Source organism: Pinus tabuliformis, chromosome 1_2 (genome assembly GCF_031772625.1).
Source record: "Pinus tabuliformis cultivar Carrire ecotype Pingquan chromosome 1_2, CPIR1, whole genome shotgun sequence".
Lineage (NCBI taxonomy): Eukaryota > Viridiplantae > Streptophyta > Pinopsida > Pinales > Pinaceae > Pinus > Pinus tabuliformis.
The window spans coordinates 1,338,372,233-1,338,516,411 of NC_142298.1; the positions used below are offsets into that span (position 1 = coordinate 1,338,372,233).

The following is a 144,179-nucleotide window of genomic DNA, read 5'->3' on the forward strand; positions in this document are numbered from 1 at the left end:
AATCTTTGAGTAGCTACGGAATTGCTGAACAGCTGCGGAATGGCTGAACAGCTGCGGAATTGCTGTATATGTTCCAAAATTCTAATCAAACAGTCACACATTAGCATAGTTAACAAACCATGATAAAAAGACATGTAATGCAATAATTTGAACAAGTTAATGGAGGAAAAGATGGAAAAAGGAAGAAGTGAATGGAAAAAGGCTGTTGGGAAGGTGGCTAAGTAAGTGCAAGGTTGAGGCTCAACATACCCCCACTCTGAGGGTGTTGCATGTCCTCATGCAACCAAAACTTTGCATAATCCTTTAATTCATATGTTCGGATGCCTCTGCCAAGACATCCAACCTTCTTCTCTTCCTCTTTGTTGCCAAACTTGTTCTTGGTTTCTTTACCAAGCACCTGAATTTTAAGTTGATCAATGCCCGGCTCAACTTCTTGCATTTTCTCTTTAACTTTCTGTTCTTTCTTTGCCAAAGGCCCAAATGGAGCATGGTGTTGTCGTGGATCATCTTGTCCAAGTTACCTTTCTCTTTCAATTTTTCATTTTCATTTTTGATGTGGCGATTTAGAACTTCTAGTTCAAATATTTCTTGCTTCAGAGATTGAACCTGCTGTTCAAGGGGCAAAACTGTGCTAGGACCAGCAACAGATTGCTCTAATGTTTCTAAATAGTCATATGCTTCTTGCTGAATAGGGTCAATATCTGGAGTTTGCCTTGGTCTGAATTCAAATCCTTGAAAACTGCTCTCTCTTTCTTGTTGAAAAGGGCTTTCCTCTCTAGGAGGACTTGAGTCAATGTCTAGCTGAATTTGCCTCTTCTCAGGTGTGCTCAAGTCAACAAAATGGGACTGTTTTCCTTTTATTACACTTTTCCTTTCTATGAGCCTTCTACTTCTTCTTACCTGTATGCTAGTGCTTTTCTTCTTGGAGATGGCAGTTTCCTGAAGCTGAGCAAGCCTATGAGCCAATGTTTGGGTATCTTCTTCGATTGAAGGCTCAGGTGAAGGGGATGGTGTTTGCAAAATAGCTTTTCCCTTGTCCCTTTTCTGTCTTTTTGTTTTGCTACCCTTTTCCCTCTCTTTTTGACCAGTTTCCAAGACGGTTTCTTGGGCAATTTCTTGAAGAGTTTCTGCAATGATTTCTTGGACAGTTTCTTCTACATCAATATCTTGGGCAACAGTTTCTTCTACATCAGTATCTTGGGCAGCAGTTTCTTTTTCTTTTCTTCTACTTCTCCGGGGCACTTTAGGAGAGCTAATAGAGGCTGGTACTTTAGGAGAGCTAATGGAGGCTTCAGCCACCTCCTGAAAATGGTTCCTAATAAGGAATTTCTCCCATGTGTCCTTTCTGATTTTTAACTGCTCTTCAATTAGTATTTTGATGAGGCCATGGTGGTATAGGTGTGGCTCAATGTTACCCACATGTTTTTGCACAGTAGCACTCATTTTCTTTAAACTAGACAACAAGAAATAAGGGAGATTGATGGTATGTTCACCCATAAAATGCATCATTATCTTTGTGTGATAAACATACATTGTGCCAAATCTGCCTTCACATGTCAAAAATTTTTGCACTAGCAAAAGTAAGGCAGTCCATTCCTTTTTAATGTTACTTACAGGTATTCCTTTGGTGAAGATAGTAGTATCCATACCTGGATTTTTCAATATGTTCTTCCACTCTTGGCTTTCAACAGTTCGATTCTTGAACCATCGTTCTCCAGTACGAGGCAAAGCAGTTGCTTCAGCCAAGCTGCTTTCTGTGACAGTGAATTGCAAGTCCCCAATCTCCACAGCGTTTGTTTTCCCATCAAACGACCGAGCAAAGGCCTTGGTAACCTCTTTGTGGTATCCTTTAAATTTCTGAATAAATTTTAACCACTTGGCCTTCTGCAGGGCATTCCTCGTTTGTGGGTAACCGGCTAGAAATTTAGAACCTTCCGGCTCTGCTCTTAATAGCTTGCCCATTTCGGTTACCAACTTCTCTTGCTGCTCTGACAATACTGTTTGGATGCTAAAGGAAAGAGACTTCACGGGAAAACAGTGCTCCTCAGCGTAAATTACGGCTGGAACAGAGAACTACACGGCTACAGAAGAATGGCCGTAATGGAATTAGGAAAACAGTGTTCAGTAGTGGGTGTTACGGCTACAGTAGAATGGCCGTGATGCAATTGCGAGCCTGTTGGTCAGGGTTTTTAAGCGGAGAGATGAGGAGAATGGAGCAGCGTAGGTTTACGGTGAGACAGAGTGGTGAATGAACTGAGAGTGAAATCGGTGAAATCAAGGGAGTGAACAGCGATAGGAATGAAGTTATGCATGCGTAGAAAGGTATTAAAGGGTAGAACGGCCGAATCCCATCGACGTCAGGTAACGGTATACACCTGGCTGCGGAATGATCAGTTGAAGAGCCGTGGTGTAACAGGACACGTCATTCTGGTACGGAGAATTAATGCAAGGGAGCAGGCCGTATCAAATTTGAATCACAGTGATTATGGAACCGTTAAAACGGAGCTGAGGTGGACTACGCAGCATAATGGACAGGGAGTGAGCGGAGATCTTGTTCAATCATTACACTAGGTGCCTAATACCATAATCCGCAAACCATACGTAATGATATAACTGTGAGTTAGAGGTTTAGAACATACCTTTGTGTATTTTGATTCCTTTGCTAATCATGATGCCAACCTTTGATTTATTGTTGCCTTTGTATATGCTGTGTGTCTTCACCCTTCAATGATGCTGGTACTTCTGACTGCAGATTTTTTCTTTTTGAAACAGAGTTTATTTTTGTTGCAGGGACAGAGTGTATTAGCTGCGGAATTCGGATATCAGCTGCGGAATTGGCTCCTAGCTGTAGAATTTGCAGCAACAATTTTTTCTTCCTGCACCAAGAGAATAAAAACAACTTGACTACATGAAATAGTCCTGATAGGGACTTTATTGATGAGAATGAGATGGAGTGAATGGACTGAAAAAAATGGAATGGAATTAAGATGATGAGATGGATGAAATGAATGAGATGGATGAGATGAATGAGATGGATGAGATGGAAGAAGAGGGATTTTTTTTTTTTTTTGGAAAATATAAGGTGTCAGGTGACCCTGATTTTCACCTTACATTTTCTGCATAAGACTGCCAATCCAAGATTGGTTTTCAGGCTTATACGAGAGATTTTTTTTTTTCTTCTTTTTTTTTTCTTTTTTTTTCTTTTTTTTTTTTAACTGAAAGAAACAGAGATTAGGCTGATGGAGGAGAAGAATTCTTCTCCACCAGCCTCATTGCAGAATCTTCTTTGAACAACTTGACAAATTCCTCTTTTGAGAGTGGCTTCTGGTAGATTTTCAAGCGATGGCCATTCACAATAAGAGGAGTATGAAATTCATCAATAGTTTTCACTCGAACTGCTCCATTACTAAAGACTTCATCAACCTCATATGGCCCAAGCCAATGAGTTTGAAATTTTCCTTTGAAGTCTTTAAACTTTGAATCAAACAATAGAGCCCAATCTCCTTTCTGAAACTTTCTTTCTTTGATATGACGATCATGCCATTTAGATCTTTGGTGCTGAACTAGATCGGTCCTTAGAATTGCATCTTGTCTTATTTCATCTAGCTCATTTAGCTGATCCATTCTGTGTTTTTGGGCTTCTGAGAGGCTCATTCCCAATTGGACTGCCATCTTGAAGGTCTTGATTTGGAACTCAATGGGGAGCAGGACTTTCTTCCCATAAACAAGTTCATAGGGAGAATGTCCTGTTGTGTTCCTCCATGTAGTTCTATAGGCCCATAAGGCTTCAGGAAGCCTTTCCGCCCAATCTCTTCTATGAAGATGAACAGTCTTGGTGATAATGCATTCAAGAACTTTATTGGTAGATTCCACTTGGCCATTTGATTGCGGATGGTATGGAGTAGATGTTCTGTGCTTGATCTTATATTCCTCCATCAGCTTCTCCATCAATTTAGATGTAAATTGGCTGCCCTGATCTGTCACAATTTCCCTTGGGACACCAAAACGAGTGAAAATATCCTCAAAAAGAAATTGAACAACTGAATTTTCAGTGGCTGAAGGCAATGCCTTGGCTTCTACCCATTTAGTAACATAATCAGTACAAACCAGTATAGACTTCTCTTGCTTTGATGGAGGATTAATTGGTCCAACGAAATCTAGAGCCCATTTCTCAAAGGGTTCGATGCATACCTAAGGTTGTAGTGGCATTTCATTTGAAGGAGTTGGTCTCCCAACTCTTTGGCAGCTGTCACACCTTCTAACATACTGCTTTGCATCTTTAAAGAGAGAAGGCCAATAATATCCTAGAGAAAGGATTTTATAGGCTGTCCTCTTGTCAGCAAAGTGTCCACCGCATGGTTCATCATGACATGCCTTAAGGATGTCAGGCATTTCATCTTCCCGAACGCACCTTCTGATTATACAATCTGGCCCTGTTTTGAACAATTCATTAGAAATCCAAGAATAATGTGAACTCTCCTGAATAATTTTCCTTTTCTCATTAGGAAATAAGTGTAGAGGTAGCTTCCCTGTAACTAGATAATTAGCCATATCTGCATACCAAGGAGTCTTGGTAGTTACTGCAAACAAGTATTCATCTGGAAACTTATCTTCTACTGGAGAATCTTCATTAGTGTTTTGGATTCTAGACAAGAAATCAGCTACTGTGTTTTGTTTTCCAGGTCTATCTAACACAGTAATGTTGAATTCTTGTAAAAGTAAAAGCCATCTTGTAACTCTACCATTAGTAACAGGTTTGTTCATTAAATATCTTATGGCAGAGTGATCAGTATGGACAAAGGTTTCATAGCCGATTATGTAGTGTCTAAACTTATTGATCGCATGTACCACAGCTAAGAACTCTTTTTCTGTAACAGTATAATTTAACTCAGTGGGAGTCAAATTTTTACTGGTGTAATAAATGGCATAAGGGATCAAATCCTTTTGTCCCAAAACAGCTCCTAGAGCTGTATCTGAAGCATCAGTAGAAATGTGGAAAGGGAGTTTCCAATTTGGCCCCCTTAAAATGGGTGCTTCAGATATTCTAGTCTTTAAAGCTTCAAAGGCAGATTGACACTCAGGATCCCACTTGAACTCACAGTCTTTGGTAAGCAATTTGAAAAGAGGAGATGCTATCTTAGTGAAGTTTTCAATAAATCTTCTGTAATATCCGGTAAACCCAAGAAAACTTCTAACATCTTTCTGGCAATTTGGAACAGGTAACTTAGAGATGACTTCAACTTTGGATCTATCAACCTTAATCCCATCTCCTGAAATATGATGTCCTAAAACAATCCCTTCAGTAAACATCATAAAACACTTTTCATGACTTAAAGAAAGATTTGTTTCCTTACATCTTATCAGTACTTTTTCCAAATTTTCCAAAGCTTCTTCAAATGTATTACCATAAACTGTGAAATCGTCCATGTATACCTCTACACAATCATGAATCAGATCTGAAAAGATTCCTAGTACAACCCTTTGAAATGCAGCGGGTGCATTGCACAATCCAAAAGGGAGTACTCGGTAGGCAAAAGTTCCCCAAGGACAAGTAAATGTGGTTTTGTCTTGATCTTCAGGTGCTACCTGAATTTGATTTTACCCACTAAAACCATCCAGGAATGAGAAATACTTTTTACCTGCTAAAGTATCTAGTACCTGATCAATAAAAGGTAGAGGGAAATGATCCTTTAAGGTTGCCTTGTTCAATTCTCGATAATCAATGCAAACTCTCCATTTACCATTCTTTTTGGGCACTATAACCAAGGGAGAAACCCATTGGCTATCTGAAATGGGGTAAATGAAGTTTACCTTGAGCAATTTTTGGAGTTCTTCTTTCACGATTTCCCTAAGGTTTGGATTCATCCTTCTTTGTGGTTGCCTAATAGGTCTGTTGTTTTCTTCAATATAGATGTGATGAATACAAGTCTTAGGATCGATTCCTTTCATGTCAGTGTATTCCCATGCAAATGCAGTGGAATGTTTTTGCAAAAGTTTAGTTAATTCTTCTTGTTGTGGTCTTTCCAAGTTTTTGTTGATGTTCAATGTTTTTCCTGGAAGGATTTCAACTGTAGAACTACCAAACTCTTCCATTGAGAAGAGAGACATCTGTCTAGAGGAGAGATATTCAATGTCCGCATTTAACTGAAACTGTGTAGAGTCATATTCTAAAGGTATTTCAAAATTTTCTAATGTATTTAGAATTTGACTATCTTCACTGATCTCAGAGATGGTTAGAACAGGTTGAATAGTATCCTCATCATCAACCCACTCATCTTCTCCTATTTCTGTTATTGCCTTTGCTGGAGGATACAAGTTGAATTTCTTGGTGGAATTACCATCTGATATATACATGTCCCCAGACCTACAACTGATAAAAGCATCAGCTGTTGCTAGCCAAGGTCTTCCTAAGATAAGAGGATGTCCTCCTAGATTGTTCTTGGGAGTTAGAATCATAAAATCAACTGGATATTCCCAAGAGTCTAGGGAGACTGGAATGTCTTCCAATACACCATCAGGTTTAATGATTGATCTATCTGCAAGTTGCAGTAAAGTAGGTGTAAAGAGAAGGTTAGGAAGCTTTAACTGATCCATGGTCTGTCTACTCATGATGTTGATAGCGGCTCCTAAGTCAATCAAAGTATTTGGGATTTCAACCCCATTAATATGAGTCTTGACAATAGGGCTACCGGGATCCACATATTTTTGCATGGTAATCTTACCCATCATAATGTCTGCAATTTTTCCAACTAGATGTATCCTTTTGGTATCTTTGGTTCTCTTTCCTGTTTTCTTCAAACTCAACTCCTTTATTGTCTTTGCTAGAATGGGAATTTCCTTAATGGCTTGTAACAAGGGGATCTTGATATAGACATTCTTCAATTCATCTAGAAAACTATAGTCAGGCAACCAAATTTGCTTTTCCACTCCTTTGTCAATTTGTAATCTTTCAGGAAAAGGAGGTGTAGCTAAAGGTGTAGGTTACTCAACTATGGGAGTTGTAGAGGTTGATTCTTTTTCTTTTTCTTTTTGGATATTTTGGTTTTGAAGCGATACTTCAGAACCCTTATTGACTTTGAGAGATTCTTCCTCAGAAATGCTTGGTTGTTGAACACTTGTAGAAGGTTGATCTAAAATTCTACCTGATCTGAGTTGTACTTCATTGAGAGGAACAACCATATAGGTAGGGAATGGTTGACCTTCCATCATGTAAGCATTTTGAGGGTTCCTATTATTTGGATTTGGTAATGGCTGAGAGGGAAGTTGATTTGACTTCTGCTGGGATTGAAGCGAGAGTTGAGAATTTTGATTTTGTGGAGGAGGTTGTTGTTGTTGAGGGTATGGCAATGATAGTTGTTGACCTTGATTTGGAAGTTGTGGAGCTTGCTGATTTTGAAATGATGGAGGATATTGATAGAATTGAGCAAATCTCCCATAAGGATTTTGCATGCTTTGCATCCATGCTTGAAAAGCATTTTGAGGTTGAGGCCAAGGTTGTTGCCAAGGATTCCAATTTGGTTGGGATTGAGAATTCATAGAGTTGTTAAACCCTTGATTCTGTTGCCCTTGCCAAGGTCTCCTTGCAATAAAACAGAGAGATTCAAGTGTATTTGGATCCTCTTGAAAGACTGCTTTGAGGCCAGGTATTGAAGGACAATCCTTAGTCTCATGAGTTTCTGAGCAAATTACACATGTTTCTACAACGTGTGCATCCAAGGGACATTCCCTTAAAGCATGTTTCTTTCTACATTTTGGGCAAAAAATGGCCAAAGCCTCAGCTTCTGCTTTTTGTTTATTGTGAATCCTAAGGGTATCTAGTTGTTCACTAAGACTCCCTAAGATGTCAGTTTTGAATTCATCAAGCATATTGCCGATTTCAGCCCTACTTACTGATCCTGTTGCAGATTTATTTGCTCTAAGGAGAGAAGGATCTCTAGGCGCTTTTTGAGTTTTTGATTTGCCCCTTGAGAGATGGATACAGAGTTCTGCTATATCATTGAGTGAAAGTTGAGAAATATCCCCTTTCCCCATCATGTTTAAGATATCTATCCATTCATCCCTAATGGCTTTTAATAAGAGGGCTTTTAAGGTCTCTTCATCCAAGCTACTCATTTTTGCTCTTTTCAAGTTATATTGAAATCTTTCAAGTAAATCTTCTAAGCTCTCATCTTCTCTTTGTATCATTTTAAATACCTCGTCCTTGTGATTAGTAGGCATACAATAGTCCAAATACCTATCCAAAAATGTCTGTTTCATTTCATCCCAAGTCCTAATGGATTGAGTAAGTAACCCCATGAACCATTTCAAGGCTTGATCTTTCAGTGTTGAAGGGAACAATTTGAGTTTCTGAGAATCATCCAGATAGTCATAAGTTCGACACACAACTTCAAACTCAAATAAAAATGTTTCAGGGTCCTCAGTTCTTAACCCATGGAAATTTGGGAGGACAGATGGCGATATGTTTTTCATAGTGGCTCGGGAATCCTCATTAACAATGGGAAACCCAAATGAATTATCCCCATCGCTATTTCCTCCTCCAAGGGGACCTCTACCTCCTCCATTATTGTTGTTGTTTCCTCCTCCTCCTCTACCTCTACCTCTACCACCTCCTTCTTCCTCTGTCATGATGATTCTCCTAGGGATTTCAAAATCTTATGGTTCCTCTACAAAAGGTGAATGAGAAGAGATTTCTCCTTCTTCTTCAGATGACTCTACTTCCTCAATTACAATTGGTCTTTCTGTAGGAGAAAGAGAAGAGTCTCTTCCTGGTTTAAATTCAACAGAAGGTGTGGGAGAGTCAACTCTTGGCTCTTGAATTCCAGGAATTCTAGGACTAGGAGTGTCGGTTGGAGATAAGGGAGGTGTCTCTTGTCTATCCCTTGAAGCAGATGGACTTGTAAAAATTGAACTTCGAGCTCTAGCTAAAAACCTTCCCCTAGAATCTCTAGCTCTATGCATGTCATTTTTTTTATTTTTCTTCAAGTCAAGTTAATAGTTCTTTTTCTGATCTTCCAGGTCACTCTAGGTGCAAGAAGAGAGCATACTCAAGATACTACTAAATCAATAACTTTCTCTTTTCTGATCCTCCAGATCACTTTGAAGTGCAAGAGGAGAGCATACTTTGATAGGTTATCAACTTCTTTCCTTGAAATTTTATGTTTTTTTTTTTCTCTAAGAATATGGCTACTTAATTTCACTTCCCCGGCAACGGCGCCAAAATGTTTAGTCAATTTAGTATCATCTAAATTGCTATCATAAATTGTCAACCAGGAGCTCGTAAGCTGATGAAGTGAAGGTGTACTATATGTACTTAAGCAACCTCTTAGATCTTTTTGTCGTTTGGGGGTGTTGTTTGTGGTCAATTTAACTTCCTAAGATGGAGTGATGATTTTATAAACAGATGAGTGATAGTGTGTGTAAGGTGATTTCTAAATGAGTGAGTGTGTGTTGCTGGTGGTTTCTAACTACCTTCTAAACTTTGCAAAGAAAGAGCTTGAAATAAATAACTTGAAATGAACTGAAAGCAAAGAACCACTTTCTAATGGCACTAGACACTATTCATGCTGCTGCAAATAAAAAGGTAAGAAAACCACTTTAAAAACCAATGATAATGTTCATCTCTTCCTAACTCTCTGCTTCCAACATATAGTACTATGTAAAACACGATTAGGAAGTAGTTAGAGATAAGTTTAAAAAGTGATAAAGCTCTAAATGACAAATTATAACACCACTGTGCCTTTCTCCAGCATTCTGCTTCCAACATACATTGTTATGTGTAACAAGTGAAGAAAGAGTTAGTGATATAAGCCAAAAGCTACTCAAAGCAAGCTGTAATTTATTAGTAATCTGATCTCTTAAAGATGAACAATTTATGATAAGGAGACCATCAATGTGTTAGCGTACAGCTTGAGGAACTAAGCTAGAAGTAAGCTAGAAAATCAAAGTAAAGGCAGCAACTATGAACATGTCAACTGAAAATACCATCAGATATAAAGCAAATACACAAAACACACAATCCCGGGCTAAAAACCTGCAAAAAAGCAATACTGATCAGTTTAAAATAAAAGCTGGAAATGAAATGACATGAAATCAAATGGTAAACTATTATACATGATGAAAGAAATAAAAATTGCTGAAGGCAGGAAAATGAAATCAAACACTATGTACACGGGCTGTCATAGATGGGGGCCCTCCATCCACGCAACCAGCTAAAAGATCAGCTACGAAAAGGTGAACATAAACAGTCTTCTTTTATAAAACCAACATGTCAAAATACAGTTAAAAAGTGTTGTAGAAACAGCCTTCTAAAACATAGTTTTGATAACAAAATCAGCGCAGCAATTACAATATTCAAAAAGCTAATCTACAAGCGTTGGCACACGCTTATTTATAAGCACAGAGATAAACTACCCTCTGCGTGAACTAAGCAACTACAGCCTAACTTATTAACTACGCAGCAACACGCAGTCTTAACTAATTCACTTATGCAGCAACACGCAGGCAACTCCGTGCACTTTTGAGGGAAACGGTCATCATGGGAGATAAATCTATGTTTGGATCCTGTCTTTAGCTGTCTTCGTGGCGTGGAGGAGGTGCCAGCTATAGTTCCGTGTCCCAGCTGCTCACGGCTCCCGTGCCACTGTTTAGAACTTGACCGTTTGACCAAGGGAACACCTGTGTTGACCAAGGGCATACGTGACTGGTTTGGCTCAACCAATAGCATACGATCCATGTGTACATTCATTCCAACATGCCCATGTGGACCGTTCCTTGAGAAGACACGTGGAGTATATCAAACAACAAAAAGGCTGCGGAATCTCTGAGTAGCTGCGGAATTGCTGAACAGCTGCGGAATTGATGTATATGTTCCAAAATTCTAATCAAACAGTCACACATTAGCATAGTTAACAAACCATGATAAAAAGACATGTAATGCAATAATTTGAACAAGTTAATGGAGGAAAAGATGGAAAAAGGAAGAAGTGAATGGAAAAAGGTTGTTGGGAAGGTGGCTAAGTAAGTGCAAGGTTGAGGCTCAACAAACACCCACTTGGAGCACTTACATTCACATAAGAGGACCTAGTTTTCTATTTGCACCATTTATTGAAGAAACATGCCATTTGACAGCTTTTTGAAGGTCAGTTATTGCTCCTTGAAGCCCATGGGGTATGCATATTTTTGTTTGGAAGGACCAATAGAGGATTGATTAGAGAAGCATACATTGTAGAAGGGCATTTGGGGGCTAGATCGTATGCAATGAAAGTAGTTATTCCCCTCGTTCATATGAATGGTTCATTTTTAGGGTTTGTGCCCTCTAATTTTGTACATGTGGCATTAATCACCCTTACTTTATGCAATTTAGATTAGTTAATCGCTAAAGACGAGACTTTTTCCCCTTCATAGGCTATATTGGGGGCTTTTAGCCCATAAAATTAATATTTGTTTCTAAAGAAAGTTGAGCATCTCCTTTATAAATAGAGATGCACTTCCTCTCATTTTCTCATGGATGGATTGGGAGAGAAATCACCTACCAAGTCTATTTTTTTTTAAATTTCTCTTATTTCTTAATTTTTCCCATAAACAGATAAGTTGACAGACCTCTTAAGGAGTTTTCATTGATGTGAATGATTCTCTCTTCTCGAAAGATATTGGTAGAACTTGAATGGATGCATGCTGATTTGATTAAGTGGTCTTTCTTCATCTTGGTTACATTCATTGATAATGGTTATTGAATATTCACCAAAGTGTTGTGGATATTTTTATCTCATTGTCCCTCTTGGACAAACCCTCCATTGAGCTCTTTTGATATGAATAAAGTGGAGATCATTCCCTTATCCTATCCTCGAAGATTGATGATTCCTAGGTCAAATTTCTAGGGTACATTGGTGGGTTTTCTCTAGCCTTTGAACCTAAATCTACTCTATTCTCTTAAAGTGTATTGTCCATTGACCTTGGATGCCCCAAAAATATATTGGCAAGCTAAGACATTGATCTTCTATCCTCCATTGCCTATTTTCTTTTTCTCTTAAAATCCTTTAAATTGTTTTGTGGGGGTTTCCTCTTTGAAATCACCTCGTAGTTTTTTATTTTTATTTTCTGTGTTAGGAGACCTTTCTTGACCCTTCGCCTCAAACCTTAAAATTACCTTTAAAGCCCTAAAAAACCTAACAAATCCATCTTAAGAAGAACCCTCCTTGAGTTGGAGGACAACTGGCTATAAGTGAGAAGAGGGTTGGTGAAGTGATATTGACCCCCTTTTAATTACACGGGGCCTTGCACTTAAGCTATAGTACTTTATCTCAAGAAGCATGAGATTTTGATGCAACAAGTTGCTTTAGCTAATGCTTGGACAACTCTAAACAATATACACCCTACAATAAAACCTTGAACACTATATATTTGTTGGAATATATACCACCCGATCCAAAGCATCTACACTTTAGTTAATGCTCAAACAACATTAATTTTCTATTTGATGTAAATATAATATTTAATATTGTGTACATGGGAATATATATGATCCGAATTGGATCCTTAACCACTCTTAAAGTTCCTTGAACTCTGTAAAACTCATACCGAAGTTTCAAAGTATTATGGATGTTGAAGCTTATCAGATATTACCTCTGAACAATGGCAATTTGTGGCTAGCACGGAACAACGAGGACCCTCTGTTGAAGCGCGCAAACCGTTGGCCCATGGTTACTGCACACTGGCACAAATTGACGAACGGGAGGTCAAATCCAAAAACAGAGGCAGTTTCTGATACGCGATTAGCGCTAAAGCGTTAATCGCGTATTGCAGGGTGTCCCCCTCAATGAAGGAAAGCCCCCAAGCGCTCGGTCACAAGGAAAAGCATAAAAATGTACGGGAATCGTTGATTCTGTCAAAAGGTGGGTCTCGTGCTAAAACTGGCAGGATAACGGAAGGGCTTCAAGCGGTAAGCGGGTTCGACCGAGTCCCGCCTGATGCCATACACTGGGTGACACACGTCTAGTGGATGAGAGAGAAAACTGCTCACATCGTGCGGGGAAAGGTCATGCTACTTAATCGCATGATATGGACAGAGACTGTAGGATCTAGAGGCTTCAGATCAACGGCAGAGAAATGATTCGATGGATGACTGGATTCGATGGGGAAATAGGCTGAGTCATATGAGATTTGAGGTCCGGCATGACCGATGAGTTGGCAGAGGAATTAGTTTCGCGAGCAATCTTGGAGAAACAGAAATAATGACCGTTCAAAGAGAGCTGACACTCAATTCGTGAGGAAACAAGTGGCCACCTCTCTGTGAAGCGTTACACAGTGATGATGATGCAGAGCAGGGGAATTCCAGTGGGTCGGGATGCGGAAACAAACAATCAGGGAGCAAATTGGCTTTAAGCCACGGACAACCAAAGAGTAAAGGAAGCAAAGAAAGAGAAGCAGAAAGCCGAAAGGCAAGAAAGAAGTGAATTGCAGCGAACAGAGAAGCCGAGTTGACCTGCAGAGCAAAGGAAACATCGAGCAGACAGAGACAAAGAGAGTCCGAGAGTCTGTGAACTCCAGAGAAGGCTTGAGAGGTTCAAACAACTCTTCTGTGTATACCTGTCAGGTATTGAGTACCAAATTGGACTCATACCATTGAGACCAGTTGAGGTCGAGATTCAGTAAGGGGAGTCTGTGTACTCTAGAGACTTGGAGAATCCAAGTACAATCCTACTGATCATCATCTGTTATAGTGAGACTCAAATTGAGCTCCTTATTGTAAAAACTCAACTTTAAGACACAATAGAAAGGCCACCACTGAAGGTTGGACCAAGAGACGTAGCCCAGGAGGATTGGGTGAACTCCTTATTAAGCTTGTTATGTTTTATGTGTTTGCCTACTGTGTTTCTCTTATTATTTCAAGTGTCTGTGTATTTCGCAATCTTATTGATCCGTTGCATAACATAACATAGGCAAACCCCAACACATGAGTCTGCAATACCTTCATTAATTCACTGAGGTCATTTATGGGTGATTTCAGATCAAGTGGTATCAGAGCTCATGGTTGTTAAGGTTAGACAAGCTTGTGCTGGATTTTTGTTGTTGAATGCTAACTAGATCAAAGCTTAAATTAGGAGAAGGAGAGTTAATCGAAACTAACCCGGAAATTGGAAGAGCCTATCCTCAGAAGAAAATGTCAGAAGAAAGCCCCTTGGGACCAGACCCCCAATTTATAGATAGTTTCCTGGCCATGAGGTCCATGGTAGAGGAAATGTATAGGGACTTTAGGAAACATAAAGATGAAGATTCATCAGGCTCCAAACAAGATAAAGGAGAAGAAGAGTCTCTCCTCCATGAACACTCAAAAGGCAAAGGGAAAGAAGAAAACTTTCTCACACCTCCTAATAGCCCTGAACATAAAAAGAAGACATCTTTAATTAAATTAGATGTTAAATTTGATTTACCAATATATGATGGAGAGTTGAATGCAGAGACACTGGATAATTAGATCAGAAAAATTGATGTTTATTGCAGAGTGCAGAGTATCGACTCAAACAAGAGTAAGATTCAGCTAGCCAACCTACACCTCGGAGGCACTGCCTTGGTATGGTGGGAAGGTAGGACACAAGCTGACACGAAGAAACATGGTAAGAGTCTTTTTGTCTAGAGTGAATTCGTTTCTGCAATCAAAAAGCAGTTCTATCCACTAGCTTACATGCAGCAAGCCATGATGAGTTGGCAAACTCTTCGCCAATTGAGAGGGCAAAGTGTACAAGGTTACACCCAAGAATTTAGGAAAAGAGCTTTGATTCTGGGAATTTCATCAGATTCACCTGAGACTCTGTTGAAGTACATAGGTGGTCTACACAGCTACATGAGGCACACTGTCCTCATGTTTAATCCCACTAGTATAGATGAGGTATCTGTTCAAGCTACGCATCTAGAAGCTAGAGGAAAGAATGGGAACCTAGAATTTGGGGGATCATCCAAGCCCATTGCAAGCAAGAATAAGGAGAAAAGAAAACAGAAATGGAAAGAGAGGAAGGCCAACACTGCACAGAAAAGCAAGTCTTCATGCACTCACTATAAGAAGGATGGGCATGATGATGAGAATTGTTGGATTCTTCATCCGGAGCTGAGACCTAAGAAGTTCAAGGGTAAGAAGAAGAAGACCGCTGCAGCTATTCAGAGAGATTTGGGGTCGGACTCAGGAGAAGAAACAACCATTGCAGCCACAGGTATAAAAGGTAAAAATTATGAAGCATCTACTAGTAATTATGCACAATCTACTAATAATGAAGAAAATGAGAGAAAAGACATGAGCTTTTCCATATTCGAGTTATTTCCAAGCATTGAAAGATTAATAGTTTGTTTGATAGTGGCTCACAAGTAAATTTAATTTCTGAAGCAACTGTAAAGAAGTTGGGATTACTGACTACACCTCAAAAGAAACCATAGCCATTAGGTTGGTTAAGTGATAAAGCACAACTACAAGTGACTAGACAATGTAAACTTAAGTTTTCTTTTGGGTCAGCATTTGTAGATGAGGTTGAGTTAGATATAGTTCCTTTGGATATATGTGGAATTGTTTTGGGAAGTCCCTACTTGTATGATAGAAAAGTTATTTTCTATAGAGCTGAGAACAAGTATCTCCTCGTTAAAGATGGAATCAAATATATTGTAAGAGCTCATAAGCTCAAGAATAATTATACTCTCATAAACTCAGGGCAGATGAAACGAATTGTAAATTCATGCAAACAATTTTCACTGATGGTTGTAAAGGAAAAGAAACTTGATAAAACCAATGTATTTGAGGGCTGTGATGCTAAACAACAAGCTGATTTAGAAAAAGTTGTTTCAGAATATGATATCTTGTTTCAAGAACCTAAAGGTCTGCCACCCAAAAAGGAAATAGTGCATGATATTAATTTGCAGCAAGATGATCCATTGCCTAACATCGGAATGTACAGGTTGTCCGCTTTAAAGAATGCAAAAATCAAGAAGCAGGTGCAGGAGTTGCTCAAGAAGGGGTTCATCAAACCTAGCACATCACCGTGTGGGTCTCTAATCGTTTTGGTGAAAAAGAAAGATGGCTCATAGAGAATGTGCATTGATTACCAAGCACTGAATAATATAACAATCAAAAATCATTATCCCCTTCCTCGCATAGATGATCTATTAGATCAGTTAAAGGAAGCTATTTATTTTTCCAAGTTAGACTTGCATAGTGGATATCATCAGGTCAGAGTTGCAGAACAAGATGCATGGAAGACTGCTTTCAAAACAAAGCAGGGATTGTATGAGTGGCTGGTTATGCCTTTTGGCTTAACTAATGCTCCTGCTACTTTCATGAGAATAATGAATGATGTACTCAGACCTTTTCTTGATGATTTTGTTATTGTATATCTGGATGACATTCTTATATTCAGCAAAACGTGGGAAGAACATTTAAAGCATGTTAAGCAGACACTAGATGTTTTGAAAAAAGAAAAACTTTATGTTAAACTCTCAAAATGTGAATTTGGCAAAACATCTTTGAATTATTTGGGACATATAGTAGGGGGTGGTGAATTGAAGATAGATCCCTCTAAGGTGACAGTCATTGTAAACTGGCCTAAACCAAAATTTGCTACAGAAGTTATAAGCTTCTTAGGAGTAGCACAATATTGGAGAAAGTTCATTTCTAACTTTTCCTTAATTGCAGCTCCCTTACATGCTTTAACATGATTGAACAAGGTGTTTCAGTGGGGAGGCAAGCAGCAAAAAGCCTTCGACACCTTGAAAGAAAAGATTAGTACAACACCAGTACTAGCACTGCCCAATCTTCAAAGACCATTTGAGATCCAAACGGATGCCAGTGACTATGCCATGGGAGCAGTGTTGATACAGCACGGTAAACCCATATGTTATCATTCTGAGACATTTAATTCTGCAGTAGTTAACTATCCCACATATGATAAAGAATTGTATGCATTAGTACAGAGTGTGAAAAAGTGGAAACATTACTTAATGGGCAAAGAGACAGTTATACGTACTGATCATCAACCCCTTTAATATCTACACTCCCAAACTAAGTTGCAGCAATCAAGACACTATAGATGGATGGGTTTTCTACAACAGTTTCATTTAGTCATTAGATATAAAAAGGGCATACACAATAAAGTTGCAGATATGTTATCTAGACCAATTATAAACGCATCTACTATACTTAAGCATAACTCAATATTGCATGAGAGCTACATTGAACAATATGCTCAAGATATAGATTTTAAAGATGTATATGCAACTTTAAGTCAAGGCAAACGAGTAGAAGAATTGGATTATCACATTAAGGACCAACTCTTGTATCATTGTGGGAAGCTATGCATTCCACAAACTGAAAGAGTAAACATAACTCGAGAAGCACACACTCCTCTAATATCAGGTCACTTTGGGGTAAGTAAAACGGTTGCACAGCTGCAAAGATTTTGTTATTGGCCAAAAATGAATGAGACGGTTTCTAGATATGTAAGAGGGTGTACCATGTGTGCTAAAAGCAAGCCCAACAATAGAAAACTAGGCTTGTACACTCCACTACCAATGCCTTCTCATCTTTGGGAAAGTATTTCCATGGACTTTGTTGGAGGATTGCCTAAATCTAGGAAAGGTCATGACTATTTATATGTTGTTGTGGATAGGTTCAACAAAATGTGTATTTTGATACCTTGTAACAAACAGATTACAGCTAAACAAACTGCAAAGTTGTTCTTTCAACATGTATGGGTTCATTTTGGATTACCCACTTCCATTGTGTCCGATTGAGATTCCCGATTTGTTGGGAAGTTTTGGTCGAGTCTGTGGGAACTGATGGACACCAAATTGAAGAAAAGCACAACCTTTCATCCACAAACAGATGGCCAGATAGAAGTGGTCAACAGGACAGTGATCCAGTTGCTCAGAGGCTATTGTAGCAAGCATCCCAAACTTTGGGATGAACATTTTTGTTATGTGCAACATGCTTACAACCGAGCAAAACATTCTTCTACACAGAGATCTCCTTTTGAGACTTGTTTTGGTTTCACACCAAGGTCTCCCTTGGATTTTGCCTTTGGTAAAGACATAGCAGTTGATGGACACCGTGATGTGGACAAGGCAACCAAGTTCATTGAACAAATCCAAGAAATTCACCAGGCAGTATAGGAACAGCTGGAAAAGAGCCAAGCCAAATACAAGGCAAGGCATGACAAGCATCGGATGGAGCATAGTTTCCAAGTTGGTGATCAAGTTTGGTTGTATATCAGCAAAGACAAAATGCAAGGTGAAGGTAAAAAGCTAAATCCAATAAGGTATGGACCTTTCAAGATACTTGAGAAAATTGGTGAGAATGCTTTTCACCTTGATTTACCAGCTTACATGCACATCTACTCAGTCGTTAATGCAGACAGCTTGAGACTATTTGAACCTTCATTAATTGAAGATCCCGAAGAGCAGAGTCAATTGCCTTCTATTGATGATCTGTTACCTGAATATCTCAATGAATTGCAGGAAGACACAGTTCTGGACAGGAAGGTGAGGACGACGCGCAAGGGAGATGTTGAGTACCTCAAGATTGGACTCAAGGGTTCAAAGCCAAGCAGTGCAAAATGGATAGAGATTGGATAAGTGAGATAGCTATACCCTCACTTAGTCGATGCTTGAAAACCAACTTTTGGTGGTCCAAAAGCTTTTTCAATGGAAAGGCCGTCATTCGAATTAGATCCTTAAACACTCTTAAAGTTCCTTGAACTCTGTAAAACTCATACCAAAGTTTCAAAGTATTATGGATGTCGAAGCTTATCAGAAATTACCTCTAAACAATGGCAATTTGTGGCCAGCACGGAACAACGAGGACCCTCAGTCGAAGCGCGCAGACCGTTGGCCCATGGTGACCGCGCACTGGCACAAATTGACAAACGGGAGGTCAAATCCAAAAACAGGGGCAGTTTCTGATACACTAAAGCGCTAATCATGTATTGCAGGGCATCCCCCTCAGTGAAGGAAAGCCTCCAGGCGCTCGGTCATAAGGAAAAGCATAAAACCGTACGGGAATCGCTGATTCTGTCAGAAGGCGGGTTCCACGCTAAAACCGATAGGATATCGGAAGGGCTCCAAGCGGTAAGCGAGTTCGACCGAGTCCCACTCGATGCCATACACTGGGTGACATGCGTCCAGTGGATGAGAGAGAAAACCGCTCACATTGCGCGGGTAAAGGTCATGCTACTTAACCACGCGATATGGATGGAGACCGTAGGATGTGGAGGCTCCAGATAAACGACGGAGGAATGATCCGATGGATGACCGGATTCGATGGGGAAATAGGCTGAGTCATATGAGATTTGAGGTTCGGCATGACCGATGAGTTGGCAGAGGAATCAGTTTCGCGGGCAATCTTGGAGCAACGGAAATAACGACCGTTCAAAGAGAATTGACACTCAGTTCATGAAGAAACAAGTGGCCATCTCTCTCTGAAGCGTTACACAATGATGATGACGCAGAGCAGGGGAATTCCAGTGGGCAGAGGCAGGAGATCCAGAGAGCCGGGAAGCGGAAACAAACAGTCAGGGAGCATATTGGCTTTAAGCCACAGACAAACAAAGAGTAAAGGAAGTAGAGAAAGAGAAGCAGAAAGCCGAAAGGCAAGAAAGAAGTGAATTGCAGAGAACAGAGAAGCCGAGATGACTTGCAGAGCAAAGGCAGCATTGAGCAGACAGAGACAGAGAGAGTCCGAGAGTCTGTGAACTCCAGAAAAGGCTTGAGAGGTTTAAGCAACTCTTCTGTGTATACCTGTCAGGTATTAAGTACCAAATTGAACTCATACCACTGAGACCAGTTGAGGTCGAGATTCAGTAAGGGGAGTCTGTGTACTCTAGAGACTTGGGGAATCCAAATACAATCCTACTGATCATCATCTTTTAAAGTGAGACTCAAATTGAGCTGCTTATTGTAAGAACTCTGCTTTAAGACACTATAGAAAGGCCTCCACTGAAGGCTGGACTAGGAGACAAAGCCCAAGAGGATTGGGTGAACTCCTTATTAAGCTTGTTGTGTTTTATGTGTTTGCTTACTGTGTTTCTCTTACTATTTCAAGTGTCTGTGTATTTCACAATCTTATTGATCCATTGCATAAAATAACATAGGCACACCCCAACACATGAGTCTGTAATACCTTCATTAATTCACTGAGGTCATTTACGGGTGATTTCAGATCAATATACCATTCAATTTAAAGATGCTTTTAAATTGTATGATATGTGGTTTAGTTTATAAATGACATTTAATATTATTATATATGATGAGATATATGCCCTCAATGCTTTAGATTGAGAAGTGTATATCCACACACACACACATAAGCATATATCTACTAAGTGGTCGAATATCACAATTCATATGTATAACCTCTCCATATAAATCGCAGTAAGGGAGTCGCTTCTACTTTCTTGTTGTCATTGAAAGGGTTGTGGGCGACCACCAAATGTATTTTTGTGTGTTTTTTGCATAACTCATCCTTTGGTCCCTCTTTTCAGTGGGTGGTCGTGCTCTTGTTGACTGATTTACAATCCCATGAACCATCCAGGTTATCCTTTAATTGTCTAGTCTTGTTTGCCAACATTTGATACATTGGTTATTTTTCAATTTGGTTTTAACATTGCAAAGACACGAATTGAGCAATGGATAACTAAGCTGACTCAGGAGGTGAATTTGTATGTGGATCTTAGTCATACTAGGTTTCCAGTCCAGTTTGATTGGCATGCTTATGGGTGTAGGTATGTCAATGATGTTTACACAATTCCTTTCTCCTTGTTAGTTGTGTCTAGTATTCGGGGCATCAAGATATTTTTGTCTACGTCTGTCCCTGCTGTCTTAAGTCAATTCCCTTGTCGGTTGTCTCGAGTCTCGTTGGTCCAAATTTGCCGCAAGTCCTTTTGTTCGATGGCGCTACGACAACAACTCATTAGTAGAAGATGAGGCTCATCTGCAACGTCCTCCTCTAGGCAGTGTCGCCTCTTCGGTTGGGAGCCCTTGGCAAAATTTTGTGATGCTATTCCCTTGGAAGTTCGACAAGAAATTCGATCCCTGAAGGCAAGAGAATCCGGTGTGAATGAGAATATCATTCAGATGTTGAGGTGTGTGAATGAAAAACAGAGTGGGTGCCAGACCCAGGTAAATGGAGAAAGCGCCGCCTATACTTCTTGCATTCAATCTTCACTCATAGACAAACAACATCTCTGCTTCATATGGTGTTGCAAGACAAATAGGTTGACAATTACAAGTTGTTTGTGGGTTAGGAGGACCTCAAGCGTGTGCTGCGAGATACTAGATATGATATGGATGACATCGTGGTTTGGTTGAACAAAATTGAGTGCTACATCAACTCAGCTTCAGACACTTACTCCTCAACACCTCAAAATGGAGAAGCAATCATTGACACCACCCTAGTAAACATGGCTAGTGGCAATACCCGTCCAGATCATCCAGTGATCATCTTTGATGAATTATTTCCTTGTGTCTTTTCCATTATCAGTTTCTTTCCACTATTTGGTATCTGTATTGATTTCTTATGTGTTCGGTTTCTGTCTTATTATGTCTACCATATCATTTCAATGATATGCCTATTATATATTGATTTCTTATGTGTTCTATTTCTGTCTTGTTATGTCTACCATATCATTTCAGTAACATGTCACTGGTCAACTTAGTATAGTCGTAATATATACTAGCCTGTACTCATAGCTTTTGCTTAAAGACGGGACAACGGTTACTTTTGGTTATATGTAGACATGAACTTTTTGGCTCCACAGTGAACAAAATACTACACTAAATATCAATTATAAATTTTGTTTTTTAGATATTAATAATAATTAAAATCGGATATTAGAAAAAAATAAATAAGAGAGTCGCTTTGGTTTTCCTTCCTGCTGTTTTAGCGAACGTCAAACTCGATTTAGTTTTGCGTTTAAATCGATACCCAGGTCGGTTGATTTTTCGGCGAGACATTTTCAAGACGATTTTCGTGAATTCAGAGCCGATATTTGATTAAGCACAGAGGTTAATGGCAGGCCGAAGGTTAGAATCCTCAGAATAATACATTTCAAAGGAATTTGGGTTTTGTAGGAAGTAGGGTTTCTGTTTATTCAATAGCGTCGCGATGGCAGGCAGGGAGGTCCGGGAATATACAAATCTCAGCGACCCGAAAGGTATGTAAACACCTCTCTTTTGTATGGAACAATTTGTGTTACGGGTCTATGAACTGTTTGTTAGTTAAACTATTAAATACAAGACTTTCATAGGTTTTTATGATGAAAATTTGCAGAGAAATGCACTACAAATTTGAAGGAAACATATCTTGTTTGAAGATATAAATATATGTCTTTGATCCAAATTATGACATTTCCGATGTATTTATGCTGAAATATTATTTTTGCAGATAAGAAATGGGGTAAAGGAAAAGATAAAATCGATGACGAAGATATCGCGTTCCAGAGAATGGTGGCAAAGGTTAGTGAACCGGCCCTGCTGTATGAACCGTATTTGGTTGCCTCTTCATTTCGTTCATGGGCTTTTAGTATACGAACTGGTTGATTTTTTTAATGAGAATATTTGGGCGATAACTCTTCCGACCAGAGACTCTATGCAGTTATTTCGCTGCATTGGCGGGCCGTCTAGTTGCCCTGATTTTTACCAGGTTTCAGATGCGGATATTCTAGTCGGACCTGTTGCAGGGTTTGAACCCGGGTCATCGTATAGGCGTGAACTTGCTGCTAGACCACAACCCAATAATTAACCTTTTGACTTATTAATTGCAAAAAGAGAAATGTCGTGGCCAGATATCAAGAAAAAGGTGGGATATGTTGTTTCTCCTGGCTCTTTAGGAACCATGCCAAGGCATCTACAAACGTAGATTTAGTCTCAAGCTGGCCCTTGAGCCAGACGGGGTAATAACCCTCAGGCCCCATGGACAAATAGAAGCTGACTGCCAACTGCTGCTAAGCATCAGTTTACAACATTGAGCTTAGAATGTCAGATTTGAAATAGTGAAAGGACATGATAAAAGGGTTGGAGGTGAGATTGCAGCAGACTGGGATAAAAAAAAACTGCAATTCTCTCATATTGGAGGCCTAACCATTGGGCATGTAGTCTTAAGGAAAAGAGCATAAAGCTTGATGATGGAAGATTGAAGAAAATGAGAAAACATAAATCTCAAGCACTAACAAACCAGTAAGGAATCCTGTGCTGGCCTGTGATGAAGAGAATTGGTGAATTACCAGGCATAACAAATGAATCCACCAATAAACAAATGCAGGAGTTGAGCACAATATGTGAATTTAGCTAACAAACACTTCTTCAATGATTTTAATGATCAACTATATATATATATATATATGAAACACAGAATGCCTTTGTAAATTCTTGAATCTATAAGGACCCTGGCCTGAAAGTTGCATTAATTGCATTCATATGTAGAAGAAAAGAGATGGAAATTTAAAGAAGCTTAAAACAGTAAAAGAGCAAAGAAAAAGGCTCTATTTCGAATGAGAAATGAATATAATGGATCCCTCTGACTCAGAATTTTTTTACAATAAAAAATGGCCAATCAGGTCTACAATTAAAGAACTTAGTCTTCTGCCAAAAGTTCCTCTGTCCCTGAAGTCTTCAGCTGTTGTCTATATGCTCTGTGAATGGTAAAGTCCTCCCTGGAATTTTGAAGCTGAATACAAAAATAGTATGAAGATCAGATGAGCCCTCGACATCTTAATGTATTAGCTGTACGCTTCTCATTAAAAATAGAATTCTGTTGTAATGTATTAAATCCTTTGTAAGCTTTCATTGACACGTGCTTTGACATCTATCTTAGTTTATCCACTAGCTCATGTTGTAGTAATTTACCATCAATTTTCAAAATAAAAAATATAATACTACTGTTCCATGTAACAAGTGAACACGAGGATGCACACATGAAATTTGAAATGGATCCAATGTGTCCCACAGACTATAATCACATAAGTTTAGACTTGAAGCAATTTTTCCTTCTTTCTGAATGGTAGGATACATTGCTCATGCTGTGTGAAGGAAAAACTTATCTTCGCCAAGCCTTCACTCTACTCCATTCAAAACCTAGGAAGGGACTTGGCTTATAATGGCTCAACCACAACACTCTTGACTTATGCCAAATATTGCTACAAGAGATATGCTTTGCATTGGATTCCCATGAAATGACAACACGCCATCATTAGAAGGGTACTCATATTAACCAAACTTCCGCCATCATTAGAAGGGTACTCATATTAACCAAACTTCCGAGTATGATATGCCTTCTCCATTATGGCAGCCAGAAATAAATGCAAACAATTGTTCATCCCATATAATCTATATGCCTGGGGTCTAATCCAACTTCTATTGATTTCTTTTCATGGTGTAAACATGGAAGAGAATGCCATAGGATGTGCAAGATGGATGAAAATATCTTCCATGCATTGCACCATTTCTTCCATGCATACCTTGTTGCTGCATTTTAGTTCTTTAAAAAAATGGTTTACATTATTCATTGAGCTTTTTATTGTGGCTGCAAGGGGGGGGATTTGAGGCCATCGATCCTTGGGATAGCTTCAACTCATTTTACTTGAGATTTGTATCCAGAGGAAGTAGCATCTTCAGAAGAGTACGCTGTCCTTGATGGTTTTGTTTTGAGCTTTTTGAGTACTCCCTCTTCCTTTTGATAGATCCAACATGGATATAATGTTTGGAAAGCAATGCTAGAGTCTCATTGTCCAAATTTATGTCTTTAGATTTCATGTTCCTAGCAATCTACTCCATTTCACTAATGTCACTAGCGAGATCGAAGAGGTAAAACCCATGATGAAGCTTTGGACGTGCTCGTGGTTCTATTGACTTTCTCCATGTAACCATGTCATATCCACTCCTTTTAAGTGGGAGATTTAATTGGACAAAGCTTCTATCATTATATAAAGACGAGAATTCTTAGAAAATCGGAAAGGCAAAAAGATTTTCTTTTGTTGATAATTACTTGTGATATTATTATGTTCTTATTAACTTCTTTACGTTCTTCCTTTATCTTCTCATCAAGCAATTATCAAAGCAAAAACATGAAGATCATGGACACCAGGTGTAGGCACTTAGCCAGGGCTAAAACCCTTATATAGGGGAAGACCTAGACAAAAGCTCTTCCTTAAATAGATTCAAAATGAGATAGACCAAGACCTTAGACCAACAAACCTTCCTGCTCCACCAAGTCAACCTTCCAAGATGATTTAGCAATTTCTTGTAGTCTCTTCTTGTCTAGCAGCTTCAGCCCAACAACAACCCAGAAATTTCGGCTCCAACTTCAGAATTTCGATCCCAGATTTAGAATTTCCGTATCCTCAGCTACTGCAGAATTTTGGCTCCTTGCAATACTTCAAAACTTCGTACGCGTGGGATAAGAGAGACAAAAAATTGACTTTTCATGCTTGGGAGAGACCTCCTTCTTCTTCGCTAGCCCTTGCCTCTTCCTTCCTTGAAATTCACACGTTTTCTGGCCCGAGAAGTTCCATATAGAACTTGATGAATGAGTGTGACAAATGAAGTAGAGTTGCTATCTTTATATAGGTGTTTTTGCCCCTCAGTTTACGCCAACTTGTCCAGTTTGAGGCCGACTTGGTGGAGGATGCCTAATTGGCCTATTTTACAATAAAATATTTTTTTTCTTTGACAAATTGAGACCAAGAAGGGTCTTTTACAATACGACATGGACAAGGACACTTGACATAAACCCTAAAAGCTCCTTCAATGCAGGGTTCAACCTAAAAAACAATTGACCCAAGCATGAAACCCATGCTTTAATAAGTCAATTTCTTAAATAATAATTTTCTTTCTTTTTTTCTTTTGACAAATATATTTTATTATGACTCAAATACAAGTATGAAGATCGATGCTTAAACATTTTTCGGAACTCCCTCTTAACTAGGGAGGTATTTATAATTACATATATATAGAGGGACATGGAAGATCTCAAAATGAACTACGAAGAGTTTTAGCACACTCAGTGTTTGCGGACTAGATACTTGACCAGGGTATTCAATCTGGGAGGGACTAAGATGGACTCAAGCTTTTAGCCACTCTAGGTACCATCAGGCTTACTAGCTATCCATCAACCCAAGGATCTCGGTGCGTATCCAAGGTCAGAGCTTCATGACCAATGTCACCCTCCCTCTTTGAGATCTGGACATCAACACATAGGTCAACCATATGTCCTCCCAAGTATCCACCATTAGTTGCTTCAACTCTCCCTATCAAACTAGATATATTTATTTGTCCAAGCATGCTTCCAGAATTTTCAACCTTTTTATGGAGAGATTTACCTGTAGAAACACAAACCCTAATCGATAATGAACTTTCAAATATGCATACAAGTAAATACAAACATTTGGGGTCCTCAATCGTTCTGACGCTACTTTCATCATCAAGTTATATACAATTTGTCAGAAGCTTTCATCTTCTTTCATTTCTTCAACAACACCAAATACATCTTTAGATCTTTCTTAAGTCTTAGTTCATTGTCATAATATGCTCTCCCTATTAACTGGGGAGATATACCCTTTCTTCTATCCAAGCCCCCTCTTAACTTAGGGAGATCAACCACTTCCTTCTGTTATAGCATCGGAGAACCTTTCATGGCTTCTATTCCTTCTTATGGTATCAAGGTTATCTTGATCATCATCATTCACGTAACTTCCTTCATCATGCTTATCAATATTATCAAGTCATCTTTACTTACGAACAAGTACCTGCAAAACTTTTAATAACAAGTATGAACATACAAAAGAATGAAGTTAACTATATCAGAATCATATAAAAGCATTTTGACTTTCGACATTAAACACCTAAACCTAGTTAGGTTCATAATCAACAAAAGTTACATTTCTTTACATACTAGACTTCAACTTCTTGCCAGGGTTTTGTCACAAATCCTAGACTTTATCTTCGAGACACAAACCCTTAGATATCAAATAACAATCCAATCATAGTGCTTTACATCAACAATATGCTTTTACATGTCAGACTTCTACTAGGGGTAGATGCAAACCCTAGAAAAACTAAATCATATCAAAATTAAAAACAACATCATCATCTCCTAGAATATTAATTTCTACTAGGGCTTTGCTACATACCCTAGAATTCATAAACTAAATGATCTGATATTCACCCTATGAGTGACATCAGTTAAAGATTTATTAAACTAAGGTATTACAGACTCATGTGCTGGTGTGTGGTCTATGTTATTGAAACAACGGATCGATCGGATTGCTAATACACAGACAATAAAATGGAAAGACAGCAGAGAAATACAGTAAGCAAACAGAAAGACACAAACAATTTTAATAAGGAGTTCACCTTATCCTCCAGGGCTACGTCTTTGGTCTAGCTTTTAGTGGTGGCTTTGTTTTATTGTGTCTTCAAGTAGAGAAATTACAATACAGGGACTCAATATGAGTTCTCCTGAAGCAGATTACGCTTGGCAGGGTGGTTCTTGGATTCCCCAAGCCACTTGGAGTACACAGACTCTTCTTCCTACCAGCTCTGTGACCTTTTGGTCTACAGTGGAAAGAGCCGAATGTGATGCTCAATCCGGATGGATTCCTCTATGGGAAGGCTTGAATCTTCAAGCTCTCTGGTGCTCGACGCTGCCTCTGGTTAGCTCGACCCTCTGTCTCTTCTGCTTAGCTTTACTGTTCTCTGTGTTCAGTCCTCCTCTTTGGGTTCATTGTTCATTGTCTCTCTTGGTCGCTTGGACTCTTCTCAACTCTAAAACTTATTCAACTGTCTCCGTTCATGGCTTTCAGCCATTCGATCCCTATGCCTGTTCGGTTCCTCTTCCATCTGTCGACTCACCTTCTGCAGCTGCGCTTGGAGTTCCCTGTGTTGGGCGTCATCATGAATGCTCAGGGAGTGGCCACTCGTCCTCCTCTAAATGGCTCCAGCATGCTTCGTCGGTTTGTTTCTTCAGTTATGCCATGGATGCGTTCTTCCTCCACCGTGGCGGTCAAACGGATTCCAAATCTTTTTAGAACGCGGCTTAATTGCATGTCGATTTTGCTTCTTTCCATCAGGCGCAATCTCAGCCGTCCGATCTAGGCCCTCCAGATCCGACGCCATACACACGTTTCGTGCGGTTGACTTGCTCGACTGATAGCGCGCGATCAACGACGGTTTTCTCTCACCTCCACCTGCCACGTGTCGATCGGTGTATGGAATCTCTTCGCTCCTATCCAAAACCTTTATCGTTCAAGGGCGCCTCGATCAATACCGCCGGTTTTCCAGTGCACGGGTCCTGCCTTTGTACGTTAACGATTTTTCGCTTTTTTCCTACTCGCGGTTTCCTGGCTCCCGATGTGATTCTCGGGCTTCCCCTTCAGGGCTCTGTTCGCTCATCAAAAACCTCTTCCTTTTCCCATTCCGAGGCTCCGAGGGGCTACTTTGGCCTCATGCGCGGTCTCCATGGGCCTCGGTCAGCGCACTTTGACCGAGGTCCTCGTCGTTCCACGTCGGCTGCCAGTGTCACTGGTTCAGGGTGTTTTTGATGCTATTTTGGACTTCTTTAGAGATTTGTTCGACCTGATTCAGTCATGGTTCTTTGACAGTCTTTTATGGATCTAATTCAGATCATGGCCTCCCTACTGAAAAAGCTTTTGGACCACTAAAAGTTGGTTTTCAAGCATCGACTAAGTGAGGATACTATTTCTTCATTTGTCCAATCTCAATCCACTTCGTGTTGCTCAGCTTTGAACCTTTGAGCCCAATCCTGAGGTACTCAACATCTCCCCTGTGCGTTTCCTCACCTTCCTGTCCAGCACTGTGTTTTCCTGCAACTCATTGAGGTATTCAGGTAGCAGGTCATCAATAGAAGGCAACTGACTTTGCTCTTTAGGGTCCTCAATCATTGAAGGTTCAAACAATCTCAAGCGGTCTGCATTTACGACTGAGTAAATGTGCATGTAAGCTGGTAGATCAAGGCGAAAAGCATTTTCACCAATTTTCTCAAGTATCCTAAAAGGTCCATACTTGATAGGCTTTAGCTCTTTACCTTCACCTTGCATCCGGTCTTTGTTGATATACAACCAGACTTGGTTTCCAACTTGAAAACTATGCTCCATCCGATGCTTATCATGCCTAGCCTTGTACCTGGCCTGGCTCTTTTCCAGCTGTTCCGATACTGCCTGGTGGATCTCTTGGATCTGTTCAATGACCCTAGTTGCCTTGTCCACATCACTGTGTCCATCAACCATGGTATCTTTACCAAAGACAAAATCCAAAGGAGACCTTGGTGTGAAACCAAAGCAGGTCTCAAAAGGAGATCTCTGTGTAGAAGAGTGTTTGGCTCTGTTGTAAGCATGCTGCACATAACACAAATGTTCATCCCAAAGCTTAGGATGTTTACTGCAATATCCTCTTAGTAACTGGATCACTGTCCTGTTTACTACTTCTGTCTGGCCATCTGTTTGTGGATGAAAAGCTGTGCTTTTCTTCAGCTTGGTGTCCATCAGTTCCCACAGACTAGACCAAAACTTCCCCACAAATCGGGTGTCTCGATCAGATACAATGGAAGTGGGTAATCCAAAATGAACCCATACATGTTCAAAGAATAATTTTGCAGTTTGTTCAGCTGTGATCTGTTTACTACAAGGTATCAAAATACACATTTTGCTGAACCTATCCACAACAACATATAGATAATCATGACCTTTCCTAGATTTAGGTAGTCCTCCAACAAAATCCATGGAAACACTTTCCCAAGGGTGAGAAGGAACTGGCAATGGAGTGTACAAGCCTAGTTTTCTATTGCTGGGCTTGCTTTTAGCACACATGGCACACCCTCTTACATATCTAGAAACTGTCTCATTCATTTTCGGCGAATAGCAGATTCTTTGCAGCTGTGCAACTGTTTTACTTACCCCAAAGTGACTTGATATCAGAGAAGTATGTGCTTCCCTAATTATCTTTATCCTCTCAGTTTGTGGAATGCAGAGTTTCCCACAATGATATAAGAGTCGGTCCTTTATATGATAGTCCAATTCTTCTACTCTTTTGCCTTGACTCAAAGTTGCATATACATCTTTAAAATCCATATCCTGAGCATATTGTTCTATGTAGCTTTCATGTAGCACAAAATTATGCTCAAGTATGGTAGATGCATTTATAATGGGTCTAGATAACATGTTTGCAACCTTGTTATGTATGCCCTTTTTATATCTGATGATTAAGTGAAACTGTTTTAGAAAACCTATCCATCTGTAATGTCTTGATTGTTGCAACTTAGTTTGGGAGTGTAGATATTGAAGTGGCTGATGATCAGTATGTATTACTGTCTTTTTGCCCATTAAGTAATGTTTCCACTTTTTCACACTCTGAACTAATGCATACAGTTCTTTATCATATGTAGGATAGTTAACTACTGCAGGATTAAAAGTCTCAGAATGATAACATATGGGTTTGCCGTGCTGGGTCAACACTGCTTCGATGGCTTAGTCACTGGCATCAGTTTGGATCTCAAATGGTCTTTGTAAGTCTGGCAGTACTAGTATAGGTGCTATATTTATTTTCTCTTTCAAGGTGTCGAAGGCTTTCTGATGTTTGCCTCCCCACTGAAACACCTTATTCAATCCTGTTAAAGCATGTAAGGGAGCTGCAATCGAGGAGAAGTTAGAGATGAACTTCCTCCAATATTGTGCTGCTCCTAAGAAGCTTCTCACTTTTGTAGCAGACCTGGGTTTAGGCCAGTTCACAATGATTGCCACTTTAGAGGGATCTATTCTCAATTCACCTCCCCCTACTATATGACCCAAGTAGTTTAGAGATTTTTTGCCAAATTCACATTTTGAGAGTTTAACATAAAGTTTTTCTCTTTTCAAAACATCTAATGTCTGCTTAACATGCTTTAAATGTTCTTCCCATGTTTTACTAAAAATCAGAATGTCATCCAGATACACAATAATAAAATCATCAAGAAAAGGTCTGAGTACATCATTCATTAATCTCATGAAAGTAGCAGGAGCATTAGTTAAGCCAAAAGGCATAACCAGCCATTCATACAATCCCTGCTTTGTTTTGAAAGCAGTCTTCCATGCATCTTGCTCTGCAACTCTGACCTGATGGTATCCACTGTGCAAATCCAGCTTGGTGAAATAAACAACTTCTTTTAATTGATCTAGAAGATCATCTATGCGAGGAAGGGGATAACGATTTTTGATTGTTATCTTATTCGGTGCTCGGTAGTCTATGCACATTCTCCACAAGCCATCTTTCTTTCTCACCAAAACGATTGGTGACCCACATGGCAATGTGCTAGGCCTGATGAAGCCCTTCTCGATTTCATCATTCTCTAAAGCAGACAACCTGTACATCCCAATGTTAGGCAATGGAACATCTTGTTGCAAAATAATATCATGTACTATTCCCTTTTTGGGTGGCAGACCTTTAGGTTCTTGAAACAAGACATCATACTCTGAAACAACCTTTTCTATATCAGCTTGCTGTTCAACATTTCAGCGCTCAAATACATTGGTTTTATCAGGTTTCCTTTCCCTTACAACCATCAGTAAGAATTGTTTGCATGAATTAATCATTCTTTTCATCTGTCCTTAGTTTATGAGAGTATAATTATTCTTGAGCTTATGAGCTCTTACAAAGTATTCGATTCCATCTTTAACTAGTAGATACTTGTTCTTAGCTCTATAGAAAATAGCCTTTCTATCATGCAAGTAGGGACTTCCTAAAACAATTCTACGTATATCCAAAGGAATTATGTCTAACTCAACCTCATCTACAAATGCTGACCCAAAAGAAAACTTGAGTTTGCACTATCTAGTCACTCGTAGTTGTGCTTTATCATTCAACCATCCTAATGGTTATGGTTTCTTATGAGGTGTAGTTGCTAATCCCAATTTCTTTATAATTGCTTCAGAAATCAAATTTACTTGTGAGCCACTATCAAATAAAGTATCAATCTTTTGATTTTCGGAAATAACTTGAATATGGAAAAGCTCATGCCTTTTTCTCTCATTTTCTTCATCAATAACAGATTGAGTAGAATTACTAGTAGATGGTTCAAAATTCTTACCTTTTATACCCGTGGCTGCTTTAGTTGTTTCATCTCCCGAGTCTGACCCTAAATCACTTTGAATAGCTGCATCTGTCTTCTTCTTCTTGCCCTCGGACTTCTGGATGCAGAATCCAACAATGCTCATCATCATGCCCCTCCTTTTTACAGTGAGTGCATGAAGCTTTGGCTTTCTGTGCAGTGTTAGCCTTCCTTGCCTTCCATTTCTGTTTTCTTTTCTCCTTGCTCTCGCTTACAGTGGTTGGGATGGTCCCCCAACTTCTGGATTGCCATTCTTTCCTCTAGCCTCTAGATGAGTAGCTTGTACAGATACCTCATCTATACTAGTGAGATTAAACATGAGGATGGTATGTCTCATGTAGCTGTGTAGACCACCAATGTACTTCAAAAGAGTCTCTGGTGAGTCTAATGAGATGCCCAACATCAATGCTCTCTTTCTGAACTCTTGAGTATACTCTTGCACACTTTGCCCTTTCAACTGTCGGAGAGTTTGCCAACTCATCATGGCTTGTTGCATGTAGGCCAATGGATAGAACTACTTTTTGATTGCAGCAACAAATTCACTCCAGACAGAGATGGTCTTGCCATGTCTTTTCATATCGAGCTTGTGTTCTACCTTCCCACCAAACCAAGGCGGTGCCTCCTAGGCGTAGGCTTGCCAGCTGAATCTTACTCTTGTCTGAGTTTATGTTTTGTACCCTGCAATACACATCAATTTGTCTAATCCAATTGTCCAATTTTTCAGCATTTAGCTCTCCATCATATATAGGCAAATCAAATTTAACATCTAACTTAATCAAAGATGCTTTCTTATTATAAATAGGGCTATTAGGAGGTGTGAGAAAGTGTTCCTCTTTCCCCTTTCCTTTTTGGAGTTGTCATGGAAGTGAGACTCATCTTCTTCTTTTTCTTGCTTAGAGCCTGATGCATCTTCCACCTTTTGCTTTGTAAAGTCTCTGTACATTTCTTCAACCATAGAATTTATAGCTAGGAAACTCTCTATGAATTGAGGGTCCGGCCCTATAGAACTTTCCGCTGACATGGTCTTTCGAGGATAGACTCTCCCAATTTCAGGATTAGTTTCCACCAACTCTCCTTCTCCTAATTTGAGCTTTGATCTTGTGAGCATTCACAGCTAAACCAACACAAGCTTGTCTAACCTTACAACCTTGAGCTCTGATACCACTTGATCTGATATTCACCCTATGAGTGACATCAGTTAAAGATTTATTAAACTAAGGTATTACAGACTCATGTGCTAGTGTGTGGTCTGTGTTATTGAAACAACAGATCGATCAGATTGCTAATACACAGACAATAAAATGGAAAGACAATAGAGAAATACAGTAAGCAAACACAAAGACACAAACAATTTTAATAAGGAGTTCATCCTATCCTCCAGGGCTACGTCTCCGATCCAACTTTCAGTGGTGGCCTTGTTTTATTGTGTCTTCAAGCAGAGAAATTACAATACAGGGACTCAATATGAGTTCTCATGAAGTAGATTACGCTTGGCAGGGTGGTTCTTGGATTCCCCAAGCCACTTGGAGTACACAGACTCTTCTACCAGCGCTGTGACCTTTTGGTCTACTGTGGAAAGAGCTGAATGTGATGCTCAGTCCGGACAGATTCCTCTATGGGAAGGCTTGAATCTTCAAGCTCTCTGGTGCTCGATGCTGCCTCTGGTCAGCTCGGCCCTCTGTCTCTTCTGCTTAGCTTTACTGTTCTCTGTGTTCAGTCCTCCTCTCTAGGTTCACTGTTCACTATCTCTCTTGGTCGCTTGGACTCTTCTCAACTCTAAAACTGATTCGACTCAACTCTAAAACTGATTCGACTGTCTCCATTCATGGCTTTAGCCATCCGATCCCTATGCCTGTTCGGTTCCTCTTCCGCTTGTCGACTCGCCTTCTGCAGCTGCGCTTGGAGTTCCCTGTGTTCGGTGTCATCATGAACGCTCAGGGAGTGGCCACTCATCCTCCTCTAAATGGCGCCAGCATGCTTCGTCGGTTCGTTTCTTCAGTTACGTCGTGGATGCGTTCTTCCTCCACCATGGTGGTCAAATGGATTCCAAATCTCTTTAGAACGCGGCTTAATTCCTTGTCGATTCCGCTTCTTTCCATCGGGCGCAATCTCAGTCGTTCGATCTGGGCCCTCCAGATCCGACGCCATACGCACATTTCGCGTGGTTGACTTGCTCGACTGATAGCGCGATCAATGGTGGTTTTCTCTCACCTTCACCTGCCACGTGTCGATCGGTGTATGGAATCGCTCCGCTCCTGTCCAAAACCTCTTACCGTTCAAGGGCGCCCTGATCAATACCGCCGGTTTTCCAATGCGCGGGTCCTGCCTTCGTACGTTAGCGTTTTTCGCCTTTTTTCCCGCCCGCGGTTTCCTGGCTCCCGATGTGACCGAGTGCTTGGGCTTCCCTTTAGGGCCCTGTTCGCCTAGCGATGCGCGATTAGCGTTAATCGCACATCAAAAACCTCTTCCTTTTCCCATTCCGAGGCTCCTAAGGGCTACTTTGGCCTCCTGCGCGGTCTCCATGGGCCTCGATTAGCGCGCTTTGACCGAAGTCCTCGTCGTTCCACGTCGGTTGTCAGTGCCACTAGTTCAGGGTGTTTTTGATGCTGTTTTGGACTTCATTAGAGATTTGTTCGACCTGATTCAGTCATGGTTCTTTGATAGTCTTTTATGGATCCAATTCGAATCACTAGAACATGAGCATCAATGCATATACATATCTAGAATCACATTATCATGTATTAGCATCTCATATCAATATCCATATCTACTAGGTAAACCTACTAACCTAGGACACAAACATCGATACATCAACAATTTTCTCCGGGCTAGGGTTTCGATCAAACGTACGAACATACACCTAGGGCTCCATTCCTAGGATCTTATTATAGCCATTATAGGGGTTTTTACCAAACCCTAATGTTATAGTGTTTCAATACATAATTTAGACATTAATAGCAAACCCTAAAGGGCTAGAGTTTCTATAATATCAAAACACTAACCATCAAAAGAATAGGAATTCTAGATTTCATCAACAACCCTATGTATACTAGGTTTTCATACTCAATATTGACATATTGTTAATTTTAGAGCAATTTTACTTCAATTTTCTTTATTAGCCCAATATCATATCCAGTATAGCAATCACATCAACATGATAGTAAAATGCAGATAGAACATAAACAATAACAATAGAAGACAAGTCAACACAAGAGGACACAAGATATGGCACCAGCGAGGGACAACCCCAATGTGGGGAAACCCTTGATCAATTCTTCTTAATTCTTCAAAAGTTCAATGCTGGTCAACAGGGCTGAAATTGACCTCCAAAACACCTCGGTCAACCTTGGTCAACTCGGCCTCCAACAACAAGATAACGCAGCACAAAACTATCCGAAAATAACCAATCACACCTGGTCAACAAAAGTCAATGCAACAACTTGAATTAGGGCAGCCAACGTTGGTCAACGCGAGGGTCAAACTGCCTCGACTTTTGTGCCAGAACAACAACCTACCCTAACAGAAGTCTCCCTCACAAAACTGAAGTCAAATAGGGTCAACGCTGGTCAAAGTCAGCCTCCTGAAATTTCGACCTCTTGAAATTTTGGTCTCTTGAAATTTTGGCCTCCTGAAATTTCAGTCAAATCTAGTCAATGCAGCAACTAGAAAACGCAATCTTCCTTTTGCACGTGTGGAGAGAGAGAGGCTCAAAAATCCGTACCCAATCAAGATGAGAGAGAGAAAGATGAATGAGATGAGATGCCAAAATGAGGAGGCACTTTGTATTTATATGCAACGTTGAAGGTTGGAGGAGGCTAATTTGGTGGTTGGCCGACCTTGACAATTTGTCCATAATCAAAATAAATTCATAACTTCATTTGTACATGTCAGAATGGGATGATCTTTAGATCAATCCTACATCTCTCGGAAAGAGGAATCTAAGAAAAATATCCGCTGCCTCATAAGAGTTGTCCAAAGTGATGTTTGGCCCTAGTTTCCAAATTTAACACTCCCTCTCAACCAGGGAGAACATCACCTGCCAAATTGTCTGACAATCTGTACCATCCCTATCACTGCACTGCTTTGCTGAACCATGAAGAAAGAAGAAATTGTCGAGAATGTATCATACCATTCTCCACTGACCCGAAGTCAGTCTCTAATAGCAGAGAGTGTGTCATACCACTCTTAACTGACTCGTAATCAGTTTCCATTGATCCGGGATCAATATCAACATCCTAGCATAAGGAGTATAGTAGTACACGATGCGTCCATCAATAGTACTATAGTCCCTATCATCATTTCCATACTCATTGGTCAGATGAGAGGTACTTCCCATGAGTCTTGGACTACATGGGTAGGATGTGCCGGCAGGAGAAGGTGAACCATTCATCCTGCTCATATGCCATAGGGGAGGGTGAACCACTCAGCCTATGCATATGCCACCATGGGGTATCACAGGGGAAGGTGAACCATTCACCCTATACACAACGCACCACTAGGGGAGGGTGAGTCACCCTATGGTTGCTCATCGCTCCAAGAAGTACCCCAAGCCCCCCGGAGCTCCCAAAGCTCACTATCCATCTCATACAGGACCCTCATAAGAGGGTCTCTCCACGACTCCAAGTTGTTCATGGAAGGTTAAGAATTTGACCTTCCCGAGGGGCTTCGTAAGAATATCAACGACCTGCTCATCGGTCCCAATATGATGGAGCCTTATTGTTCCCTGCTGTACTATATCTCGGTAAAGTGGTACTTGATATCAATATGCTTGGAGCGATCATGAAACACGGGATTCTCAGAAAGACGAATCCCACTTTGGTTGTCACAGAAGATCACGGTGGTATCCAACACATGTCCAAACAACTCACTAAAGAGCTTCCTCAACCAGACAGCTTCACAGGAGGCCAAACTAACAGCAATGTACTTAACCTCAATGGTGCTTAAAGCAACTGACTTCTGCTTCTTGCTCATCCATGATATTGAAGCAGAATCTAGAGAGTAGTAACATCTTGATGTGCTTTTGCGATCCACGACATTGCCAACCCAATTTGCATTAGAGTAACCATGGAGCCTCACATTCTCGGAAGCATATCTCAGTCCATAAGTGATTGTGCCTCGAAGATATCTCAAGAGATTCTTGGCAACAATCCAAGGTATATGATGAGGCTCGACGATAAACTGACTCAATGTGTTCACTGTAAAACATGTCCGGACGGGAGTTCACAAAGAACATAAGTGTCCCTATGAGTTGACGATACTAAGAAGGATTTCCCAAATCGGGCCTGGCAACACTTTTGCATAACTTCTTGAAGTTAAGTTCCGTTGGAGTAGTCACGGAGTTGCAATCCACCATCCCAAATATTTCAAGTAGCTTCACAATATATTTTCCTTGAGAAAGGAAAATCTCCCTTGGCTTTTGCCAGACCTCCAACCCTAGGAAGTAATGCATCAGTCCTAGGTCCTTCATATCAAATTCAGAAGCCAACTCCCTCTTACATTGATGAATAAGAGGGTCTGCACCTGTCAGAAAGAGATCGTCCACATAGAGTACCAAGATGAGAGGTCTATCATTCTCAACCTTAAAGTAAAGGTTTAGATCAACTTCACTTCTTGTAAATCCCAACTTCATCAGATAGCTATCGATCCTCTCATACCAAGCCCGGGGTGCTTGCTTCAACCCATAGAGGGATTTCTTCAACCTGCATACATGTGTCTGACGATCTTGAACTTCAAACCCCTCAGGTTGTTCCACATAGACTTCCTCCTTAAGTGAACCATGCAAGAAGGCAGTCTTGACATCCATTTGGTGTAGATTCCATCCTTGCGAGGCAACAAGGGGTATAATCAAACGGATGGTGGTGTAGCGAGCAATGGGTGCAAATATCTCATCATAATCTACACCTTCCTTTTGAGAGAAGCCTCGAGCAACAAATCTGGCCTTGAACTTCTCAACACTTCCATCAACACCATGCTTGATCTTGTAGAGCCATTTAGAGGTGACAACAGATTTGTCCTGGGGTCTAGGGACCACATCCCAGACATCATTCTTCATAATTGACTCGTACTCTTCGTTCATAGCATCCTTCCATACTTGTTGCTTCACAACTTCTTCGAATGAGCAAGGTTCAGACTGAATAATGGTGCTCATAGCAGTTAAGTACCCTTGGTACCTATTAGGCTTCTTGCTTTCATGAAATGTCCCCCTCGGTGCAACATGTCTCTCGGCATCTTTGAGAGTTTCCCTCAACCATGAGGGTCTCCTTTTGGAAGAGGAGGGCTCATGAGGAGGAGGATCAATGGGATCCATCGGTTCTTCAACATCGGGCATCAACTCATCCTGTGAATCTCCTTGATTTCTTGCATCTGCTTCTTTGTCCTTCCTTTGAAGAGGAAGGTTGCTAATCTTCCCAAGGGTAACATCCTCATCGAAGGTGACATCATGACTTATCTTCACTTCTCTTTGACCAGGTACATAGATTCTATATGCCTTAGAAGTTTCACTGTAGCCCACAAATGTTCCTTTCTTCCCAGAAGCATCCAATTTGCTTCTCTTTTCTTTCGGCACATGAAAATATACGGTACTACCAAAAGTTCTAAAGTGAGAAAAATCAGGTTTCTTACCGGTAAAAACTTCTTCGGGAGTTTTGGAGTCCAACGCTTGATGAGGGCATCTATTTTGAACATACTTGGTGGTGTTTGCAGCTTTGGCCCATAAGAACTTCGGAAGGCCTTGATCATGAAGCATGGCAGGAGTGGCTTCTATAATGGAACGATTCTTCTTTTCAGCAACACCATTTTGCTCAGGAGTATATGCAGTAGTAGTCTCCCTCTTAATGCCAGCTTCCCTGCAATAGTCATTGAATTCATTTGACTCATACTCTATTTCGTTGTCGGTCCTCAATGTCTTGATCTTCTTCCCTGTTTGATTTTCCACCAAGGCTTTGAAGGTACAAAACCATGAGAATATTTCGTCCTTCTTCTTTAAGAAATATATCCAAGTTTTGCGAGAGAAGTCATCCACAAAAACAACATAATATAAATATCCTCCTAATGATGTCACAGACAACATACTAGACAGATCAGAATGAACCAATTGCAAAATGTCAGTGGTCTTGCTATCACTTGAGTGGAATGGTCCCCTTGTATGTTTTCCCTCGGCACATCCTTTACGTACACCCTCATGCTCTATTTTGAATTCGGGCATGGCTATAACCATCTTCCTTGCATTGGGTAGAGCCTTATAGTGAGGATGAGCAAACCTACGGTGCCATAGTTCGGATTGAAGACGTGTCCGAAGACATAGCTCCCAGTGGACTTCCTCCAACTTGATATAAACTATCAACCTTGAATCCAAGAGTAAATGCTTATTTGAAATTTCTTTCCCATACACGTACCTTTCCATCGATGAATGCCACCTTGAATCCTTTGTCTTCCATTGTCGAGATAGACACTAGATTCTTCTTTAGATCAGGTACATATAGTACTTCTTGAAGATGAACAATGTTACCATGATTCAATTGAAGGGTAACATTCCCAATTCCCTTCAGAGGATAGGTGGCATTGTCTCGAAGGATAATTTCCAAATTTGTATCCTTCTCTATTAGATTTGAAAGAGCTTCCTTGTACCCGGTGAAGTGCCTTGAGGCACCACTATTAATCAACCAATTTCCGAAAGTATCCGGAGGAGAGGCAGTAGAGAGGGCAGATATAAGATAAAATTCCTTTTGCTTAGAATTTACAACATTAGACTCATCATACTTGGAGTTTCTTGTTCTTTTAGAAGTTCGATCATTTCCAAGTTGAGTAGCGGAAGCATTTTCTTTTCCTTTGTTGTTGAACCTGCCATTCCTTTGATTGCTGTTGTTGCCCTTGGAATGATTGTGATCATCATCATGAGATGTGCCCCTTCTATTTGGACACTCCCTGGCATAGTGACCAAACTTGTTGCAAATGAAGCATCTTCCCTTCCTTCCATTTTTGAATCCCGATCTTCCTTGACTTTGCTTCTTTGAATCTGCATTGTTCTTCCTCTTTGCATGAGTGGAGAATGCGGTACGACTATTCCTATTCGAAGGCATCTCCAATTCCATCATCCTTGTTTCTTCTTGAGAACATCTAGTCAACAATTCTTCAAAACTTGGAATTCTGTCGTTATTGAGAATAGTAGTGTTGAACACATGCCATTTGGGAGGAAGACCTCTAAGGGCAATGAGAGTGAGCTCCTTGTCAGTGATAGCTTCACCAATCGAAAGAAGATCATTTTTGATCTCGATAATCCTCATGAAGTAGGATTTTATATCCTCACCTTTTCCCTTCTTTATATCCTTCAACTTGTTCTTGAGGAAAATAATTTGATTTGCATTGCTAGGTTTGAACATGCTAACCAACTTGTCATATATCTCCTTTGATGTATTCAAATCGGAGATGAAGCAACCAAGTGCTTATGAATAGAATCGCTGATGATCTTCTTGGCTTTGACTTCACCCTTCTTGTACTTTGACTTAGCAACAACTAGTGCATTTAAAGGAGATTCTGAAATCTTTCCTTGCACATAATCCATAACATCGTGCTCTTCTAAAGTTAAATAAAGAGACATCTTCCATGCATGATAATCAGACTTATCATGAAGCTTATCATTAGACTTGAAGTAGGATGTGGAGGCCATTGAGACTAATTCTTTGATCAATGATTGCTCCTCTTAGTGATTGCTCTTCATTCTTGCTTGGGCTTTGTTTTCACCTCAACGTCGATACCATGCTAATTTTAGGATAACAATGGTATGCAATATGCTTGAGCAATTTTACTTTAATTTTCTTTATTAGCCCAATATCATATCCAGTATAGCAATCACATCAACATGATAGTAAAATGCAGATAGAACATAAACAATAACAATAGAAGACAAGGCAACACAAGAGGACACAAGATATGGCACCAGCCAGGGACAAACCCCAATGTGGGGAAACTCTTGATCAATTCTTCCTATAATTCTTCAAAAGTTCAGCAAAGAGAGAGAGAGTACAATACAATTTACAATATTCACTTGCCCAAAATGATAAGTCAAAACAACAGAAATAGAAAGCCCTAACCATAAAGTTAATGTTGGTCAACAGGGCTGAAATTGACTTCCAAAACAACTCGGTCAACCTTGGTCAACTCGGCCTCCAACAACAAGATAATGCAGCCCAAAACTGTCTGAAAATAGCCAGTCAAACTTGGTCAACAAAAGTCAACGCAAGGGTCAAACCACCTCGGTTTTTGTGCCCAAAATAGCGACATGCCCAAATAGAATTCTCCCTCACAAAACCGAAGTCAAACAGGGTCAGCGCTGGTCAAAGTCAGCGTCCTGGAATTTTGGTCTCCTGAAATTTCGACCTCCTAAAATTTTGGTCAAATCTAGTCAATGCAGCAACTAGAAAAGACAGTGTTCCTTTCGCATGTGTGGAGAGAGAGAGGCCCAAAAATCCGTACCCAATCAATATGAGAGAGAGAAAGATGAATGAGACGAGATGCCAAAATGAGGAGGCATATGCAACGTTGAAGGCTGGAGGAGGCTAATTTGATGGCTGGTGGACCTTGACAATTTGTCCATAATCAAAATAAATTCATAACTTCATTTGTACATGTCAAAATGGGATGATCTTTATATTAATTCCACACCTCTCAAAAAGAGGAATCCAAGAAAAATATCAGCTGCCTCATAAGAGTTGTCTAAAGTGATGTTTGGCCCTAGTTGCCAAATTTAACACATACCCTTAGCAACAAGAGGCTAGGGTTTTGTAGTGAACCCTAACAAGAATCTTTGCAATTCAAAACCCTATATATAACGATGTTAGTAATGTAAAGCAATTTTCAAAAGAAGAATTATCGTGCCTTTTATATGAAGAGAACTTTATAACAAAGCTTATAGTCTAAGGCATACCTTTGAGTTGTTCCTTAACAAACCTTGAAGGCATCAATTCTTGAAGAGCTTTTCTGTGAAACAAAAGCTTCAAATTTATCCTTTGAAATCTCCTCCATAACCTTTGTGTATTCTGTAGCCTTTCCTAACCAAGGAAAATATAAAGAAAAAGGTTATTAGCCTACAATATAAACAAATCTTGATGGGAGGAGGAAACTAAACATGAAAAGATGAAACAAAGAACAAAATACTTATCTTTTTGGTGAAATGGTGGAGGCTCCCTCTTAACCCAATCCTTTTGAGGGATACCTACAACCTATCAAAATAATTCAAAAATGTTCTAACAAGACATGTTAGACCTACAAACTGTAGAAATAAAAACATAAAGGAAAACAATACAAGACTAAGAAGGATATGTAGGATAGGACTTAGTAGTATAAGTCCTTGACTTCTGATTCTTCGATCTTGTTCTTCTTAGGTGGAGTTTCATCGGTAACATTTGCTTGATCCCTATCTCTCTTCTTATTCCTTGGATTCTCCGGACATTGATTTTTGTAGTGACCCATCTTGTGACAATTATAACATTCAATCTTGGATAGGTCAACCTTCTTCTTTGGTCCTTTGAACTTCTTAAAGGTTCCCTTCTTCTTGTGATGAGCAAAATAGGCATTAGAGATGTTTTCTTCTTCATCCTCCTTCTTGTTGTTTACTAATGATACTCGAGCTTCTTCTTGAATGCATGCAATCCACATTTGCTCAAATGTTGGGGTATCCTTACAACTGTTAAGCCCTGATGCAAAGGCACTCCAAGATTTTGGTAGTCCTAGAAGAGTAGTAATTACGAGCTACTTTTCTGTGACAACTTCATCTATTGCTTGGAGTTCATCTTTGATTCTAGATATCCTTATAAAGTAGGATGATACAATATCGTCTTTTGTCATCTTAATATTCCTTAATTCATTCTTGAGACTTGCAATTTGAGCAATGTTGTTGATTGTGAATAATTTGGAAAGAGCCTCATACATCTCTTGAGCGAAATCTATGTTGGATATGTATGGGTTGAGGTTGCTCTTTACTCCATCCACTATTAGGGTCATAGCCAAGATTATTGTTTCTCTGAACTTTGCTTTCTCCGCTTCATCTGTAGGCTTCTTGATTTTTCCTTGAACAAGATCTAAAACTTTGTTCTTTTCGAGGATGAGATCTATCCTCTTTTTCCAAGCCCTGTAGTTGGAGGCTCCTTTTAGTTTGTTTTCTCCCTTCATTGAGTTTGACATAGTTCTTGTAGATAGTAGACTTATCTCCTTATATGATCCTTTTTCCTTAATGAACTTTCTTTGATCTCCTTTTCCTCAATAGATCTTCAACCTTCCTTTTTCCTTCTTCTTCACCTTAGCTTTGATACCATGTTAGAAAATCGAAAAGGCAAAAATATTTTCTTATGTTGATAATTGCTTCTGATATTATTATGTTCTTACTTTATGTTCTTCCTTTATCTTCTTCTCATCAAGAATTTATCAAAGCAAGAACATGAAGATCATGGACACTAGATGTAGGCACTCAACCATGGTTAAAATCCCTATTAGGGGAAAACCCAATCAGAAACTCTTCCTTCAGTAGATTCAAAATAAGATAGATCAAGACCCTAGACCAATAGACCTTCCTCCTCCACCAAGTCAGCCTTCCAAGATGATTTAGCAATTTCCAGTAGTCTCTTCTTGTCCAACAACTTCAGCCTAATAACAACTTAGAAATTTCCTCAGCTACTGCAGAATTTCGGCTTCCTCAGCTATTGAAGAATTTCAGCCCCCTACATTAATCCAGAACTTCGCATGTGTGGGATAAGAGAGAGAAAAACTCGACTTTTCATGCTTGAGAGAGACCTCCTCCTTATTCGCTAGCCCTTTCCTCTTCTTTCCTTGAAATTCGCACCTTTTCTGGCCGCAAAAGTTGCAGATCGAACTTGATGAATGAGTGTGACAAATGAGGTTGAGTTGCTGCCTTTATATAGGTGTTTTTGCCCCTCAGTTTAGGCCAACTTGTCTAGTTTGAAGCCGACTTGGTGGAGGAGGACTAATTGACCTATTTTACAATAAAATAAATTTTTTCTTTGACAAATAGAGACCAAGAAGGGTCTTTTACAATATGACATGGACAAGGACAATTGATATAAACCCTAGAAGCCTTCAATGGAGGCTTTGACCTAAAAACAATTGACCCAAGCATGAAACCCATGCTTTAATCAGTCAATTTCTTAAATAATAAAATTTCTTTTTCTTTCTTTTGACAAATATATTTCATTATGACTCAAATACAATTATGAAGACCGACACTAGTTACATTTTTCAACAGGAATGCCATCGATAAAAAGACAAGACTCGCACTTGGATCTAATAGAAACTTATTAGGCACATATTTGATGTTGGCTTCTGCAATAGCTCCAAAGTCAATGATCTTGAAAAGCACAAGACCTTGACAAAATATAATATTTTGGGGCTTAATGCCCCTGTGAACAGTTTCTGTAGAATGCAGTTCATTGAGGGTAATTAGAATTTGTCACATGATAGTTTGAACATTGAATTATTCTATTTTCTCTTTCTATTCCTTTGGCAACTTTTCAACTTTTCCAAGAATATGAAATCTATTCCGGAATAACAAGTCCTTGTGAATGTATACTTCATCCTTGTGAATTCTTGATTGATAAATTGCCTTATTGACTAATTAATTAGAGCCCCACAACTTCAAAAACAGTTTCAAACTATTCATAGGGAATTATGTTGCAATTTGAATAAGCTTTAGCAATGATAGCCTCTTTACATTATCCATATCACATGAGGAAATATAAAACATTGCAGAGTAGCTTTAGTAGCATTGTCAGGTAACTAGGAAAAGGGTTTAAGAGAAGACCTAGGGACAATGTCTTTGGATCCTTGCCAAATGCCAAACCAAGATATTATCAAATGTAAGGCTGAGCAAAAGATTTTGCAAATCAACAACTCTTAGTAGTTCTTTGGCCTATGCCAAGATAAGCTATAATCAATCCTTGATGGACTAGGTTTCCTGTCGAGCCATGGCATTTCTTAGAGTCCTTGTGGGTAACTCCAACAATGTAATATTCCTTTGAACCAACCATGTTTCACCATCACTGTTGAAGATACCATTCTCTAACAGGTCATGAAATGTTGCAAACCACAATGACACCTTGGGATAATTGTCAAAATTTGTGCAAATAGTATGCTCCCTAGAAGTCTTCAACAATAACAAATATTATGCTCTCAATTTTATGTTGCCATTACATGCCCTTGTTTTCTTGCGAGGAAGGGGACAACATAGATATATGTTTTAGAGTCAGGGCTTGATAGTTTTGCTTGACTTGACACTTAGTGTAGCACTAGTTGTAGATTCAATACATGGATTTGACTTGTTTTGTAGAAGACTTTCCTTGTGGTCTCATGTAAGAAGTCTCTTGACATTTGGATGAGTGCTTGGCACTTGGCTTGGCCGCATGGTGTGTGGGATCAATCTAGGTAGGCATTGGATGATGGTTGATTTGGAATCCCTACTTAGAGATTGGGCTCAAACTAAGACAATGACTTTGCCTTTTTAGATTTTAATAGTTTTCATTATTCAAACTAAACAAAAGATTAAATAATTGAAAAACGATAATAAAATGTATTTTATAAATAAAATTTCCCTTTTTGGGACTTCAACCAAGTATCTTGATAATTTCTAAACCACAAAGCTGTTCTTTGATAATATTTGGTTTAAAGAGCAACACTAATTTTCTTTTTTATTTGGGAGAATTTTGAAAAGGTAAGACTCATGGACACAGTTAATGGGGAAGGTGTTATTGGAATGAAAGTGACTTTGAAACATTGGGGAATGAGCCATTTTTTGTGGAAGACTCTAAAATTTTTGGCAAGGTCATCTTAGTCTACAATAGGATAAAACACAATTCTAACTCTATGATCATTTGGATTTAATAGGTCTTGGTTCTATAGTAAAGAAGGGGTTTTTCATACCCTGCTAAGGTTCAAATACCTTGCAAACATGTTTTGTTTTGTTGCCCCTTATTCAGTATCTTGCTTGTTCAAGTGGTTGTCTTGGGGCTAGATGTAAGTCTTGCACAACTTTGGTGGAATTTATACCTTCACCTGTAGCTTTTACACCTGATTGCAATACTCTCACAATGGAAAGGGAAAAATTATTGTAGTGATAATTGAAAGCATCTTGCCAAAAAAGAATTCTTGGTCATTTGATATTGTGAAAAATAAAAATTAAACTGAGAGGGTCATTAGGTTAGCAAAACAATAAATTAAATCAAATGATAATACTATAAAATAAAAAGTGACGTTTAAGTTAGCTTAATATCTTAAATAACAAACATGTATATAATTAAACCAACCTAGATCTATATTAACTTTGTATCTACCAAGCGTCGAGAGGGGTCAAATCTCTTTTCATTCACTCTAAAAGAGGTTTGCACCTCAAGAGATTTGATCCCTCTCGGCGCTTTGTAGACGGATCTAGGCTGACTTAATTATTAATTATAAAAATTATAAATATTATTATTATTATTATTATTATTATTATTCTAATGTTAATTTTTTTAATGTAATTTGACCTAAGTCAAAATGTTTAACATGACAAGACAAGACATTCAACATCTCTTCCATACTTTGGAGAGCGCCTCTTGGTGCAATGAGAAGAAAAATAAAATAATATCATTTAAGTTTGACTTACAGACAGGAAAGGATCACCTTCCCCCTCATTTAAGTACTCTTTGGATGCCCCTCACCATCTCTTGCATAACAAGTAGGATTTGCATGGGATTATTTGGAAGATATTTGTAGATAGTATATTTAGTCACTGGGGTTGACCCCCTGGGGTTTGAGCTTGGAGCTTAGAGACAAACCTCATAACGTAGCTTTGTTATGAGCTTTGGCATTGTATGCATGTGTTGGGGAGATCCCCATAGGTTAGTTAAGAGTGGACTTACATTAGCTTTGGGTTGAACCCAAGCACTATGATCCATGGGAGGATAAATTGTGTTGAATCTATCATAGGTAGGAGATAGAGACAAAGGAGCACTGTATATTTAGTTTCCATCACTATTGTGAGATATGTGGGAAACTCCATTGCCTGTCTAGACAGTCTTGAAACTCTCCCCTCTCCACCTTTCCACCTATTTTTGATATCGAGATTAGTGGTGCTTAGCATTGTATCTAGGAGAGGCACTTAGTACTTACATCTTAGACTTGATCTTTTCTTGTAATACAAGTATAGGGCATATTCTTGTAATGGTTGCACACAAAAATATGGAGCTTATATAATTGTCAAATAATCTCTAAAATGCAAGTTGTAGTAGGTCAAGGAGGTTGCATTACTTGTTTTTTTTCTATGTAAGTTTACTCTATTAATATCATACAAAAAAAGAAGTTACAGTGAGGCCCGGCCTCAGAAGTTCTGAGCCTCAGTCATCACACAGTAAGACTGTCTAGCGTTGACTGCCCCAACAGAGGGGAAACCAGTCCAGGTTGCATTACTTGTTGACTTTTATTTGATATTTCATTTCCTTGTAAATGAATTCTCAGCAAAGGTTGCTTGTGTATAACCTTTCAACATTTCAACATCATTAAAGGAGGTGTAGGCATTGTGAAGCTTTGAAGTTGGATAGTTTTATTCCTTTTTTTTTGTTCCCACAAGCATTTAATGTAGAAGGGTTGAGATTGTGTATTTACTGAATACAATAAGGTTTTAAAGGTTAATTCCTTTTGCATTTTCCTCCCCATAGGGATGAAATGTTGTAGTAACTTTGATGTTTTATAGCTAAGCAAATCATTTGACCTTTTTTCCTCTCTTTTGTAAATAACCTTAATTTGTTTAAAGAAGGACAAATACATGATTTTTTCTTTCTTTTTTAAATTTAATTTTAAACTTTTTTGAACATTTTTTGTAATCACTTCTAATAACATGTCTAAATATGTGAAATATCCCTTACAAGGGTTGTTGAAGAAGTCCAATACAACAAGAAATTCTCTTGAAAGCCAATTGAGACAAAGTAGAGGAAGATTATTGGGAGGCATATCAACTCGACCTTTTGCTGCAACTTCTAAAATTGCCTTGCCAAACACTTTTGTTTTTTAGTTTCTTACATAAATGGCCTTGCTGTGGACAATGCCAATTGTGTTTTTTACTTGCCTCATTAGATAAATATAGATGCCAAGGGACCAAAGATGTAAAGGGCGCAAGGATGTAGAGGGTGCAAAGGTTGGCTAACATAAACGCTAAAGGTGAGAGGAGGAAGCAATAAGCCTAGAATAATTTTAATTAAATAAAAGCATGATATTAATAATATTATGTAGTATGTACCATATCTCATCGAAAGATAAGATAGTATTATATATTTTAATATTTCCATATATATAAAATATTATGTAGAACTAAATTTGTTATTATTTAATTGATATATAATTCTATATATCATCATATCTATCATATAACATTTAATTTATATATGTTAATATCATTATAGCCATATATCGTTAATTGTATATGTATATCCTTAATTGTGTAAACATAATTTTAATATCATTAAAAGTATATAATAATACAAAATATATTAACATCATTAATACTTAATGATATTTTAATACATAATATTATTTATATCATTAAATATATAGAAATATTAAAATATATAATACCATCTTCTCTTTCAGTGAGGTATAGTACATATTACATAATATTATTAATATCATGCTTTTATTAAATTAAAATTATTCTAGGTTTATTGCTTCCTCCTTTTGCCGTTAGGGTTTTTGTTAGCTGACCATTGCACCCTCTACAACCTTTTGCCCTCTACATCTTTGGTCCCTGTGCATTTATATTTATTAATGATCTTTACTTATCTCTCAACTTAGTGGTCTTGATGATGAATACTGGTTGTGATTTGAAACATTGACTTAAAAACAATGAGCACTGTGGATCGTCTTTTGACTTTACATTCTTCAAACTCTAACCACAGAAATCTGCAAACATATAGCATATTCTTTGTTATTATAAACCAACTTCCCTTTGAAGGGGAATGCTTGGAAGAGGTGAAGATTTAGAGAGCACGACAAGAATGTTAAATTAATGGAATTTTCAAATTTTTGTACATTCTTTTTAATTTGCTTGGTTTTCACGAAGCTTGTTATCAATGTATGCCCTAACAATCATGCTTGGCATTATTTTGCTTATTTCAAGATGTTAGATTTCTCTCTTGTTAAAGCTGCTATACTATTAATCATCATGGTTGATATTGTTCTTATTCAATTATGACAAACCTGTGAACTCTACGCTTGACTCTTGCAAGTTTTTCTTGGCTAAATCTAGGATTGTGCAGGTTTTGTGTAGGCACGGTGTCATCACACTATCCCCTTGATCCACACATTTGATTCCAATGATATCCTAAACAATTATTGGACGATCATGGTAAGCCACACATTCTGTAAATCTATGTTATCTTCCTTGATCTTCAACATTGATAGGAACTTGAGAGGATACACCTTAGGGCTAGAGGACAAGCGAGTTTCAGACCATGGTATAATTTCCTCACCCTTCGTGATATCATTGAGAAGTTGAGACATTGCTCCTTGAAGGGCTTTTGTTGCTTTCTATATGTTTGGAAGGTGTTTGATGTAGTCTCAGGCAAGGCCCTATTCCAAAGACTTAGAGATATTGGCATCTCATAGATCCTCATCACTATTATCATGCGTCTCTGAGTTTGTTATGGGTTGCATTTGCACAACACCCAAGAAGTGAGGTTTATGAGTTTGTTATGGGTTGCCTTTGCACAACACCCAAAAAGTGAGATTTTGTTTGAAGTATCAGTTGGTATGAAGCAGGGTTGCTCTCTTTCTCCAACTTTATCTGCATGAGCATATCTAGTGCAAGGATGTTCATCTTCCCCACCACGTCTTGGTCTTCATTCTCCTAATTTTTGACAATGTAGCCTTCTTGGCAACCACCCTTGAGGGTTTTATAGAGACAACTTGATGCTTTACCTAGTTTTTGTGATCTTTGACAGTTGATGGTCAACTCAGATAAAAGGAAGGTCATGATCTTCAATCAGTTGAAAAATGTTCTGAATTCTCACAGACCACCACCTTTTCTTCAAGGAGGCTGGAGATCAAAATCACCACCTTTTACACCTCTTACACCTATTTGGGGGCTTTGTGTTTTTGATCTAGATCTGGTTTGAGGAAGGCTCTCCAACTCGAGATTGACAAGGTCTATGTCTCCCTCTCTCTCCTCAAGCAACAATGTTTCTAGAACTACTTCTAGGACATATTGTCCAAGTTGGAACCGATGGATAATATTATTGGACCTAGAGTTCTCTATGGCTTGGAGGTTTGGGGACCTAGTTATTGGAGTTGGATTGGGCCATGACACAGAGTTCATGTCTTTATGCTTTGACAGAGAGTTTACGTCTTTATGTCTTTATGAGTGGGCTTTGACTCTCGAGGCTCAACATTGTTAAGGTCAAAACAATCTTTGTATTGGTATCACTTTTGTACCAGGTCTGGATATTTGCTGGCTTCACTATTTGGTAGAGATTGTTACCCCTATATTCTCAACTTCTGCATGGAGGCCATTGCTAGTCCTCTGAGCTATGTTCATTGTTGGTTGCGAAAATTGTATGTTTACTATTCAATCTGCATATCAACCTAGTTTGTATGAAGCACCGAAATGATTTGGAGTTTCCGAAACGGGTTCGTTTAGAAATGTCACCTCCCAAAAATGGAAACGCCGGCCGAAACGTCGTCCAAAACGTCATATATATATATATATATATAAAGAAATTTATAAATAAGTGAATAACACATTATCTTGCAAGAGAAAAGGGAATAAGACCCATATATGACAATTTAGAAGGAAAACCAAGTCTATATTAACTCTGATAGTTGATTACATGATGGTAGAGTTTCGATTGAGTTTCGGGTACGGGTATGTCCTGAAACGCCGGGTTCCTAGAAGTTTTGTGCAACATAGATATCAACAGACTGCCTCTCTGCCTTAGATACTCTTTAGATGTTATTGGCCACCACCTATCGACCAAGCCAGAGCTTAATAGGATTACTAGAGACTCAGAGAGGACATCTAGAGGCAGTACATTCAGGTGACATGGGTCACCCCTTCAGGTGGTTTGACACTTAAGATGGTTCTGTATAGAACACATTATGGAGCTGAAGGAGGGCACTAATGTCAATCCTGCTTACACTTTGTTATTGGATGTATGCTCTTATGATCCTTCTGATCAGATCTTACTGGTGGACAGGATTTAATTTTGTCATCTTCAAGAGACTGAGATGGAGGAGCATTTCATCTGAGGTGCCTCGTATGAAATCATGGGGTGCCTTTACTACTACCTTTTTTAGGGAGTCCTGTAACTCAGATTCCTAGACCAATAGTGTCTAGCATTGTTTGTGAGGGGAGCCTTCAAACTTCTCTCTATTTCTCTGGTCACTTTCCCCAGATTGGACACATCTAGAACAAGTAAGTCTTTATTCCTTGTTCTTCCAGCAGACACACATCTAGAACAAGTAAGTCTTTATTCCTTGTTCTTCCAGCAGACAAGGGCACAAGGATAGGCAGACAACACCACCATTCTTGCCACTAAATCCATGAGATATATGTGATTTCTCGGGTGATCAGTAGTGACCACTCAATGAGATCCATATGGAGATATTGTTTTGGATATAGAGATAGCTCTCACAACACCAACAGATAGACAGACTCCTCTTGATCTTGATGGTAGTTTCATCTTCTAGACAACAGGGCATGTCATAGACCAGCTCTTCCAATTTTTGCAGGTCCTCTGGTCAGTCACATAGCAGTAGTTTCTTCTCTATGATCTTGGATGTTAGGGGAGTCACTGAGGTCTCTAGCTGAGAGGTTAGGAGTGACTCGGTCAGTCCCTCCTCATCCTCAGGTGGCAGTCTCACTTCCTAGTCCTTGGTTGTGAAGCTTGAGAGGCATCCTTGGGTTCTCAGCGGTCCTCTCACTTCATCCTGCTTATGCAACAAAGCCTTGTACTCTGTCCTTGGCTGTTTGATTTGTATATCTTTGATGATGTAGAGTTGAGTAGTTCTGTTGTTATCTTGCTTTTCTAGGAATGACTTGTTCTCTCCCACTTTGTATGGACATGAATGTACTTAATAGCAGTCCCATTGACCTTTTCATAGTCATTCATTGGACATCAATAAAATTATCTCATCCTATCTTGCATTTTGTCAATTTAAATAATAGAATCCAAGAAGCCATAATAAGGCCCATAATCTGCACACTTTGTAGAATCTAAATTGCAAAAATAAATCTTTAATGTCATTGCTTTTACGTTCATTTGAATTTTTGTACTATTTTCTTTCATCGGTCTCTTTCTGTTATTGTTCTCCCCACAATTAATATTCCAATCACGCTGTAAATTCTATTGTGTGGAGATGTGTGAATTTAAGCAGGTGTGTCTTTCTATTTGACCCCATCTGTCTTGCAAATTATTTTATGAATAGATAGTCCTGAAGCTAGGAATAGTTTTATGTTGACCCCCCACCATTATGAAATCTAGAGGGTGACCTTCCATGTTCATAGGCTACAGGTAGTTGATGTCATATTTGTTATCTAGAGAGTATATGTTTCTGATAACTTGCCCTGACAGGGTTCTTGGCACCTCATTTGGGACATTTTGAAAAGCGCAGATGCAAGAGGTTGCAGGAGAACGTGGAGGTTATTTACATGGGAGAGGGGGTATTTGCTTATTCTTATAGCTCAAGTTTCCATTTATGTAGTCAACTTATATTTTAAAAGAAGCTGTCTTTGTTGTTTCTCATTTAATTTTTCTATGGATGTATTTGTTTGGGTAATAAGAACAGCAAGATGCCAAAGTGTCATTATGAATTTAGTTGTGGATATTTGAGATTGCTTGACAAAGGCATCATTTGTTGAGGAAAATGCAGCATTAGACAGTGATGATCTGCTTTATCTGAAAGAACAAATGGAAGCTGAGGAAGATGCTGAACGACTTCGGCAGAGGACAGAGAAACGTGCTTTTGCAGCCTTTAAGATATCCTTTGTTTATGCATTTTCTTGTGTTGGTGAAAAACATGAATTTTATAGTATATTCTATTTTCAGCAAATCATTTCCTTTATCAAATTCATTATACAAATTAATATGGCTTCTTGGATAATTTCCTGGCATTGTATTACCTACCTAAATCTTTATCAAATTCATTATACAAATTAATATGGCTTCTTGGATAATTTCCTGGCATTGTATTACCTACCTAAATCTTTAGTTATGCTTATCTTGAGCTGTAGATTCTTGACTTTGTTTGCACAGAGCAGCAAGCTTGGCTGATTCTTCTCCTCCAATACCTCTTCCACTTCGAGTTGAACCAAAGCCTAAGAGTGGTATCAGGTATGCTGTATCTCTTATAAGTTTCATTTATGCTTGAAGTAGTTAGATCCTAGGTTATACTGGCAAGGGTTTCAACTACTTTTTGGGTTAAGAAAGTCTAGAACAATTAAACAATTACAAAGTTGACACTCCAAAGATGAGACACCGAGATTCAAAAGACAGTAATTCAGATTTTCAAGAGTCCACCCTTTGCTATTATCAACATGAGCTTGACTCTTAAGTGTAACCAATATCTTAATTTATTGCATTTGGATGAATCCATAATCATAAGAGGAACTGTAAATATAGTTCAATTGCATGGAAATGCCATCATGTGCTGTTTTAATTGATTTGTTCAATTTTTATCGTAACATCCAAATTTGAAGAATATACTACAGGTTACTATTTCTTACTACTTATATTAATGATGCATACAACTTAGATCTCCTAGCTCACTTCTTACCTGGCGTTACTCTCTTTGCTTGTATCAAACTCTATGTTGTCCACCAATGCATCTATTGGTGTGGCCTAAACGTAGTTGTGCGTCCTTTGGTGAGTGCGGACTGCGGAGTATTCATCTGTGTCATGGATATCTTGATCCATAGCTCCAGATCAATTTGGTCAAAGACTCAGGAAGCAAAAATAGAAAAAATATATAATCATTTATGTTCAGAGACTAGATGATTAAAAGAGATCAATAGGATTTGAAAAGTACATAATATGAAAATACACTGTAGGGAGTGTGCAGTGCAATTTGGAGACCAGATAATAATAACTAAAGCAAAACATAAAATAGGGCACCTCCAGATTAGATAACAATGAACGAGATCAATCATAAAAGGAGGCATCTACAAATGAAAGGGGTATTGTTGTCACTCTATTGGTGAGAATGCTTGCAATTAAATAGACAGTAAAAGACAAGACCGATAAGAAAAGGTTCTGACTGTCCACCGCAATTTCTTGTTTCCTTTAAAAATGTGTGTAATGTTGAGAAGTTTCATGTGCTTATATCCTCTGCTAGCCAAAAGCTGCCAATGGCACTGTGAAAGTACATCGTTGCACTCCATCCTTGCAGGCACACAGGCCAGGATCTTGTCCCTGACCAAAAAATTAAACTAAGCTAATTAAAGTAAAAATAAAAATATTTAGCATACATCAAGTAACATAGAAGAGGAATCAATTTTGAGAATTTCTTTGTCTGTCTTTTTCTGGCTCCACATAATTCCTTGATACGAGATTGATACTGCTGCCATGGTGGATACATGATACCCTCTGAGATCAGAGTACTTGTGGGTGTTGTCATTTCCTTTTGGTCATCAGAGTGATATTGGATGTTGAGAGGTGTGGGATCAATGAGGAAGGTTCCCGTGCTTCAAAAGCTCATATATTCTATAGTTTTGTCCAAAAATACCATATATCATATATGGTTTCACACAACTTTATATGGTATTCTAAGGTCATGTGGTATGTTGCACTTGTGTCAAGTAGCCATGTATCTCTTCAGGAAGTAAATGAAGATAGTGCAATGTGCAACCTTTTGGCAAGTCTGATGTTTTACTTTTGTCTTCTTTTTGATCTTGCTTGTCTTTTATCTTCTCCCAAGCGATTTTTCATGTCTTTGCCTCATGTTCATTCTTGCCAGATCAGACACATTGAAGCTCAGATCTCTCATGGGGATTATTCGTACCCTGTTGCTCATAAATTCCTTTGCATCTTGGTGAGCACAATGGAGGAAATCTATTTTGCAAACTACTTCATATCACCCTTGTAAATTAATCTCAATCATAGGCTCATCACTAGGTGGAGTCCTAGTCAGCACAAAGTTTCTTGATATGCCTCTCCATCACCCTTTCCAAGTTTTTGAAGACCAGTAAGAAACATTTACTGTTCCTCTTCAATCCATGGTGCTTCCTCTCTCGAGAATATTTACTAACAAGACCCTTGGATACATAACCATTTGCAGAAGTAGTAGCATTAGTAACTGATTTTCAAGGCTCCATAGCTGAAGTTGAGCTCAAGATGTTACTAGGGGTGTTGTTGGAATAATGCAACAAACTTCCCATACACTCTTGTGTATTTGACCATTAGTTAGTTGAACTCCAAACAATTTCACGTCATGATTGGGGAATGTTTTGTAATTATGACAATTGTGCACACAGTTCAAACATTTTCTTGTCATGTTATATGCATCAAAATTAATGTCATTTCCCAAATCAAAACCCCATAGAGACAAAAAACAAATAAAGCCTAATTTGTAGCAAATGACAAAGATGCTATGAATGAGAGAATCCAAAATTGAAGGCAGATCCAAATAGGAGATTGAGGATACCTAGAATGCCAATGGTCCAACAATATCATGTAAGGAGAGAGATAACCAGAGCCAGTGGTCACGTCGAGGAATAAGTCCACACTTGGTTGATTATTTCATTAATGTGAGCCATATATTAATAGAAAGAGAATGACCTTTGGTTTCATCTTCCAAGGTTTGAATGACTCTTCATATCAACCTATGACTCTTAGTATTCCTTTACATTTATATACAAGGATATTTATGATTTTACCTCAATCACAAAGGATTGGGTATTTAACATTTTCCTCCTTAATCCAAAAAAATGTTTGAGTCTAAGCATCTTTCCAAACTTTTCTCTTCCAAGTGATTTGGTGAAAATGTCTGCAATTTGCTCACTTGTGGAGTAATGTCTCAAATGAATAGTCTTGGCTTCTACATGATATTGAATCAGTTGGTACTTTGTGTTCATGTGCTTGGTTTGATAGAATCTGGTATTCTTGGCCAATTTGATTGTAGAAGTATTGTCAACCAAAATAGTAGAATTCACTTGTTTCTCCTACAACTTTTCAAGTATTTTCCTGAGACACACAATCTCCTTTGTTGCTTTTGCAATTGCCACATAGTCTTTATTGTGGAATTTGTTGGAATTGACTGTTTGTGTGATCTGTAGGAGACAAGTGTTGATGCAAGACTCATGAGATTGTCAGAAGTTGATAGTCCATTATCTTTATCCCCATCAAATTCTGAAGTAGAATATCCAATAATGTTGAAGTTAGCTGCCTTAGAATACTTGAGTCCAAAATCACGAGTCCCCTTCAGGTATTTTAAAACTCTTTTTGTAGCATATCAATGCCCTTCACTAGGTTTTGGCATAAACTTGGAAAGAATCCTGACAATGAATGAAATATCTAGTGTAGTGGTGGTAAGGTAGATAAGACTTCCCACAAGTTGTTTGTGTTGGTTGCATCCTCAAAAGTCATTATCTTCTTTTGTTCCATTAGAGTAGAGAGAGGGTTACACTGAGCCATGCCAAACTTGTTCAACAATTCTCCAATTTACCTATGTCAGAAAACAAATAGGTACTTTGGATTTGGAGTCTCTTCAATGCCGAAATAGTACTGAAGACATCTCAAATCTGTCATCTCAAAGCCTTTCTTCAATTTTTTCTTTATGGATGAAATATAGCTTTCATTCTCAATTATCAATAGATCATCTACATGCACTACAAAATATACAACAATTTTCCCAACTTTTTTGTCAAACAGAGTTGCAACATCAAGATTAAAGTGTTTGAAATTGAATTTCAGAAGATGCTTAGTTAGCTTTTCATACTAGACTCACGGTGCTTGTTTCAGGCCATATAAGGATTTTATGAGTTTACATACTTTTTGTTCTTGTACCTTGACAGCAAAACCTCTTGGCTGAGGCATGAAGACATTCTCGTTCAAATCTCCATTCAATAAGTAGTTTTCACATCATTTTGATGAACTTTCCATCCATTTTGTGCTGCCAAGGCAAACAGGGTATGAATGGTGGCCCATTTAGTTGTGGGGACAAATTTTTTCTCTTGATCAGTGCCTTCTTTAATTGTAAATCCTTTTTCCATGAGCCTTGCTTTGTGTTTGTCAAGTGAGCCATCTGATTGTACATATACTTCGAGATCCACTTGTAGCAAATTGGTTTGGTTTTGAATGGAGTGGCCATCAAATTCCATGTTTTATCCTTGATGAGAGTATCATACTCTTTCTACATGGCTTCTCGCTCACCTTGAGAAGCAATGTCTCTAAAGGAAGTTGGTTCAAAGATAGTAGATAAATTCAATTCCCAATCATATGAAACATCCATATCATCTACGTCATCTAAATTTATATTATCCACATCACCTCCGTCTTGTCTGGTGGAATCTTTGGTTCCTATCTTTCTGACTTCATTAGGATGAACACTTTGTTTGGTAGAATCTTTGGTTCTTGTCTTTCGGACCTTATTAGGATGAACACTTTGTCTGGCGGAATCTTTGGTTCCTGTCTTGATGAGCCACTTAGGTGGATTTTTCTAGGATGGTCTAGGTTTCCCCATTGATTGAGATGGTGTTGCATTTCTACAAGGTTCAACCTTTCAATCCTCTTAATCACATCATCCAATTGAACATTCTGATTTGATGAAGTGGCCAAAACTTCATGAGGGGGAGAGGGTGCTTCAAAAGGAGATTCTAGAGAGTGATCCAAGATAGGAATCCGCCATTCAAGAAGCAGAATCTCATCATCAAATTCATGATATATCTTTACATGGGTAAATCTATCTAGACGATCAACTTGCTGCTCAACGGATTTGTCCTTCTTGGAAGGTTCAAGAAAAAATACATCTTTGGAAATAATGATATTTTTGTTTACCTCATTGTAAAGATGATATGCCTTGGTGGTATTTGACTACCCCAAGAAGATGCACTTTGGACTCCTTGTTTCAAGCTAGTTTCTTTTCTGCTCATGATTCAAGGCACAGCAAGTGGAACCACATTTCATAAGGACTCTTATTTCCAAGAGCATGAGATGGACACCTATTTTTCACATACACTACGAATAGAATTGCATCAACCCAAAACATCAACTTCACATTTTTGAGAAACGTCACGGAACAAACTATATTTAAGAATCTTGTTATTCTTTTAGCTACAGCATTCTGTTGAGGATTGTATGGAATTGTGGTTTGATGTTGAATCCCATGTTGCCAAAGAGTTTTAAAATTCATTAGATGCATACTCTCCTCCATTATCAATATGAAGAGAGCCAATATTGGATGGCGCTTCATTTTGGATCCATACATGAAACTTTTTAGAAGTTTCAAAAGCTTGTGATTTATCTTTCAACTAATATAGTTGACACATCAATGAAACTCATGATATGATAAAACAAGGATGGGGTGACGTATGTTACACTGTATCAATCCAAGTTTTCTACACGCTTTGAAAAGGTTGTTTGCTATGTGTTCCAAACAAACAAGTATCACATTGCTTCATTTTCCTAGGAGTAGTAGGCAAACCAAAAACACTATTTTTTTTTCAATACACGAAGATTGTCATGATTAATGTGTCCAAATATAGCTTGCCACAATATACTAGAAAGTAATGTACCTTCATCATGGTGAGATAGGTATGCAAAATTTTGTGTGAGCAGATGTTCCTTTCAACTTCAACAATATTTCATCCTCCATTCCTATTATAATGACCATGTTGTTTGAAGTCTTCCTTATTTAAACTTTACCATTGAAGATATGAATGGAGTAGCGTTGCTCTTCAATGTGCATAAGAGACAAGTTGCTTCATACATTCGGAAGATGGAGCACACCATGCAAAAGGAAATTGGGGAATTTGGGGAATTAGACTAGAGGGTGCTAATTCTCGAAGGTTTGAGGCTTGATTTATCTACATAATGAAAAACATTATCTACACTGTATTGAAATCTTCAAAGAAATCTCTCTAGAGGTTCATGTGGCATGTTGCACTTGTGTTTAGTAGACAGGGGTCTCTCCAAGAAGCGAAGGAGATGTGAAATAAATCTTCATTTACTCTAATATTGCAATGCAAAACAATGTAATGGATAGATTTAGGTGCTTTACCTTGCTCTAAGTCTAATGTTTTACCTTTGTTTTCTTTTTGACCTCGCTTTTCTTTGATCTTCTCCCAAGGGATTTTGTATGTCTTCATTTCATGTCCATTCTTGCCACATTAAACACATTGATGCTCAGATCTCTCATGGGGATAATGCTTACACCTTGCCTTTGAAATTCTTTTGCATTTTGGTGAGCAACATGAAGAAATCTTCTTGAACACAAATTGCTTCGTCTTGCCCATGAAATGAATCTTTATCACTAGGTGTAGGAGTCTTCGTTGGCACAAGGTTTCTTGATATGCCTCTCCAATCACCCTTTTCAATATTTTGAAGACCAATGAGGAATATGCGGTGTTCCTTTTCAGTCCATGGAACCCATTTCTTATACCCTCCTCGAGAATAATTATGAATAAGGCCATTGGATACATAACCATCTACAAAAGTAGTAACATTAACAACTAATTCGCAAGGTTCCATAGTCGAAGCTAAGCTTGAGCTGTTATTAAAGGGGGCGATGTTAGAATTGTTGAAATATGTAAACTTGTTCGGTCTTCATTATGGCATATGTAATCGTGATTTTATGTATTTAATGAAAAGAGAAATAAATTTATTATTTGTATTCTTGAGGCATGGGTTTCATGCTCAAGGGAAATTTATTTTTAGGTCAAGCACCCATTGAGTGTTTCTAGGTTTGTCATAAAGTCAATTGAGTCATTGTCATGTATTGAAGACCCATTTGGGCATGTTACATATTGTAAAGAAAAATTTATTGAGTCAAAATAGAGTCAAAGGACTCCAAGACCTCGTCATGCCACAAAGAACAAGTTGGCCTACATGAAGGGACAAGTCGGCCTCAAGATAGCAATTCGTTGCCCTCACAAGCCTATAAATAAGAAGGAATTGACCTCATTTGCACACTCACTCACTCAAGTTCAATCTCCTCAAGATAGAAGCTAGAAAAGGATGAAGAAGAAGAAGATCAAGATCGAAGTTTTTAGGCCTCTCTCTCTCTCTCTCTTTCGTTAGGGTTTCTACAGTTTCTGGGCTAAACGAAATTCTAAAGCTATATCGAAGCTGTGAAGTTGTAAGGTCAAAACTGTGAAGCTGCAAGGTCGAAGCTGACTCCATATTGAAGCTGTGAAGTTGTTTGGTCGAAGCTGTTGAAATTGCATCAAGGTCAAAGCTATGAAGCTGCTAGGTCGAAGTTACTGAAGCTTCTAGGTCGAAGTTGCAAAAATTATTGCTGCAGTCGAAATTGCTGGAGAAGTTTTTGGAAGGTCGAAGTTTGTTGCTCGAAGCTGTGTAAGGAAAACTCATCAAGAAGGAAGGATGGCTTGGTCTTGGAGGGTCTTGGTCAAGGGTCATAGGTCTTGGAATTCGTCAATTGAAGTTTTATAAGAAGAGAAGGATTTTGGTGGGTTTTCCTCTCATTTGGAGAGGTTTTGGCCCTGGCTGATCTTCTATATCTTGTGCCCTATTGTCTCATTGTTCTTTATGATTTGGTAGCTGTTTGATGATAAAGATCAATTAATAGTAATAAGAAAAGAAGTTAATCAAGTAAAGTAAAATTAAAACTACAACACATGCAGTTATCAAAGTAAGAGAAATCACCTACACTTGTTGCCCCCTAGATTTTTGAACATGGTATCAAAGCTAGTGTGACTACATTAAGGAAGGGCAACACGAAGGATACTCTAGGGCCGAAGTATAAAGAGATCATCTTGGAAACATCAAGAACATCAATCATCAAGAAGGACTAACCCTCTCATCATATTGAAAGTGAATAATTAAGAGCATCAAAGAAGACCTCAAAACCCTAGCTCATCTAAGGAAGGGTTCCTCACTTGAAGCGTGCTTGGGAATCTCACACATTCAACAATCATTATCACAAGGAAGGAGGAGCGAAGCACTTTTGGGTATGTTTTTATAGGGTCTCCACACGTGCAATGTATTAAGACATCCTTCTGCAACAAGTAGTATTGAATTTCAACCACCATCAAGGATCAAGTTTTGTGCTAAGAAAGGTCTCCTTTACAAACCAAAATAGCAAGAAAAAGAAGTCAAGTCAAGCGAAGTAGAAAAGAGGCAAATTTGTCCATCCTCTAGCCACACGTGTTGTTGACACCTAATCACTGGGATTGGGTGAATATGTATAAAATAATGTAAATAGAAAATAAGGAGAGTTGGAATATGAAGAGACACTGGGAGATGAAGCCAAGAGTCTCTCCCTCCATGTATATATCTATGAACAACCTTAATGTAAAAACACAATTCGTTTTGAGGAGTTACCTCTCGGCCTGACATGGTATCAGAGCTCAGGTCTCAGCCATTATTTTTGTCTCCCTTCCTGCCCTTGTAATTCCCTTCTGCCCGTGTTCTAGGCAGTGCAACAACCAATAATTCTTGCTCCCAAAACAACGAAGACGATCCTAGAAAATCCAATGAGGAGGCAGCAAACACAAATAATGGCAGCTCAGGTCTCAGCCATTATTTTTGTCTCCCTTCCTGCCCTTGTAATTCCCTTCTGCCCGTGTTCTGCATATTACTGTCACCTTTGTCCTGCAATTTAATTTTTTTTTGTGTTTGCTGCCTCCTCATTGGATTTTCTAGGATCGTCTTCGTTGTTTTGGGAGCAAGAATTATTGGTTGCTGCACTGCCTAGAAGTACTGTGTTGTAATGGGTTTATACATAACCTCCGTGACTGTTGTGCAGCAGAAGAGTGGTAAGCTTGGCATGGTTTATACATAACCTCCGTGAATTTTGTTTTGTTAAAAGGCGTAGGTGACTGTGTATTATCTCCATGTTACTATGTGGCATTACTGTGTGGTGATTTGATGGCCTGACTTGTGTGTAGACTGTGTTAATTTTTTTGTTACTGTGCAACTGTGTATTGCACCGCTCTCGCCACCGGTTGCCAGAGCATCGTGGCATCAAACACTGTGGTATTTACGCACACAGTCAGAGTGTTGTCGCCAAAGTATACCACCATTCCTCCCGCATACCACCGGTTTTTCCTGCTATGTTGAATACTGTGTATCATGCTCCAATCTCATATTGGCTCTATTTGCACTTGTAATGGAAAAAAATATACTTCAAATGAATTTGAAAACGATATTTGCCAGCATGGGATCAAACATCAAACAACCGTGCCTTATAATCCCCAACAATAGAGTAGTTGGAAGAATGAACAGGACAATCTTAAATATGGTACGTTCCATGATGTTTTCAAGAATGTTAAACTGATATTTTGGGCTGATGCAGTTCTATGTGCTATGTATATAAAGAATATGTGTACATCTAATGCTATTAGAAATAGGACTCCTTATGAAATGTGGTATGGCCACATTCCTTCAGTAAAGCATCTCAGGGTTTTTGGTTCCACTTGTTATGCCTTGATACCTAAGGAACAAAGAAACAAACTTGGTGCAAGGAGTCATAAGTGTATCTTCATGGGGTATTCAAATACCTCCAAAGCACACTGTCTCCATGATGAAGTTAATAAGAAGTTTGTAGTGTCTACAGATGTGATCTTTCTTGAATCTTCCAAGGCTGACAATGTTGTTGATTGGTGGCTTGATCGCTTGGATAGATTCGGACATGCAAAGTCTTTTCAGAATTTGATAATGAGATTCCACATCTTGAAGAGGGGATTCCTATACTGGATCAATTTGTGGAATCTTCTTTTGAAGCACTCTCGTCCCCACATGAAGCTCCAACCACTGATGACACTTTTAGTGATTTGATTGACAGAATTGGGAGACTCAATCTTGATTCAGCCCCAATTGAGTAGCCTGGGCCATCTCAGAAAGGTCCTTCAAAATGGTTGACAAAGACACTTGAAAGTGTTCATCCTAATGAGGTTGGAAAGACAGGAACAAGAAATTCAACTAGGCAAAATGGAGGTGATGTAGACGATTCCAATTCACCTGTTGATATGGATGTTTCTTACAATTGTGGATTGATTTTGTCTTTAGATTCTGAACCAACTTCCTTCAAAGAAGTCGCTTCTCATGATGAATGGAAAGAAGCGATGCAAAAAGAGTATGATGCCTTGATAAAGATTGACACTTGGAAGCTGGTTGATCCTTCATTGGGAACCAAACCAATAGGCTGCAAGTGGGTCTATAAGAACAAAGTATAAAGTTGATATGAAAGAGAATGTTTTTATGTCCTAGCTAGAAGGATTTGTTGTGAAGGGTCAGGGACATAAAATATGCAAACTTGTAAAATCCTTGTATGGCCTCAAGCAAGCATCACGAGCTTGGTACGAGAAGTTAAATGAGCATCATCTGAAACTCAACTTCAAACATTATGATCTTGATGATGCAACTTTGTTTGTTAAGAAAGTTGGCAAAACAATTGTATATCTTGTGGTGTATGTGGATGCTCTTTTAATGACATGGAATAATGAGAGCTATATTGCATCCATAAAGAAGGAATTGAGGAAAGGTTTCGCAATGATAAACTTGGGGTATGTTCACTACTATCTTGGTATTGAAGTAACTCAACCTCTGAAGTTTATATTCTTCTCTCAGAAGAAGTACATTGGAGATTTGTTGAAAAAGTTTGGCATGGCTGAGTGCAATCCTTTGTCTTCTCCAATGGAACAGAACCTAAAGCTCACATCCACTGAAGGAAAAGAATTTGAGGATGCAACAAAGTATAGACAGTTCGTAGGAAGTCTCAACTACTTGACTACAAGAACATTGGGAACCAAACCAATAGGCTGCAAGTGAGTCTACAAGAACAAGTATAAATTTGATCTTAAAGAGAATGTTTTTATGTCCCTAGCCAGAAGGATTTGTTGTGAAGGGTTAAAAACATAAAATATGCAAGCTTGTAAAATCCTTGTATGGCCTCAAGCAAGCACTGCGAGCTTGGTATGAGAAGTTAACTGAGCATCTTCTGAAACTCAACTTCAAACATTATGATCTTGACGATGCAACTTTGTTTGTCAAGAAGGTTGGCAAAACAATTGTATATCTTGTGGTGTATGTAGATGATCTTTTGATGACAGGGAACAATGAGAGCTATTGCATCCATAAAGAAGGAATTGAGGAAAGATTTTGAAATGATAGACTCGGGGTATGTTCATTACTATCTTGGTATTGAAGTAACTCAACATCCGAAGTTTTTATTCTTCTCTTAGAAGAAGTACATTGGAGAACGGTTGAACAAGTTTGGCATGGTTGAATGCAATCCTTTGTCTACTCCAACGGAACAAAACTTAAAGCTCACATCCACTGAAGGAAAAGAATTTGAGGATGTAACAAAGTATAGACAGCTTGTAGGAAGTCTCAACTACCTGACTACTACCAGACCAAACATTTCATTTAGTGTTGGAACCCTCTCCAGGTTTATGCAAAAGCCTTGTGAGGGGCATTAGTCTGCTGCGAAAAGAGTTCTAAAGTACTTGAAGGGAACTCAAGACTTTGGGCTCAAGTATACACAGATGGGCGACTTCAACTCGATTGGATACTCTGATTCAGACTTTGATGGAGATAAAGAAACTGGGGTATCTGCTTCAGGTTATGCTATGAGTCTTGGATTAGGAGCTGTCTCTTGGAGGTTACGCAAACAATCTGTTCTAGCAGATTGCACAACAGAGGTAGAATATGTGGCAATAGCTGAAGCAACAAAGGAAATTGTTTGGCTCAGGAAAATTCTAGAATACTTGCAGGTGAAACAGGTGCGAAAAGAGTTCTAAAGTACTTGAAGGGAACTCAAGACTTTGGGCTCAAGTATACACAGATGGGCGACTTCAACTTCATTGGATACTCTGATTCAGACTTTGATGGAGATAAAGGAACTGGGGTATCTACTTCAGGTTATGCTATGAGTCTTGGATCAGGAGCTGTCTCTTGGAGGTTACGCAAACAATCTGTTCTAGCAGATTCCACAACAGAGGCAGAATATGTGGCAACAGCTGAAGCAACAAAGGAAATTGTTTGGCTCAGGAAAATTCTAGAATATTTGCAGGTGAAACAAGTGCATTCAACTCCACTCATGATTGACAACACTTCTGCAATAAAGTTGGCCAAGAACCCAAAGTTCCATGATCGAACGAAGCCCATCAATACAAAATACCATCTGGTTCGACATCATGTAGAGGCTAAGACAATCCATCTACGCCATTGTTCCCCAATTGATTGCAGACATCTTCACCAAAGCACTTGGAAAAGAAAGTTTGAAAGATTCAGAACGTTGCTTGGACTCACCAACACCCCTTCAGATTAAGGGGGGGAACGTTGACACCTAATCATTGGGATTGGGTGAATATGTGTAAAATAATGTAAATAGAAAATAAGGAGAGTTGGAATATGAAGGGACACTGGGAGATGAAGCCCAAGAGTCTCTCCCTCCATGAATATATCTATGATCAACCTTAATGCAAGAACACAATTCATTTTGAGGAGTTACCTCCTGGTCAGACACGTGTGAACTAGGGTTATTGCAGAAAAGGTCGAAATTGCAGAACTGCTACATCAAGCTGAAATCTGAGGAAGGGTCGGAATTTCAGGTTGTGAAACAAGTTTAACTAGTGTTGTCTTGAAGGAAGAAAAGCAGGAAAAAGCGTTGTCATCACCATCAAGGAATCAATGTGATCTCCTTTTGAGCCAAGGATCTCTTTTGAAGAAATACATCTACATCATCATCAAAATCAAGGATGCATCAAGTTGAAGATTTCATCATCTAGGAGTATCTTCATTTGACAAGTATCTTTATATCTATATTTCAATATGTCAAAATGACTTCATATTGCAAGGAGAGCAACAAATTGGTTGGGTTGTCAAACTTTCTTGCATGGAAGAAGAGGATAGATTTGATCCTCATAGAAAATGAAGTCATTGGTCATGATTGTCAAACCGCCGAAAGAAGAAGCTCAAGCTCTACAAGATGAAGATATCAAAAGAAGAAGGAATAACCTCATACTTTATGAGGGTGTCAGAAATAAGAGACCAACTCCAAGAGTTGGGAGAAATAATTTTTGACAAGGAAGTGACTACCATAGTGCTCAATGCACTACCAAAGGAATGGGGCAACTTCACATCAAGCATCTATGTGAAGAAGGAAGCTACTTCATTCAATGAACTATGGTCATTGTGCAAAATTGAAGAAACTAGGTTAAAGGGAAAAATCGATGTAGGATCAAAGCGAGCAAGCTCAAGCATTTGTTGCCATGGCTAGAAGAAAAGGGAAGTTTGGGAAGCTTGTTCCTCAGAAAAAGAAGAAGAACATGTTGAAGGTTCAATGCTATGGCTATCATGATATGGGCACTACAAGAAAGATTGTCCAAAGCTCAAGAAGGACAACAACAAAAGAGGAATGTAAGAAGCCCATATCACTGAAGAAGTGGAAGAAGCTAAAAAGAAAAAATCCAAGGAGGAGGAAGTAAAAGATCTCTACTATGATTGAGATAATAGTTCTTTTCAATTTTTTGTTTGAGGTTTTTTGTTGTAAAGTATAACTATCATGGTAGGAATCATTAGAAGCATGATAGGATGCATAATGTTAGGAGATGGCATCATAGAAGCATACGATTGAAATCAAGAGCTCGTGACATCATCATAAAGAAGTATGAAAGATAGAGAAGTCTATGGCTGTAATCTATAGAAGGATGTAGTTGTTGGTAACCTCATTAGAAGCATAAGTAGTACTTATGAGCAAAAAAAAGTCATTTAGTATAGAGCTCATCATACATCATTCAAAAGGAGCATTTTCAGGATGAGGATGATCAAGATCCGTTGTTGGGATCTTCATTGGAAGGTTCATCTACTGGAAGAAGCAAGTGTCTCATCGAGAATTCCAACTTGTATGGGATTCATGGGATGATGTCAAAAGAAGTGAAGCAGGTCAAGGGATTGAAGTTCTTTCTATCAAGGAAGTTGCCAAAGGAAGTCTAGATGACCAAAAGAAAGAGTTGAGGTATGTATGCTTGTACTTGATAAAATAAAGTCTTATGGTTGCAAATATCATGGATGAGTGTTCTACCTCAAGAGCATGATCAAAAGAAGGGATCTCCTCCTGTGAAAGGATGCATGAAGGCATGGTTCACACATTGACTAGATGAAATTGACATAATATGTCCTCATACGAAATATGAGGTGGTTGACAAAGTTGAGGAATATGATTGGAAGTTTCTGGGAGGAAATGTGTGAATAAAGAAAGGAAGAGATCATGAAAAATGCAACTAAGGAGAAGACAATCAACATCCAAGGACTAGAATATTTGACTATGATATCTCCATGGGAAAGATATGAAGATCTTGATAAAGTCTGAATAAAAAGAGAGACCCTTGACGTGTCAATATATATGCAGGACGCTGATAGATGTCATGATGAAAGACCATCACAAAGGTATTTTTGATTTATTGTTCATTTTCTATTTTTGAACAATATCTGGATGTGCTAATGCAGGGCTACCAAAGGAAGAGTGGTAGAAGTCATCTACAATTGACACTCATGTGGTAGGATGAAATATCCTGAAGGAAACATGATGCGAAGAAGGTAGCAAGCTATGAAGGAAATGCCAAATATGGACTAATAGATCACTTTCCAATGAAAGAAAGGATGACATGATTGACATGATTCATGAATGAAAGTGATGGATGGTCGATGCCCTACGGAGAAGTCTCAAAAAGATGAAGACTCATGAAAAAAGAAAAAGAAGTTCATGACATTGAAAGGAGCTCTTCAATCAATTGGTTGTCCCATGATCTCCACCTAAAGAGCTGCTAGAAGCAAGTCCCTCATTAAGTGGGAGCTTGGGTACATTCCTTTTATAGGAATGGGTACATTCCTTTTATAGGAATGGGTACATTCCTTCATTGGAATGGGCATATCCTCCCTAATTGGGAGGGAGAGATAGACACATCATTCTTGTCTCCACCTAGGAAGATAGAATGGAGGATTGGGTAAGCATCTAGTATTCGATATTCTTTGAGGATGTGGCAGGGCATCCAAAATAAGAGTAGTCGTAGAGGACCGGTATTCTTTGAGGACTAAGAATTCGAGATAAGAATAGTCCTGATGGAACATATTCTGAGAGAACCCGAGTGGGGCATATTCCTAGAGAGACAATGCTGGATGATATGATGCTATACAGATGGGTTACCAATCTGACTCTTATGAGAATTCTTCAGATTGAGAATGTCCAAGTATCGTGTATTGATTGTAAATACCTCCCTAGTTAAGAGGGAGTGTTGAAATATGTAACTAGGTTCGGTTTTCATAATGGCATATATAATCTTGATTTTATGTATTTAATGAAAAGAGAAAAATAAATTTATTATTTGTATTCTTGAGGCATGGGTTTCATGATCTAGGGAAATTTATTTTTAGGTCAAGCACCCATTGAGTGCTTCTAGGTTTGTCATAAAGTCAATTAAGTCATTGTCATGTATTGAAGACCCGTTTGGGCATGTTACATATTGTAAAGAAAAATTTATTGTTTCAAGATAGAGTCAAAAGACCCTCCAAGACCTTGTCATGGAACAAAGATCAAGTTGGCCTACATGAAGGGACAAGTTGTCCTCAAGATAGCAATTTGTGCCCCTCACAAGCCTATAAATAAGAAGGAATTCAACCTCATTTGCACGCTCACTCACTCAAGTTCGATCTCATCAAGATAGAAGTTGGGGAAGGATGATGAAGAAGAAGAAGATCAAGATTGAAGTTTTTGGGCGTCTCTCTAGCTCTATCTCTCTTTCATTAGGGTTTCTATAGTTTTTGGACTAGACGAAATTCTGAAGCTATGTCAAGGCTGTGAAGTTGTAAGGTCAAAGCTGTGAAGCTATTAGGTCGAAGTTGCTAGGTCAAAGTTGCAGAAATTATTGTTGGGGTCGAAGTGTCTAGAAGGTCGAAGTTTGTTGCTGGAAGCTGTGTAAGGAAAACTCACCAAGAAGGAAGGATGGCTTGGTCTTGGAGGGTCCTGGTCAAGGGTCATATGTCTTGGAATTTGTCAATTGAAGTCCTATAAGAAGAGAAGGATTCTGGTGGGTTTTCCTCATTTGGAGAGGTTTTGGCCCTGATTGATCGCCTATATCTTGTGCACTATTGTCTCATTGTTCTTTATGATTTGGTAGCTGTTTGATGATAGAGAACACTAGTAATAGTAAGAAAAGAAGTAATTAATCAAGTAAAAATACATCACAAGCAGTTATTAAAGTAAGATAAATGACCTACACTTGTTGCCCCTAGATTTCTCAATAGGAATAATGCACCAAATTTTCCATTCTCAAACTATTGTGTATTGGCCCATCAATTTGTGGAATTCCAAACAATTTCACGACATGTTTGGTGCATGTTCTAGAATTATGGCCATTGTGCCCACAATGTGAACACTTGCCAATCACATTACATGCTTCCCTAATTGAAAAACCTTGATACAAACAAAAAAACAGAAGTAGCTCAATTTGTAAAAATTACAGATGTGCTAGGAATGCGATAATTCAAGGCTGAAGGCAGATCCTAATAGGAGGATACATGGAATGAAAATGGTCAAGCAATAGTAAGTTTTAAAAACCGGCTGGCTTGAACTAGAAACCGGTCAAATTGGTCGGTTCATTGGGCGACCGGGTCAAACCGAACAAAAAGCTCGGTTTATGGGCCTATTTCGCTAAAAACCACAAGAACCGGCCCAAACTGGCCGGTTATGAAGGAACCGATCGATTTTCCCATAAACCGACCGATTCCTCCATAAACCAGTCGGTTAATTGCCAGTCTAGATACAGACCCCACAAAATGCAATTTTCTGAGTTTTGATGTTGTTTTGAGGGAAATTTGGAGTTGTTTCCCTCCAAAAACAAAACGTCTAAGAAAATCATGCCTCTCATCGCATTTGCCTCACACATATCAACCCTAGCAACTCTAGAAATCAATGCCGAATGGTAATGTTAAATTCTTAAAGTAAAAGTGACATTTTTTCATCCTTTTACTTAAATTTTTAACATTACCATGAAATGACTCAGGATGTTTGAGAGTGGTTTCGACCTCATTGGATTTCATATGGAAAAACTAGAATTTTAGAGTTCACTCTAAATTCAGTAGACTTAATGGTTTTCAGGATTTCATGGTTTGGGGGTTTGCAATGTTTCTGTTTAATTCTATCATGCATGAGGGTATGCATTTGTCGTTTGATCAAGAGCATGAAGCCCTTTAAGGACCTTGATGTTGGTGGCATTGATTTTTGAACTTTGTTGATGTTGGTGGTATTGATTGTTGAACTCATTTACCATGGCCTTAAGAATAATGTACCCTTCACTCGAAGGAAAATAATTGGTTAGGGATGCTAAGCTTTTTTTACCACATTATAAGGCTGAGGAGATGAACCCTTCATTCAAACCAAAATCACTAGTTAGGCATGTTAAATTTCAGTTTCTATCATATTATAAGGTTGTGCAATCCAAGTCTGAAGACTTTGAGTGAGATGATGTTTATGTATCTCTTGCCGATGATCCCATTTTTAGTAGCGCTGAATCAATGATGAGTTTCATGAGTGATCATGTTGATCAGTGATTTGTAGTTTTGATGTCTATTTTTGTAGCTACTACTACCAAAACTACTAAGGTTGTAGAGGAGTTTTAGGAGTCCTCAAACACTCAATCAGATTATTTATGTAGCTCATGTTGATGATCCCTTGTCTAGTAGTAGTGATGAGTTTGATCATGATGAGGAGTGATCATGCTGATCACTGATATGTAGACTTGTAGTAGGCTAGTGACCCCATAGCTTATAACATTGTTTTTGGACTCTAGAGGCCATTTAGAGCCTCATTGATTATGTATTATGTTGTTGATATGTATTGCACTTGGTGCCAATTTGATATATTCACCTTTACCTGGTATATAGATGAACAAACTTTGCATATTTGATCTCTATTGGTTTGAAATCATGGTTTTAAATCTTAAAAATAGTTTTTTTCATTAAAAAATAAGTATTTCATGTATTTTTTTAAAGACCGGTTCGTTGAGATCTGATCAGTCCTTGTTTGATGTGTTCCGGTTTTTAAAACCACACGAGGAGAGAGATAACCATTGCAAATGGTCGTGAGAGAGCCGTGATGTTTTAGCAAACACTCTTGGACAAGTTATGGAGAAAACACGCTTAGAGAGATGGTATGCAAAGCCATGAAGAGAGTGTGTAACTATCATGTGAGAGATAACATGTAGATAGGCCACCTCACAACTTGTGAAGCCCTCACTGTAATGTCCGCAAATTTTGGATTACCTTGTGAGGTGGTGAGGAGGGATTTCCAGAGCTTGTGTCAGCCCTGTCATAGGAGCGGGATTACTCCATTTGTGGGTTTGGAGGGTTTTAGAGGAGTTTGATGGGTCTAATTGGGATCGCTTACCATATTTCATCATTGGAATCAATTCCACACAATTCACTCTTGGTTTTGTTGCATTTTGACGATTTCATCATCAGAATCAATTCCACATAGTTCACTCTTGGTTCCGTTGCATCTTGATGATGTTGAAATTTCTAAGTCTAACCCATTAGAAATTCTTCCTGCACTACCTAGTTTATTTCACCTACTTGTTTAATTTATTGACAAGTTATTTAACCATATAAACACTGAAAATAAACACAAATGCAGTCTCAACCATCTACAGATCATCAACTGAAAGAAATAGACAAACACATAAAGGACACCGTTATTTTTGGACAATCGTCCTCGGAAAAACCCAACTTGGGAAAACCGGTGCAACAGTTCTGAGGGTTTTATTGTTAAGCAACTTTTCTTGAGTACAACTTGGTGCCAAACTGGCTCACTCGACAAAGAAATCAATTTGGTAGTGATACCTATCTTCCGAAGCAGATATTCGACAAGTTTGCTCCACGAAAATCTCTCCAGCGCCTCTCTGAGGCTTTGCGTCAACCTAGAACCCTCTGCGTCAGCCTTCTGATGCTCTGTGCTAGCTCTCTGGTCTTCTGTGTCACCCATGCAGACCCTCTGGCCGTCTGCACAGTCACTCTAGCCCTCTGCGTGGCTCCTGCTGGCTCTGTGTAGCCTTCTCTGCCTCTACACTAGTCCTTTGGCACTATCTCTGCCTCTCTGCTATGCACTCACTGCCTCTCACTGCAACTCTGATCACTGGTTCGATTTCTTTTAGCAAACCTTGCTCCAGAAAAATCGAACTGAATGATCAACTTGGTGTATCTCCCACTAACCCTCAAGCCTCCTCTTATACTTTTTTGGTTGAGTCTTCAACGTCCGAGATTAAATCTCTAATCAACAACTAAGATTAGATTTGGCTTGATCCATGTCATTTAAAACCTTCTAACCCAGTTTTATATTAATACCCATTAATATTTTAATTTTCCTAAGTCTAGACTTAGGAATTCCATTAAAAATATTAATTATTTTAATATCTCTCTAACAGGGTGGAATTTCTCCAAACCATTTCTGGGTCTTGGAGATCTCATGTGCTTTAGCGTCTCCACCAATTTTCATGGCTAGAGCACATCCGATGCTACCCCAAATCAACATTCCCTCTTAGCGAGGAATGTGCTCTAGTAATGCTCCACCACTGAACATCACTTTGATCATCCGGCATTGATACTTGTGCTGATGCTTGGCCTGCTGCCCAACATCCTCTGCATTGTTGCCTCCTGTATTGCTGCCCATGGCTTTGCCACTGCCACTGCTACATCTGTACTGCAACTCCCTCTACATCTGTGTTGCTGCTGGTCCTTTCTCCCAACATTGCATCTGCACTGTAGCCCTCTCTCATCATGTTGCATCGTGCTGCCCATAGCACTACCATTGCTACTGCTGCACTACAACTCAGTTACTGAGACGTTGGTAATTGATCCACGCAACCACTGGAATCCTTGTCATGCTAGAAACCCTCATGATGCTGAAGCTCCCTTTGCTGCTATCCTGTGCTCCCTCTGCTGTCTCTGCGTTGCTGCAACAACTTTGTGCCTCTCGCACTGCTGCAAACACCTCTGTGCCTTCCTGCACTACTGCAACCCTCTCTGCGCTGCTATTGATCCCTATACTCTAGCACTGTTCTGCCGCTCCTCGCATCTTGCCTCTACCGACATCTGCCATCCTGCTACTGCACTCTGGGCTCTTGTAGCCGGATATGATCCAAGAGACTGGGTACCTGAAGGATCTTGGCCCCCATCTTCTGTAGTCCTCTTGACTACAACTCGATGTCACCCCACCTCTTCTCTAGAGGTGAGTGAGCACTCATGGCACAGTCGTGATCAGTCTCCACTTCTTTCTCCGCCTTAGTTGGCGCTGCCTTGGAGTCAGAAGCCTCTCCATTATTCTTCTTCCTAGGACACTGGGTTGCATAATGGCCCAACTCCGCACAATGGAAGCACTTTATCTTGGAGATGTCCTTCTTCTTCCTCTTCCTTTACTGTCCCGCAGATGCCAGAGCCGCATCCTCTTCCTCCTCTTTCTTGATTCGACCTCCTTTGCTGCTACTTCCTGCCTTGGTCAGCCGTCTGATCTCTTCTTGGCGAAGAGCTGCCCACAATTCTTCCCATTTTGGAAGATTTGCTCTGCCCAAAATGCTTTGGACGAATGTCTCCCACTCCTCGCAGACTGCATTCAGAGCGGTCCTCACCATTAACCCTTGATCCGGCGTGGCCCCAATGGAAGTAAGTTGGTCCCGAATTTGTTGCAACCTGCTGAGGAATAGATCTATCTGCGCCCCCTTCTGCATCTGATATGACCGTAGCTATTTCTCTAGGAGCATATTCCTCTGCACGGAAGTGCCTTGATACAATGTCGTCAAGGTATCCCACATCTCCTTGGCCGTATTCTTCTGGGCAATATGATGAACTACATGATCCTTGACCCCCTCAAGGATTATGCACTTTGCCTTGGCCATTGCATCCTCATACCTTTCGTTATTAGCTGGGTTGACTGGGATAGCCACGGTTCTCAAGGCGAAGGCCTTGATGCGATGTCTATTCAGAATAGACTGGATCTTGGCCTTCCAGATGACAAAGTTGGATGCTCTGTCCAACCTATCCCGATCCCTCAATCCGTTAATTGTCATCTTTGCTCTTCTCTTCGACTCCCTATGAGTATCTACTTCCTTCTTGGAAGTTCTCTTCTAGACTCCCTCTGAGTCTCGATTTCCCTCTTGGAAATCCTTCTTCCAATAGTGGAATCGCTCCTCTCCGATCCTTTTCGCTCTTGCAACATTGATCTGGATTTCTTGGCTAGAAATCCGCTTAGGTAGCGACTCCCTCTACCTTGGTTTTGTCTCGTTAGGTACTGTTCTGCTTTGACAACAACAACACCCCACCAGCTTCACAATCCACAATCTGCCCACAACTCCCTAGGCCTCAACAGCTGAAGAAACTGACCCTTTTAGCTCTGCGCAATCCCGGCAACGCTGAAACGCTCCTCTAGCCAACTGCGTCACTCCTACTTGGCTGTGCAGGATGACGTGGCCCTTCGTGAGCCTCTTCTGCCTCTCACTGCTTTTGCGTTGGCCCTTTTTCTGCTCAAATTGATGACGCAGGCCCTCTGCGCCATTCCTTCTCTGCTTCTTTCTGCTTAGGAACAACTTTTGTCACTCGAGACAACTGTTTCTGTTGCAAATTCTCTGATTTAGCTGGTGCCTTCAGCTTTCCTGTGATCTGCAATGCTTTGATAGCATGTTGAAATTTCTAAGTCTAACCCGTTAGAAATTCTTCCTGCACTATCTGGTTTATTTCACCTACTTGTTTAATTTCTTAACAAGTTAGTTAAGCATATAAAAACTGAAAATAAACACAAATGCAGTCTCAATCATCTACAGATCATCAACTAAAAAAAATAGACAAACACACAAGGGACACTGTTATTTTTGGACAATCGTCCCCAGAAAAACCCAACTTGGGAAAATCGGTGTAGCAGTTCTGAGGGTTTTATTATTGAGCAGTTTTTCTTGAGTACAACTGGGTGCCAAATTGGCTCACCTGACAAAGAAATCAATTTAACGGTAATACCTCTCTTTAGAAGCAGATATTCGGCAAGTCTGCTCCACGAAAATCTCTCCAACGCCTCTCTGAGTCTTTGTGTCAGCCCTTCTGGCCTCTGCATCAGCCTAGAACCCTTTGCGTAAGCCTTATGATGCTCTGCGCTGGCTTTCTGGCCTTCTGCGTCACCCACGCAGGCCCTCTGGCCCTATGGGCAGTGACTCTAGCTCTCTGCGTGGCTCCTGCTGGCTCTGCGTAGCCTTCTCTGCCTCTACGCTGGTCCTTTGGCACTATCTCTGCCTCTCTGCTATGCATTCACTACCCCTAGCTGCAACTCTGATCACTGGTTCGATTTCTCTCAACAAACCCCACTCCAGAAAATCGAACTGACTGATCAACTTGGTGTATCTCGAACTGTCCTTCAAGCCTCCTCTTATACTTTTTTTTGTTGAGTCTTCAATGACCGAGATTAAATCTCTAATCAACGACTAAGATTAGATTTGGTTTGATCCATGTCATTTAAAACCTTCTAACCCAATTTTATATTAATATCCATTAATATTTTAATTTTCTTAAGTTTAGACTTGGGAACTCTATTAAAAATATTAATTATTTTAATATCTCTCTAACCGGGTGGAATTTCCCCAAACCATTTTTGGGTCTTGGAGATCTCATGTGCTTTAGCCTCTCCACCAATTTCATGGCTAGAGCACATCCGATGCTACCCCAAATCAGTAGATGATTTCCATAAAATGGAGTTATTAACAGACATATCTTAATTATTTATGCTTAAGGTATTGTTTCGCGCTGATAGCTCGTTGGAATTGGGGCGAAAAGATATACAAGGAAGGATGATGAAAAGGGGCTTTGGGTGGCTAGTGTGATCACAAAGGCGAATTAAGCATTTTCCAACATTCAAATTGACTTTAATTAGGTTTTAAAAAGTCACTTTATGAAACAAAAGTGCTTTTAATATTTAATTGGAGAGAAAAAGTAAGTGAGTTATAAAAAAGGAAATGATGGGGTCTCTCCTCATTTTTAAGCATTTGGAAAAAATGAGCTCTTGGAGAGTTTTAGAGAGAAGCTTAGGGTGTGGGAAACCCTAGCGTCCATCACTGGTTTCGGTGTTGAAACTATATACCCTAATTGGTTCAAGGAGTGGAATCACACAAATTTCACCATTGTGCTCTCATGGAGAGAGGTTTTCAGAAGATCTTGAGGTAAGGAGGTTGTATTAGTGGGTTTTAACTTTTATTGTCTCATTGGGTGTTTTCTATCTCATCTTTTCAGATTGGAGACACAACTATGAGGAGCCGGAAATAGAGAATTGAATCAGTGAGCACGGATTCCTCTATTCCAACAAGGGAAACTTGCATAATCAGTGGAGGAAGTCTCACTGCAACATTTCTAGAAATGGGTCTCCTCTCTAAAGCAGGGGTTGAATTCCAGTAAGAAGAAAAAATAGCTGGGTTGTGTTTCAATGAAGGAAGAACAGTCAATTTTCTGAGGCTCGAGCTATGAGAAAGGGTTGAAACTCCTATGACAAGTCTGACCGAGTTGGCATAGTCTTGAACTGTGTTTTGTGATTGGAAGGTGTCCAAACTCTTTGCTGGTCATGTCCCTACATAGCTGAGTCGAGTATATATCATGAAGGGGTCGAGTTGATGACTGAAAGAGGGCTTCATTTCTCAGAGGTATAGCTGGTTGAACGACCAACAAAAGGGACCATATCAGAAGCATTGACTAGCTGATTTGAATGCAAAACAGAGAAAAAGATTCCTGTGCTTAATATCAGTCTCATGCTCTCACTCTTTTTCTGAGCTGCATGGAGTTGAAGGGCTGATATAATTGTTGCTACAAAGAGATAGAACATGGAGCCTTCATGTGCTGGAAAAAACCAACAATTTGAGCCCCTATTCAAGGGACTGCCCACCAATTCCATCTATTCCAGGTTCTCTATATGACATTTCATGAATTGTATTTCTGCTAGATATTTAAATAAATTCTGAACGTTGAGAACCTGTACAATGCAATTTTGGACTCATATTCAATTGATTGGAGTGCATATATATATATTGTTTTGTGGTGTTTATCCGTCTTAAGCTGCTTGTCGCCATTTGCTGATATTTGTGTAGGTTTTAACCCCGTACAGAAATTACCTGCATACGAATTCTAAAACACAGAAAATAAATAATGCGAGAGCATAACACATAAAACACATATACACAAAGATTTTCCCCTGGATCCCAAAATTGGGACTACCAGCTTGATTTTTCATTATGTTCCTTTCAATATTATAATACATATTCATACATGCCGAAGCATCTAATACCATGGACCGAAAACCATCGCGTCCAAAAAACATGTGCGAAAATCATGCACAAAACCATAGGTGGGTCCGCCCAACCTAACATAGGGTTCAAAACCAAAATTTTCCGGGGCGCTGCCCCGGACCCCATAAAGTGGGGTTACAGGTGCCCCTCAAACCCCCTGTTAACTACGTGGAAAGAATATAACACAACCCAACATTCTCCCACTTGTTGTTTTCTTTCCATAGGGGGCCACAAGAGAGCTTAGTCATTTTTCTAGCCCTAAAATGTCCATTGTCTCTCTACACCAGAGAACTTCTCAGAGCTCACAGATTTTGTCAATGCATCTGCAGTATTCTTCACAGTGTCCACCTTTGCAAGCAACACCTTTTTGTCTTCTATCATATCCCTCACAAAGTGATACTGAACATCAATGTGCTTTGTCTTTGAATGATAAGCAGGGTTCTTTGCCAAGAAAATTGCACTTTGGCTGTCACAGTCTATTCTTATAGCTCCCTGTACTAACCCCATACTTGAACACAATCTCTGCAACCAAACTGCTTCCTTGCTTGCATGAGTGGCTGCCATGTATTCTGCCTCTGTAGTTGATAGTGCCACTACAGATTGTTTCTTACTCATCCAACTGACTGCACCTCCAAATAGGTTAAACACATACCCACTTGTAGATCTTCTCTGATCCAGATCTCCAGCCCAGTCTGCATCAACAAAACCATGAATATCCAACACTCTGTCCAATCCTGGTCTTCCTTGGTAGCACAAACCATAATCACTAGTGCCACGCAAATACCTGAAAACCCGCTTCACTGCTGTCCAGTGCTCCTTCCCAGGTTTTGACATAAACCTGCTCAATACTCCCACTGCATGTGCAATGTCTGGTCTAGTACAGACCACTGCATACATCAGGCTACCGACTGCACTTGCATATGGAACACGGGACATGTCCTCTTCCTCTTCTTGTGTCTTGGGACACTGTTCAGCAGATAACCTCACCCCTACAGGAATAGGAACCTTCACCGGTTTACTATCCTGCATATTAAACCTCTACAATATTGTCTCGACATACTTCTTCTGGTTTAACTAGAGCTTCCTCTTTGCTCGATCTCTTTTAATTTCCATGCCCAAAATATAGTTTGCAGCACCAAGATCTTTCATGTCCAATTTGGAGGACAATTGGGTCTTCAAATCCTGGTCTTCAAGGCATTTTTTCAACTTCTTTGTCATTTCCAACCAACAACATATCATCCACATACAAGACCAGATAAATAACACGGTCACCAATTAATTTAAAATACACACAGTGATCTGCTTTGCTTCTGGTGAAGCCATGTCCTCGTATAAATGTATCAAATTTCTGATACCACATCCTTGGTGATTGTTTTAACCCATATAGATACTTCTTTAACTTACCAGTTCTTTCTTACCCTTCACCGTAAAGCCTTCAGGTTGCTTCATGTAGATCTCCTCTTTCAGATCCCCGTGAAGAAATGTTGTCTTCACATCCATCTGTTCTACCTCAAAATCAAAAGCAGCAACAATAGATAAAAGTAATCTAATAGAAGTTACGTTGGCAACAGGAGAAAAAATATCACCGAAATCAATTCCCGACACCTGGGAATAACCTTTTGCTAACAACCGAGCTTTGTATTTCTCCACTTTTGCTTTTGCATTTGTCTTCTTTTTGAACACCCATTTGCTGCTAATGGGTTTCCTTCCAGCCGGCAACTCCACCAGATCCCAAGCCTCATTTTTGTGCAAAGATGCCATTTCATCAACCATGGCCTATTTCCAGAGTTTTCCATCCTCTGAATCCATTGCTTCCTTCACAGTTCTGGGATCATCATCAGTAACAGACAAAGCAAAATTTGAACAGAAAGCAGATGGACTATACCTTTTTGGCTGCCTTCTTTCTCGAACTGATCTTCTCATAGCCGGAGTTTGTGGCTCTTCATCTTCTGATTCCTCCTCTACTGTAGAGTCTGATTCTTCCTCCTTTAGCTCAAACTCTATCTTCTCAAATTCCTTTGGTTGGACTTCATGTTTAATAACATCTTTCACCTCTCTGAACAACACATCTCAGCTGTACACAACCTTCCTTGTTACTGGGTTCCAAAGCTTATAACCCTTTAAACCATCCTTATACCCAATAAAGATGCACTTTTCAGATTTACTATCCAACTTGGTTCTTTTCTCCTTTGGAACATGTACATATGCATCACATCCAAATACCATCAGATGTGAAAGAGAGGGTTTCTTACCAGTCCATACCTTTTGTGGAGTCTTATCCTCCAACGCTGATGAAGGTGACCTGTTGACCAGGTAACATGCAATATCCACCGCCTCTGCCCAGAATTCCTGTCTTAACTCGACACCACTGAGCATGCTTCTTGCCCTTTCCATCAATGTCTTATTCATTTTTTTGCAACTCCATTTTGCTGAGGTGTATGTGGAGTAGTCTTCTGTCGTGCTATACCACACTTCTTACAGAATTCTTCAAATTCCTTGCTGCAATACTCTCCACAATTATTTGTCCTCATCACCTTTATCTTCTTCTCTGTCTGATTTTCCACGAGAGCCTTAAATTCTTTAAACCTGTCAAAGGCTTCAGATTTCTTCTTAAGGAAATATATTCATGTATTCCTTGAAAAGTCATCTATAAATGATACATAGTACACAGACTTACCCAGTGATGGAACTTTCACAGGTCCAAATGCATCACTGTGCACAAGTTCTAATATCTGTTTCGCCCTCTTACTACCAGAGGGGAAACTCACCCGATTCTGCTTCCCATATACACAATTTTCACAGAAATCAAAATCCAGAGAGCTATTACTCATACCTTCTACCATACCTTTACTATGAAGTATTTGAAGGCGTTTCTTTCCAATATGTCCAAGCCTTTGATGACACAACATGGTCTTTTCTCCAGAGACCTCTAGATTTTTTGCTCCACTTTCAGGAACCACGAAACTGTTGCATCCATCAACAATAGTGCTACCTTGCAGCTTGTACAAAGTTCCAATCCGAACTCCCCGCATCAATACCAGTGCTCCCCGAACCATCTTGCAGGTATCCTTCTCGAACACTGTTTTTACACTTGCATCATCCAACTTACTAATAGAAATCAGAGTTCTAGCTAATGCAGGAATATGCAGAACACCTGGAAGTGTTTTAACCCTTCCACCTTGCAGCTTCAAGTTTACTTTTCCACGACCAATTATTCTAGCTTTCCTGTCATCCCCCAAGAAGACATCACCACCATCATATTTCTCATACTCACAGAACCACTCTCTATGGGGAGTGAAGTGAAAGGATGCACCTGAGTCAATCAACCATGCCTCATGATCTACATGTGTACTTGAAGAAGCCAAGTACACATCCCCACCTTCATCTAAGGTGGTTTTCGCCTCTGCAGAAGGAGCCTCATCAGATCCCTTTCCTTTGTCAGGAGCTTTAGATTTACAGTCCCTTTTGAAGTGGCTTTCCTTTCCGCATTTCCAGCACACCACCTTTACAGGTTTTCCTGGAGATTTAGATCTCCCACTCGATGACTTATTTTTGTTTCTGTTATGATTTAGATCTCCTTCTAGATTTAGATCTCCCACTCGATGACTTATTTTTGTTTTTGTTTTGGGACCGTTCTCGTACAGACAAGGCATCACCATTTTGGCTCTCCATATTTTTCCGTCTCATCTCCTCCGTCAGCAAGGCTGAGACTATTTCATCAAACTGCAAGGCAGTTGCATTGCTACCTATTGCAATAACCAGAGTATCCCACAAATCTGGTAGAGAATGCAACAAACCGATGCACTTATCTTCATCTGAAATTTTAATATCAACAGATGCTAATTGACTTACCACAGTATTAAATGCGTTCAGATGCTCTGTCACCGAGTCTCCATCTTTCATCCTCAGGTTATACAGCTTTTTCCACAGGAACAATTTATTCACTAGAGACTTAGATTGGTACAAAGTCCCTAACTTGTCCCACAAAGCCTTTGCTGTAGCTTCCCCTGATACATTCAACAACACTGAATCTGAGACACACAATCGTATTGTGCTCTTTGCCTTCCGATCCAACTTCTTCCATTCTTCATCGGATACTCCCGTTGGTTTAGTACCCGGATTTACCGCGATCCACTGATCTTTATCCACTAATAGATCCTCCATCTTGAGTTTCCACAACTCAAAACTCTGACCATTAAATTTCTCGATCTCTATCTTTCCACTGCTCACCATCTTCTTTCGCCACCAGAATCGATCTCGCAGATTTCCCACTGAACAGGGTCTACCACAGGCCCGAGCGAAACCCCTCAGCTACAAAGGCGTCTCCTTGAAGCCAAATCTGCTCTGATACCAAATGTAGGTTTTAACCTTGTATAGAAATTACCTGCATACGAATTCTAAAACACAGAAAATAAATAATGCGAGAGCAGAACACATAAAACACATATACACAGAGATTTTCCCCCGGATCCCAAAACCGGGACTACTAGCTTGATTTTTCATTATGTTCCTTTCAATGTTATAATACATATTGATACATGCTGAGGCATCCAATACCATGGGCCGAAAACCATCGCGTCCAATACCATGGACTGAAAACCATCGCGTCCAAAAACATGTGCGAAAATCATGCACAAAACCATAGGTGGGTCCGCCCAACCTAACATAGGGTCCAAAACCAAAATTTTCCGGGGCGCTGCCCGAGACCCCATAGAGTGGGGTTACGGGTGCCCCTCAAACCCCTTGTTAACTACGTGGAAAGAATATAACACAACTCAACAATTTGGAATCATCATTTGAATGACATTCACCTTTGGTGTACCACTGTTTGAAAACTAACATTATTCAAATATTCCTATAGCAGTAAGTTCACGATATGTTTGATACTAAGTCACCTGACACGGGGATTCGGGATTCGTAGTGTCAGATTCGGACACGTTGACCCCCCAGAACAGGACACGTAGGATTCATTATATATATATATATATATATATATTAAAAATTAGATATTTCTTACACAAATTTTAATTAATGATACAAATTTATTGATTTCAAACATAGATCTTCATCTATAGCATGCATAGTACATACAAAATTCAAATACATGTCAGTGGTCACATAAATGATAAATCATGATTCATAATTCATAACTGAAAGACAACTTACAACTACAAGATAGTAAGATAAACACACTGACAAATTTTTAACCTATAAAAAAATAACCATCATGAATTATCAAAAACTTTAAAATGCAAACCTCAAAGTTTTTACACCATCAAAAACTTTAAAAATGCAAACCTCAAAGTTTTTACACCATCAAAGACTACTTGAACATTATTCAACCCCATTTCATATATAATCTTATCATTATTTTTTAAAATTTATATATCTCAATAAAATAATAATAATAAAGAAGATATTATATGTATGATCTGAAATTTTACAGACACCAAGACAACCCTACATCTCCCCCTCGCAGTAAACATTGAACTGAAATCTTATTCTTGAATTCCCGTGAAGGTTGTCGACGAGATGATCAGATTCATGTTTTGCATTCATGTACTGTTCAGCTTTATCTTTGCTTTTGTCAACAACATCTCCTTTAACAGTTCAAATCCCATCCCAGTGGTTATTCAAAACATTATCCTGAATAATCTTCCAGTCAAAAATCAAACTACACTTTTTTTAACTGAACTAGTTTAACTCCTTATCTGGCACAATAGATAACTTGTAAGAAATTGCTGCTGCAGTAGAAATAATTGGTAAACAGAAGCCATGAACGACATATGAAAGAATCAAGGGTCCTTTGGGTTTTGCAGATTTGAGCAATCAAAACTGTCACTCGAAACTGTGAAAAAAGCGAGTTCTCGGAGTTTCCAGGCAATAATGGTTCTGGTATTTCAAGCACATGTTTTGTTAGAACACAGCATACAACAACATCTCTTGAGAAACGTAGAATACTCAAATGCGACTGCCATCCATTGCTGTTAACTTAGCCATACATCAAACATTAATAAAACAATGCTTGCCAAATGATGAAAAGCGTGACTGTAATGAGCAATTGCGGCCTTTTTCTAACCCGCGGAAGTCACTTTGCCACTAAACGAGTCCTGGAAAGCAGGACACGCAGTCCAAAATCGTGACACGATGGCGATTTTCGGGACACGCACAGGATTCGACGTGTCATGTTTTTTGGACACGTTTTTTGGGCGAATCGTGTCCGACACGCCGGATTCGGACACGTGGCCCCTCCCTAACGAATCCGGTTACTTAGGTTTGACAAAATGTTATACTGAAGAAAATCACGGAAAACTCAGAAAAATTTATGGTCATTCTGGAAATTCCTTAGCATAGATTTTACACTCACTTATTTTGACGAATAGAGGGATGAGGATGGGACTAAGTTGGCACAGGTAACACCACAGAGATGGAATGTTATGGCCAAGCAAGAGATAGGGTGTCACAACAGGTGAATGACAGAGCTTACCTTGGCAGACTAATGCCACTGTGGATAGGGTTTGGGGAAATTATGGACTTAGATGAACCAAGATTGTTACCATTGTCACACTGAGGAATAACTCGATGCTTGGGTGATCATTTCATTAATATGAGCCATATGTTATTACAAAAAGAATGGCCTTCGGTTTCATCTTCAAGGTTTGAGTAACTCTTCTTAGCAACTTATGACTCTCTATTTTCCTCTTCTTATCAACTTATGACTCTTTATTTTCCTCTACATTTATTTACAAAAATATTTACAAATTTACCTCAATCCCCGAGGATCAGGTATCTAGTAGAAGGATCATCAGAACTCAAGGGTAGATGGTCTTAGCATCCAAGGTCAAAATCATTCAATAAGCATCTTGAGCATGGCCAATAGTAACAAATCTGATGAATGATGCTTGATGGTAACCTTTAAAAATGATTTATGTGAATCTGATTGTCTAACTAGAAGAAGATGACCCCCTTCACATAAGCATGACAAAGAGTGATCCAATGTCAAACTTGGTTAGCAATCATCTAGGTGTAGCCAGTAGCCACACATCTGACCAACTATGTTTGATGATAACTCTAAAATGGGTTATGTGAATCTGCATTGCCTGATTAGTAGAAGTTGACCCCATTCACATAACCATGTGAAAGAGTGAAACAGCAAATTCTCTTGATGGATAGCAGCCGTCTGTCTTTGATCTCACAATATTCTCCATTGAACATAATCTATAAATATAATGATCCATTGTGCTATGGTGTTGAGTCTCAATAGTAATTCATGTGGCCTGTCCTAAGGGATAATCTAAAGCCCTGAGGTTTGTGCTGTTGATTGGGATATCTTAGAGCAATAATACAATTTGTGGTAACTATGAATTCTTCATTATAAATTGCTAATTTTAGAGGGTGGTCTGTGTTCTGGAGGTTATTGAAGCTTGAAAATGAATAAGTAAGGTGGGTAACTGGTATTGAATCTTTAGCTTACAAGAATAATCTCTCTTGCAAAGCCTAAAGGTACCTATATCTTTGGTGCTTTTTTCTTTATGGATATATTTCTCTCATGCTCGGTTATTCTCTTTGTTTATGGTTCAGCTATAGTGTAGTGTTGTTCTCCCCTTGTTATTGCATGATTTTGGGTTTATTCATAGTTCCTTTTAGTCCCTTATATTCTTCTGTGACGCCATCATGGCTTCGCTAGTGTGAACCTTTCCCTTCTCATTTTGTTGCTGGTTAGGGTTTCTCATTGGCTGTTGATGCTGGTAGATTTTGTGATCAGATTTTGGCATGAAGAAGTATGCTCAACTTTAGGAGTCTTGTGGCCCTTTTGAGGGTGTACTATTGTGTATGGAGAAAAGCACTTTATACAAAGTTATTTTGGCTTGTCTTATACACTTGTTTTGGAAATCTTGTCCATAGGTTAGAGCAACTAGTATTGGGGGTTTACTTGCTGATTTATTTCAGCCATCCTTTTTTCAGCTGCTCCATGTTAATGGGCGTGGCATCAGTATTTTATGTATGGAACTAGGGTTTCAGACCATCTTGTTTATTCTTATTTCCAGCAATAGTGTAAAGATTTTTGGTTAGTGGCATTTCCTTAGGGGCTATAGAACTAAGGTTTTCAGATTTAATTTTTTTTTCTAACAGTCGATATTGAGATTTTTGGTGAGTGGTATTGCCCCAAGGGTTGTGGAAGTTAGGTTACCATATTGTATTTTTTCAGTCACTGATGTAGAGAATTTTTTTGCTAGTTGCATTGCCTTGATTGCCATGGAGCATGGGTTTCTATATTTGAGTGTTCAACAATTGATTTAGTGATTTTTGGCTAGTGGCATTGCCGTAAGGGTTGCAGAACTAGCTTTTCTACATCATCATTCATTTTGGTTTAAAAAATCCCATTTCAAACCCAACACCATACTTCTTGTTCATTTTTGCCACAAAAGCTCTCTCTTTGACATTGTACTCTTTAGCTAAGCCTTGTTAAATCCTAGTGTAGATTTTGCACATTGCAAATTTCCTAGAGGAAGTTGGTACTATCTTTGGTGGAGTTTTTGTTCATGGTATGTGAGGGTCGATTCCACTGCATTGAGGATTCTTCTACAAACAATTCCTAGCTTATTACAATGGATCTTTCCCTATGACAGCTTGATGTACCTCTTATTGATGTATCATCTATGAAGACTTTCTCTACATTGTTGTTGAACTCAAAGGACTCTCGTTATGGTGCATTTTGTGTTAATCTAGTTGTCATTGATGTCAATATATTGAAGAAGGTAGGGACTTGGTGGTAATCAATGAAGGAACCAAACAATGAAGAAGCCCAACACTCAAAGACACTCTGCCCTACCTCCATTTCTACACTAATGATGATCAGTCACATTAAATAATATTTCTCTCCATCTTAGAGGAAGAATATCATCATGAGACCCATAACATATTTTAGAGCATATTTTTAGCTACGTTATCGGATCCGCGGGGGGCAAGTGGCGAAACCTCGGATCCCCGAATCCGAAACTGGTACGGATACGGATACGGTGGGATCCGTACGATCAGTGAACAAAACGTATGTCGCAGTTCAAGTGAGTTTGGATCTTCAGTTAACTGTTGATCCAACTCAGTTAATTGAATTTTTATTATAGTTTAACGTCTACTTTCACTCCTAGTTTAGCTGCAATGAATTTTATAAAAGGGCGTGGGGTCGTGGGTCGAACAGAATCGAGGGAGCAGGCGAGCCATCCTCCAGTTCTCGCGTCGTGGGTCGGGCAGAGGAGCAGGCTCCGCGCGCGTCGTCTGTCTCCGGTTCTTCGCGCGCGTCGTGGGTCAGGGAGAGCAACAGGCGTCGTGGGTCGTTCGTTTCCGGTTGTCCGCGCGCGTCGTGGGTCAGGAGAGCAACAGGCGTCGAGGGATCCCGCAGAGTTGCACGTCGTGGGTCGGCTCTGTTCGGTTTTCCGCGCGCGTCGTCAACAGGCGGTAAGGTTTATATTGTTATAAATTAAAAATTATATTATGCGCGGTAAGGTTTATAACTTTATAGTGTTAAAACTTAAAAATCGTAATAATTTTTTTATGCGTTACACCTTAGCATATGGTTAACAATTAAAATAATTTTTTTTATAAACAAATTTAAACCCTTGGGCCGTAAGTTATATTAGGTTATACGGATACCTGTAGGTTATATTAGGTTATACGGATACCTGTAAGTTATATTTTTTTTATGTTACAGTTACAGATTATATCGCTAAAAATTAAAATAATTTTTTTATAAATAAAAAATAAAAGTCCCAGGCCCGTGGGCCATAGGTTATATTAATATAACCTGTAAGTTATAAATTTTTATTAAAAGCCTTAACTTGTAAGTTGAAAATAAAAATTAAAAAAATATTTTAATAATTTTAATATTTTATGTTTATAATTTTATTTCAATAATTATATCAATTATTCAATATGTGTGTTGTTTTTTCTATTAATATTTATTAATTTATTAGTTTTTAAATTATGTATAGATATAATTTATTAATTAGTTATTTTAATTTATTTAAATTTTAAATTATTTGTTATAAAATAATAATTTAGAATTTTATATTTTTTTTGTAATTTTATTTTGCCCTAAAGGACTTGGTGCAATGATGGAGGCAGATGTTGCAGATCGAGAGCTAAAGGACAATTTTATTAATTTTATTTGGTTGTCAACGCAGGTGTGATAAACATGGAACCATTACAACATGAATCTAGTGAAGGAATAAATGTCAATAAAGATCCAAGATCTCTTTTATGGCAGTATGTGGAAATTCTTGGCAAAAACTCTGGTGGTGGTTCGTACAAATGGAGATGTAGTGAATGCAATAGCATTCGAAATGGCTCATACACTAGGGTGAAGGCCCATCTCACTGGGCAAACCAACACAGGTGTGTTAGTATGCAATGGTCCAAATGGTCCAAATGGCCAACCTGGGACAGGTTTGAGTCCTGCAAAAATTAAGTTTTATGCATCTTTGCAAGATGCCGCTGATAGAAAAATCAGCAAGGGAAAACTCCCTGTGCAAGCCTCTACAACCAAGTCTTCATTGCCATCTACACCAGCTCTCACAAGTAATAAAAGGCCTACTCTAGGACCTCTTGAAGCAGCATTCAATAACCAGGGTAGAGAAGTTGCTGATGAGCATGTCGCTCGTTGCATCTATGCAAATGGACTAGCATTCAATTTGGTGCGCTCTCCTTATTGGCAACAAATGATTAAAGCAGTTAATGAAGCACCAAAAGGATACAAGAGCCCCGGGTATGAAAAGGTACGCACCACTTTGTTAACATCAGAAAGAAAATTTGTGGATAGACAATTACAATCAATCCGTGATACATGGGCAGAAACAGGGGTGTCCATCGTTTCTGATGGATGGAGAGACCAAAGAAATCGCCCTTTAATTAATGTTATTGCAATTTGTCCCCAAGGAGCAATGTTTTTGAAGGCCATTGATTGCAGTGGAGTGGAAAAAGATGCAACGTTCATCTCGACAATTCTTATTGATGCAATAGAAAGTGTGGGGTCACAAAATGTTGTCCAAGTTATCACAGACAATGCAAAGGTTTGTAGAGCAGCGGGCCTGATTGTGGAGAGTCAATACAATCACATATTTTGGACTCCATGTGCAGTGCATTCATTGAACCTTATGCTAGCCAAGATTGGTGAAATTGAGTGGATCAATGAAATATATGTAGCATCAAAGGAGATCCAAATGTTTATCACCAATCACTCAATGTCCCAAGCCATATATCGGAGTTTTGCAAAGTTGGAGCTACTAAAGGTACTTCAATTTTAATCAATGTTATGCATTATGAGTTCTCAATTTTAATGTTCAATTTATTTTATCTCTGATTTAAGATTTTACTTTTCAATATGTTTATGTAGGTTGCTGAAACTCGATTTGCTTCCCACACTTTAGTCATAAAGAGGCTTTTGGAGGTCAGACAAGCATTACAGGCAATGGTCATTGACCCTCTTTGGGAATCATGGAGGACTTCAACTTCTGATAGAGGACAAAGAATAAAGTATATCATTCTTGATGATGCATGGTGGGACAAGGTCCAATACCTTTTGCAGTTCACAGAACCAATTCTAACCATGATTAGGGCATTTGACACAGATATGCCTTGCTTGGGGGAAGTCTATGAAAACATAGATAGTATGTTGGAGAAAATACGGGAAATTATCAAGGCAAGTGAGCATGACCCCTTTGAAGTATTTTACAATGAAGTGAAAGACATAGTTACAAAAAGGTGGAACAAAATGACCACGCCATTACACCTTTTGGCGTATGCTCTACACCCCAAATATTACCATTCCAAAATATTGTCTTTACCTGGTAGAGCAGCACCAAACAGAGATTCTGAAGTGGTACAGGGATATAAGACAGCTTTGAGGAAAATCTATAGGGAAGTTGGAATTGCAAAGGATGTACGTGAGGAATTTGGAGCATTTGTACAATCCACTGGGATCTTTTCAGATCCAATAGCCATGGATGATCAGGGGCATATGGATCCTATTACTTGGTGGGGCTTCCATGGTGGAGATAGCACTTATCTCTCAACCCTAGCCACGAGGTTGTTATCACAGGTTGCCAGTTCCTCATCAGCTGAGAGGAACTGGAGTACATATGGCTTCATCCATTCGGTAAAGAGAAACAGATTGGGAGCAGCGAAGGCTGAGGATCTTGTATATGTCCATTCCAACCTTCGCCTTCTATCACATTCTACTTCAGAGTATAAAAAAGGTCCAAATAGGATGTGGGATGTGGAACCTGAGATATCTGACTTGAACATGACATTGAATGCCATGACTCACCTTAATCTACTTGAGGATGCTACACAACCACTTCCTACTTCTGCAACAACTTCTGACATTCTTGGCGCACGATCGTCTATTCATGATGTAGAGTTGCATTATGTAGATGATGATAATGTAGACCCATTTCATGATTTGTAGACACACCTACTCTATATTATCATATTAATAAAGTGATCATTGATGAAACATTCATTTTGTTTTTACTACTATCATCTTTGTATGAGGCAAGATGCATCATTTCAATATTCAGATTCATAAATTGTCTAATAATTTTAGTTCTAATGTTGTGATTCATGAATGGTTTTGATTTTAAACATCAAATGTATTTTTTAAAATTTCAAAAAATATTATTATATATTTTTGTACTTGCCGTATTCTCGCCGTATCCGGATCCTGGCTTTTCAAAAATCCAACGGATCCGTATCCGGATCCGGATCCGGATCCGTATCCGTCTCCTGGTAACTTAGATTTTTAGCTTTCTAATGAGCTACCACATGCCCTGAAACTCCAAATATTTTAGGAGATATGAATTTTTTAAAGTTAAGGGTATAATTCTGGTCAGTAAGCCGACCTGAACTTGTCAAACTCATGTGTCGGCTGCCAGGAGACACGTCCTTTCATTTTTTATACACAAACGAGTATATATATATATAGAAGGAACTCCGCACTTTTGGAGGACAAAACAATTTGGTGTGAAAAAGATAAGGATATACAGTTCACATCTCGTGAACTAAAGGACAGAGCTAGCCACCTTAAGAACTGATTGGTGAACTGAGATAGATTGCGGATTGATTGGATCATGGAAATAACTACGGCTTAAGGATCTGTGCTATGCTAGCCACCCTATGAACTGATTTGCGGATTGTTGTGCTTAAAAACTGAAGTGCGGATAAGGGTCTAAGTTTAAACCTCTGTTGCGGTGCATCTACACTTAATAAGGGTCTGCGTTAACTTTCTGCGGTGAATTTATACTCAGGGTTTGCACTTATACTTGATAAGGGTCTACTTGACTGTGGGTCTGTCCAACTGTGGATTAAATCAATGAACTGTGCACTGTAAAAGGCTGTGGAGAAGTATTTAAGGACTGCGGACAGAGACATCATCTTAAAACAAAACTACATACAGTTTAAACGGTGGACCATCTTATTCAGGCTTGGACTGTGGTGCAAAAACTCTGATCTTGACGGAGTCTTAATCACAATGGATCAAATATCATAATTGTGCCTTCATTAACACAATAACTCCGATTTTTGGCTCCAGTTTGCTTGGACTGTGGAAAGGTGTTTCAAATAGTGACCTGGACACTCTTCTTGGGCAGCAGTGGAGGATTCTCTATGATGCGGTGAAGTGGAATGACCAACTTGTACAATGGCTTGGAGCTTGTTATGTAGCTGAGCTATGGTATTATGAACTGAGTTTGCAGCAACAGTGAAGTCTAGTGGTGGACAAGGATTGGTGTCCTTGGAGTTGGTGTTCCTAAACTCAAGGTGTGCCTTGGATAAAATAGGGTCAGAACCCTAGAGGTCGAAGCCTCATCAAAAACCAAGTTGGTGCTTGGGAATAATTTTCATCCATTGTATTTATTCTTTTATACTCAATAAAATTATTCTTATACGTTTCTCTGATTAAATTGTGAAGAGTCTAACTAGTAATAATAACAATTGGAAGAAAACACTGATTCACCCCCCTCTCAGTATTTCCAACATTTTGCATATTGGGCCTTCCTTGGTCAAGGATGTGATGATATCCTTATCGATTCTAGGCACAATAGAGACAATTTTTTTTGTTCTAGTATTTGTTGGTTCATATTGGTTCTTAGCTATTCGTTCATATTGACATTTCTAGGCCTATTGCCACTTGTTCTTGTGGGTGAGCAAGATAGGTCTTTTTTGTAGATGATTCTTTCATTGATAAGTTGCAACTTCCTTCCCCTTAAGGAAAACCTCATAAGATCTTCTCCTCCTCCCCAAAATATTCGAAGGGTGACTCAACTGCTATTCGCAATCATGATTAGCAGCCTTGCATACCACGTTTCTTCTTTCTACATCAAGATGTTGATCCATTTTGGATGTTGTACATTTGGTTGTTGTAGTATCAAGGACAAGTTGTGTTGCTTTTTGTACCTTATGTCACGAACATCTCTTGGCGGATCTTTTTTCTATACTTCTACTAAAGGCCATCTTCAATAGGGCTGGCCTTATTTCGAGTTGGTTATCCATACACCTACTCACCATTGTATTGCACTTAGCTTCATATCTTGCCCACAACAGTCTATATTTAATTGGGTACCCATAAACCCGCAACTCCCATTTGTATTACATTGGGTATCCGTTAAACCTACTCTCCTTTGTAATGAGTTCGATATCAATAAGCCAACACTCATTTTGCATTTTAAATTGAGATCCATACGTACAATAGTGTAAACCCATGTTTATTTGTATTTCATCTTTTTTCTCTGTAACCCTTTGTTCAATGTATTAGGGGGGTGTTGAGAATGTTGTAATCCTTTCCTTTGACTATAACCAATCCCTATTGTGTTAGGTATGAACTAATGTAATCATTTATTGTAAAACCAGGTTTTGGTTAAGGCCAACCTAGTCAACTTGTACATGCAGGTTCAATAACCCCTCTTGGGGAAAGTTCCCTACTTGAGTTGTCTATAAGTACACAATTGTTGAATAAAGTTGTCATTGATGGCATCATAGTTGAATTGTTGAAACAAACCCTAACCCTAGATATTGTGCAAACCCTAGGAGACCTAAACCCTAACTACTTGACTAGACCCTAGGTGCATGAGTATATTAATGAAATTATAGATGTACTTGCCATAACGAAGCGCTAGCAATGATATCATGTTTGCATTGTTGAAGCTAGCCATGTCAGTCATTAATGATGGCAAGCCAATAACTTGCCCTTATATGCATTGCCCAAGCTTTTTTGGAGATGCCCTAAGAAAGAAGTTACCTTGTTGAAGATGCCTATGAAGACATTGAAAAGGCACCCTAGCCTTGTTGTATGATGCTGATAATTCCCATGTGATGAAGCCCTAATCTAATAACCCTAGATGTATGAATATGTCAAAGAAACCCTAGTCCTTGTATGCAATCCTAATGCATGAAGATCACATGCACTAGCATGTCAAAATAGTGAAAAAATTATAATCCACTTGATGGTCTAATTCCATAAAAGAAATTCTTTAATAGGGATGTTATGAAAAACTATGCATATGATGAAAGAAAGTAAATTTCCATCATTTGAGGTCATATCTTGAAGGGAATACTATATCATATTATAGAGGAGGTCATAAGCTTTCCAATAAGTACTGACTTGCCTCCTAATTCCTCATCGTTGAAGAGAAATATATTTTTGAAATCAACATATGTAAAAAATTGTCAAACTGTCCAAGCCAACTTGAGTAGGCTCATAACCCTTGGCAAAGAGACGTGTCCCTTGAAAACATGGAAAAACCACTATAAATATAAACCTAAATTTGTCCATTCAAGCTCAAATTTTTCGGTGGAGATAAGACGAGGTAGAAAAGAAGTCGTAGCCTAGAAAAGCAAGGAAGACAAGTTTGTGGAATTATTCTTGGGTTGAATAGTCTCCCATAAGTTCGAGCAAGGAGCAAAGAAGTTGCCGTAGTTGCTGTGGTCAACGCTGTCGTAGTTTCCGTGGTTGAAGTTGCAGTAGTTGCCGTGGTTGAAGCTACTATGGTCGAAGTTGCCATAGTTGCCGTGGTCGAAGTTGTTGCAGTTGCCGTAGTTGTCGTGGTCGAAGTTGTCATAATTGCCGTGGTTGAAGCTGTCGTGGTCGAAGTGTTGATTTATTGGATTGGACAAATAGAGCTTGTTGAAGTTTTCTCTTGAGAACATAATAGGGCAGAGTTGGAGAACTTTGTGAAGTTTGTGGAGTGTTGGCTTATTGGGGCCCGACCTAGGTTCGAAGTTAATTAGTCAAACAAATCCCGGTACTAATGGCCCTTTTGGCAACAGTCTGTGGGGCGTAGACTGAGGTCTCACCTGAAGTAGTATGGGAGGGTGCTAGAACCAGGTTTTCGCACCCTGAAGATGTCTGATGAGTTTGACTGGTCCGTGGTTTGACCGTGCGCGCAGGTGGCTTCGCTCACTTTCCCGTACCTCGCAGCCTGATATACTGCCTTCGGCAAGCCCTACTCAGGCGCTAAACCCCGTGCTTCTGCGTTATTACCCAAGACCTTATTGGTATTCCAATGTTAGTTGATTATTTTAGCCTACTTGCGTGCTTTAAGTTATACTTAACAACATAAACCATTCATACATGTGCACACAGTAAATAAACAGTATATTTGCAAATTATATCAAACATGTATTAACCCAAGAACATATACACAAAATTATGATAAAACTTCTCTTTATTAATTCCTTCCTTGGTTATAGACTCGACTCACTTTGCGCACTCCGATGCAGGGGTCCGCTCACTCAGCGGTGGACTACTAGGCGTCTACGCACTCAGCGGCAGAGCCTTCTCCTACTCTACGACTCAAAGACACACTTTACGCTTCGACTTAGTCACTTAGACTTCTTCCTCCTTCTCCTTTTCTACTTAAAGCCTCGCTCTATTTATACAATCCCATGGTCCGTGGACTATGGGTAGGTCTATCTAGCCGACATTACATTACAAACCTAGGGCGGACAACCTTGTGACTCTATCATACTTTCGTGCCCTGTGCCCGCAATTCGCAGAGCTTTACAACAAGATTCTGTCAAAACTTGGGCTTTGAGCCCCAAAACATGCCTTGGGGGGGATTCTATGCCCAACAGGCCCCCAACACAAACATCGTGACTTGCCCTCGAGTCACTCTGTCGGTGCGGCGATCTTTGCACGGAGTCCCTCAAACTATTCTCGAACTGCGCGGAGGTCAATAACGCACTGAGCTGCTGCTTGTTGGATCTGCTGCATACATTGTTCCAAGACCTCTGTGTCGGGAGTGCTTCTCTGCATCAATTTGTGCATCCCTTGCATGTGTGTGAGCTTGCCTTCGATGTTTGCCGTGATGGTGAAGACCTCATCCATCCAACGCTGGACGCACGCTTTTAGGACTGCTCCCTTATGTCATGCCACATCCACCTGCTCCTTCAGTGCTTTAGCATACTGCATCCGCGCAGTTTCTCGGACATTGTCATACTGCTGTTGGAGTTCTCGCTCCTCTGTCTCTAAGCGCTGGATGTTGGGGTCCTCCTGCAGAGTAGTGAGGACCTCAAGTGATTCTTCCAACATGCTGGTGCAGTCTCGCACTGCACCTTCAATTTCCTCCAATCTCGCTGTGATAGCGCTAGCGCGCTGTTCTTCGACTTCCGGGGGAGTGGATGGTTGCACCTTTAACCGCAGCTCCGCGATCTAAAGGTTCAGCTCCGCGATCTAAAGGTTCAGCTCCAGCTGAACCTTTGTCATTTCTTCCCTTGCCTCGCAAACTCCCGCTGCTAACCTGTGGATCTGCGCCTTTGCTGGTATGTCTGCTGGGATGGCCAGCTCCGGGACGCTTTAACAAACGTTGTCTATCACTTGTTCTAGCTATTGATTTTGCGACACCAATTCGTCTTGCTGCAAGCTTAGTTGTTCCATATTTATTTTCTGCTCTCTGAGGACTTGGAGCGCGCGGCTCTCCCTAGCTCGCAGCTCTGCGATTATCCCATCCTGCAACACATATAAAGTCTCGCGCAGGAGTGCAGCTAGATTGACATTGAGACCTTTCAACGCTCTAACCGAAGGCCTATCGACCTCATTTGATGGCACTAGTGCCCCTTCCGGCAGCACTATGGTGTTCGTTATCCGCGCGCGTAACATCTGCTCTGCTGCCGAGGATACGATTGTACCAACCTGAGGGGGGTGTATCTTTAATTCCTGCAACTGCGCTCTGGGGTCCCCCAACACAATCTGGTTCTCCTGCATGAAATCTTGGAGAGCCTCATTGGTGACATCGCGCACTGCTTCGCTGATGTCGTGCAGATCACCCTCGGTTAGGGTGATTGGGTCAATGGACAATTTCGAGGCCTTGGCCTTCTTCTGCGGCCCTACCCGCTCGGCCGGGTGCTGGCGTTTCAACTGCGTTAACGCGGTTTGTGGGTCCGCGCTTCCTTCTATTTTTGCTTCCTCTGCCTTCTTCCCTTGCGAAGACGTTGTTTGGCCTTCGCCCGCCTTCGCGGCTGCTTCCTGTGCTGCTGTTGCTGTTACGACCTTTTCCTGCTCAGCTGCTATCTGTGCTGCGTCCTGCGCTGCTCGCGCTTCTGCTGCTGCTGCTTCCTCCCTTCGTTTTTCGGCCAACTGTGCAATGCACAGCTTGGCCTCGTCTTTCTTTCTTTGCGCCACCGACTTCTCAATCTCTGCGATGTCTGGGGCGCGCCACTCCGGCAGCCATGCCTCTAGTACATTAAAAATGACGTCGTCGGTGGCTACGAAGGGTAGCTTTACCCACTGCTTAGTCGGGTCCTTGTGCGCTCGGATATAGATGTTATGCATGTCCGCTTTAAATTCTGCATAAACCTGCAGACTGTTGTAAACAATGGGTGACAACCGCGGTTTATGGTTGATCCCCATTCTGAGGTTCATTTCCATGAACACCCAGAAGATTTTGCTGTCGCGTATTCGCTTAGCATCCTTTGTGGCGCAGAGCGAAGTGTACTTCACGAACTCTCGCAGGTCCTTGTCAATTATGGGGAATTGACTATCCTCCGGCAATTCCCCAGCTACGAGCACTATGGACAACAACAACCATGCATAGTGGAATGTTTTGCCCTGTTCCTGGGCTTTGTGGCAATTCTCTAAAAATTATGTGCAGAGGAATTCAGACCAGTTAAACTGGAGCCCCTCTGCGCACTGCTTGACCACCGATGTAGGTACCTCGTCTGCGCGACACTTGCGCATAACTTTTCCTGCGAGGATTTGGGTTGCCATGCGTACTGCTTTGTCCTTGATGCTGGAGATGGCGTAGCCCCTCTTCTTCTTTTCTAGCTTGTACTTCTTCTTCATGGCCTCCGCGATGGCCAAATCACTGCCCTTCCCTTCCGATATGGCCGCGAGGCCCTCTCCATTGTATGGAAGCCGGAAGACGCTATGAATCAAGTTTGTCGTGATGGAGATGGGATCCTTCAGCCATAAACACCCATGATGCACCAAGCAGAGCGGCTGCCTGGTGACGAAAATGGTTATTGGAGCGTAGTGGAAATGCGGCACCCAGGGTAGGTTCAACAGCCCGGCCTTTTCCACTCCGCGCAACCACTTCTGCTGCTCTAATGTTGTCACCCCCCTGCGATGTTCTGCTTCATGAGGTTTCTGGTTTCAAGGTGAGGGAACTTCTCGTGATCAGCGAGGTCCCAATTTTCAAATTTCAGGTTCGGCACGCGGCCCAAGTGCATGCCTTCAAACATAATGCCATCTGGGAGGAGCGGGGTCTGGAGCAAGCTCTTGGTCTCGTCCAAGTCCTTGGGCACTTTGGCCTTCCGTTTTCGCGGGGGGACATAGGCGGGTAGTTTTGTTGCAGAGTGTGTAGGCTGAGTATCCACCTCCATGCCTTCATCTTCTTCTGTGATGGTACGATCTTGCAAATCTTCTTCTTCTTCGTCTGCTTCTTTAGTGACGCTTCTCCCCTTCTCCTCCATCAATAGTTTGCTGCGCAGTGGGTTCCGCGGGGACACATGTATGGGAGCCATTGCTTGTTTGTCCTTCTTGGGTCTTGGCGTGCACGGTGATTTCGTGATTTCTGCCACAATCCCGACACCTTCTGGAACATCCCCCACAATTAGGGCCTGCGCGGCCTCCTCGGCGGTCATTTTTGTTATGTCCATAACATCCTGAGTAGTTTCCATTGTGCTCGTTCGGAAATCTAGCACTCGTGAACTCAGGGGCTCAATTAACGCTCGACTCACAACACTCAGGGCTCTGCTTAATTGCTCAATTCGCAAATGACCAAGTGTTGTTCGCGGGGCAACCTTTTGTATTTTATAGCACTTTTTGAATTCGAATTTGACCGTTCCCCCCAATTCCAGTTCATTAATGCTTTCTTGGCGACAGATTTTCCCAAATCTTGCCCATAAATCACGTCTTAAATGCTTGCCGCCCGCTCCATTCGGCCTCAAGTCGAGCATCCCATTGTGAAAAGTGACTTGAACGATCACTTTCTGACCAACCCGCGCGGTAGTGTAGCCCCTCGTGCATGGTCGTGGACCCTGTGATACTTTGCTTCTGCGCGCATCTCCAATATCGGGCAGCTCCCGGGCAGAATAGTTTATAGTCCCGCGCTCCCTTCCAATCACCTGGAGCGCTAAGATTGTCCTTCCCTCTGCTAGTCAGGTGGTCGCACCACCCGTGAAAAGTTCCATCCGATCATTCATCATGTTGCCTAGAGAATCTCTACCTTTTACTATTATGGTCGGCATCACGTACTTTATTACTTGCAACGCACTACCCTGGTCATTATGCTTAGCAACACGCGGTCCAAGCCAAGGCATCAAGCTGATCAATTTGCGGCAATAGGCCTTAACCTTGTCATCGTGATCGCACACATCCCGCCTTACCATTCGGGTCTGTTTGCCGAGAAAATATTTCTTTATTTCGTCCTCCATCTTCTTGACTTCTGTGTCCACCAGCTCGCTTTTCTTTCTTAACCGTAGCCTTTTTTCTTCAAGTTCTTGGAGTCTAAGGTTTCCCTGTTGGATTTTGGCTTCCAAGGTTTTGCGAATCGTCGTCCCTACCAGTCTGGATTAGGCTTTTCAAGTACTAGAGGGCTTACATCGTTCGTCTCATATTCCAGCCTTGGCGATGCCTGCGCTGTCAGGTTCTTGCGCGTGGTCCTATATGCCCGTAGAACCGCTGGTATGCGTAGGTCCTAGTCAATCAGTTTCGTATTGTGGACCCTGTTTAGTGCTCCGCACACTTTGTCAAAGGCTTCCACGTGGATAACCTTCTGTGCGCTTGGTCTTATCATACCTCCTAGTCCCAAACGGAGGGGTTGTTCGCGCCATTGTCTTGCCTGCTCCTGCTTGCCGATCGTGTTTCCTACCATGCGGATGGTGTGCCTTCGTGCAGGTTGCGCACCATATGCCTGTATCCATCTGGAAAGGTGGGCATGCGCACCGTTTTGTCTGACATACTTGGCTTTTATCCGCATCTGAGGCTTCCCAAATCGTAGGCGCATCATCCTTCTGCATTCGCACCAGTCCTCAAAACTTCTTTGATGCGTACCCCACCATCTTGCGGGTGTAGCGTGCAGTACCCATTTCAGAGCGTCGAAACGTTGCTGTTTCGATACTTCTCTTTCAAATTTGTTCAGGAAATCATCCACCTCGCTCAACCTGTCATACATAGGCAGATCTCTTACCTCTGTTTCCACGCAGCGCAACAACCTTGTCATCATGTTACAGTTGAGCGTGGTTACCTCGTGTAACCGGTTCTGCCATCGTTCTATTTCCTCGTCCGAATCTGAGGTGCAGGAGCTTTCGCGCTCCCACGAGAGTTTGCCATCTGCTGTTGGATTCACTTAGTGTTGCTCCCGTGCGGTTATCTTGTAGATACAGTCTAGATCGTCATCGCTATCGTAGTCGCGCACTAGCTCTGTGTAGCGCGATCTTTTCGCAGGGTTTAAAGGTACCACTACGCGTAGTGACTTTTTCTCAAAAATCATCTTGCGTTTCTTTAGATTTATCACTCTATTCATGTCAGTGGCCCAATCTATTCCTAGTAGCGCAGGATAGGGATTGCTGTCATCAACAATCTCTATCACTTCGAAATCTGCAAGCGCGATCGCACCTTCGATATCTACCGTTATTCCCTGCAATCTTCCCATAGGTAGGATCTTTTGCTGGTTCGCCATTCACAATTGAATAGGAGACCATTGCAACGCAAGCCTACCCATGTGCTCCCATGTCTGCTTTGGCAGGATGTTCGCGTCCCATCCTAGATCCAAAATCACTTGATCCATTTCATATTCTCCGATCTGCGCGGTCAATCTCATCTCCTTTTCTGTTTGCGTCGTGTGCTTTCTGAGCTTCCGGATTACGCGCGGTTCACTAGGCGCGGTCCCAACACATTTAGTTATGAGTTCTTGCAGCCCCTTCACAGCCTTGCTGTCGCGCAGCAGCTTCATGCATGTCTCTAGGAATGTAGTGAGCATCGATGGGTCCATTTCTGGTTCCAGTCTGTCTTTACTTCCTGAAGTAGAGGCATCCGCGAAGCTCTTCTTAGCTTCCATGAATGTCTCTTTAGCGCACTCCAGATCAAATTCAAGTTCCTTCGGTGGAGCCTTGTGAACCTAGGTATTTTCTTTGGGCTGCTTGCCCTTGTCATCCCCTGTCGTTATACTGCTTTGGAGCACGATATTTACATTTGGGTCTTCCTCGCGCGGCTCAGACCTCATCATTTGCAGGTTCTGAGTCGGGGGAGGTTGGAGTGCTCCTTTATCGCGCAACCTCGCTATCAGCGTGGGACAGTCCTCCGTCTCGTGATCAAACTGGGTACAATATAAGCATGATGGTCTCGTTGGATTTGTACAATCGCGGGCATAATTCCTTGGTCCTCCGCAATTGCAACATATCAGTTGTCCGCGACCTCTTCCTGGTCCCATTCCACCTCGACCTTGTCTGCTCCCTTGAAATCTAGTGCACGCCATCCCTGCATTTTGATCGAGGCCCTGTGTTTTGGTCTGAACTATGTAGGTAGGAGTCCGATCCATCATCAGTTCATAACTTCTACAGGTACGCTCATTGTGGCCTACTGACCTTCAGAAATTACAAAACAACCGCTGAGAATTCTGTGTATACTTCTGTAATAGATGGCAGTTATTTGTAGCATGCTTCCCTCTTATCTGAAAAATCGCGCACCATAATGCAGGCGTTGCGCTCGGTCCTACTTGTGCCTCTGGTCTCAATGGCATTGGTCCTCCTCCCGCAAGGTAATTTGTGAACACCGGGCAGTGGTCCTTGTCATGTCCCTGGGCCTTGAACTTTACGCACCATACCTCCTCGCGTGCTTCTAGGTGAGTTGTCCGGTCTTGTTTCAAACTCTGCATCTCAGGGCACAAGTTCTTCAACTGTGCGTGAATCTGTTGGACTCCCAGGTTAGGATCTTGTATCGGAGTCTTGTGTAATCTCATCGCGACCTCCAAAGCTTCAGCCTGAGTGGTTAGCCTTTGTTGCGATAGCGCGTTCTGTAAATATGGTGTTAACAAGGCTACAAACCATTCGCGGTGTTGCCCGTCTATTAAGGTCATGTTTGCTCCGCGAATTGTGCACTTCAATCTTTGATCCAACTCCCATGGGGTTTCGCTTGGTAGCATTGTGATTTCCTTGAATCCAATGATCCACTGTGCCTCTGATTTCGGCCTGCTAAATTCTTTGTTTAGTGCAGTCTGGATATCCGCTATCCCCGCATTCGGATTGTCATTGGAATGCTTAATGTACCAAGTCAGTGCGTGATCCTGTAGAGCGCTGACCAATGTTGCCTTCTTTATATTGTCGTCCGTGATACCCTGTGCTTCCCATACTGCTTTTACCATGAACCAAAATTGGTCTGGATCTTCATTCCCTACTCCCTTGAACACTGGTAGCTTTATCAGGGGTGAAGATGGTGAAACTGGTGGTGGTGTGGGCGGGGGTGGTATGCGCGGAATTCTCTGCTTTATCAGATTGATCGCACTTCTTGGTGAAACCTTCGCGAGCTCTTCTTCGCCCCCTCGCGGAGGTGATATCAAGGGGCCAGTTTTGAGTTCTGTGCTACCTTTGTTTCTGTAGATCCTTCCACTCCGCATAGCGCCAAACATCAATTTATTCGCATAACCCGCTTTTCACATAGTAGCATTTTAATCCAAGTGTTCAAAGATTTAACGTACTTACCTCACGGTCCCTTGAGGAAGCGTTATTTTGCCTCGCTATAGCTGACCGAAGTATCTACCACGAATTTGGTGATGAACCCTCCTATGATCCGATCCAACCAGTGATCGACAACGCGCGCGATCTTATCTCCCGATGCTTCCAGTCCGCGCACCAACTTTGGAGTCCACACAATAGGTTTGTTGGGCCTACACCTTCCTTGACTGTCTGCAAGCTTTGCGATCCACTCGTACAACTCAAAGGGGAAGGATGCAAAGAAAATTTTGTGGATTTCCATATATAAGTAGCAATCTAACCACTCTTCCTTCGATAATCGCGGATCCCTGTTTTCCTACGCCGCGAACTCGTGAATCTTTCTGTCCAACCACTCTTCAATTCCTTTCTTTGTTGGATTCGAGTGATATGACATCAGACATCTCTATGCAGATCCCGGTTTCGGCAATGGAACCATTTGTTGGATTATTGGGGCTTGACCCAGGTTCGGAGTTAATTAGCCAATCAAATCCCGGTACTACTGGCCCTTTTGGCAACAGTGCGTGGGGTGCGGACTGAGGTCTCACCCGAAGTAGTATGAGAGGGTGCTAGAACCAGGTTTTTGCACCTTGGAGATGTCTGATGAGTTTGACTGGTCTGCGGTTTGACCCTGCACGCAAGTGGCTTCGCGCACTTTCCCGCTTGCAGCGTGATATATTGCCTTCGCGCAGCTTTACTTAGGGATTGAATGCCGCGCTTCTATGTTATTACCCAAGACCTTACTGGTATTCCAATGTTAGTTGATTATTTTAGCCTACTTGTGTGCTTTAAGTTATACTTAACAACATAAACCATTCATAGAGGTGTGCGCAGTAAATAAACAGTGTATTTGCAAATTATATCAAACATGCATTAACCCAAGAACATATACACACAATTTATGATAAAACTTCTCTTTATTAATTCCTTCTTTGGTTACAGACTCGACTCGCCCTACGCACTCAGCTACGGACTACTAGGCCTCTGCGCACTCAGCTACAGAGCCTTCTCCTACTCTACGACCCAAAGACACACTTTACGCCTCGTCTTAGTCACCTAGACTTCTTCCTCCTCCTTTTCTACTTAAAGCTTCGCTCTATTTATACAATCCGGACCATGGGTAGCTCTATCCAGCCGACATTACATTACAAAACTATGGCGGACAACCCTGTGACTCTATCATACTTTTGCAGCCCGCGCCCGCAATTCGCGAAGCTTTACAACAAGATTCAATCAAAACTTGGGCTTTGAGCCCCAAAACATGCCTTGTAGGGATTCCATGCCCAACATGGAGATCATTGAAGACCATGATGCATTAAAGCCATAATGAGGTAACCTTGGAGATTTTGTTTGGGTGACATGAAGAGCTGTGGCGATACCTTCCGAGAAGACAAGGTTTTCATTGATGATGTGACGTGGAGACTAAGGGAAGGCATAGCTGAAGATTGACAAGGCTTGTTGAAGAAGACATTGGGGCTGTGAAGTATAACCAAATACATCTTGATGAAGTAAAGTAAGGGTCGGAGCCTCGAAAAGACAAGGTTGGTGCCTTGGGTGATAGGGTTGGAGCCCTAGAGGATCAGAGTCCTCAAGAAACCAGGTTGAAGCCTGAACTAGATTAGGGTTGGACCCTTGAGGTTGGTGCCTCAAAATTGACAAGGTTGGAGCCTTGGAATTCCAAGTCGGTGCTTGGCAAATACAGGTTGGAGCCTTGGATGTCCAAGTCGATGCTTGGCAAATACAGGTTAGAGCCTAGGAGATCGAAGATCAGTGTCTTCATCTAGGGTTTGAGCCCTACGTATATTGTACTTGACTTATTGTAACAGAGAAATTAATAAAAGCATTTATTCTTATTGTTCATTTTGTGTTCTAAATATAAGTGATCTAACTGGTAAAAGTAACAATTGAAAAGAAATACTTATTCACCCCCCTCTTAGTATTTCCAACAACTTTCATTTTGTATATCATCTTGTGATTTTCTTGATAATTTTTTAGCCCATGGGTGTCATTTCTTGTATCAAGTGTTTAATGCATAAGAGCACTTAAATCTTTAGTGTTCTCTTGCTTATGTATTTATTCCTCTCTTGTGCTTGGTGATTCTTTCTCTACTGCAGTTATGGTTTAGGTCTAGTGTAGTGCTATTTTTTGGTGTTATTGTAGGATTTTAGATTTGTTGTTGGTTCCATTTGATCCCCTCTATTCTTCTGTGATCTCAACAGAGATATGGGACCCTCCCTAAAATTTTAAATATATGAAAGCACACCAAATTCTAAATATAAAAATAATGGGTATTATTTTATGTATAATAAATTCCGTTTTTATACAATTAAATAAACATCATACATGATCCAATTGGAAATTGGTATCTGATACAAGAGAATATTATTCCTCTTGGTGGAGGTGTAAGAGGTAGTCTAGGCCAAACTCTTAAGGGAGCGTACTAGGTGAGCTTCTAAATTGAACTTGAATGTGAGAGGACTTTCACCTCTACCTTTGATTACCTTAGACCCCATGCAGGAATGGGTTTCTTTTCTCCAAGATACCTTAGGTCTTTCCAACTTGAACTCAAAGAGAACATGGTTTGATTCGGGTTCCACTATTTATGTTTCCTTTAAGACCTTAGGAGATATTTATTGCAGGCCCCTTAGGCAAAGAGGATACTCTTCTACCTCCTCCATAAGATCTTCCTTAATGTTGACTTTACATGGTCCTAATTTATTGAGTTGAAATGGTGAAGAGAATAGGTTGTAGTACCACTAAAGGTCAACAAATAGGTTATTGTTAGAGATACCAGATCAATGATTTGTGATCCCCCTCTTCCCTTTCTAGGGGTGGAACCAACTTGTGCCTATTGAATGACTCCCCCATGGTGTGCATGGATCTTTGGTTGTTGTAATTGTAATGGGTATTTTTGGTCTTCATCGGGCTTTATCTATGATGCACTTTGACCATTATAGATTTTGTTTTGAATGAGATCCATGTGAGTCTCACGAAGATATATCGAATACCGGGGCTATCATTCCCTTTTAGTTTGTAGACAAGTGTTGGGTCCCTATAATACTAGTGATTACCCCATTACTATTGTAGTTATACCCCTTATTTATATTGTTGTGCCCTTATTACCCCCATATTGTTATTTCTGTGCCCCATAGAATCCCTCTATTGTTATTTTTGTGGCTTTATATTATTATTGTTAGGTCCGCTGACTTATATTGTGACTCTTTAGACTCCTATATATAGAAAGGAGGTTTTATCATTTGTATCATCCAAGAATTGTTCATTTATGTAATGTAAAGGAGGTTGCCCCCTCGAAGAGGCTAAATTCTAAGGCGTTGATCTATCTTTTCTTGAGCTGGTTTCATAACATTTGGTATCAGAGCTTTGGATTCTAGGGTTTCGCTGCTCCAAACAGGTCATCGTGGCATTTTCGCTATAACTTTTTTTCTGTGACGTTTCAAAAGTCGCAAAAAAAAACCCATTTGAGAAGAAATCGCGCTGAACCTTGGGTCCGAATTTCAGAGCTTTTCGCGCGATATTTGCGGAGATATGATCTGAGGAAGTTGGTCTTTTTGCAGACTCCTGAATTACATTCAAAACAGGTGACCTGGGGAAAATCGTCATAACTTTCTCTCTGGGGATCAGATTGAAATTTCGTAAGAAGGTACAAAAAGAGGACGCACTGTAGTTTCTTGTTTGTGTGTTTCAGATTCAAAGGTTGAAACAGTGACTCGTGGCACGTCGTACAAGTTTGCTCTGCTGAACCAGTCTAAAAGCAAGTCACTGTGGGAGATTTCACATAACTCTTCCTTGGAGAATCCAATTTGGTTCAGACTTGTGGCATTGGAAAGAGGACGCAGAAGGCTACTACAGGTAGCAATTTCAGAACTGGATGATCTGAAATTACAGAGATACATTAGATTCAATATCAGGCTTCTATAAAGTGAAAAAAGGTGTGTAGTTTTTTTTAAAATTTTTGTGTAAGCTTGGTTTAACGGAATTCAAAGGGCATAGTAAAACATTATTATCGGTAACTGATGCCCCGAGGAAAGAAAATGCAAACACCTAGTAAGGAACCTGAAAGCTCTAGCATGACTCATGAAGAAGAGGAAGAAATGCTACATGATATATCAAAATTACAAGAACAAGTGCAACAAATGTCACGCTCACAAAAGCTAACAGAAGCTAAGATAAGTGGCGTGGAATCTAAGGTAAATGGCGTGGAGTCTAAGATAAAGGGCATGGAAGCTAAGATGGATGATTTGAAGATAGATTTGAAGACAGACATGGAAGAATTGAAGAAGTTGCTACAAGAAAGGGTCACTAATGGTGAAAAGGTAGTAAAGGAAACTCATGATGAGAACAAAAGAAATGTTAATCATGATTCCATAGACGCTAATGTTGGATCGAAGAATCACCATATTCCAAAAATCGATATGAGGAAGTTTGATGGCAAGGATCCCGCCACATGGATATTACAGATGGAGCAATTCTTCGATCTCAATAATGTGCAAAACGCACAAAAGGTACGTATGGCAACTGTATATTTGGAACCAAATCAGTTTGTATGGTATCAATGGCTTTGCTCTCGTAAACAATTTATCACTTGGGCAATTTTTACGGAAGAATTGATAGCACATTATGAAGATACAAAAAGCAACACTTTTTTTAGCCAATTGATAAGTCTCAAACAAAAGGGTTCAGTAATGGAGCACATTGAGGAGTTCCAAAAATTGAACATAAGGGTAAAAGATATTCCAGAGGAGCATAGGATTGATGTGTTCATAGGGTCTTTAAAGGATAATATCCAACATGATGTTCGCCTTTGGGAACCTGATTCATTAGAGAAGGCATTCAGGTTAGCAAGAAAAATGGAAAGCAAAATTATGGCAACCAGGAAGCATACCACTCACAACTATAAAGACGGAAGTGTTGTTGCCCCTAGTCTTCCACAACCTATAAGGTTGACACCACAACAATTGGAAGAAAAAAGAGCAAAAGGGCTTTGTTACAGTTGTGATAGCAAATACACTAAAGGTCATAAGTGTGCTGAGAAGAAATTATTCTACATAGATTGTGAAGAGGAAGAAGAAAAGGAGCAAGAAAGGTCAAAAGAAGAAGATATACTCCAGGAACAAAGCCTAGATGAAGAACAAATAAATCCGACCATATCTTGTAATGCATTGGCGGGAATTACCACTCCTCAAACCATCAAGATAGAAGGACAAATCAAGAAGAAAAAGGTAATAGTGTTGATTGATTCAGGAAGCACCCACAATTTTATTCATTGTAGGGTAGCAAAAGAATTGAATTGCTTCCTATATCCAGCACCAGAGTGTCAAGTGATGATTGCAAATGGAGGAACAATAAATTTCTCTGGAAAGTGCCATAATATCAAGCTATCCATGGGAGAATATGTATTGACTAGCCCAATGCTTTCCATTCCAATGGGAGGTGCTGATGTTGTACTAGGAGTCCAATGGCTACAATCCTTGGGTACAATAGCTTTTAATTTTCAAGAACTTTTCATCAAATTTTCTACGGAAGGAAAGGAAGTTGAATTAAGGGGTATTGCAGGGAAACCAGGAAAGATAATCAGCTCTAATGGCATGACAAAGCTTCTAAAAAGGAGCAAAGAGGTGTAATTGCACAATTATGTTCGCTAGATGTTTCCACATTGGAATCATCTATTTCTCCAGATCTCCAAAAAGTCCTGGACAATCATTCCAAGGTATTTGAGACTCCAAAAGGTCTCCCACCTATGCGTGATCATGATCATGCTATTCATCTGATTCCAGGAAGTGTTCCTCCAAACATCAGGCCGTACAGATATCCCTATGTCCAAAAAAGTGAAATTGAACGTATGGTTGCAGAAATGCTAGAGGCTGGTATAATTCAACCGAGTCAAAGTTCTTTCTCAGCTCCAGTAGTATTGGTGCACAAGAAGGATGGATCATGGCGCATGTGTCCGGATTATAGGGAGCTCAACAAGCTCACTATTAAAGATAAGTTCCCCATTCCTGTTATTGATGAATTACTGGATGAATTGCATGGATCAATTTACTTCACCAAGTTGGATCTTCGTTCGGGATATCATCAAATCAGAATGAAGATTGAAGACATTCCGAAAACAGCATTTAGAACTCATGAGGGTCATTATGAATTTTTGGTCATGCCTTTTGGCCTTACCAATGCACCTTCAACATTTCAAGGTTTGATGAATTCAATTTTCAAACCATTCCTTAGAAAATTTGTGTTAGTATTTTTTGATGATATACTAATCTACAGCAAGTCTTGGAAGGATCATGTTGAACATGTTGACAGGGTGCTACAACTATTGGAGGAGAAACAATTATATGCAAAAAGATCCAAATGTTTCTTTGGAGTCCAGGAGGTGGAATATTTGGGTCATATTGTATCTCATGAAGGAGTTAAGGTAGACCCTAGCAAAATTAAAGCCATTAAGGAATGGAAAATCCCACATCCATAAAGCATCTGCGAGGATTTCTTGGGTTGACAGGGTATTATCGCAAGTTTGTTAAGAATTATGGGAGAATAGCAGCACCTCTAACAACATTATTGAAGAAAGATTCATTTTCATGGACTCCGGAAGCAACAAAGGCCTTTGAACATCTTAAAGAGGCAATGTGCCAAGCACCGGTCTTAGCTACACCGGACTTCACAAAAACCTTTATTGTGGAATGTGATGCTTCAGGAAATGGAATTGGTGCTGTTCTAATGCAAGATGAAAGACCCATTGCTTTTGAAAGTCGTCCAATCAAGGGAAAGTTTTTAAGCAAAGCTATTTATGAGAAGGAAATGTTGGCAATACTCCATGCACTTAAGAAATGGCGACCCTACCTAATGGGAAGACACTTCAAGGTAAAAACGGATCATGATAGCCTTAAATACTTTTTAGAACAAAGATTATCCTCTGAAGAGCAACAAAAGTGGGTCACAAAGATGTTGGGTTATGACTTTGAAATCATCTACAAAAAAGGGAAGCAAAATGTGGTGGCAGATGCACTCTCAAGAAAGGATGAGGATGTGGAAGCATTGTTGTGTGCCATTTCTATTATCCAACCAGATTGGATAAACGAAGCAAGGGAGGAATGGAAGAATGACGAAGAAGTGTGGGCACTTATTCGAAAGCTACAACAAGATTCCAGTACTTCTGATACATTTAGCTGGCAAAATGATTCGTTATGGTACAAAGATCGCTTATACCTCTGTAAGAATTCCCAGCTAAAACAAAAGATTCTTATGGAATTGCACACTTCTCCCTTAGGAGGGCACTCAGGATTTTTAAAAACTTACCACAGGGTTAAGAAGGAATTTTTTTGGGATGGCCTTAAATCAGATATTCAAAAGTTTGTGGCGGAATGTTTGGTTTGCCAGCAAAATAAAGTTGAAACAATTAAGACACCAGGTCTATTACAACCTTTATCCATTCCAAGCCAACGTTGGGAGGAGGTTTCAATGGATTTTATCACAGGTTTACCCAAGTCTGAGGGAAAGAGTGTCATCATGGTGGTAGTTGACAGACTTACCAAGTATGCACACTTTTGTGCATTATCACATCCATTTAAAGCCAGTACAGTTTCTACTGCATTTATGGAAACAATTCAAAAGCTACATGGAAACCCAAAGATTATTGTAAGTGACAGAGATCCCATTTTCACTGGAAATTTTTGGACAGAATTATTTTCTTGTCTTGGTACTCAGTTAGCTCATAGCTCATCTTATCATCCTCAATCTGATGGGCAAACTGAGATAGTAAACAAATGTTTGGAAGGATATCTTCGTTGCTTTGTATCTGATAAACAGACACAATGGGTCAAATGGTTGCCTCTGGCTGAATGGTGGTATAACACTTCCTTCCATACAGCAACAAAAATGACCCCATTTATGGCACTTTATGGGTATCAACCACCATCCATCACATCATATTTAAGAGAAAATTCTAAGGTTCAGGCAGTGGAACATCACATCGAACATCAACAACAAGTCCTCCAACTCTTAAAGGATAACCTCGTGTTGGCACAAAATAGAATGAAACAACAGGCAGATCAACATCGCAGTGAAAGAAGTTTTGATGTAGGTGATTGGGTATTCCTACGGCTACAACCATATAAGCAAATGTCCCTAAAGCAAGCTAAGAAGGATAATAAATTATCACCAAAGTATTATGGTCCGTACAAGGTGTTGCAAAAGATTGGTACTATGGCATACAAATTGGAGCTTCCTGCAGCTTCTCGATTGCACCCAGTTTTCCATGTTTCATGTTTAAAGAAGGTTATAGGTGACAAGCTCCCAATTCAAACAATATTGCCAGAACTTGACGAGGAAGGAAAAATTATATTGGAACCGGAAGCAGTCACAGAAACAAGAACTCGACAGCTACGAAATCGATCAATTTCAGAGTATCTTATCAAGTGGAAGAACTTATCCGCTGAAGATTCCACATGGGAGGATGAGAATTTTATGCAGAAGTATCCAGAACTACTCAAGCGTTGAGGACAACACTTTTTTGAAGGAGAGGGGCATGTTGGGTCCCTATAATACTAGTGATTACCCCATTACTATTGTAGTTATACCCCTTATTTATATTGTTGTGCCCCTATTACCCCCATATTGTTATTTCTGTGCCACATAAAATCCCTCTATTGTTATTTTTGTGGCTTTATATTATTATTGTTAGGTTGGCTGGATTATATTGTGACTCCTTAGACTCCTATATATAGAAAGGAGGTTTTATCATTTGTATCATCCAAGAATTGTTCATTTATGTAATGTAAAGGAGGTTGCCTCCTCGAAGAGGCTGAATTCTAAGGCGTTGATCTATCTTTTCTATCTTTTCTTGAGCTGGTTTCATAACAACAAGAGACTTGGAGTTGTGGAACTGTTCTTGGTTCTAGTGATGTCAATTGTTTGATTCGAGAACGCTAGATTTATATGGGTTTGAGTTAGCAACTTGTCTTGCTCACTTGAGACATATGCATTGCAACTTGTTATTGTCCACCCTTTCGTCAAGCTTTGGATCCATAGGGATTTACACATTGACCTCTACTAGGGCGTGTATTTTGATATTTTTTGATACTCAACTTTTCGGGAGGTCATCCTCTTTGGGTATTTCAATGCTTATAGTAGACATTATTAGATTCCACTGCATGATAGGTCCACGGATGCTTTTCGTCTCCATGAGATTGACCTAGCTTTAGTTGCCCTCCATAGTGTTTAAGATGATACTTTAGGACCCCTTACAACGTATGGCATTCCCTTGTTGCACCTAAGCAAGTCACATGAGTTAATGGTTTTGAATGACCTTCCGTGCTTTCTAGATTTGAGCAAGTTCACTTGTTTACCTCACATTGTCGAGGGGTCACATTGTCGAGGGGGAGGGGGGGGGGGGACTCACATTGTCGAGGGGGAGGGGGGGGGGGACTCACATTGTCGAGGGGGAGGGTGGGGGACGCACACTGTGGAGTGGGGAGGGAGGGGATGGGTAAATGTGGTTGACTATGTATCGGCCAATCAATATCATCTCTTGTATATCTGTCAATTTTCTATCATCCCAATTCCTCTCATAGACCATGCACTTCTCCCTTTCAAGTTGACTCATGGTTACCCTCTTACAACTCTCCCCTTGAGTTGACAACCACCAATTATGCTCATCTCTCTTCAACTATTTGGAAAGTGGTCCTCATATCCCATCCCCATACCGCCATCTCATCTCATGAGTCCCAAATCTAGGCATATGAACTAATGGTATGACGATGAGTGTAATACCATTCACAAACAATTGTCATACCTTTATCCATGAGCCCACCTTCGGCCCACATCTTTAGAGATCATATTGGAACCTCCAGTGCAACTAACGCTTATTCATGCTTTAGAGGAGGTGTGAATTTTATGCCACTAGATCCCCAAAACCTTTTGGTGCACTATGTTCCCCCACCATTCCAAGCTTTTCATTGACCTTGATCCCCCAACCATGTCCACAAACACGACCACCATTTATGGTATATCTAGGTAACTTCTTGTTCTCGTTACCTCGTGCCTCCGCTAATTTCCTTGTTGGTTATTCTTTTATATCGATATATGGCAGTTAGTTTGGGAGATGAATACCAAGTACACAACAGATGAGGAGGGGTTCCATGCTTTAGCTTTGCAAACATGTCAGGGATGTTCTTATTGACTATATTGTTTATTTATTTAGTGATATTTTGTGCATAGGATGTCCGCAAACATGGTCACATCATGCCATTTACCCTATCCATAAATTAGGTTGTAGTGCTATCATAAACAATCATTGGATGTTCATGGCAGGCCACAATTTAAGCCCTATGTTACTGTCCTTCTTTAGCTTTAAGAGGAGCTTGAGAGGAGACATCTCTGGACCAGAGTTCACCCTCCATGCCATTAATGAGGAAGAGATACATTGCTTTTCCAAAGTCTTTTGTTGTTTTCTTGACTTTTGTAAAGCATTTGACTTGGTCCCAAGGGTGGCTTTGTTCCAAAGGCTGAGAGACATTGGCATCTCAGAGATCATCAACAAAACTATCGTGCATCTCATTAAGTTTGTCTTGGGCCATCTCATTAAGTTTGTCTTGGGCCACCTCTACATGGCAGAGTGTTCGATTTCATCAAGAGTACCATTGGGGTGAAGGAAGGGTGCCCTCTTTCTCTAACTTTGTTTGGGATCTACATTAATAAGGTAAAGTCTTATTTGCATAAGCATATGTAGCCCAAGGATGGTTGTCCCCTCCACCACATCTTGATTTCCATTCTCCTATTTGCAGACGAGGTTGTCTTCTTAGTATTAGTTTGCCTTACCTAGCTTCTGTGATTTCGATAGAGGACAATTGACATGGATAAAGCTAAGGATGTGGTCCTCAACAAGCTGAAGAATGTCCTCATAGATTACCATCGACTCCATGAAATGCACATCTCGGGGAATCTTGTTGGGCACTTCCTCTTACTTTGGGATTGGTCCCAGCTTAAATTAAATCATGCAAAAGCTTGAGGCTTTGTCAATACAAGGCTCAAGGTTGTCACAATAATATACTCTGATTAAGAATTGAATTTGTTAGTTGTGGCTATTGAACTTGGCTGGGGAGAATAACACTACTCCCAACTCCTTGAGTTAGACCAAATTGATGGGTAGCAACGCGTTGTAGATGCTATGAAAGTAGTTCCCAAGTACTGGGAGCGCAAAGGATGTGTCTTCATGTCCTTGTGGAACACTTACAAATCTCCATTTCATTATTATTTCCTGCTGCTATTTCTTATTATACTACCATACCTCTTTTCTGCGTGGATCTTATTAAATGTACAAGTGAAAAAGGAATAAATATTTTATGGTTCCCTTTCATTTTCAAATTTTCAAGTTCAAAACTTTGCATGCTAAGTAAAGCCAAAGTAATTATTTGAATCATCTTTTCATTGAGAAATTTGCCTACCTAGTTCTATTGATTTAGGTGACTAGTGATATATTAAAAGTTCATATTGAAAGGATGAACCATTTTAAACTATTTTTGACAAGGATATCCGATTTATGGAAATAAGTTTTTTCTAGCCCTCTGAAAAAGCCTACTGGCAATGTGTAAATGTAACACTTTATTTTACTACGAGTTTGATATTTCCCTAGTCTTTGACTAAGTTCTCCCTTATAGCCCTTCTGCTAGTGTGAAGCTTATGTTGGTGTAAAGGTTGTTTATTGATGCTATAGAGAACATTGCTGTCATGCTTTCAATTATGAAACTCGGCTACTATTGAAGGGATTTGTTACACTTTTCTATGACTCGTAAAAGAAAATCATCAAACATTGTTTTATCGATCTGTGTTATTGCAGGCAACAGGTGCTTCTAAAGAACATATTAGAGATAAAACCTAAGAGACAGCGTGTCTCTGGTCTTTCATCCGACGTTTCAGATGGAATTCGAACAGAGGCAATAAGAACCACATCTGGTCGCTCGTCAGAAATTTCAAATGGAAATCAGACTGCAGAAGCAACAAGTGGCACTTCAAGTGTGAATATTGAAAGCCAAAGTTCAGAAGAGGATTCAACAAAGCAAGCTAGTGCAGTGGAGAAATCAAAAGAAGCCTGTGGTAGTTTGTTGGGCTTGGCTTATGAAAGCTCTGATGAAGAATAAATTAAGAACGACAATCATTGCATGGAATAGGACTTGGTATTGATGTAGCGGGTCATATAAATCCGGGCAAAGTTTATGCTGGCTAACCACCTTCCTGTTATTGTTCATGCAATTATTTAATGTACATTATGTTTGGAAAGCAAACTGCACTTTTACAAAATAGCGATGTATTTTCTGTGTTCCTTATTTTCGGTTTTTGTTTTTTCCTAATTTTGAGGAAGATCCCCCATGGTGTATGAGAGCATAGGTATCTTTCGCTTAGTTTTAATGCGCAATTGGACTTATGACACTGCGAAATTGATCTTGATAACACTACCATTGCAGTCAGATGTGTGCGGAAATGGTATAGACAATGTCTTGTATAAAATACATCCATTTATATGCATCAACTGTTGGGAGCCATTCAGAAAGTATTGGTGCCCCACTTTTGGATTGGCTGGCTGTCAACAGCCAGCTTATCTTTTTTGTTTTGTTCATTGTTGCAATTTCGTAATTCATGGCTGATATATAATTCGTCGATGAATCTATTGAAAACCAAAATTCCAGCCGTTTATGTGATTGGGCATTTATAGTTTAGATTATTCATCGATAAATAATAAATAGTCTAGTTGTTTCATTAATGGCGTTATATGCAGCGTGTGATCTATCACGAGTGTTCTTTGGGTGCTTACATGAAATGTATGATCAGGACAATCAAGAACACCATTCTTTTTCCGTTGGTTTCTAGATTCCACTTTCCAATCCACTCATTCTTTGTTGATGGTACTGTGATCCTTTTTACAGTAAGCTTCGTTGCAAACAATATGCACTGTGCAACAGACTAATTAAGACTTCTGTGACATTGTTCTTCCTGGCACCGCAACATTTGCCCTCTCTGGTAAGATTGATTTTTCATTACATTCTCGTTATTTGCTGATGGCTGTGCCCTATAGGAATAAGCTTTCATGCCAAATAATATGCACCCCGCAACAGTTTAATTACACTTGAAGGCATTTCTTTGTGGTATGTGTCATTGGATGGCAAGTTTTTCGCCACTTCACCGTCTATCGGTACGAGACGAGAGCCATCGATCGGGAGTCTAGACAGTGAATGGAATATTTTTCGACGCTGCGCCGTCAATCAGCAAGAGATAACTGTCAGTTCCACGACAGCGATCGATCGGGAGTCTACGCAGTCCGGGGATCAAATCCCCTTGGCATATCGGAAGCGGATCTCACCTACATCTGCGCAAACCCAGGTTGACTGAGATTGAGAAGCTTACTTATCCCACATATCATTTCAGAAATTTCGTTGCACAATCAATGGGCATCAAAAACTTACGTCCATTGAACAAGGAGAAGCCACCCTAAGCCAGCACTGTGCACAGGCTTGTTTTAAAACACAAGAAACTCCAAAAGAATAATTATTAGTTGGACAGGACTAAGAATTTGATTCTGTATATCGCAATATACAGAATCGTAATAATTCATTTATTTATTCTTTTTATGATTTAAATTTTTTAATTAAATTCTTTATATCGTAAATATAAAATTAAATTTTGGTTTCACATTTTAGTTAATAAATTTTGCAAATCACATGTACCCAAACAATGTATTCATATAAATGTATGATAAGATTATCATAATTAAATCCTGTTTATATTGACAAAGTATAATTATTTGCACTACACTTATAATGTTCAAACTCTAGTTTTGATCACTACAAACATAAAAAAATGTGAAAACTCTACTCATCCATGTAAAAAGTGTTTCTAGCAAAAATAAATTTACATAGTTTATAGTTTTTATTCATAAATGTTAAGAAATAGAGCAAGTAATTTTACATAGTTTCTATTCATAAATTGGTGAAACTGTTCTAAGCTATTTATTCCACTGACTCTTCCGACAGCTTAAATGGACCTATCTCTACCTCTATTTCATGCTTAGATGTTCCTACTACCTTAGCTTCTCTTGTGCTTGCTTAAGGATGATTTGGAATTCGAAGGCTATTTATTCCACTGACTCTTCCGACAGCTTAAATGGACCTATATCTACCTCTATTTCAGCATACTCAGATATTCCTACTACCTTACCTTCTCTTGTGCTTGCTTAAGGATGATTTGGGATTGGCATTAATGTCGATGGGTAGGGCCTTCTTTGCTCCTACAATGATGCCTTTATCTCTATTTCTAACCGTGGTTATACCCTTGCCTTCTCGATGATATATTAACTAGAACTAAGAGTGTTGGGCAAGGTGGTGGATTAGCATAAACCATTGGCTATACTTCCACTTGGCCTTGGCTTTTGGGGTGCTCAATCAAGCTATCTATATGGAAGGGAGGGAAGTTATTTGATATAGTTTTAAGCTTGGCATTCCTTTCTTAATGGTCTTTAGACTTTGTATGGCAATTCATGTTCTATTTTAAGTATTATTTAGGCCCCCATTACTATATACCCCAAAAGATTTTTTAGGGCTCGGTAAGTCATTACTAGGAGTTGCTTGTCTCTTTATATGGTGTCTATGTTTGCTCAGGGGATCTTTGCCATTCACTCACATACAATGAAAAGAGTCAATTTCTCACGTGTTCTCAACAACTCCTTGCTATTACACCACAAAGGTTTTTAAATTCACAAGAAACATAGGGTTTCATTCAGAGCATAGAGTGTCTTAGTTTAGTCTTGGAGAGATATAGGTATGAACAAAAAGGAGGTTTATTAGTTGCTTTACTTCTGTAGGAATAAAAGCAGACTTGTTGAAAACTTCTCAGTGATGCTCACACCTGTGTTCTCAGACCTCCCAAGGCTACACCATGTGTTATAAACCCACTAGCTTTGGGTGCCTCAACCTCTCAGTAAGTTCTCAATCAACATAGTCTCCACTAGTTTTATCAATCGTCATAACACAACCACGACCTTCGTGATTCTCAGCGACCAAGCCCCACGAGTTTCTCAACCCGGCTATCACTAGAGCATCCCTACTCCACTGAACTCTCTTCTAGGCTCAACACAAGCCTCACAACCACATAGACACATTACATGCTTCTTTGAAGCACATGGATTCCACCAGCACTATTGCAAACCAACATGCATACATGAATGTGCAGGGAAGGAGACAACAATCTCTCCTCTGCTTGGTGTGTGATCTCTCTTCATTTGTCTTAGTTGCACACCTCAGTGCCTCTTCTCTTCCTCATCTTTTTGCACAATCACCCCCTTCGCACTATCCTCCTCTTGTGTGTTGACTTTGTCAACACATCCCATAAGGCTCTGTGAACTTGTCCTATGATCCATAGCTGCATTTCCTCCATAAACTTTTTGCAATAGGGCCATCCCTTTCCACATGGATGTTTAGGTGCTAACTTAAATGCATGATATGGCTCACAAGCAACACCTCTTGTAGACCTCTAAATCTGTTTTCCATCTCAACCAATCATCATTATAATTAAGTGCCTTTACTTGAATTTACAATTCATAAAAACATTTACAAGAGGGTTGACAAAGATGGCTATCACAAAGGACTTTGCATAAGCCAGTAAGGACCAACATTGGGTGAATGTTGTGGGAGAAGAATTGAATCAAATTGAGAAAAATGGAATCTAGGAACTTGTGTCACAACTAAAAGACAAACATGATTGGGACTAAGTGGGTATTGTAAAATAAAATGAATGAAGATGGACAAATTATCAGAAAGAAAGCAAGACTTGTGTGTAAGGGCTATGCAGAAACCGAAGGAATTGATTTTGAGGAAACCTTTGCTCAGTTGCCAAATTAAAAGTAGTAAGAATGGTTTTTGTGTTTGTGTGTTCTAAAGGCTTCAAATTTTATCATATTGATGTTAAATTAGCTTTTCTAAATGGAGATTCAAAACAACCAAAAGGAATTGACTTGTTTGAAAACAAAGGTTTTGTGGTCAAATTGAAGTTCGTTCTTTATGGGTCAAAACAAAGAGGCTGGTATGCCATGGTGGACCACTATCTTCAACCACAAGGCCTCTAAAGAGGAGTTGTTGACAACAATCTCTACATCGAGATGAAAAAAGGTAACTTATTAATTACACTTGTATGTATGGATGATCTCATTTTTGGAAACAATAATGATGATGAGTCATGGATTTACTTAGGAAATGTCAAAGGAATTTGAAATGTCAACGATGGGTGAATTATCCTTCTTCCTTAGACTATAGGTTTCTCAAATCGATGAAAGAATATTCATTGCCCAAACCATACCTCAAGGAGATGCTCAAGTAGTTTGGAATGGAAGAATGTGTACCCCTATGATTATTAGATGCAAGGTATGTAAGGATGACAAATCTCCTTGAGTCAATCCAACTCTTTACAGGTCTATGATTCGAAGTTTAGTATACTTGACAACTTCAAGACCATATATAAGACCATATATTATGTAGGTAGTAGGAGTTTTTGAAAGATTTCAGTCAGCACCAAAGGATTCACGCATGCAAACAATAAAGAGGATATTTGGATACTTAAAGGGCACAATCAGTTAGGGATTTCGTATCCTAAGATTACATATTTCATATTGACAGCGTACATAGATGTTGATTGGACAAGTAGCATTGATGATAGAGAAAGCACCAACAAGAATGCATTTTCCCCAGGAGATTATCTTGTGTCTTTGTCAAGCAAAAAGAAATCATCAGTTTCTCTTTCTAAAGCTGAAGTGGAATACATAACAACACCAAATTATTGTACCCAAGTTCTTTGGATGAAAAGAACTTTGTAGGGCATCAAAGTGGAATATGAACAACCAATTCTCATTTTCTGTGACAACATTAGTCTAGTCAATATCTCAAGAAATCTTGCCATGCACTCAAAAACAAAGCACATTCCAATCAAGTACCATTTCCTCATAGAACAAATCACTAAGAAAAATGTCAATATGGAATATATTGGCACCAAAGAACAGATTGATGACATCTTTACCAAACCTTTGCCCAAAGAAACCTTTGAAAATCTCGGGCATAAGTTGGGAGTGATCTCTCCTTTATCTTAGTAATGAAAGCACAAACTCTTAGTAAGGGGATCACCCTTTGCTATTGATGTCAAAAGGGTAAGAGAATGCAGACAGGGGGAGCAACTAACAAGAAGTATGAGGAGAATAATAGGGGGAGCAATTGCCAGATGAAATAGATATTAAAGTATTACTATCTATAACAAAGGCAAAGATTGTTGAAAATGGTTGTTATTGATGTCAAGGGTCCCCCAAATGAAAGAAAAAGATGCATAGTCAAATAGCATATTCTGAATCTTTCCAATAGTTGATGGCACTCCCTCTAATTCCATAGGAATGAGGAGATACAAGATATTTTTTTAAGATGACCCAACTAAAGTACAAGCATGCCCCAGTTGGATGCCTTATTTTTGAAGGTTTTTTTTTACTTTAATTACTTAGCTCAAGTGGGAGCATATGATATATGGTTGGAAAGCTTATTTGGAGACCATTCCAACAATATATGGCATGCCTTCTAACTCCTCACAGTTTAGGAGAAATGATTTTTTGAATATTCATTATATATACTGCCAACTACACAAGCCAGCTTAGCTAGTGAACAAGTTGGCCATGCCCTAGCCCCTAGATGTATTAGAAATAGGTGTAAGAAGTTGCATTTCTAACCACTACTCAGGCAAGTTCAGTTATGTTTCAGCGAGCAGGAGGAGCAAATATGAGTTTCATACTTCATGAACTATTAAGTCAAGTGAAGCGGAGTTGAAGAAGTCTCCAATGAAGTATTTCTTGAGCTATGGAAGGGTGGGTTTTTTGGTCTGCTTTGGTTATGATTTAAGCGAGGCCATGTTTTGGTGGGAAGGAGGTTGAGTCCTTTAAGAGAGGTTGAGTCTTGTTGAAGTCAAGGTTTGTTCTAAGAGGCTAAAGTCTATCCTATTAAGGTCTATTATAGAGGTCGAGTTATGAAGGAAGCCAAGCTCTAGCTGATTTTTGTGTGCTTGTTTAGAGGAGGCCAAGCCCTAATTCATCAAAATTCCCTAAATAGAAGTGATAACATATTTGTTTAAGCTTGTAAATTTCTTGACAAGTTGGAACCTGCAATTTTTGGAAATTGGTGCTTACATAGGATTAGTGTCATGACAAGTGGTTGTATCAAATTAAATACTATTTAGAAAGAATTCAAGTGTTCTTTCTTCAAGTTTAGATTTCCACTTCTATCTAAATGTTCATGTGTTGTGTTTATGTTTGATTATGTGATGTGATTTCAGTCTTAAAATTAAGAAAGTGAAAATAAATTATTATATGTGATACTAATTCACCCCATTTGAGTATCAATGTGAATTTCCAACATATTCTTCTCTTTCTATTTGCATTGATTATGAAAACAAAGTACCTATTGAAAGAAAATTATCAAAGTTTGAAGCAACTCAGTTTGATAGTCAGAATAGAAATGCTAAGCTTGAACATGTTCTTAAATTGAATGGGGTCTATGAAGTTGACATGAAGTTTGTTTGAAGTATGTTTTTAAACAACAATTATAGGGAATATTTTGAAGAAGGATTTTGCAAATATATTCAACAAAAATAAATTCCAAACTACTAAAACCTTGTTTCATGGGTTGCTTGTTATAGATACAATGCCTATGTTCTCCATTGATGAGTGTGAGAAAGCATAAAGGAATGGGACATTACTTTTAGCAAACTCTGTGCTATAGATATAGGGGAGTTTCCATCAATTTTTATGAGCTTGAGCCTCGAACTACTCCAAAATGGAGGAGTTTTATTTTGAATATTCTCCCATCAACAACTTTAAAGAGTTGGAGAAAAGAGAATGTTTGGTTGGTTATTTAAATGCACTTATTGAAAATACTTGTAGTCTCTCATATTCTAAATACTCTTATATTATATACATGGATCTATTTGAAGACTTTCAAATTGAGGAAAGCTAACAAAGTCATTCTCTAATTATGTTTCTTCAATCTTGTTCTAAAAATGCAATACTAGCAACTCAAGGATGACCAAAAGTAAAGATATATCTCTACAAGAGTATTAATTCAAATTCACTAATCACCAATTTGCTTGGAAGGAAAAGCAGAAGATGTTACAACTCTAATTAACAAAAGATACACTCATGGAGCTAGCTCATTCGGGAGGTTGAAATCTGCATATTCTTTGTTCACTCACACCTACTAGCTAGCTTCACTCAAGAAATCAAATAAAAAAAGATTTTTTTTTGGCCATGTGTTTGATGATAACACATCTTTTCCAAATGTGGATTTGAGCATATAGATATCATTTGTTGACCATGATCATCTTGTGGTTATTGATCATTTGGACCATGATATGATGATAAGAGACATGGGTAAGGGTGCACATAATGAATGTTCAAAACCTCTATAGAGAAAAATATGAGACTTGCAACCAATTGTCATAAAAAAAAAGAGGAGTAATACTTTTGGGCAAATGATAATTTTCGGTGATCACAATTCCAAACCAACCAATCCAATGTCATGAGAATGTATTGTTGGAAATATTAAGAGGGGGGTGAATAAGTATTTCTGACGCAGGGTTACCCCCGCTTACACCCATAGTATGCATATAAAATGCATAATCATGTCTGTCCCAGGAATTTTAACTCTTTATCAAGTTAAATCTTCATTTACTAAGGTTTAAGGCCCCTTTCTTAAACTCTGCGGAATGATCTATAGACTAACAAAGTCTACCATTAATCCGCCCTTTCCTTTATATCGAAACTCATTCTCCATCTATCGGGACTTAATCACCCCTCTAAACCTTCATTAACCTTTTGTTAACCAAATATATATATATCCGCACATTAAACTAAATCCCACTCATTCCTTTGGACTTACACAAGAAATCCTTCATATCGCGCTATATTCTATTATAATGTTTATATAATAGAAATCACCATAAACATGCATAAACCATACCTTTTCGCCTTTTTATAGCCCTTGCACGTTTTCTGATGCATGCCTTTATCGCAATCGGGTATCGGCTCTCCACGGTCACACTACACATGAACCTTCCGCTTCCGATATGTGATTACACTGCCGGATTTCAAATACTACAAACTGCGCCATATAATTCTATCGGGTCCGCTCTTATTGCCTGTTGCATTACTCCTCCACCAATAAAGCACCATTAAATGTTGCGATGCAATCACTCCGATGATCACATCAGCGATCGCAATCGGCAAGAGGCAATCGCTCAAGGTTTGAGGCGGGTTCATTGCTCTTGTTACTTCCTCCGATGCGATATTAGAACTCCACCCATTCTTTGCGATTCAACCCTGGTCGTTGATCATAAAGATCCAATGGTTCCTGTGCGCCAATACTTCATCTCTTCATTCCTCTCTTCACTTGGTTTTTATGTCATTTCTTCAGTTCTTCTGTGGTTTGGGTTTTCTTCAGGGTTTCGGCCTTTCGCTCTTCCACTGCTCAATTCACTCCCTCTTGAGCTTAACTCTGTGAATTCTTAATCTTGATCATTCCATAGCATTACTTGGGTTCTCCAATTGGGTTCTATGGCCTTTTACGATCCTCTATCTCGCTCTCCTCTTTGCGTTCACTGAACTTCGCCTGCATGATATATATATTATGCAATTCTCTAATACACTCAATTTATCAGTCAATACATCGAAACACACACTAATACAGGTTGGAATTAAACCTGTGTATTTATAAATATGAACAACTAATACATAATGAGATTCTCTGTCTCTCTCTGGCCTGATTCTTCTGATTTGTGGCCTCTTTTCACACTCTGCCCATAGGCTTACAACCGCACTTTAGCTATCTATCTAGCCTACCTAAAAAACATCTAACTTTCTAACCTCTGTCTTTGCCTTTTAGGCTTACATTTATACAAAGGGATTCTAAAACCAATTCCTGGTTTAGATCCATAGATTCCTCAACAAAATCTTAAAACCTCTTCCTCATCCTTAAGGATCCTCTTTAATCCATAAAATCATGAACTAAATCATAATCTGAATTTTACAATTAATTCTCAAATCCTCCCATCTTTCAATTATCTTAAATCCCTCATGTTCTCCTACATTCGAGAACATTTACAAATATCCCTCACTATATTCAATTAAATCCCATTCTCATTAAAATCACTCAAAGGCCTAAATAATTACATTAATTCACACTTAGGAGACCAACTCCCTTGGAAACATAATACCCCTATGTCTACTAGAATACAATGATTTTCCTTGAGCTGAATGCTCCTGCATCAATTTCTTAGCAATTAACACTCTTTAAACAAGCTGAGCCGGATTGGTTCTTCAACTTGTCCTGACGATGAACCACACTGGTTGGTTCGAAACGCGTCGACAAAAGATGGGTTATGTGATTTTGCCGAAGATTATCTAAACAATGTTATGGATCACAGAAGTCTAAATTCCTTAAGCATTAGTTAATCTTCAGTTATTATTATTGTTCTTCTTCATAAGATCATAAACAACAATCAATAGTAGACAACACCATACAACAATGCAAAAAGATAAAACAAGAGGACACAAATATTTTCAAGTGGAAAACCCCCTCATGGTCAAAAACCACTAAACGCTTCTTAGTAATTGTTTTCTCCCTGTTAAAAGAAAATTGATTACATCAAGATTTTAGCTACAACTGAGGGAGACGTCAAGCCTCTAATTCACATGCTACAACCTGTAGGATGCTATTAGACCCTAATATCATGTTGCCACTAGAAGGACACCCCAACGCCTTGTAGATCAGGCCACAACATAATGAGTGCCCAAACACTCTATTTACCAGCTGTTGTCGGAGAGGATGCTTCGTTGCCTTGTTAGTTTATCAGCCACAATTGAATGGATGCCACAACGCCTTGTGCAAGCCATAATTTGCCCTAGCACCACCATGCTGCCCTGAAGTGTTCTCAGGCCACAACTTGAAGGTGACTCCAATCACCTATGTTACACCACCCTGCCACCTTGACAAGCCAGAAGACCATGTTTCACAATTTTCATATTGGATCACCCTGTGCTCTGAATCAATATAGTAAAGTTGTAAAGATGTTGTATGTTTGTCAAATCCTGGTAGCCACTGACCACTACACAATTACACTGATCACTACACAATGTTTCACATCAAATTAATTGTTCAACTGCTCATCATTGTCACTGATCAACTGCACATCACTGTCATTGCACACATAGATCACTGCATATTTGATCACTGCTCAACATCAGGAGCTCACAATGTTGGTTACCACCACTATACCGAACTGTTTGTACTGCTGCAAATACTGAACCCAAAAGTCTGATAATGACATACTCCAAGATGCCTCGAGTCATCCCTATGACCTGCTACCAATGCTCTCAAACTCTGCCCACATAGAGCAACAACATATGCCTTTTTCACTGTTGATCATTGCTCATACACTGCTATCCATTTTCACGTTAATAAACTATACAACAAGATGATATTGTTTCCAAGGACCAGCTGCCTTGTAAGGTCATGGTTCTGTTATTTACTCCTTATTATTACTATAGGACATGTAGCACAAATTTCTAAATTATCATTGTCACAAGTCAATGTTAAGTCAAATTCAAGATGCCAACTTATGTGTTAAATCAATATGTCATGTCTAAGTAAAATAGTTAATGAGGTCAGTTCAATTCTTTGTGCTAATGAATCCTTATCTTGTTAACTAAGGTCACTAGGTACACAATATCACTATCAAGTCACAAGATCATTGTCATATCATTGACCCAATTATCACTGTCAAATCTCTTTGTCAATATATCAAGGTCATGGTTATATCTTTTACGCTTGTCAAGGATCAAACCCCAAGAGTCACTATGTTATTGACATGCCAAATGTTATAGTGGTTGTCTTTTACCAATTAATCACAACCTAATGTTACAGATTCACTGTGAAGTCTTTATACTAATGTTATGCATCTCATCAAATCACACAAGAGTCACTATTTCACTATTAGATTCTCAATCATATTCAAGAGAAGTGTACAATATTTTTAACTATTGTCAAGGTTACATAAGATAAGTGTTATGCCACAGTTTTACTATACTAAATGTTTTTGTCAATATCATATCGTATTCAAGTCATATGTCCAGACTATATATCAATTTAATGTTAATATGCTATTGTCACATCACATGTGACTATCACCAAGTCAATGTCAACATGCTTGATTGTTGTAGATGATCAAATCACTGGTAAAGTTATCGCTATTATGCCATTGGTCACATTACTTGTTAAGTTTTGTGTGGCAACACTGTATCTCAAGTCACTGGATTCTTTGTATTACTACAGTACAAATGATCTTTAAGACAATTCCACTGAACAATCTCATTGAGCACTAAATGTTTCAATGTTTTCTTAACAAGTTGACTCACACGGAGGTATTCAAATTCAATGTTAAAGTGCTATTGTTTCAAGCTGAATCAAGAACCTTGTGCATAAATAGGTTATCTAGTTGTTAGGCTAGTATAGAGGGATGTTCTACAAGATGGGGACTCTTATCAGTGCTACAAGGAGTTTGTCAAAATATTTTCAACATGCTGCAATATTGTGCCGGCACAGTCGGTCTACAATATTTTAATTCAATAGTTACAAAGTTTGTTGTCTTAATCAAGTGAATTCAATGATTGGCTTAGTGCATTCTGATCCTTGTAGTTGCTCATTGATGCACTGAGATTACCATGACTGTTTTATGGTGAGAATAAACAACATATATTGACAATGGTATAACTGCTAGAAATATCTTTATGTCACAAAAGGAAAACACAATGAGAAACCTTTGCTGCCCAAGAGAGGTTTGTTATGGTCCTGAAATAGTTCTTGTAGTGATGCCCAAGAAGGGTTGAGGATGAGTTGCTAAGTGAACTCCCAACCAAAGATAAGCTCTTAAGACTTTGAGCTAATTGGAATATAATATTTACCTAATATGAATCTCAACCAAATAATAAAAAGATATTGGAATATTATATGAATCCCCTGAGCAGAAATAAAAACACAATGGAAACCCTACCTTCTGCAATGTTCACTTGTTCTGTTTAGGTATTTAGTGCACTAAGTGAGGGCCATAGTGCTTTAATGGAAGCCCTGAACCTACAATGTGAATCTACACAACGAATCACCCAAAAGACCTAAAATAAAGCCAAACAAAGTGCACTTGTTGACTTACCTCAAGTGACCGAAGAGTTCTGTGAAGAAAAAGGAGATCCTTTGTTGTTCCTTGCCTCGGAGATCCGAAGATTTCAGAGAGAATTTCATAGAACGGATGAGTTAAGAATGTTATAGCATGATGATTAGATTACGTCTTATTTTATAGTGTTAGAAATGGTCATACGTGAATGACTTAACGCAGTTGAATCCCAAAAATGATATCTAATATAATGCACTGCGTAAACCCCCATACTTAATTAGGGGTTCTTTGAAGATAGACGTTGGAATAGATTAGGGAACTAAACACCTTTCATTTTATTTTAATAATTGTTATCTTATTTAATAAAATTACTAATTAGTTACCTTTATCCCTAAGTTAAATTAATTGAGGAGTTTTGTAGGTAAACATGAGTGCATTAAGTCAATGATTGATTTATTGTCTTTTCTTTTTGAAGTTATGTAACTTATGTGAGGTGAGATTACAATGATAAACAATGTCATATGTTGAGAACTATAGGAGGAGGTGCCATGTCACTACCCCTTGGTGTTTTAGCCCATAAACTAGGGTCATTAACTTCAATTGTGAATATCTCTCAATCCAAGAGGCCTCTCGGGGCATACCACATATCAATAGAGACATATTTTTGAGGAGAATCTAATGACATAGATCTCTAACCCAAAATCAATGATTTGACCTACCAAAAACCCTCTACAAATTCGGGGCACATCCTCAGTCTAGGGAATTCAAACCCTAGGACTTGGGTTTTTAACCATCCAATAGTATAACTGCCATCTTTATGTAATTTGACAATTACTAAGAAGAGTTCGTTAACCATTTGACATCAATGATTGGTGTTTTTAGTCAAAGTCAAACCCAATCAACTCCCTGTGTTGACATCAATAACAACACCATCCAACAGGTATGTCACTCTCCTTAGGATTCTTTTCAAAAATTTCAAAATTACAATGATGATTTTCATAATTTTATTGGGGGTTATCTAAAGTTATATTTTGCTCAAAACTTTCCACAAACATGTAAGTTTTTTCATACATCATGCTATGAGTAATTTTCACATTACATTATATCCTTCAACACCGCATTTCCCAACCCCATATCTACCAAGGATTTTGCATGAAAATGATTCCCTTCTAAGGTCTTATGATCCCTCAATGGACCCATTCGCATTATGTTTCACATCAAATTTATTTCCGCCAAACAGTGTAAGTTAGGATAGGGTAACATGGTTAATTTATGTTTTTCTTTATATTTTCCTTTGTCAATAAACTTTTACACCTAGTCTTGTATGAATTTTCAAATAAAGTCATTTGGCACGGGTATGTTTTGTTTCTAATCCATTAAATTTGCTTTTAGTTTTTGTTTGCAGAGAAGTTGTTTCATATTTTCGTCTTGAATAATTTTACCATAGTAGCATATGCTTCATTTTGTTTTGAATGATTAACAACGGTTTGAGTTTTCTTTTGTTGGATTTCATAAATAAACCATGTGCATAAACACGTGCATGTGAATGGGCGGGGAGAGGAATTTCCCTACTTACCCATTAGCCTTGTATTGCAATAGAAAATTCAGTAAGCCTGGAAGTAGATTAATAACATGTAGGCAAGAATGGATTTGGTTTATTGAAAATATTGGTTTTTTTTGTATTTTGCTTTTTTACAAATGAATCACCACAATGTTTCAAGAGATAAATATGATTCCAATAGCAAGTTCAATCAATAGAGTATGTCATAATAATTCTTTTCAAGTCATATTCATATGCTATGAATGTATCTTTCACTTTTATTTTGAGAAGATATGAAGGAACAATTGGCTTAAGACTAAGGATTATCAATTTTAAAGATATGTTGGTTATAATTTTTTGTTTATAAATTTATTGAGGAGCAATAAATTTAAAATTATTTGTTTAATCACTTGTTTTCATCGTCTTATTTTCACTTCTTGTGTCATTTTTCTGTGTGTTTTGCTTAGGCATTCATTGCTATAAGCTTTACATACCTAAGAAACAAGACATCATTATTTAAGTGAATCACCAAAGGATTTCTAAAAGGATTTATCTATGAAAAACATAATAGATGTTCAATTAGGATCATGATTGTTTATGAAAAACATAATAGATGTTCAATTAGGGTCATGATTGTTGAAATATTTTTCATGTTACATTATTAGAATAAATTGCAACTAATCTAAGCACTAATTCAAAATGGGATATGCAAATGGGATATGTTGTAGTAGTCAATACTCTATATTGATATATCAACCAAAGGAGATTGGACGCACCATGCATAGATCCGCATGCTATGATGGGGTGAGGGGGAGGAGAAGGGAAGTGGGTTGGGGATGTGAAGATAAAGAGGAAAGGGGATTAGGGGAATTGTTGGAAATATTGAGAGTGGGGTAGTTAGAGGTGAATATTTCTCACAAGGCTAATTAAGATTTTCAAATTAAGCCATAACATAAGAAGTAGAACATAAAATAACATTATTATTGAAAATAGTGAAGACTCTAATCTTCTATTACAAAATTCAGCTCCTACCTGTCAAACAAAATATTTCTTTAAGGCTCTAACCTTGAATGAGGACTCCAACACAAGTCCAGGCACCAACTTAGTCTTAACGAGGACACCAATCCTCTCAGGGTAATCCAAGCACCAACCTGGTTATGAGGACTTCAACCTTCAAATATATTGCAGAACTTTATCAAAATGGTTAAAGATATTTCCTTCAAAATCTCTACAAGAAACTGCTTCAAGAATGACTTCCAAAAATGTCTTCAAAATTGCTTCAAATTCACTTCATAATGCTGATCAAGGATCCACCAAAGTCTATTCCAAACCTCTTCACAAACTTCTCTACGGATTCTTCAAAAATCACTTCAAGGTTGTTTCAAATTGTTCCAAGGACACCAAATCTGCTTCGACGTGGCTTCAATACTGCTCTCAGAACATATCCATGTGTTTGACTAAATGTGTCTGTGTTCAAAAATCAGTTTAGATGTGGATGAATCAGAGGGTGAGAATTGAGCATGTGCCAAGTCAATTACGATCAATCGATCCAACTAATATTCAACCTTTGCACTATATCTCTGCTCGTGTAGCTACAATAATCAATAATTTGTCCATTTTAGCTCATGTAGTAATATAAAAGTTTACTCAAAAAATAACGAGAACATGGTCCGATTCCATGGTAAGTCCACGTTCAACTATTTTTGCATACCGTGTAAATCCACGTTACATTCAACAACAAATCCAGCGACTACAGCCCGTCGAAAATTCACATATGCAATCAAGACAATAATATGATGTGTCAATAATTTTGGCAAGTGATTATTCTCAGCAATGCGTACCAATCTGGAATTCTGCGTTGAATCATATACAAACCCTGTATATTAGAACCGATAACGACACCCTTGTCATGGACTTTTTGGCACCATTATTTGTGGTCAGTTTCCAATCACCCGCGACATTGTGATTCCATCCAGCAATGCGAACTATTTGCCTCGTTATATTTAGGAGGAGAGAGAAAACATACCACCGAACCGAAATGATGCAGGAGCATTAAGCTAAGGCACCATGATCGGGTGTTGGTCTCCGTCAAGGTGGAAAGTTTTATTAGTGATTGGTTTTTTTATGTTCAATTTTTCAAAGTAGAACGTACGACTTTGTTTCTTTTTAATTTCAGTATTAGTTAGGGAACAATCTAGTCAGTTAGGGTCACTGTTTTGTTTGTCTTTAATAAACAATAGTTTAATAACTGTTTCTTTCATTTTAGAGAAAAAAGACAAACATGTCAAATGTAAAATCTTGCAATGCAAGCAGAACAGAATGCATAAACAGTTGTGTAACTAATAGAATAGAAACTGAAAAATAACTACGCACAGTTCAGATAACTGTGGACAAAAAAGTACAAATGGACAATTGTAAATCATTCTGAAGGTTCAACATATCAGGACAGTAATAGAAGATAGAGAAATTTTCTTTCACTTTCGAATCCATTCATCTGTGATAGTGTTGTAATATGAATCTATATCTCTTTTTCCTAACCATTAAATAAACCAGAACGACAAATATGGTGTATGCATACAGTTTCATTCGCTTTCTCTCTTAAAGAACAGAGCGTCGACAATACGAATTGCACACAAGTTTCCAAACACGAGGATTGGCAAGCAGTAAATAAAGCCCATGGCCGGGAGAGTTTAACGCATTACAACAGTCCGAGCAAGAAAATAAGAACCTGAGCGCCAAGTGGTCAAACCCAAATAGAGGTAACCAGTAAAAACTCATGTCATCGTAATTCTCTTTTCATTCCAACAACAAAAAAAAATAAAAATAAATAAATAAATACATTTGTTTATACATAACAGTCCAGATTTAATTCACCAGACAAAGTGAAAGGAAAATAAAACCAACGAACCAGTAAACCCTAGTCGAGGGTTTTGGAACAACCGACCTTAAATACAACTTTACAATTACAAAGAAGTGAATTATAAACAAGGGTTGTGACAAGTGGACCCAGGTCGCATAGCGACAGCAGAGAAGAACAAACGAACAAGTATTGGGAACTCTGACCAACAAAACCTACAGACCCTAGTTTTAACCACGAATTGAAGACAGTGGCAAAGCCTACCGGATAAGAGCCTGTAAAAATTTCTCATTTCCCACCCCGGTTTTCAGTTTCACCTTATTTCTCCAAAATAGTTAAATGCCCTTTCCCATATCCATGCATTCAACAACTGGAAAATAAATTTTGCTGAAAACACAAATTCTAGAAATTTTATAGAATGCTGGAAAATGCAGAAATATACAAATCAGCACATACAAATAGCCATTTAACTCATTTAAACACAGTGATTTTTGGTCAAGGTGACCCTCGAAAAACCCCCTACAAATCTTGGGGAAAACCAGTTCGAGAGCTCTTGCTTATTTCTGAAAAATTCTTTTTACAGTGAGAAATATTCAACAAAAAATCAACAAGAAAATTTTACAACTTATCTCGTTTTCCGTGCCTCAGCCAACTGGAAAACTTGCCAACAACAAAACAGAACAGTAATAAATGTTGTATGGCCTCCTATAAAATCATGCAAGCTACCATTAAATACGTTGTACGGATTTCCTCGATTTGCGTGTATAAAAAAATCAGCAATCCAGCTGTATGGATTTGCCTCGATTTGTGTGCCAAGGTACAACCACTTGCTGTACGGATTTCTGCTCCTCGATTTCTGTGCACTTGCTGTACGGATTTCTAGAAAATCGTGCCCAATATCTGCCTTTCATTGTGTGCTCACTCAGCTGTACGGATTTGCTAAAATGCTGCCTTAGAATGTGTGCCAAGCTGCTGCCTCCTTCTCCTCCCTGTCCAGAAATCTCCCTTACTCTCTCTCTCTCAATCTGCTCATGAAAGAATGAATGACTTTTTCCTCCTTTTCGTCTCTTAATCTAACCCTAAGTGACTTTTGGGTAATCCTTAAATCCAATGGCTGAAATAGATTGAGATCTAGGGCTGAGATTAAATGCTCATTTAAATCGCACTTTCTATTTTTTAATTCACCCCACTTTAATAAAGATCCATTTAGTCATTTATTTCCAAAGTCACTTTTCATTTCTAATTTTACATTGACTTTATTAAAGTCACTTTAAAATTAGACTTTAGTAACTTTATCACTTAAAGTCACTTTTAGCTTAGATGTGACTTTATAAAAATTATAAAGTCACTTTAGGAGAAAAATTAAATTCTTTTGGACATTTTTCCCTAGGCCAAAGATCAAAGCCTTAGGGAACCACCTGTCCTCTGGTACCAAATTTCAACACTCCCTCTTACCGAGGAAGGTGTTCCTCACCACACCCATCTTGTCTTTGAAGTAGTCATGCTTGCCCCGTGGTAATGCTTTGGTAAGAATATCTGCAACCTGCTCATCAGTGGGAATATACTCAAGCTTCACAGCACCCTTCTGAACACAGTCTTTGATGAAATGATATTTGATCTCGATATTCTTTGACCTGTCATGAAATACTGGATTCTCCGTGAGTTTAATGCAACTCTGATTATCACAGTAAATCACTGAAGGTCTCAACGGCTGACCAAAGAAGCCAAACACCATCTTGCGAAGCCAGATGGCCTTACAACTAGCTAGACTGGCTGCCATATACTCTGCTTCCGCTGAACTCAATGCTACTGACTGCTGCTTCTGGTTGAACCATGACACTACTGCCAAACCCAACCCAAAACAACACCCTGAAGTGCTCTTCCTATGAAAAGCACAACCTGCCCAATCAGAATCAGTATAACCTGCCAATCTCACTCCATCCCCCTGCTTGTAGTCCAGACCATAATCCACTGTCCCCTGCAAGTACCACAAAATGTGTTTTGCAGCCACCCAGTGAACCTTCCTAGACTCACACATAAACTGACTCATCGTGTTGATTGCAAAACAAATATCTGGTCTAGTGTTGACCAAATACATCAAGGAACCAATCAGCTGCCTGTACAATGTGGGATCCACCAACTCGGAATCCGAAGCATGAAGCTTCTTCCAGTTGGTAATCATCGGTGTCGACATGGGTTTACAATCCTCCATGTGGAATCTGCCAAGGATGTCCACAATATACTTCCCCTGCCCCAGGAAGAAATGCCCCTCCTCCTGCCACACCTTCAAACCCAAAAAGTAATGCATCAAGCCGATGTCCTTCATCTCAAACTTCGCCGTAAGATCTCTCTTGCAGTGCTCTATGAGTCTCTCTGCACCTGTAATGACCAAGTCATCCACGTACAACACCAGAATGAGAGGCTCCTCACCTATCACAATATAGTAAAGGTTCGGATCTGCCTCACTCTTTGTGAAACCCATCCCCTGCAAGTATGTATCTATCCTGGAGTACCAAGCTCTCGGAGCTTGCTTCAGGCCATAAAGGGCCTTCTTCAGTCTGCACACATGGGACTCCTTCCCATGCACCTCAAAGCCCTGTGGCTGCTCAATGTACACCTCCTCTTGTATGAAGCCATTGAGAAATGCAGTCTTCACATCCATCTGATGGATCTTCCAAACCATCTCTGCTGCTATCGATATAATGGAGTGGATCGAAGTATATCGAGCCACGGGAGCGAAGGTCTCCTCATAATCAACTCCCTCTACTTGGGAGAACCCTCTAGCCACAAACCTCGCTTTGAATTTCTCAATGCTGCCATCTGCAGCATGCTTTACCTTGTAAAGCCATCTAGAAGTAACCACGGATTTGCCCTCAGGCCTCGGCACCACCTCCCAAATATCATTCTTCATGATAGAAGAATACTCCTCCTGCATGGCCTCTCTCCAGACCTGCTGGCTAGCTGCCTCCTCATAGCTAGAAGGCTCAGAGTCAAGGATGCTAGTAACCATTGCCATATAGCTACAAAACCTCTCAGGTGGTCTACTCTCTCTGATCGGCCTCTTAGGCTCAGCAACAGATGTGGCATCTCTCAAGGTGTCTTGAAGCCACTTGGACTTCCTCTTCCCTGAGCGCACTTCTCCCATAGGAGAATGAAACTCCTCCTCATCATCATCATCAGGAGCCTGAACTCCTGACTGTCTGTCTGTTGTCCTCCTGCCTACACCTGAACCTGTAGAAGCTGAGGTACCATGTGAACTGTCCATTAGTGGACTCCCTAGTGAATTGCTCTGCATGCTGCCCGGAGCACCACCCCTCTGGCTCGGTGAGCCATTGCTCACTGACGGACCTGACATCCTCATAGATGTACCTCCGGATCCTCCTGATCCCTGCCCACTGGATCCCTGCGACTGAATCAACTGCTGCTGAGGGTCTGGCTGATTCAGATACTTTAACTCCCGTGACCTCCTAAATGCCCTGTTCTCCTCGAACTTCACATCTCGCCTGACAACAACTTTCCTCTGTGTAGGAATGTAAATCCGAAAGACCTTTGAGGTCTCACTGTAGCCCACAAAGATACCCTTCTCTGCGGTGGGCTCTAGTTTGGTTCTCTTCTCCTTGGGTATGTAGGAGTATGTAATGCATCCAAAGATATGAAGATGACCAATATCAGGCTTCTTCCCAGAAAAAGCCTCCTCCGGAGTCATGTACCCCAAGGCACGATGCAGACTCCTATTCTGCAAATAAACAACTGTGTTGCAGGCCTCTGCCCACAAGAACAATTGCAACCCCTGATCATGTAACATGGCTTTGGCAGCCCCTACGATGGATCTGTTTTTCTTCTCCGCAACCTCGTTCTGCTGGGGGTTGTAAGGAACAGTGAACTCCCTCCTAATGCCTACCTCGACACAATAGTCAACAAACTCTCCAAGGGTGTACTCTCCCCCATTGTCTGACCTCAGGGACTTGATCTTCCGACCTGTCTGTGTTTCCACAAGAGCTCTAAACTCCTGAAACCGCTTGAAGACCTCACTCTTGGTCTTCAAGAAATAAATCCAGGTCCTCCTGGAGTGATCATCAATGAATAAAACATAGTACTCATATCCACTCAAGGAAACATGAGACATCCGACCGCTCACATCGGAATGAATCAAATCAAGTATCCCAGTCGCTCTGTTGTCACTGCTGGGAAAAGGGGATTTGGCAAACTTGTCCATTGCACATCCTCTGCAAGTATCAAATTGATCAGTACTGAAATCTGGCACACCTATAGTGATCTCCTGCAATGTCCTCAAGGCTCCATGATACATATGCCCCATCTTGCAGTGCCAAATCTCACACAGCTCAAAACTGCTAGCTCTGTTGTCGGTACTACTGCTCAATGCCAAAAGGGGCTGGAATGCAAACTTGTACACCTTTGCATGGCGTACACCTATCGCTCTAGCTGAATCAGCTGGAGTGCCCCTGGGATACATCAACACCTGTCCTCCCCTGAACAGTACCTCATATCCTCTATCCTCCAAAGCTGAGACGGATATGAGGTTCTTCCTCATCCCTGGCACATAAAGAACATCTGTCACCTCCAAGGGAGGTTTGGACTCCCTCTGAAATGTCAATGTCCCCACCCCAACTTCTCTAACAACTCTGTCATCATCGAGTACTACCTCTATATCAGTGCCACTCTATGAAAGCTCTGAGAAGTACTCACGGACTCCTGTCATGTGACGTGAAGCCCCACTGTCCACATACCAGATACCCGAAGATGCTCCGCTAATCAATGGAAAAGCATGCTCCCTCTGAACCTATGTGGCAGGTGATCCTGCACTATAGGACTTACACAGTGAACGCAAACTCCCGGTCAAAACGATCTGCAAAGTCCTCAACCTCTGCTGAAGCTTCCATGCTTTGGGTCTTCCCCTTCTTCTTCTTCTTCTTCGGACACACAACTGTATAGTGTCCCATCTTTTGACAATTCCAACACTTCACCTTGGAATAGTCCTTCTGTGTGTTATCCTGTTTACCTTTACCTTTGCCTTTTCCCCCACCATTGCTTGTGGAAGCTTGTTTCTTCCCTTTACCTTTCTTACCTCCTACCACCAGTGCTACATCCTCATCCTGCTCAACTGGCTTGGTTGCCCCAAGCTGACCTTACCTGATCTCTGTCTGAATGCAATCATCCTAAAACCTCTCCCATGTGGGAAGGGTCTCACGTGTACAAACTCCATCAGCAAAGTTCATCCATGAACGGGGGAGGCCATTCACTGCAATCCGCACCAACTCAATGGGTGGAATGACCTCTCCAACTGCTGCCAACTCATCTCTCACATTAGTAATCTTGGTGAGATATCCAGCTGCACTATCATTACCCATCTTAATAGTCTTCAGCTTCTCCTTCGGGACCATTTTCCGGTTCTCATTGGTACTCTGGTAGAGATTGGACAATGTTGTCCACATTTCATGGGCATTTCTCTTTCCTCTCACATGAGGAATGCAATGGTCTTTGACTCCGTCTAGAATTAGTCTCTTACCCTTGTTGTTCCTTTTATTATACTCAGCCAACTGAGTGGCATCAGTAGGCACAACAACAGGGTTCTGTGTGGTATGCACCATGATGCCCCAGACTTCTGCCTCCTCAAAGATACTCTGCATTCTCTCCTTCCAAACGTTGTAATTGCTATGCCTATCCAACCTATCCTCCACCCTCAATCCCAATGACATCCTGCTATCTTAAAACTGAAAAATAGCACTGCTGTAGTAAAGATAAAACTGTTGTTTGTAAAAAAATCAACTTGCTGGAATTTTCTGAGTGAAAAATCAACAGGCTGTAATTTTCCTCCTTGCTGTCCCAAACTGCACTTTAGCACTCAAGCTCCGATACCATGTAAAAATTTCTCATTTCCCACCCCGGTTTTCAATTTCACCTTATTTCTCCAAAATAGTTAAATGCCCTTTCCCATATCCATACATTCAACAACTGGAAAATAAATTTTGCTGAAAACACAAATTCTGGAAATTTTACAGAATGTTGGAAAATGCAGAAATATAAAAATCAGCACATACAAACAACCATTTAACTCATTTAAACACAGTGATTTTTGGTCAAGGTGACCCTGGAAAAACCCCCTACAACTCTTGGGGAAAACCAGTTCGAGAGCTCTTTCTTATTTTTGAAAAATGCTTTTTACAGTGAGAAATATTCAACAAAAAATCAGCAAGCAAATTTTACAACTTATCTCATTTTCCGTGCCTCACAGCCAACTGGAAAAATTGCCAACAGCAAAACATAACAGCAATAAATGTTGTACAACCTCCTAGAAAAGCGTGCAAGCTGCCATTAAATATGCTGTACGGATTTCCTCGATTTGCGTGCAGAAAAAAAAACCAGCAATCCAGCTATACGGATTTGCCTCTATTTGCGTGCGAAGGTACAACCACTTGCTGTACGGATTTCTGCTCCTCGATTTATGTGCACTTGCTGTACGGATTTCTAGAAAATCGTGCCCAATATCTGCCTTTCACTGTGTGCTCACTCAGTTGTACGGATTTGCTAAAATGTTGCCTTGGAATGTGTGCCAAGCTGCTGCCTCCTTCTCCTCCCTGTCCAGAAATCTCCCTTGCTCTCTTGCTCTCTCTCTCTCAATCTGCTCATGAAAGAATGAATGACCTTTTCCTCATTTTCCTCCCGTAATCTAACCCTAAGTGACTTTTGGGTAATCCCTAAATCCAATCGCTGAAATAGATTGAGATCTAGAGCTGAGATTAAATGCTCATGTAAATCTCACTTTCTATTTTTTATTTCACTCCACTTTAATAAGGACCCACTTAGTCATTTATTTCCAAAGTCACTTTTCCTTTCTAATTTTACATTGATTTTATTAAAGTCACTTTAAAATTAGACTTTAGTAACTTTATCACTTAAAGTCACTTTTAAATTAGATTTGACTTTATAAAAATTATAAAGTCACTTTAGGAGAAAAATTAAATTCTTTTGGACACTTTTCCTTAGGCCAAAGATCAAAGCCTTAGGGAACCACCTGTCCTCCGGTACCAAATTTCAACAGAGTCGAGGCGCTCACACCAACCACATCCAAGAGCAAACCCCTGACCTGTGAGACCAGAACAAGGCAATCCTGTTAGGCCAACTGTAAGCAGAAGGAGACAAATGAAGAGTAATGAATCTTATGCATAGTGAGAAAAACATTACCTGGAGATTTATTCGCACAGAGAGAACGCAAGCCATTGAGCCACAGACCATGGCGACCACCTGAGACCAAGGGGCAAATCACTGTTAGAGCTGGAACAAGATGAGAGAGGAAATAAAACATGGATAGCAAATTTACCTGAAGATTGTGGACAGAGGGAGGTCACCGTGACTACAACCTGAAGCATGCGGAGTCATTAACCAAAATTAGCAACAGAACCATAATAAAACAAGAAAATAGCAAAACAAGTATCAATTGAGAGACCAGACAAGACAAAAACAACGGTCGTTTTCTTACTTGAACGAGCAAACCATTACTTTGTGCCCAGAAGTCGAGCAGACAAGCCACCAGAACGAGCGACAGAGCCACACTAGCAAATAGCATAGCCATAACCGGCGCAAGCAGAGCCTGTGGCTCATTTCCACTCACATACAGCACAGAAAACCATTTCTAGAACAAACCCTCACTATATTCACCATGCAGAGCGAAAAACTAGAATGACCGAATACCAAAATGCCAAGGGTTTTGCCAAGTTCAACAAGCAGGAAACGAGGATCGAGGTAAGTACAACTCAACCACCTCATTAAAGTGTTACCATAAATGTTCCAGCCACCGTCGGAAAATATCAGTTAATTAAGTGTGTGATTAGTGATTAACCATAAACCAAATAATTCTGCAATCCTACCAAATACATATTGTTAATCAAATGCCGGACAAACATTAATAAGGGTTGTACAACGAAGTGTGGGCTGGTCCCATCACGAAACCACACTAAAAAATAACTCTGAACTTTCCACGCAAGTGATGCTTAGAACTCGTTAAATAATTCTAGTGTTATTTTTTTTCCAATTAGAAAAAAGTCCTTTTTTTAATAGTAAAGAAAGTGATTACAAACAGAAAACTTGTATCAATATTTCTACTGAAAACAAAGTATGTTAATCAGATAAACTTCAATCCTAGATGTAACAGAGAAACATGGAACTTCATTGCTTAGAAAGCCCTGTAATGATTCATTAGCACAGTGATGAGATTCTTCCAGACAAAAATCAACAGAGGTGAAAGATGATCATCCATACAAAACTAATAAGTGGATCTGAAAGCCTCCAACGATCTAGAGAAAAGGGGAAAGTTGATGATACAAGGGACCCTACAAACAGATGTAGAGAGAAACATCTAGTGTTCAAGTCCATCCAGAGGCTAGGAAACATGAGCTTCGTCCAGGAAAAGTAGAGATCTTAAATCTGAATTTGACCTTCCTCCTGTAGGATGCCGGTGTCAAAATACTGGAAGGAGATCCAGTCAGTCGTTGAAGAACAACATGCCTTAGATAAATGGTCTGCTTCACCATTTTGTGCATGATAGATGTGGGAAATAGCTAGGCTTTGGAATTCAGGAATCAGGGCTCTAATTCTAGATTTCCAAGGCTCTAGAGAAGGGGAGAAGAGGGAACCTCTCATGTTTGCCCACTCAATTACAGACTTGGAATCTCCAAAAAAAAAATGAGCTCCCAAAGACCAAGCCAAGTGGCACAATGTAGAATCCACTAGAAGGCCAGTAACTAGGCACGAGTGTTAGATCCAAAGCCACAGTTCCAATGAAATCTGTAGGAGCGTGATGGCCCTAGGTGAATAGCCATGCCACATCCACAAAGTCCAAAAGATGAGGCACCATAAAAAAACCAATTGGGAAGACTGACCAAATGTTAAGAGGGGGAGGGGCACATTTCAGATTAGAAGGTGAGGATGAGGAAAATTCCATGTAGTATGTGATGATTTTGTCGCTGGTCCGCCATATGTCCAGATTGACATGGTTAAATATTTGGGCATTCTTGGACTTTCAAATACCCCAAATGATGAAGAATACCAATGATCCGTGGAGAGGATGATCCACCGACCATCTACCAAGGCAAGAGGCTATGTCAAAGCTGTCCCAATCCACCTTAGATAATTTACATTTCCTTTCTTCCTCACACCTAAGCTTTGCTCCTCTTTTTCTTCACCGAGTTCAATGGAATTGAATGAGGGAGTCATCACTTATTTATACATATTCATTCACACGATTTTGACCATAAGAGTCTTGACTTGGGTTTATTCTTTGGAGTATAGTTACCAAGTTCGGATTTGAATTTGGTAGGATGAAAAATTGAATGAAATTTTTTCAATTCTGAAAAAAATGGATAGTATACATATGAATATATATTCTTTTTTTATAATAATGAGATATTCTAATCATTTTCTTTCTAATTCATTTTAAATTTCTAATAACTCTAGATAATATAACAACCTTAAAGATGCAATTCACCCAACAAAAAAAGAAACCCACACTTATTCTTCCTTAGAGAACTTAAATCTAAAACCTAAAGAATCTAACATGACTCTCTACCTATTATCTAATTGATAAATACATATTTAGAAAATCACCATTCTAAACTTATTTATGTATAATTTGTCAAAATATAAATATATTTAAAAAATTAGTAATAATCCATTTTCACCCATTCTTTATTTTTCTTGTTTTCTTGGCTTTCCTACCCTCCAAAGCAAGAGTTAATTTGAAAAATATAATTTTTCCAATTTTCCAATTGTTTCTATTTTCCTTCCTTTTCTATGTAACTTTTATAAATACACATTGTTATCTATATGTGTTAAGACTTTAGCATTATATGCCCATGAATCCTGAGTAAAGTTATCCAAGCATATCTATCAGTTTCATCTCCCACCAAAAAATCGAAGCGAGCAACCATCAACAGTTGACTCGTTGGGTTGGCGAGAGAATGTGCTCAAGCACAATTTCTACCTCGGGTGGCAAACTCTCCCCCTCCACAAGCACCACTAGCACAAGATCTAGACTCATACCCAACAACATAACCAATAACAAGGTAAGCATATTAACCAGCTAGATGGCCAAATTCTGATAATATGTGAGATCCAAAGCTAGCACCCTCACCCTGTATTTTTTTTCCCTCAAGTGGGAATGATGCAAGAGCATCCAGCTAAGGGCACCATGACCAGGTGTTTGGTCTCAGCTAAGGAGGAGAGGTTCATCATCATTTGATTTCATTTATGTTTGTTGATTAAAACAGTGTTAGGAACTTGTTTTATTTCATTATTAGTTAATGGATATTTAGGGACAACACAGTTAGGTGAAGGTGGTTACAGCCACACTGTTGGTTTTTCTTTTATTTATTTTATATTTGTTTCTTTAAAAAACAAAAAAATATGTATCATTTATGTATTCCACAGAACGAGCAAACTCAAACAGCAAAATGGTTATCAACCGTATAACTGAAGAAACAACTGTAAACAGTTTGAGTAACTGTATCGTAACAATACAAAAGCAAATGTACCACATTGTGGAAAAGGTTAGATATACCAGCACAGGAAAAGTAATACAAAGAGAGACACTTTCATTTTGAATCCATCTGTCCGAGACTTGTTTTTTTTTCCTCTAATTATTATCATCTGTAACAAATAGACAAACTGTATATTTTATTCTACCTGAAATCCTTCTAGACAAGCAGTGATGTAGTTCCAGAAATCGAATGACAAGCAAAGACGTAGTTACAGAAATCAAATGACAGGCAGAGACACCATATTAACGTGAGACTGAGCAGGCGGTTCCAGCCACATCAACAATTCTAGAAATACAAGAACAAGCAACAGTTGTAGCAGCTAACTAAATAAATACAGTCACAGTGAGATGCATTCACAAGAAAGGTAATCCTGTACCTTGAAACTTCCTTTTCTTTCGTCTTTAAAAACATTTCAGCGTCAAGACTGGCATATAGAATATACAAATACAAAGTTCTAAAGTCCAACAAACCATAAGGCCGAACAAACCCTCCTCCGAGAGAGAGACAGTTAACGAGGGTTAGGGTTATAACCCTAAACAGTTACAGTCCGTCGAAAAACAAACGAGATTATATACAACTGGGCCCGAAGGCCATTTGACATCAACCAATAGATGGAGACAACAGAGTCTCAGTGCCTAGCCTATCGACCGACTACACCAAAGAAGAAACCGACTTGGAAAACCCTCAAACAAAACAAATTGTAACAGGGAACGACCCTACCGGTTCCGTTTGGAAGGAGGTCCGAGTAGCAGTCCAACTAGAAGCCATTCCCAACCTGCACAGAGACCACAACAAAATATTAGTGTTGTCATACTGAAGATTAAAGGAACGAATGACGAACAGAGAGGAAGAAGAAACCCCAAGTGAACTTACCAGGGTATTAGTTAGCGCTGGACGAATGAACCCACATTTGGGTCGCAGCCACTGAAGGGAAGCCTGCTCACGAGGAGCCACAGTTGTTAGTTTTTAAGAAAAACTGAGAAAATCAATTTTAGCAAGGAAAGAGCAGTTTACCTTGCCAGAGCCGAACGACGCTGAGGAAAGGGTCCTTCGTGGCCACGACCTGCGTTTACAAACAAATTGCAGACAAGTCAAACAAAGAATATAATCATATAGGCAACTAGAAATACCACTAAAGAATCCCAGCAGAACACGTTAAGGAACGGAAGGAGAAACAATGACCACCAGAAGAGCACCAGACCACATAGACAACAGAGTAACCCTTTCGTAAAAAAAATCAACGAAGCCAACGACATAGCAACAGAACCAGACTAACCAGATAGCCGAAGACAAATACTGAGCAGAGTTATCCAACCATCCAACGGAGAAACCCATAGCCAGGTGTGGACGGAGCATCGAGCTCAAACTCGTTACAGTCACCAGCAAAACGGCGGAAGGAGCTCTCACCACTGAACAAGGCAAAGTGAAAATGCAGGAGTGAATGAAGTGAGGGTTAGGGTTTAGTCCGAGAGCGGGAAGGAAACCCGAGACCAGGATAGTTGTCCTCTCACCTACCAACATACCAATAATCAATACAGCCATCAATACAAACAAATATCTGCACTAACCTTTTGATTACTGGTTAATCAAATTACGTTGATTAAGTCATTTGCGTTAATCATTGTTCTTAAGTCTTAAACCTTAAGTCATGGGTTGGTCCCATTAGGGAAGATATTTCTTCTTGCAATAACTTATATGTCGCATCAAGGCCCTATCAAATGGTTCATACTCTAATTAGGCAGGTTGTGGGGGTTCATGCACCCCTCAGTTATGTGGCAGGCTTTGGGGGTTCATGCAAACCTCAATTATGTGGCAGATAGTTAGCCCAGTAGTTGTTAAACCAGTGGAGGACTAATTTATAGTCACCTTAGTATGTGGGCAAGGAAGAACTACAACATACTCCATCACTTGAAGATTAGGGTTACCTTCCTACCAAGGTGAGTCACCTCCTAACTCCTTAGAAAACACTCTTATGTTACGAAATATTTGTTGCTTTGAGGAGGGGCTCAAATGAACAAAACTCTGAACCAAACGAACCAAAGTTCATTGAACTATTCAATGTTTGAATTGAATTGACGATTTTTTGAATTTTTTGTCCCGATACGGCCGAATTTGGTAATTATGCTTTGGAGCTTACCTATTTCCTCATTCAACGCGGGGCAACGAGAGACACAGATATTGACTCGAACTGGGAGTGTTACTGTATGGTGCACACTGATGTCATTGAACTGAGGGGAGGCGGTTTCTGGTGCTTATTTTATGGCTTTGATTTCTCATAACTAGCAGTTTAGTTTACTTTCCTTAGTGTATGTTGCTTTCTTTGGTGTTATTGCTTTGAGGCTTTTGGCTTTTAAAGATGTGAATTCAAAAACTATCCAACTATTGTGTATTCATTTAAATAGACAAATATTGTTTTTAGCAATAGGGCATGCATTGCAGTGATAGAGCCACTTAGACCCTCACCGTCTTTGGCCTTTATGTGAAACTATTACTCAATTGTCACTCAACCTATTTAAATTGCAATGTCATTCATTTCAAGGTGTAATGAGAGATATAACTTACACGACACTTAGAATCCTTCTCTATTCAGAGCTCATGTACTACCAACCATTGATCTAAGAATACTTTGACATAAATGAAAAATGTTGTCCAACAATCTCCCCCTTTGTCATTGATGGCAACACACCTATCATAGCTCCCCTTGTCTTCGTGCTTCTTCTCTTTCTCTCCCCCTTTGACATCAATGGGAAATGGGATGCTCTCCTGTCATCTCTTCCTTCTTCCTTTTTGCCACTAAGGATTTCTCCCCCCGATCTTGTGATTTAAAGGACTTTCTATTGTTTTTCCTTCAATTTGATGCAAAGCTGTTTGTAATCCGACTTTTGGCATCATATCTTCAACTTTTATTTTAAAGTGAAACTTCAAATACCTTCTTAACTTCTTCACTGCATAATGGTATAGGAATTTCCTCCTTTTATTGGGCACTTAAACATCATGGGTTTTCACATCCCTATCCAATCACAAAATAACAATAAACCAAGTCTTCATGTTTGGCTTTCAATTGACTATTCTATGCCTCTAACAATAGGTTTAAGCTGCTTTCTTAATGAAAGAGAATTTTACACTTGCTAATTCATGGTTTGTTCAATAATCAAATTTCAGGCCCGAATT

The 144,179-nt window shown here is 39.6% G+C and overlaps 1 protein-coding gene across 1 annotated transcript; it reads left to right on the plus strand.

The window, feature by feature from the left end:
- Positions 1-21,883: 21,883 nt before the first annotated feature.
- On the plus strand, positions 21,884-114,438 carry LOC149211142 (ankyrin repeat protein). The gene is made up of 6 exons (XM_089396937.1): positions 21,884-22,181; positions 22,412-22,482; positions 52,760-52,808; positions 53,018-53,124; positions 53,399-53,478; positions 113,664-114,438. Exons 1-6 carry the CDS (start codon positions 22,133-22,135, stop codon positions 113,962-113,964), a joined length of 657 nt encoding a protein of 218 aa, XP_089253063.1. The 5' UTR covers positions 21,884-22,132; the 3' UTR covers positions 113,965-114,438.
- Positions 114,439-144,179: the final 29,741 nt, after the last annotated feature.

Bases quoted from the DNA above. Each gene is read 5' to 3' on its own strand.
- LOC149211142 (XM_089396937.1), top strand. From the start codon at position 22,133: ATGGCAGGCAGGGAGGTCCGGGAATATACAAATCTCAGCGACCCGAAA. The intron at 22,483-52,759 runs GTTAGTGAACCG...TGAAAAGCGCAG, and splicing joins TCCAGAGAATGGTGGCAAAG to ATGCAAGAGGTTGCAGGAGA. The intron at 53,479-113,663 runs GTATGCTGTATC...GTGTTATTGCAG, and splicing joins AAGCCTAAGAGTGGTATCAG to GCAACAGGTGCTTCTAAAGA.